The sequence below is a fragment of the Podarcis pityusensis genome (genome assembly GCF_964106645.2).
Source record: "Podarcis pityusensis genome assembly, chromosome: 2".
Lineage (NCBI taxonomy): Eukaryota > Metazoa > Chordata > Lepidosauria > Squamata > Lacertidae > Podarcis > Podarcis pityusensis.
Window position 1 is genome coordinate 112423209 of NC_138029.1, and position 139277 is coordinate 112562485.

The following is a 139277-nucleotide window of genomic DNA, read 5'->3' on the forward strand; positions in this document are numbered from 1 at the left end:
CAGTCTATCGTCACATCTCTTGGTCTCCAGGGAGATCAGACGTCTGCAGTGTATTTCGATGACAAAAACCAAGTAGAGATATTTAGCCACTAACTTGGTGAGCTCCTGATCATTCCCCAGTAATAGAAAATGAATGACCTCCAACTCTGGTTTCCATTTGGGGATGCAGAGTTGATCTAGAAATTGCTGACGGAGATCAGCATATAGTTTACAATTAAGAACCATGTGTGTAACGATTTTAACAATGAGCAGTTCCACCTTTTCTCTGTCCTCCAACAGCATTTCTCTGTCTTCTTCGTGCAAGGGACATACTACTGTACTTGCTTGAACTTAACTGAAGGCACCTCTTTCAAGTATTTCTGACCATGGGATCTCACCTAGGAAGTTCCTTAAGCTTTTAGAAATATGGTTTAATTACACATATTTGCACCTTTATTCTGCACAGAGAGTCCAGATTGTTATAAGAATTTTAAGGTCTTATATATATATAATAAATGTTCATAAATGTACCAAGCAAACACATACAGATATGTAAACCACATATCTGAAACCCACAGACAAGTCCTGAAACCATTTCCTGAAACTGCTGTTTCTTAAGCATCTTTCTACATGTGCAGATTATTTGAGGTTAAAGTGAGGAGTGCGTGTGTTTGCAGTCCTGCGCCATACTTGCAGTTTCCTAATGAGGGTAGTGTTACCTCGTAATAAGGGAGTTGGCTCTTTTCAGCCAGAAATGCCTACAAAATGCATCTGCACTCTGTTGGAACTTTAACAGGTAGGTTAGTGTTACTTTGTAGAATCATAGAAGACATCTGAAGGCAGCCCTGTTTAGGGAAGTTTTTTATGTTTGATTAGTATGGGGGAGGGGAGTTGGAAGGGACCACGAGGGTCATTTAGTCCAACCCGCTGCAACGCAGGAATCTCTCACTCAACATAGGGCTTGAACCCACAACCCTGAGATTAAGAGTCACATGCTCCACCACCTGAGTTATCCAAGTGGTGCCTCCCTTGTAAACCACTTCCAGCATAGGGCAGATGAGTTTATAGTCATGTGGTTCATTTCTACGCTGCCTTCTCCAGCAAACCCAGAGAAAGCTGCCATTCCCAGCCTCTTCCTGCCCATCTAAAGCCCATGAGCCCCATAATCTGGCTGTTCCAGAAAGCCCCAGGGCCTCTTTGGCAGATGAAAAAGTGAGTTGCCACATATGTCTGCACAAAGACTCGTTACACCGCCCTGACCGGATGTACAACTAGCAAGTTTTTGTATGTTTAATCATGTTTTTAATACAGTATCCTGTTGGGAGCTGTCCAGAGTGGCTGGGGAAATCCAGCAAGATGGGCATGGTATGAATAAATTATTATTATTATTATTATTATTATTATTATTATTATTATTATTTTCTATTTATTGAAATTTTTAAAAAGACATAAAACTGAATGCAAATGTTTGAAAGGATTTTACATAAAGCATCAGCTACTAATGAACAGATTAAGAAGTCAGACTGGATTTATTATGCACTCCTATTATACAGAAGTGGATTCTCAGACCCATCATGACATGTCAAAAGATATCCACCCTCCATCCCTCCCCAAAAAGAATCCTATAAAAATTGCTCCAAAGCCCCTTTTGCATTGCAATAGTGCAGCAAACCACAAGTAAACAATTGCCTGTTAACCCGTTATTCCATATACAGACTGAAAAGGCAACAGGCATTTTGTGCCATTTTAACAAACTTTTAAGTTGAAATATCCCCATCACACAGTGCTGTCCCCCTTCACAGAAGGCAGGGAACTGCTAGGCTCATCATGTGGGAGGACGGCCCCTGCTCTGTAAGCTATGAAAGTGCGCCTACTTCAGGATCTGGTTGATGTGGAAGTAAGGACCTTGGCATAGTGCAGACTGCTCATGGATAGACTGAGGAGGGGTCACAGGACTTGATCCTGGCATTATGTGGTCTAGGCTGCTTTCCGGCCTACTAGCTCTGTCAGGGCTGCTGATGCTGCTACTGCTGCAACTACTGGTGCTCCTGCTGGAGGACTCTGTATCCCAGGAGTCATGAAAAACAGCATTTTGGCTACCGCGTTTTGTTTGTGGGATGTGGACATCCTCCTCTATGCCATTTCGTCTCCTCTTCGTTCTTGTCCGTCCCCCCCTTAAGCCGCCTTCCACCATTATTATTATTATTATTATTATTATTATTATTATTATTGAGTTTTAGAGCTGGAAGGGACCCCAAGGTTGATCCAGTCCAACACCCTGAAATGAAGGAAGCTCAGCTAAAGCATCCATGACAGATGGCCGTCCAACCTCCGCTTAGCAGTGAGGGATTTCTCCATTTCCACTCACAAATTTCCTCTTGAAGAAGAAGAGGAGTTTGGATTTGATATCCCACTTTATCACTACCCGAAGGAGTCTCAAAGCGGCTCACATTCTCCTTTCCCTCCCCCCCCCCCCAACAAACACTCTGTGAGGTGAGTGGGGCTGAGAGACTTCAGAGAAGTGTGACTGGCCCAAGGTCACCCAGCAGCTGCATGTGGAGGAGCGGAGACGCGAACCCGGTTCCCCAGATTACGAGCCCACCGCTCTTAACCACTACACCACACTGGCTCTTCCAACATTCCTCTGCATTGTGCTGTATTATACTGGTGCATTCGCAAGTTATCACAGTGGAAAGACATGGCAAGGGGCTTCCCCAAGGATGTGTGTGCGGTTGGTGCTTTTTAACGTCTTCATGAATGACCTGTAGTTAAGGGCGGTGGAGAGGAGGAAAGAAAGAGTGTTAAAACCGAAAAGGGACTGAGAGGAGCTCTAAAAGGATGTCTCCAGATGTTCAATGTAGCCACATAAGGCAGTGCACCAATGACACTCCCTTCAACCACGAAAGGGTTTTCCTGAGCAGGGAGTTGCTCAAGCATGTTCTGGGTGTTAGAATTAAGTCACTTTAACCCCTTTAGAAATAGCTTGCCTCATTTCCTTATACAGTGGTATCTCAGGTTAAGTACTTAATTCGTTCTGGAGGTCCGTTCTTAACCTGAAACTGTTCTTAATCTGAAACACCACTTTAGCTAATGGGGCCTCCTGCTGCCGCTGCTCCGCTGGAGCACAATTTCTGTTCTCATCCTGAGGTAAAGTTCTCAACCTGAAGCACTATTTCTGGGTTAGCGGAGTGTGTAACCTGAAGCATCTGTAACCTGAAGCGTCTGTAACCTGAAGCGTCTGTAACCTGAAGCGTATGTAACCTGAGGTACCACTGTAGACCAGTGTTCCCCAAACTTGGGTCTCCAGCTGTTTTTGGACTACAAGTCCCATCACCCCTAGCTTGCAGGACCGGCAATCTGGTCTACAAGGAAATGAGGCAAGCTATTTTTAAAGGGGTTAAGGTGACTTAATTCTAAACATGATCATAATCAGACACGTTGACGAACTTTTGCGAACTTATTGTTTAGGATTTGCATACAGTTCTGCTGAATTTGCTCTATCACCTTTTCTGACACTGCATATATATATATATATATATATATATATATATATATATATTTCCTTGGTTTACAAAAGTATGTGCAATGTTTCTTCTTTCAATTTACATTTTCTACAGATGAGTTTTATTTGTTGAGATATTAGTGTTACATTAGGAAGAAAAGGGGGAAAGAGGTGGAGGGGGGAACGGTGAGTGGGGGTGGGGTTGGGTGGCAATGCTCCTATTCTTCTACTTAGTGTATGTGTGAGATTTTGTGTTAGCATCACTTGTGTGAGTTCTCTTTACTATTTACTTGTATTCCTTTGGTGGTGAGAGAGGTTGGGGGTGGCCTGGGGGTGGGTGGTTGTCTTTGATTGGCTGTAGTGAAATTTGTTTTCGTGTGTGAGTGGTGTGTGTGTGTGTTAGCCAGATTGATTCATATGCTGTTGGTGAGTTGCCGGCTGACATTACGAGATTGTTTGTGAGACTTTGGTATTGCAGGAGAGCATAGGAAATGGCCTCCTCTGTGTACCCTTGCTCTTTTGAAGAAAGCAGTGCTGCGTCATGACTTTGGATGGACATCAAATTCCGAACTGAATCAGGCTTATTCCAAAGAGAGGCAAAGCAACTCTGGACCAGTTTGAAGTGGGTCAGATTGATCCAGAGTGGTTTGGACTGATCTGCATCTCAAAACAAGCTAGAGCAGGCATAGGAAAACTCCGGCCTGCCAGATGTTTTGGAACTACAACTCCCATCATCCCTAGCTAGCAGGACCAGTGGTCAGGGATGATGGGAATTGTAGTCTCAAAACATCTGGATGGCCGGAGTTTGCCTATGCCTGAGCTAGAGGCAGGGACTGATGGAGGAGTGGGGGGACAGCCCCACCCTTCCCGCCAGTGGCACCCACAGCATCAGTACACTTCCATGCCCCAATATTATCATCATTATTATTAGAAAATAAAATAGAAAAGTTCTGGGGAAATGGTTGTCCCTCAACAAATATCAAATAAACACCAAGCACTTCTTCCACCAGATGGCAGCAGGTTGCCACATATACACACACACACGTCTCTTTTCTTTTTTTCTTTTTTAATATAATTTTTATTAATTTTTACATATTAGTTATCATTCATACAACAGAACTTCACATCATACAATCTTTGGTCTTCCATCAGCCCCTCTGATGGTCTTCCGTTCTTATCACTTATTCTGCATTTCTTAAATTCCTATTGCCTTTAATTATCTTAACTGACCCCCTCGTTACCTTTTTATTTTTTGCAATATTTCAAATAGTCCACCTTACAAAACTTCTCGCAAACCTACAAGCGTAATATGATCATCACAATTACTCTCCAAATAGTCCGTGAATTTATGCCAGTCTTCTGTGAATCTCTGGTCCCGCAGCTTTCGAAATCTTCCTGTTAATTTATCTAATTCTGCAATGATCCATCAGTTTCATCCTCCATTCTTCTTTTGTCGGTAATTCTTCTTGTTTCCAATTTTGTGCCAATAATATTCTTGCTGCCGCACACAAGTCTCTTTTCATGTTTATTGTTGCTTTAGGGAACACTCAGAACGAAGGTACTTCTGTTTCATGTTTGCAGCAGTGGTGAAGTGGGACCTTTGACCTGTGAGTTTATCACCAGCATTCTCTAGGTTCCTTCCCTGCCTCCTAAAGCCTTCTCGGTCAACACCCACCCACGCTTTGGAGACCTTTCTTCGGGACTTACAGAAACTTGCTTTCCTCCTCCAGACTGAGCTCTCTCAGGTGCGGCTCAGTATCCCCATTTGCAGGCAGCACGGCTCTGATCTCCCTTTCAATGGCCTGCGCTCTGGCCTCCAGCCCTCTCTCGAACTCTGCCTTCTTCTCCAGCACCAGCTCCTTCACCGCTTTCCGTGCCGCGTCGCAGCCTTCAGCTAACGCGGCTCGCTCGGCAGCCAGGCTTGGTTGGTCAGCTTCCATGGCCAGGAGGCGGCCTAAGCTGCTCACACGCTCCATGAGGTACTTCTCCGACACCAGGGTGTAAGTCTCGGAAATCATGGCTACCAGCTGGGCCATGCTGGAGGCATTAAAAACATGCCCGTAAACCAGGTCAGCTGTGAAGGCTTTGGATGAGTAGCTGGAGATCTTCTGGGCTCCATCCACAGTGTCAGAAAATTCTTTCACGCTCCAGACCAAGCAGGAATCAATTAAGTTGGAGATCATTTGGAAAAACCTCACCATCTTCTCCCATTGCTCCTTCACCCTCCCCAGGGCTTCCAGGCCCTTGATGAGCATTTTTCTGGCCGTGTCAAAGTCCACCTCCTTAACTTGATAGCCTCTCATGGTGCAGAGAATCTCCGCCAATTCCTCGTTCTGCTTCTTGAAGTTTTCAAAGCTCCTCTGATACTCCTCCCTCGTGGCCTTCAGAGTCTCTCGGCTCTGCTGTACTTTCAGACGGGCATTTTCCACCCCTGAGCTTGCTGCTCCCCCCATCTTGGACACGTTGGGTGGTTTGGGGGAAAAGGCTGGAGACCGAGTGTAGGCCTTGCTATAAGAGTCGAACTCCAAGGCCTTCTTGTGGAGTTGGTGTATCCCATCCAGCAAGCTCTTCCCCACAGAACCAATGCCACCCACCGCCAAAGCCACCTTCTCCAACTGTTGGCAAATATCCAACCCACCTTGGCAAATCTCCTGGGCTTTGATTTTGGGGTCGCACCCTTCCTCTTTCTCAATGGAGTCTCTCAGCCTCTGTAGGTTCTTCTTCACCCACTCCGTTTTGACCTCCCCACTCTTCTCATCAACAATCATAGATGCCTTAAGGCCTCCATGTTCATCCAAGACGTTCTTCAAGCTGGTAGCAAACGTTAACAGCTCAGCAGACTTGGAGCAGATGACACTAGCTGATATAAATGGAAACATCCTGGCCAGTCCCTCCCCACTGCCCATGCCAGCTACTTCTCCCAGACTCCCCTGCCTCCCTGCTGCCATCCGTGTAAACTCAACCGAAAAAGCACTAAGGGTCTGAGTGAGGGTGGTGACCAGCTCCATTCCCACTGCATCCCAGCCTGTGGGGATGGATTCCATGGCTTTCTTGTACTGTTGGAAGGACTCTTCCACATGCTCCCTCATCTGGTGGTGGTACCTTTCAGCCATCTCCTTGGCCTCCTTGGCTGACTTTTCTCTGATCTTGGCTTGTTCCAGAGCTGTCTGCACTTCCTCCAGCTCCTTCTCGTAGCCCTGCTTGGCGTTGAGACAAGCCTCGAGGAGTTCCTGGATGAGGTTGATCACATCGGTGAACTTGGCCCTCACCGCCTTGGCCAGCCCACCACACTGCTCTGTCGCCGCCTGGAGGTTCCTCAGCTGGTTAGGAAGCAAGGCGGAGACCACCTCGGCCTCTTGGATCAGAGTCCGCACAATCGTTTTCATCTGTTCCGGAATGCCGTTTGCCAGCAGCCTGATTTGGTCCATGTTGACGTGAGCCTCGTTGAAGGCGGTCCAGCCTCGGTTGCTGACTTGGCACAAAGAAGCCTTGAAGGATTCTGGGTACTTGAGGTGCTGGAAGCCTCCTTCTGGTGGAAGCAGGTTGATGGAGAAGTCTCCCTGCCCTGTGGAGATGAAGATCAGCTCCCCCAAGATAGCAATGGAGATGGGCGCTGGCATGAGAAACTCTTCCCAGTTGGCGTACGGTTTCATGAGAAGCTCGGTTTCTTTGTGGACGTCATGTCCTTTGCTGAGGGTCTCCACAGCCTTGACCAAACCATGTGGTTTTCCTTCTGGTGATGCCATTGTGCGGAGCCTGGGGGACAAAAGTGACATGTCATTCGGGAAAGAGGACCTTGAGAACAAGCCCATCACATTTAATTTTTTCGTTCATTCATTCACTCACAAACATTGCGGTACTCTTTTAACCAAACAGATCCAAAGGCCAGAGCACCTGAAAACAGGAGCCTGAGTCACAAGGGGCAGTCACCTGACTAGTGATAGGTCTCATAAAACCAACAAATTCCTCACCAAGTGTAAAGGTAAGGGGACCCCTGACCATTAGGTCCAGTCGTGGCTGACTCTGGGGTTGCAGTGCTCATCTCGCTTTATTGGCCAAGGGAGCCGGTGTACAGCTTCCACATCATGTGGCCAGCATGACTAAGCCACTTCTGGCGAACCAGAGCAGCACACAGAAACGCTGTTTACCTTCCCGCTGGAGCAGTACCTATTTATCTACTTGCACTTTGACGTGCTTTCAAACTGCTAGGTTGGCAGGAGCAGGGACTGAGCAACGGGAGCTCACCCCGTCGCGGGGATTTGAACTGCGACATTCTGATCGGTAAGTCCTAGGCTCTGTGGTTTAACCCACAGCGCCACCTGCGTCCCTTCACCAAGTGTAGGTTGTAGCAAAATCTTGATACTATAGGGAACCAGAAGTTGTAAGTCTCTGAGCATATTCTTGTCAACGTGTACCTGAAGCTGCAAGATTATAACTCTATCCATTTACCAGAAATAATGCTTAGGGGTTGTATGAACCAGAAAACTGATACCATGAATTGGTTTCCTGAACAAACACAAGGGGCCATGGTTCTAAGATTGGTAGGCCATTTCCCTTCCCCTTGAGAGACGGCCAGCAGATGGCTTCTTCTGCCTAGACTCCCAACAGCCGTAATTCTACAGATCTGATTTGTGGTAGGTCATCTGATACCATCTGCATCCATGGGCAATACAGATTATATATAAACCATCCTCCTCCAACTTGGTGTCCTTCACGTATTTTGGACTACAACTCCCATCATGCCTCATCACTGGCCATGCTGGCAGGGCTGACAGGAGCTGGAATCCAACAACATCTGGAAGGTACCAGTTTGTCATAGGCTACACATACTTGAGCCTTGGAGACTCCCAAGATCAGAGCATAGTGAGAGTTGGGTTCTTTAGAACAAAGGTGGGGAGAAAGTAGATTGGTATCTACTAGTAGATCTCTGGGTGATTTCCAGTGGGTAAGCAACTCCTGTTTAACAAGAGCAGCATCAAAATGATTGTTCTCCTTGCCACCACAATTAGACTGCTGAAATGAAGAAAAAATAGGTGTGGATTTTTATGTGGAAAGTCTGTGAGCATAGCTCACTTCTGGCACTCAAAACAAGTCAATGTGCTCAGCAGCAGCAGCAGCTCACAGCTAGGGATGGATAGATTTGCAAATTGCAATTCTCTCATTTGTCCAACCTTAGATTTGGTCCTCCAATTTCTGCAGCAAATTTGCAACTTTAGAAAAGTCTCCTGAAAATCCACAGCATTTTAGTGGCAATTTCTCCTAATACTGTACAGTGGTACGCTGGGTTAAGAGCTTAATTCGTTCTGGAGGTCCGTTCTTAACCTGAAACTGTTCTTAACCTGAAACACCACTTTAGCTAATGGGGCCTCCCACTGCTGCTACGCCACCAGCACACAATTTCTATTCTCATCCTGAGGTAAAGTTCTTAACCTGAGGTACTATTTCTGGGTTAGCGGAGTCTGTAACCTGAAGTGTCTGTAACCCGAGGTACCACTGTACGCTATAATGCGATCACGAATGTAATCTTCACAAATATATGCATTTTCATGTCCACTTGATCTTAAAACATAAATTCCTGTACACATTGCTTGGGTGGAGAAGGGCACCGCAAAATTCAGAGAAGTGCATACAGTGGTACCTCGCTTCAGGTTACAGACTCCGCTAACCCAGAAATAGTGCTTCAGGTTAAGAACTTTGCTTCAGGATAAGAACAGAAATTGGACTCCGGTGGCACAGCAGCAGCAGGAAGCCCCATTAGCTAAAGTGGTGCTTCAGGTTAAGAACAGTTTCAGGTTAAGAACGGACCTCCAGAACGAAATAAGTACTTAACCTGAGGTTACAGATAGGTAGCCGTGTTGGTCTGCCATAGTCAAAATAAAAAAAATTCCTTCCAGTAGCACCTTAAAGACCAACTAAGTTAGTTCTTGGTATGAGCTTTTCGTGTGCATGCACACTTCTTCAGATATCTGAAGAGGTATATCTGAGGTATCACTGTATTTTGAATGGTGGCGTGTTTTGGAAAGTGCCAATTTGGTAGGTTTGCCTTCAAAAGCCAATGTAATCTCCCACATCCCTAATCACAGGGAAACACGTTCTTTAGTTCTAAGCATATGTTGTTTTGCATCTTGGTCTGTTTTGTGGCTCTTTGAGTTCCAGTAAAAAACAAGCAAGGTCCTGCAAAGTTGATGCCTGGCCTCCCTTGCTATGGATGGTACTTGCTCTCTAAAGGCAGTATAGGGGCCAGAATGTCAGGATTTTCTTAAAACCTAGCGGCGTCTGTGAGTTACAGCTGGGGGTGGAAGAGGCCACTGGCCCCAGTCTCTGGATTCTCTTGGAAGGTAGCAGATGTTGAAGCTACAGCCAAATAACTTAGAATCAGGAGGATTCTAGAAGAGAGAGTTATAGGAAAGAAACCAGGCAGGGAAGTCTTGGGGCGGTCTAATGGGTTAGCTAGATGGAAGAAATGATACTGAAAGTCAGGGTTTCTGTGTTCTCTGAAATGGGAAGAAGATGTAGCAATTCATGGAAACGAATGGATTTGACAGCTTTGTGCAAGGAATCTGAAATGCACCCGCTTTTAGCTTACTGAGTCAATTTGCCATTTGACTGACTGGTTTATGGTCTCAAACAACTCTGTTGCAACATAATTTGCCGCCCTCACTTTTTGTTATCCTTCTTCAAGGATTGACAGCCTTGGACTGCCTTTGGGTTTACAAAAACACACAAGCCGTTAATCAATCACCCCTGGTAACAACAAACCGGATCTGAGTTGGGGAAGGGCAGGGGGAACGGATGGAAAAAGCAGATAGCCATAAAAGTGGGTGGGTTTATTAGCCCTTGCTTAACATTCCCTCGTAAAAGGCTCGGAGAGCCTTCCTCTGTTTTGAGGCTATAAAACATTATCTTGCAGATAGGAATAGTTCCAAACATGTAGCCTATTAGTTAAGAGTGATGTGTCCACAATCAAACAATTAGTTTGGATTCATAATATTGAAGAAGAAAAAAGAACTACGAAATTCGCAAGTTCATGTAACACAGTTTAAAACTACAAAACTTTAAAAAATAAAATTGCATTGGCACTTTAATATAGGTCAATATCAGTCCCTTCATACGATGCAAACACCAGCTGATAACCATTTGCCCTGAGTACATTCTTGTGCATATATCTCTCAGGGTTTACACACTTTTCTTCTCGTCCTGCTGCTTTTCCCTGGGGAAAACTGCTTTTTTTACACTGAATTGGAGCAAACGGCAATGGGTTTTTCCGCAGATTGAGGTTTGTTCTGATTAAAAGCTAAACAGCAAGTCAAGTGGGAAACTTCCCAGACCTGCGCTTTGCGGGGACAAAGGACAAGCAAAGGACAAGCAGAGCGGTCGGTGGGCTATTTGTCCTTTTCATTTTCCCCTGTTACAAAATATGTTGCACAAATGTGTGAACTTTCAAACTGTCTACTTCAAAAAAAATAAGATACACCCCACCGAGTGTGGATGGGGGCAAGCTCCTTGTCGCCTCCACAGCTCTGCTGTTTACAGAATTCCCACTCTGCGTATACACCAGACATTCAAAGCACATTTCCCCCCACACATTCGGAGAATTGTAGCTTACCCCTCACAGAACTACAACTCCCAGTGCCATTAACAAACTACAGTTTGTGGGATTCTTGGGAGGGGCAAATGTGCCCTGAACGTGCCTTAAAGGTTTGGTGTGGATGCAGCCCCTGATTCCTAGCATTCAGCCCCTTACCCTGATTTACTAGAATCTACTTCCTTTCCCCCAATAAAACTAGGAATCTGTTGTTCTGTTGAGGCAGCCAATGCTCTCAGTGCTGCCCTTGTGGAACTCAGCAGAGAGAAGGATGTGAGCAAAACTGCCTGTCATTACTCTGGCTCCACCTACTGTTGTTTTCCTCTTTTTGTCTTCTGCAGATAGGCATCAGTCACTACTGTGTTGACCCCTTATTCCGCTACTGAAGGGTGTCTAATGCTGGCTAATTTTTTCCATGATCTTCCCCATACGCTATCCCTTTTCTTGCCCTCCCTTTCGTAAGCTTACTTATTAGTGCTGTTCTCTTTTTAAATAATAATAATTATTATTTTTATTGGTTTTACAAATTCGTTCACATAAATAAAATGGTTGCAAATGTCAAAATTAAAACAAGATTCTTCCGAATCTCAGGACTTCCCTCCTCCCCTCAGTGGGTTCTTAAAATACCTTTGTCAACTGCATACAGTGGTACCTCGGGTTACAGACGCTTTGGGTTACTTTGCTTCAGGATGAGAACAGAAATTGCGCCGCGGCGCTGCCGCGGCAGCGGGAGGCCCCATTAGCTAAAGTGGTGCTTCAGGTTAAGAACAGTTTCAGGTTAAGAACGGACCTCCTGAACGAATTAAGTTCTTAACCCGAGGTACCACTGTATTATAAGTTCATCCAAATTACAGTCCTCCGTTATGTCCAAAGTCTCTGTTACATTGCAAGAGTTATTAAAAGCCTGCCAAAAAGTCCAAGTTTTTACAGTGTTCTTTTAGACATAATCTACATTTCTCCCAATCTCTATTGAAGTTTTCTGCTTTTTAGTAATGTTCTCCATCCAGCCCCCACGCTGCTCCATTAAAATCCCAAGGCCCACAAATTTGTAGCGCCTCAATAGTCCTCCTCGCCACCCTGTTCCTTCCTCACTAATTTTTACAGTAAAATGAGCCGCCAGTGCTAAAATCTCCAGGGATCCCCTATTGCATCAAAGCTCACTCACCTTTCGTCGAGCCAAAAGACAATGGTGCGGTGTGCTCAGGTCTCAACATAGGGCCCCATAAATAGGCTGTGGGTATGTTAAGCCACATACCCCAAGTATTTCGAAAGACCTGGCTTCACATGGACATAAATCCTAGTTCCTCCCAAGTTGATGTTTAAACCCTTGGGCTGAGTGGTGAGGAATGGGAAGAGCTGCTGTGTCTGCATTCTACATTCCGATTGGCTTACCATCCCTGTTATTTGCAGGTGGTCCTGGAAAGCAAAGTGTAGATTTGGAAGCACGGACGAGATCCAGAGCAAACGAAGATTACGCAAGTGGCAGCTTCCAACAAGGTAAGTCTCTACAGCAAAGGAAAAGTTGGATGGCTGTCAGTGGCAAAGCTGCATGCTCCGGCACGGGGGGGGGGGCGAAGAACAGGCGGGGTCATGGCTGGCGCGCGTCCCGGGGGTGTGGCACACCGCCTGCAGGGGCATGGCATGCGTCCTGTGGGCATGGTGCCCGGCGTGGTGGGGGGTTGCGCAGCGCATGTCGGGGGCGGCCACGATAGCACCCCCCTCCCTGGTGGTGCCAGGGGCGATGCGCTCTCCCCCCCCCGGTTCCTCCGCCAGGGTGGGCAGTAACATTGAGTTTCTGGCAGCAAATGAAAAGCATATACAGTGGTACCTCGGGTTACATACGCTTCAGGTTACAGACTCCGCGAACCCAGAAATAGTGCTTCAGGTTAAGAACTTTATGTCAGGATGAGAACAGAAATTGTGCGGCGGCAGCGGGAGGCCCCCTTAGCTAAAGTGGTACCTCAGGTTAAGAACAGTTTCAGGTTAAGAACGGACCTCCAGAACGAATTAAGTTTGTAACCCGAGGTACCACTGTACAGTGGTACCTCTGGTTGCGAATGGGATCCCTTCCGGAGGCCCATTCGCAACATGAAAGAAAAGCAACCCGCAGCTGCGCGTCTGCGCACACGTGGGTTGTGATTCACCGCTTCTGCGCATGCGTGTGACATCATTTTGTGCGTCTGCACATGCACAAGCGGTGAAACCCGGAAGTAACCCTTTCCGGTACTTCCGGGTCGCCGCGGGACACAACCTGAAAAAACGTAACATGAAGCAAATGTAACATGAGGTATGATTGTACAGTGGTACCTCGGGTTAAGTATGTACTTAATTCGTTCTGGAGGTCCGTTCTTAACCTGAAACTGTTCTTAACCTGAAGCACCACTTTAGCTAATAGGGCCTCCTGCTGCTGCCGCGCCGCTGGAGCACGATTTCTGTTCTCATTCTGAAGCAAAGTTCTTAACCCGAGGTAATATTTCTGGGTTAGCGGAGTCTGTAACCTGAAGCGTATGTAACCCGAGGTACCACTGTATGTTTTATGACAGATGACTTCTATTTGTCGGTAGCAAATATAATGGGGCAGGGACCACAGGTCACTGATTTTGAAAGGAGGAATTGAGTTTGAATGCAGAAATTCCAAGATTCAATCCTTGGCATCTTTGCTTGAAGATGAAAGGGAGTGGAATTGATCGGGACGGCCGCTGGCTACCAATCAGAGTAGACAATATTGAAGTGAATGAACAAATAGTCTGAGCTGGTATATGCAAGTTTCCAAATAATGCAGAATGTTTTTTTTCAGGCAGGACAGATCTAACAAAAAAATAATGGGTATGTTCAGCCTTACAAGACTTGCCAATAATGTTACAGTGGTACCTCGGGTTAAGAACTTAATTCGTTCTGGAGGTCCATTCTTAACCTGAAACTGTTCTTAACCTGAGGTACCACTTTAGCTAATGGGGCCTCCTGCTGCCACTGTGCTGCTGCCACACAATTTCTGTTCTCATCCTGAGGTAAAGTTCTTAACCTGAGATATTATTTCTGGGTTAGCAGAGTCTGTAACCTGAAGCATCTGTAACCTGAAGTGTCTGTAACCCGAAGTGTCTGTAACCCGAGGTACCACTGTACATGAAGTCAGAATGTATTTTAGAGCAAACTGGGAAAGGGGAGAGATAAACAAGCTCATGGCTAAACTGGTGACTGGTAGCGAAGAGGGCGTAATTTGTTCAGTTCCGCCTAATATGTACACAAACCAAAACAGAGCTAGCTAGCCTTTTAAATTCATATTTCTCCAAATACTGCCATGCAGTTCCTTGACCCAAAAATGGGTACCAAAAACAAACAAAAAAGCATGTGTTAGGGGAAAGTGCACATGAAAATGACTATATTGCTCAATGTAATGTACAAAAATGCATTGTTTTAGAGGGAATTCCTTGTAAGGTGTTACATCAGGCAATGTTATTCTGCACAGAAATGCACAAAATTATGTACATTGGTGTACATAAATTAGGTGAAATGTGCATGAGGAGGTGAACAAATTTTAATGCACTGGTTTTTAAAAAAAATGCAAACAAATGCAGTAACTAAGGCATTTCAGTGCTAAATAAAAGACTGATTTTAGAAAGCATAGTGAAAGAAGAAAAAACAATTACAGTGGTAACTTGGGTTAAGTACTTAATTCGTTCCGGAGGTCTGTTCTTAACCTGAAACTGTTCTTAACCTGAAGCACCACTTTAGCTAATGGGGCCTCCCGCTGTCGCTGCGCGATTTCTATTCTCATCCTGAAGCTAAGTTTTTAACCTGAGGTACTATTTCTGAGTTAGCAGAGTCTGTAACCTGAAGTGTTTGTAACCTGAAGCATATGCAACCCGAGGTACCACTGTATAGTAAAACGTGTAGAAGAGGATAGGTTCCGCTGCCTGATATATCACTTTACTCGTCAAAACCACACCATAGAAAGGTAGTGCAATGTTGTCTGTTCTTTCAGCACAAAAAAGGCCAGGTTTTCTGCAGACTGAGAAGGATGGGGAACCACAGTAAGTCCATGATTTGATCACAGGGGTCGGCAAAGTTTTTGTGGCTTGGGCCGGTTCACGGTCTCGCAGACGCCGTGGCGGGCCGGAGTGCGTGCGCATGCATGCGCAAACGCTATTTCCGGCGCTCCTTCCGGCGTGGAGAGGTGCGCAGCTTCCCATTGGCTGCTGGAGTTTCCTGCAACCAATGGGAAGCCGGCCAGCGTCGTGAAAGGCGGTCTCCTCTCTGCTCTGCACTGGTTTAGCGCGGCGCACGGGAGCCAACTTAAGCAGGTGGCGGGGGTCCCTGAGCGGGCGGCAGGGGTCCATGGGCCTGTTAAACAACCCCCACAGGCTGCTTATGGCCCATGGGCCTTAGGTTGCTGACCCCTGATTGATGGCATCATGTAGACGCCCAGTAAAATGTGAGTGTGTGAAGCATGCCAGTGCTGGGGTTCAGGACACCAAAGAGCTACTTCGGCCGGTTACAAACAGATGATTAACTTGCCACTCCAGTTCCCCTTTCGGACCACATTTCATAAAGACAGCTATGGTCCTCAGGTGGGTCTTGTCTTAACTTCTGACCTGATATCCTTGGACAATGGGCTTGCATTCCTGAGTGGGGTGGTAAGAGAGGACCCTCTCCCATAATCTGATCAAACACAAGCCTGTGTGCCATATAAATGGTCTCGTCTCAATTCTAGTCAGGGTTCCTCCGTAGCTGTTGGACTACATTATCCCCATAATTCCTGGCCATTGTTTATGTTTGAGGGTAAAGGGCCTTCTTGGTAGTGGTGCCTGCCATGTGGAACACCCTCCCGTCAGATGTCAAGGAAATAAACAACAGCTATTATTATTATTACAGGGACGCGGGTGGCACTGTGGGTTAAACCACAGAGCCTAGGATTTACCAATCAGAAAGTCGGTGGTTCGAATCCCCGCGACGGGGTGAGCTCCTGTTGCTCAGTCCCAGCTCCTGCCAACCTAGCAGTTTGAAAGCACATCAAAGTGCAAGTAGATAAATATGGACTGCTCCGGCGGGAAGGTAAACGGCGTTTCCGTGTGTTGCTCTGGTTCGCCAGAAGTGGCTTAGTCATGCTGGCCACATGACCCGGAAGCTGTCTGTGGACAAACGCCGGCTCCCTCGACCTACAGAGCGATATGAGCGCACAACCCCAGAGTTGGTCACAACTGGACCTAATGGTCAGGGGTCCCTTTACCTTTTTATTATTATTATTATTATTATTATTATTATTATTATTATTATTAATTGAATTTATATATTTATTTATATCACAGAACAAAATCAAAATATAAAACCACAAAATATATGTTGTTGTTGTTTAGTCGTTTAGTCGTGTCCGACTCTTCGTGACCCCATGGACCAGAGCACGCCAGGCACTCCTGTCTTCCACTGCCTCCCGCAGTTTGGTCAAACTCATAGTGGTAGCTTCGGGGACACTGTCCAACCATCTCGTCCTCTGTCGTCCCCTTCTCCTTGTGCCCTCCATCTTTCCCAACATCAGGGTCTTTTCCAGGGAGTCTTCTCTTCTCATGAGGTGGCCAAAGTATTGGAGCCTCAACTTCACGATCTGTCCTTCCAGTGAGCACTCAGGGCTGATTTCCTTAAGAATAGATAGGTTACAAAATATATAATCAAAATAAAAACAACAGCCCAATAATGCCCCCCAAAAAACACATTTTAAAAGGGCATATCTGATTTTAGAAGACACCTGAAGGCGAGGGAAGTTTTTAATGTTTGATGTCTTACTGTGCTTAATGTTTTTATTTGTTGGAAGCCGCCCAGAGTGGCTGGGGCAACCCAAGCAGATAGGTGGCTTCTGCTGCTGCTGCTTCTTCTTCTTCTTCTTCTTCTTCTTCTTCTTCGTGCTGATGGGAATCATAGTCCAATTTTGGGAAGGAACCACACTGGCTTTCTCTTGCATTTGACATCTCCCTCCCAATGAACCCCCCCACAGTCCAGGCATATGATGCAACTTTTATTTTAACCCACCAAGTTGACCCACCTGCCTGGTTCTACACCTCTACCTTTTATTGCCCCTCAGGGCCTTTTTTCGTTTATTCCTTATCGGTTGGATGGCAATTTGTCTCTATTACTTGACTAAAAGGAATGTGGAGGCCACTGCCTCAGAGCAGTTGGCACATCTTTGCTGATCTCAGGAGAAATTGTCTTACGTACAGAAACCAAGCCCTCCTTCCAACACACTGAGGAGGGAATTCCCCCTGCCAAGGGTGAGAATTAAGGCGGTTCACGAGAGAGGAAGAGGATTCTTTGGCTATGAGAGTTGATATTATCTTAGGGTCGTTTTTTACAGGCCCATGTTGCAATTCAGGATGAACTGAGGCTTACGGTGGGCTCCTCCAAGCACGTTCCAAGTTATTGCGTTTGGGCCAATGGGTTTCACTGACCCAAGCCAAGAAAAAAACTAGTGAATGAGCAATGTCCTGTTGCTGAATCCACATTGGGTGGTTTCTGCTTTGATCAGTGATGCTCAAGGACGTACAACATAATGCACCAGTAACTTGATCTTATGCATGTTTATTTTAATTTCAATTCAATTTGTATACAGTCATACCTCGGAAGTCGAACGGAATCCGTTCCAGAAGTCCGTTCGACTTCCAAAACGTTCGGAAACCAAGGCACGGCTTCCGATTGGCTGCAGGAAGTTCTTGCAGCCAATCGGAAGCCGCGGAAGCCTCGTCGGATGTTCGGGTTCCAAAGAACATTCGCAAACCGGAACACCCACTTCCAGGTCTGCGGCGTTCAGGAGCCAAAACGTTTGACTCACAAGGCATTCAGGATCCCAGGTAGGAGTGTATTGCCTTTCTTTATAACTTATAACTATACTCAGGTAAAGGTAAAGGTACCCCTGCCCATACAGGCCAGTCTTGCCAGACTCTAGGGTTGTGCGCTCATCTCACTCTATAGGCTATAGACAGCCAGCGCTGTCCGTAGACACTTCCGGGTCACGTGGCCAGCGTGACAAGCTGCATCTGGCGAGCCAGCGCAGCACACGGAACGCCGTTTACCTTCCCGCTGGTAAGCGGTCCCTATTTATCTACTTGCACCCGGGGGTGCTTTCGAACTGCTAGGTTGGCAGGCGCTGGGACCGAAGGACGGGAGCGCACCCCGCCGCGGGGATTCGAACCGCCGAACATGTGATCGGCAAGTCCTAGGCACTGAGGTTTTACCCACAGCGCCACCCGCGTCCCTATAACTATACTCAAGGAATGACTAAATATCCAACAACAGCAAAAATCACATTATTGTCCTATAACAGAGAAATCCTAACTCAGACCAGAAAGCAGCAGCTTCCTATGTTTGTTCCTGGGGGAATAAAAATGCAAGTACTGTAATAAAATTTTTGGGAGACAAGCTAGGGGAGCTGCATCTCTCTGGGTGGTAGTCATTTCGGGATTAGGGATGTGGATTTTTCTTTCACAGTTAATGCGAAGAACCGGTGGGATCTAGAATAAGGGGTCAGCAAACTTTTTCAGCAGGGGGCTGGTCCACTGTCCCTCAGACCTTGTGGGGGGCCGGACTATATTTTTTTGGGGGGGGGGAGAACAAATTCCTATGCCCCACAAATAACCCAGAGATGCATTTTAAATAAAAGGACACATTCTACTCATGTAAAAACACGCTGATTCCCGGACTGTCTGTGGGCCGGATTTAGAAGGTGATTGGGCTGGATCTGGCCCCCAGGCCTTAGTTTGCCTACTGTCAGGGAACTGCCATCGGAAGGAAGGGAAGTGAAAGGGCTCACACAGGTTGGGAGAGACTCAGCAGCTGAAGAGGGAACCAGTAGGGGGAGAGGAGCTGAGCTGAGGGAAAGGGAGCTGGAGGGATGGCTCAGAGACACTTCCAGCGAAAACAGTGGGGAGGTTTCAGGACCTCCTGTAGGGACACCCACTCCTCGCCGGAAACTGTCACGCAGAGAGTCCAGAAGACGTGTTTCCGTTAAGGAGCTTTTATGTTGGAAGCGATTCCGAAAGCAACCACTGTCGGAATCTGCCAGCGACTGACGGAGCCATGTTTAAGGGGCTCCGTTACAGACAGAGGTTTGCAAACTTGACCAAACTCTGAGGGACTAGGATTTTACACACAAGCAGCTCATCGTCCCATCACAGCATTCCGACAGTCTCCGTGAGCAGCTTGTGCAGGAGAAGGCATCATGAGCAACCCAGCCGGAACCGGAGAAGCAGGAGCTGGAGCGGGTCCAAGCCTGGAAGAAAGGTACCGGGTGTTGGAGGTCCAGCTAGCGCTGCAGACGGCGAGGCTTGAGGAGAGGAGGGCTCAGGATGCAGACAAAAAGGGGAAAGACACCCAGCTCGTCAGAAAGGTACCAGGATTGGTGCAGAAGTTTGGGGGGGAGCCCAAAGACTATCATGGCTTTCGGACAGAGATGCAATATGCCCTCAATCTGCAGTTTGATGAATTCCCTGACGAGGAATCACGAGTGGCTTTCGTGATTGGGCATCTTGAAAAGGGGGCGAGAGACTGGGTTAGACCCCTGATGGCAGCGAATAGTGACGTCCTAAAGGACACGATGAAGTTCTTTCGCGCCATGGATCTGATGTTTTCCAGCGATATTGAACAGGGAGTGGTCCGCAGACAGTTAATGGCTTGCAAACAGGGGAGCCGATCTGTCCGTGAGTACTGGACTGAGTTCACCATGTTGATCCATAAATTGGGGTGGGATCTATCGGTGGAACCCATTCAAATGCTCTTTGAAGAAGGGCTTTCTTCGGCTGTGAAAGACGAACTTTCCCGGGCGCCCAGGGCGGAGTCTATGGACCAGCTGACCAAATCAGCGCTGACCATAGGAGCGCGCCAGGAGGCGAGAGCATTGGAGAGGCGGGAAGGGAAGGGGGAACGTTGGAAGGAGTTCCGCATTCCAGACATTCCAGAGCCAACTTTCCCGCCGGCAGAGCCGATGGAAATCGGAACAGCGCGCGCGCGCGCAGTTTCAAAGCCCAGTGAGGGGGGAAAGAAGGAGGGAAAAGGCGCCCGGAAATGCTATCTCTGCCAACAGCCAGGTCACTTTGCCAGAGTCTGCCCCCAGAGGAAGGAATGGCAAGGGATGGTAGGAGCTGTGGAGGGAAGAGAGGAAGAAATACCGAAGCAAGTAAAAGCCAACGCCTGGCTGCCACCGTCGGGACACAGCAGCCAGGCCAAAGAGCAGTGAAAGTGCCCACGCCAGAACCTCCTAAACCCGCCCTAGTGATAGAAGTGGCGCTAGAGCTGCCAAACGGACACCCTCTAAAGATAAAGGCGCTGTTGGACTCAGGCAGCTCCTGCAATTTCATGAGCAAAGAGTTTGCAGCTGAACACCAGATACAGACGATCCCTTTAAGCAACCCCCTGCAGGTGACCACGATCGATGGCAGGGAGCTGTTGGGAGGAGAAGTCAGCTTGCAGACCGTCCCAATGATAATGAAGGTGGCAAGGCACACCGAACTGATAGCGTTTAATGTGGCCACCTTGGGAGGAGCTCCCATTATATTGGGGATGAGCTGGCTAGCGTTACATGATCCGCTGGTGGGCTGGCATCAGAGAGTGGTTTCTTTTGGTTCAGCACATTGCTTAGAACACTGCAAAGAGGGAAAGGGTTTGGCAGGGGCCCAAGCCACCCTAGCAGGGACTGAAGTAACGGAGAACGTGAAGGTACCACGACAATACGCAGATCTCCGCGACGTCTTCAGCGAAAGGGAAGCTGACCAACTACCCCCGCATAGACCCTTTGACTGTCAAATCAATTTACTCCCTGGGGCACAGCTCCCTGTAGGCAAGCTGTACGCCATGTCAGACAGAGAGATGCAGGAGCTAAGAGAGTTCATTGACAAGAACCTGAAGAGAGGGTTCATCAGAGAGTCCAGGGCGGTGGGGGGCAGCCCAGTGTTTTTTGTGGATAAAAAAAAAAACGAACAAGCCGAGGCTTGTGTGTGACTTCAGGGCCTTAAATGCAGTGTCAGAACCAGTGGCTTTCCCTATGCCCAGGATTGACGACATTTTGACAAGGGTCAGGAAGGGAAAGATTTTTACTAAACTGGACCTAAGGGGGGCGTACAACCTGATACGAATAAGGAAGGGGGATGAATGGAAAACCACCATGTTCACCCCTTTGGGGGCATTTGAATATTTAGTTATGCCCTTCGGCCTACAAGGAGGCTCCGCGTGCTTTCAATCGTTTATGAACCACGTCCTGGGGCCTTTGCTTTACAAGAATTGTGTGGCCTTCTTAGACGACGTGTTGGTGTATTCTGAGAATGAGGAGCAGCATGTGAGAGACGTCAGAGAAGTGTTGAGCAGGCTGCAAGCCAACCAGCTGTGGGTGAAACTGGAGAAGTGTCAGTTTCATACCAAGGAGGTGGAATTCCTGGGGTATCGCCTGTCAGACAAGGGATTGGCCATGGATCCCGGCAAGGTCCAGGCGGTGCTGGAATGGAAAACACCCAAAACAAGGAAGGATGTGCAGAGGTTCCTAGGATTTGGGAACTTCTATCGTAAGTTCATCCGAAACTTTGCCCACCTGACGGCGCCCATTACGGACTGTCTCAGCAGTAAGAAGAAGTTCGTTTGGACTGAGGAGGCGGAGCGAGCATTTGAGGAACTAAAAAGGGCCTTCGCCTCGGAACAACAACTCCTGCATGTGGATTTACAAAAACCGATGAGAGTGGAAACTGACGCATCAGACAGAGCGATTGGGGCGGTGCTTCTGCAGCCAGGGAAGGAGGAGTCAGAGTGGAGACCGTGTGCCTTTTTTTCGCGAAAGCTGAACAAATCCGAGAGGAACTACACGGTGTATGACCGAGAACTACTAGCCATTCATGAGGCGTTCCGGAGATGGAGGCACCTGCTAATTGGCGCACAACATAAGGTGCAAGTGTGCACTGACCACAAGAACCTAGAGTATTGGAGGACGGCACGAGTGCTCAACCAACGGCAAGTGAGATGGGCCCAGGAGTTCTCCAAATTTAACTTTGAGATTTGTTACGTGCCAGGCCCAGAGAACATTAGGGCGGACGCTCTCTCACGCAAACCTGAATATTTGGAGGGGGAGGGAGCACCCGAAGAGAGACATGTCATTCCAGAGGACCGCTGGGTGTGTGGGGCGGCATTGGTGGGACAAAGAGAACTGGTAGAGGAAACAGAGAATGATGAATACGCCCAGAATAAGCTCAGAGGTCTTAGGGGTGAGGGAGAGGAACCAGGGGGTTTCGAGGAAAGAAATGGAGCTTTGTATTACAAAGGGGCACTGTATATCCCTGAAGGAGACTTAAGGGGGAGGGTACTCAAGCAGTTGCACGACAGCCCCACGGCGGGGCATTTTGGACAACACAAAACCATGTGGTTGGTCACCAGGGAATTTTGGTGGCCTAAGGTGAGGGAAGATGTACGGGAGTATGTAAGAGGGTGTGAGCAATGCCAGCGAGCCAAAGGGGAGAGGCGGGCACCGGCGGGGCTATTAGAACCCTTACCAACCCCAGAAAGACCTTGGGAGGCAGTGTCGATAGATTTTATGACTGATCTGCCGAAGTCCAAGGGGAAAACAGCCATCATGGTGGTGGTAGACCTACTAACAAAGATGTGCCACTTTGTAGCCTGCTCGCATGCAGTCACGGCGGAAGAGACAGCGAAGTTATTTGTAGAACACATTTTTAGGTTGCACGGAGTGCCATTGAGGGTGGTCTCAGACCGAGGAAAACAATTTACTTCCAGGTTCTGGAGGAAGCTCATGAGCTTACTGCAGGTGGAGGTCAACTTTTCGACTGCCCGGCACCCTGAAACCAACGGGCAGGCGGAAAGAGCAAACGGGGTCCTCCAGCAATACCTGAGGTGTTATGTCAATGACAGAGAGAATGACTGGGTAGAAAAGTTGGCGCTGGCGGAATTTGCCTACAACAATGCCGAGAATGTGTCCACAGGGATGAGCCCCTTCTTGGCTAATTATGGGTGTCATCCCAGGGCTTTCCCAGGGGGAGAAGGGGAGAGATGGGGTGTCCCGGCAGCCGAGCATTTTGTAGAAGAAATGGAAGCAATCCATCGTCAGCTCCAACTCAACTTAGAAAGGGCGAAGGAAGAATACAAGAGGCAGGCAGACAAGAACCGAAGGGAAGGTGAAACCATAAGGGTGGGAGATAGGGTGTGGCTGTCAACCCAAGGGTTGCCGTTCAAAGGAGGTTGTAAGAAATTAAGACCCAGGAGATTGGGTCCCTTTGAGGTCATTCAACAGGTCAACCCAGTGGCTTTCAGGCTCCGGTTACCCAACCACATGAAACTGCACCCAGTATTTCACAGGTCGTTACTGTCACCGTATGAGGGGGGACGAGAAGGGATGGCCACTCGGGGACCGGTCATAGAAGAAAGGGAATGCAGCAGCCATGTGGCAGAAATCCTCGACGCCAGGTGGAAGGGGGATCAGGTGGAGTATTTGGTAGCGTGGGAAGGAGAACCGGAGTCAGAAAACACTTGGGTAATGGCAGAAGATATCAATGACGAGGTATTGATAGAAACGTTCCATCAAAGGTTCCCAAGGAAACCTCAGCCTGTGGAGAGGTTCCGGAGGGAATACTTTGGGACCACCGATGAGGAGGAGGAGTTGGAAGGATTCTCGGAATCGGAAGGGGAAGGGGAGATGGACTCTGAGGAGGAGGAGTACTTCGAGACCAGGAACCGCAACAGGTGGAGAGAAGTGTTCGGGACATCGGAAGATGAAGGAAGTTCATTCCGGGGTTTTGCCTCCTCACCGCCCGTAGAGGAGGGGGCGAGAGGGGATGAAGGGGGCCCTGGAGGGGAGGTGGATGTCAGGGAACTGCCATCGGAAGGAAGGGAAGTGAAAGGGCTCACACAGGTTGGGAGAGACTCAGCAGCTGAAGAGGGAACCAGTAGGGGGAGAGGAGCTGAGCTGAGGGAAAGGGAGCTGGAGGGATGGCTCAGAGACACTTCCAGCGAAAACAGTGGGGAGGTTTCAGGACCTCCTGTAGGGACACCCACTCCTCGCCGGAAACTGTCACGCAGAGAGTCCAGAAGACGTGTTTCCGTTAAGGAGCTTTTATGTTGGAAGCAATTCCGAAAGCAACCACTGTCGGAATCTGCCAGCGACTGACGGAGCCATGTTTAAGGGGCTCCGTTACAGACAGAGGTTTGCAAACTTGACCAAACTCTGAGGGACTAGGATTTTACACACAAGCAGCTCATCGTCCCATCACACCTACCCTTGATCTAGAATATGTAAAGGTAAAGGGACCCCTGACTATTACGTCCAGTCGTGACCGACTCTGGGGTTGCGGCGCTCATCTCCCTTTATTAGCTGAGGGAGCCAGCGTACAGCTTCCGGGTCATGTGGCCAGCATGACTAAGCTGCTTTTGGCGAACCAGAGCAGCGCACAGAAACGCCGTTTACCTTCCCGCTGGAGCGGTACTGTAAAGAGTATGGGTTGCTCGTGCGTAAGTTGCTGCCTCTCCTGGCTTTGTTGCCTTGTTAAACCTTTCAGTCTGGACAGCCCTTCACTTCGTGGCTGCCTCAGTCGCTAGCAGAATCCGTCAGTGGGCGTTTCTTAACCCTTTTCCAACATAAAAGTTGTTTGACACCCAGTCTCCTCCTACTCTCTCTGCGCGGAAGTCTTCTGCGCAGGGAGGGCGTGGGTAGCGGAGGACCCGTGCTCTCCCCGCTGGTGTCCGGTGAAGAATCTGGGAGCCCTCTCACCGATTCCCCCATCTGCCCCTCCTTATTCCTGGTGTTTCGCTGAATTGCTTCCCCATCTGCTGAGCTGCCTCTCTCCCTCCTGGGCCCTTCTCCAGCATCATTAGAGAGCCTTCCCTCCGCCTCTAGCTCCGATGTCAGTTCCCTGACAGGTACCTATTTATCTACTTGCACTTTGATGTGCTTTTGAACTGCTAGGTTGGCAGGAGCAGGGACCGAGCAACAGGAGTTCACCCCATCACGGGGATTCAAACCGCCGACCTTCTGACCGGCAAGTCCTAGGCTCTGTGGTTTAACCCACAGCGCCACCCGCATCCCATTGATCTAGAATAGATGCTGCCTTATGTGTGGAGTAAAGCGAGGACAATTCCGTCAGGACATTTGTTGAGCGACATTTTCATAAATTCACAATGGTGTCCCAAATTGGCCTCCTTTCACTAAGTTCTGAATCTGGCTTTCTGCATGAAGCTTGCTACACGAGTGTCCTTAATACGCTCTCCATTTCTGTTTTCCCTTCTAGCTCCCATCCAGCATGGCTCTTGTGCACGATACGACTTATAACTCCTCCATCAAGGAACATCTGGAGGCGGGAATGCAAGAGCTTGTGCTCCTCACTGGGCTTCTGCTCCTCCCGTGGTCAAATAAGGAGGAGATGTGTGCTAAAACCCGTGGCCAGGTCACCAAAGCATCGCAGTGTTTTTCCGAGGCCGAACAGAGTCTCGAGTCTCGCCTGCAGCTGCTCGATTCCCAGTCAGAGGCCCTGATAGCCATGAAGAAACTCATGCAAGATGACCTGCAGGAGAAGAAGGGGGACTTGGCGGACCTCGGAACCCAGATCGTTGCCCTCAAGGAAGCTGAGAAGAAGTCCCGTGAAATGCTGGAAACTGCGGAGGTGCTTCTGGAACATACAGAGGAGCAGCTGAGACTGGCTCGTGAGGGAGTGGCAAGGAACCGTGTGGGCCGGGAAATCGGCCTACGGATGATGGCCCTGCCAGGGCTTGGGTCGTTCATTGGTAGGTTATCCCCTGAGCCAGCAAGTCTTGAACCAGAAGTGGTACCTTCAAGATACCAGAACATCTCACCCCAACCCATTCCCTCAATACCCCCATGAAATATACTCGGAGTCGAGTGTGGATTTCATGCTCTTTATTCAGCTCATAGTAGTGAGGAATGAAAGTTCCCCCAAAACATCTGCTATATATACATTATATACACAATGGGTCGCATGGGATTGGCTAATTCTGGGATTCTTCTGTAGGCCAATCAGGTTGCGAATTCACTTCCACCTGGAGCTGGATTGGGTGGCTCCTGCGGACCAATCATACTGCTGCATTGTTCTAGGGCCAATCAGACTGCTGCATTCTGAATCCTATTGTTCTAGGACCAATCAGACTGCTGCATTCTGAATCCTATTGTTCTAGGACCAATCAGACTGCTGCATTTTGGATCCTATTCAACTCAGTACATAACACCCCAGATGAAATTATCACTGATTTGTCTTTTCTTTTAGGGGCTGGCATGGCTATTGGTTACCAGGCGGCCTTGGACTCAGCAGAGAAACTACTAATTGAGGCACAGCAGGCTGTGGACCTCTGCACAGCAGAAGTGGCTGGCTACAGTGACAAGATCGCACGCCTCTCCCAAAAGGAGCAGAAGGTGCAAACTGGAATCAACTCCGCAAATCAAAGGATCCCCCAGATTGAAGCCCAGTGTGGGGAGCTGCTTGCTCTCCAGAGGGAAGTGACAGTGCAGCAGTCCTGGATCAGAAACTGCCTTTCCCTGTTGGATCTATTGGCAGGCAAGATTCACGCAGCTGAAGTCATGTCCAGATACGCCTGCGTCCCTGAGTTGCTGGTGGATGTCTTGGAGGAAATCGCAGCCGTGGTGGGAGGGAAGGATGGAGCAGCATTCCAGGCTGATAAGGAACTCCAGGCCTCCCTTCTGGAAATCAACAAAGCTGTGAATTCTCTGAGAGCCAGAGCAGGAAAGAATGTGTCCACTGATGATTAACTTCTCCGTGGTCTCTCCAGTCAAAATGATTTTAAACAGTACTGCACTGTACCTATTTTCCCATTCCATTTCTCCATTTCTGATGTGTACTAGATGCGTACCTAAACGCTGCTTACCTACACAATTTGTAAGGATTTTGGTAGCAGGATTTTGTATTGGAGTAAACAAAGTCCAATAACTTTACTAGGTCATGCTGTATTTTAAAAGTATGCAAATGCTGATGTCCTGAAAAAATTCTGGATGCTATATTGAGTGTGAAAAGCAACTGTCTTTTGTGTATTGATCCTATATATTTCGGCTCACTACTGTTTTCAGGACAAGTATTTTATTGCCCTTTTGTGAGGGTGATGACTTTTTGTCTGGCTTGGATGTAGGGAGCAAGGTTGGGGTGGCTATTTGCAGTGCTTTCGTCAGCCGGCACCAAAAACAAGACCCAGCCTTTCCCTCCTGCCTATGAAGACCTATGAAATCAACCTGTTGTGTTTCATGCTATGTTTGCTGCCCTTTGTATTGAAATCAGTGGGAGTTTAGTCAGTCATAGGTGACTATCTTTTTTGCACTGGTTTTCAATGAGACCTGATTTAGTGTGGATCCAACCCCCTCTCAAAATAAGCTTTCTCCAAAAAAGTGATACCATTCCTCCCTGCTTGCTATGGAGAGAATACCGGATGCAGTACACTTTGAGAGGCCTTCTTTAGCTCTGTATATGGTGACAACAGTGCAGTATGTCCCGCTGTATTTATTGGGGCTTACTCCCTAATACAGGGACGCGGGTGGCGCTGTGGTATAAACCACTGAGCCTAGGGTTTACCGATCGGAAGGTCAGCGGTTCGAAGCCCCGCGACGGGGTCCCAGCTCCTGCCAACCTAACAGTTTGAAAGCACGTCAAAGTGCAAGTAGATAAATAGTTACCGCTCCGGCGGGAAGGTAAACGGCGTTTCCGTGCGATGCTCTGGTTCGCCAGAAGCGGCTTAGTCGGCTCCCTCGGCCAGTAAAGTGAGATGAATGCCGCAACCCCAGAGTCGTTTGCGACTGGACCTTACAGTCAGGGGTACCTTTACCTTTACCTTACTCCCTAATATAAGTGTTTATATTGTAGCTTCACATAACTATGATTATGTAATCTTTAAGATAAGAAATCTGACTCACATATACAATTTTTAGAAGTCAGAGGAGCGGTTAGATTAGAAAGGCCATTTTGTCCTTATTTGGATATGTCTCCAATGATTATAGTTTTGCTGAAATGCATTTTAATTTTTTGTTAATGGTTCAAAATTCTTGCCCTCCATAAGGTGGTGCTGGGGCAGGCTATATACTTCATACAAAGGAGCAGGAAATAGGCAGCCAGTCAGATAACCTCTGCAATTGTAAATTGATAGAAAATGTGTGCATAAAGACTCAAATCAACAAACTCTGGATTGTGTTTGGTGTGGATGCTCAAGAGAAACTTCCATCTGCTTGATGGTGCTGTGTACAAAACCTGTTTTATATGCATTATTAAACCAAATAATAATAAAAAATATTTACCAAAAAAAAGGGAGCAGGTTAGACATATTTGCAAGATGAGCAAATCCTGCAGCCAAAGGTCAGTGAAAGGGCCGGGGAGAAAGAGAGAATGAATCCCATTTTTAAAAAATAAAATAAAATTTGAGAAACAAATAACAAGCTGTGGAACGGTCAGAGCCATTGAGGTCCGGTCGCGGAGCTTCCTGATTGGGTAGTTCAGAAATGGGGCGTGTCCACACCCTTCAGCCCCTCCTTCCTCGCTATTGGGCCGGCCGTTCTCTCCTATCCAGGGTATTAGCAGCGGTTGCCGAGATACCGTTAGCAGCATCTCCAACGCTCAGCAAGGCGATCTGTCACTTACGCCACGCCGTCCTCTGATTGGCTGATTTCACGAGGGGCGGGCGGCGGCGGCTCGCTTTCCCTTCAGGCCCTCGCCCCGCCGATTCGGCGCTGACTTCATTCACAGGCCCGCCCGCCTGCCCATCACGCCTCGCTCCGTTCCGATTGGCTTTGCGCTGAAGGGTGGGACGTGCCTTTGCGTTCGTTTCCTCGGCGCGGGCTCGCGGCGCGCGCATGAGCAGTCCGGTCTCCAGGTCGGTTGGTGGAGCGTTAGTCGGCGTCGGCGGAGGTTTGAGAGGAAAAGGGCCGCCTCCCCTCAGTGGTGGCGAGTTAGGGCGCAGCGGCTGCCAGAAGCAGCGTAGCCCATGAGTGGGGATGTGGGAAGCAGCTGACGAAGGGGAGAAATGGGGTTCCAGACCAGGGTCTCTCAAACTGGGGGTCTCCAGCTGCTTTGGGACTACAATTCCCATCATCCCCGACCACTGTTCCTGCTAGCTAGGGATGATGGGAGTTGTAGTCCAAAAAAAGCAGATGGAGACCCCCAGTTTGGGACTGTTCTAGATGAAGTGAAGCGGTGCTTTTTATGCTCAACTCGAAATAGAAAACTTAGTCAGCGATGGGAGACTCGACCAAATCTTGACAAGGAAGTGTGTGAATCCCATTATTTTCCTCCAAGGGTTTGCAAACTGCCTGCATAAAAGTCAAAAAAGCCTCCCGGGTTTTTGTCTGCTTTATGGACCAGAATGAGAGCGACCAAGTCATCTTATCTGTCTTTTTATTTATATACTACTTTATGCCAAAATATGCTACCTTGATGGCAATAAGGTCTGAATGGGTTCTAGAGAGAGGCTCCTGTGATTTCTTGAAGAACAGTGCGTTATTTTATATTATTATATTTATAAAAATTGCATTATTTTATATTACTTCCGTAAAATGTTAGTAGTATATAGCCTCACTGAGCGCTATTATAGTGGGGTTGTTTCATATGAGTTAGGCCAGGCATATCTAAACTTAATCTAGTCGCTGTTTAAAAAAAGCTCAACAACTTCAATCCTAAAGAAAGGTCAACAAGTTTGGTCGGCCCCCACGGCCCTTCACTTCATCAAATCTGGCCCTCCAAAGTTTGGACACCACTGAGTTAGGCCTTCTGTTTTAGAGCTTGGGGTTCAAGCCTGAAAATATCCAGTTAGATTAGGTAAACATTTCTGTATCTTTTGAAGGACAGACTTGGGACCATGGACAGAAGGAATGATCCAGACAGACGGCTGAACCCACCGGCTGCATTCAGAGGTTCAAAGCCCACTGGTAAAGCAAAAGCAAATTTATTATCTCAATTCCCCACACACTGATTTTTAAAATATTTGCTGCCTGCTTACGATGCAAAGAGCCCAGCCACTGTTGCTTATAAAGACCAAATGGCTTGTTACTTGGGTATTTGAAAGGCTGCCTTTATTGTATGAATTTGCCAAACTGCCATCTGAAATGGCTTCTGCCATGATTTGAAGTTAGGCAATGCATGACTAAAGTGAAGGTTGTTCCAGCATTGTCAAGCTGATCTTCCCCCATATCTTTTCTATCTTTCTTGTGCCAAATATAGGGCCTGTGCATTATATTCATTTATATACAGTAGCTGCGAACAGCACTATTTTCAACATTTGGACTGATACAGACTGCTTTAGGAAGCATTATTGTCTAGCAAGTGTGATTTTAAAAAACTAGCAAGTCATAGTTGGGCCTTAAATGTAGATTGTGCACAGTTATTCACATTTCAGCATAAGGAAGGGTTTTTCAACTAGCCCCTGGAGCAGCACCTCTTAAGAGCAGCAAATATTGACAGGGGATAATGTTTACATGGTAGTGCAAAGCTTCACCTGTTGGTTTTTGCAAATCAAGATATTGTTAAAAGCACAAGGCAAGCCAGTCCATCCCTCCTCCTCCTTTTCTAGTCAGTTGTCAATTCTAGCGTAAGGCAATACCGTCTTGTAGGACCAATGTCATCTTGTAGGACTAGAGCCAGTGTGGTGTAGTGGTTAAAAGCAGTAGACTCGTAATCTGGTGACCCGGGTTCGCTTCCCCGCTCCTCCACATGCAGCTGCTGGGTGACCTTGGGCTAGTCACACTTCTCTGAAGTCTCTCAGCCTCACTCACCTCACAGAGTGTTTGTTATGGGGGAGGGAGGGAAAGGAGAATGTGAGCTGCTTTGAGACTTCTTCGGGTAGTGATAAAGCGGGATATCAAATCCAAACTCTTCTTCTTCAAGCATGTTGGTTTAACATTGACATTTCTGTATGCACATAGATAAACATATATACGGTACAATAGATTAATTAATATTAAGGTTCTTGGAATTATCCATGTATGGTGCAGATTTGTCTTATAAAGTGTTGGCTCTTACCTTGTCTACATAAACAATCCTCCTGTATGTCTGTTTCTCACTAGTAGCCCTGATTTTCTATTTGAAAGTCTGCCCTAAGCTTGCACAGCCCACTATTCTGATTTTGATGTCTTCTGCACAGCCTCGTAGCGTGATTTGGGACTCTAGTTCTCACACCTGCTTTGCAGTTGCTAACTATGTTTGGTGAGAATTTGGGTTAGCTTTGCACAACTTCTGCTAGTTTGAAGACCAGTTATGTGGATCTGTCTTCTGCATCTTGATTATGAATGGTTTCCTTTCAGTGAAAGTTTTCCAGATCACCCTATTTCTTGCACTTAAACTCTTTCTAACATGGCTAGGTGGCAATCTAATGTCATAGCAATCTGCTGTCATTTCTTCCTTAGGGCCAAAGGAGTTGATCCCACCTTCACATTTCCAGAGCCGGTCAGCACCACCTCTAGCTGTCTCTACTACAGTGCCCTGGGATGTCCCTTGCCTTCCTAACTATGAGGCAGTTGAACTCAAGCGAGAAAACCAGAGATTGAAGGATGAACTCCACAGATGGGCCACAAAGGGAGATAAGGCAGAAGAACCAGGAACCAGAACCAGGTGAAATGACCCCTACAATTTCCCCCTTTCCTCTGATCCATTTCACCCTATACCACCCAATTATGAACATTATTTTACTTATTTAATGGCATTTATAGACCAGGTAATCAAAAAACAGAAATCTCTAAGCAGTTTACATAAAATAGTGCAAAACTTTAATCAAAACACAGGTAAATAAATAGAATGTAAAAACAAGCATGCTTATTAAAAATACAGTGGTACCTTGGTTCTCAAACTTAATCTGTTCCGGAAGTCCGTTCCAAAACCAAAGTGTTCCAAAACCAAGGCGCGCTTTCCCATAGAAAGGAATGCAAAATGGATTAATACGTTCCAGACTTTAAAAAACCCCTAAAGCCCCTAAAACAGCAATTTAACATGAATTTTACTATCTAACGAGACCACTGATCCATAAAATGAAAGCAATAATCAATGTACTGTACAATAAAATAAGTAAGACAGTATTGTAGATGATAAAAATTAAAATTATTATTTTTTCTTACCAGCACTGATGATAGTCACCGTTTGGATTGGGGGGCTTTTATCCATTTCCGCAGTCACACAATCAATCAGTAGCTGAACTGGGTTCCACACAGTCACAAAAACAAATTAACCGAAAAAGCCTCAAAAACAAAAATGCAAAATAAACAGAGAAAACAAAAGCACTAAACTTAATCCGTTCCGGAAGTCCGTTTGACTTCCGAAACATTCGAAAACTAAGACGCGGCTTCTGATGGACGTAGGCGCCCTGGAAACTAGCCGACAGCCGCATCAGACGTTCAGCTTCCGAAAAACGTTCGAAAACCGGAACACTTCCGGGTTTTTGGCGTTTGGGAACCAAGGTATCACTGTACATGTTTTTGTAGGTTTGCAGAAATAAAAATAGATTTTATGAGACACTTCCCTTAACTTGTGGTTCTCCGCTGAAGGAACTGAGTACAATGAGAACCGAGAGCATCTCCTGCTAGGCACGTTGTACCCCAGCTTTGCTCTATTTGCTGTATCTCTCTGGTGCTCTTCTCCCCTTTTCCTGGGAATCATTCCATACATTAGAGTTCAGCTTGTGACCAGCTCACTCCTTGAACAGCAGCCCTTAGAATGGAAACATCCTGAACTTTTGAACTAACTTTGTTGTTGTTTAGTTGTTTAGTTGTGTCCGACTCTTCATGACCCCATGGATCAGAGCACGCCAGGCACTTCTGTCTTCCACTGCCTCCCGCAGTTTGGTCAAACTCATGCTGGTAGCTTCAAGAACACTATCCACCATCTCGTCCTCTGTCATCCCTTTCTCCTTGTGCCCTCCATCTTTCCCAACATCAGGGTCTTTTCCAGGGAGTCTTTTTTTCTCATGAGGTGGCCAAAGTATTGGAGCCTCAGCTTCAGGATCTGTCCTTCCAGTGAGCACTCAGGGCTGATTTCCTTCAGAATGGAGAGGTTTGATCTTCTTGCAGTCCATGGGACTCTCAAGAGTCTCCTGAACTAACTAGCAGGACATAAAATAGTGCCTCCTGGAGGTGGGAGGACTTTATGACAAATTCTTTATCTTACAGGTCATTGGATAGAGGAGCTGAGCCCTCAAGCGTATGTCACACCTTGGCCATGTCCCAACAGGCCGAGATCATCTCCCACCAGCTCCACGAGATCCAGCGACTGGAGGCGGAGCTCGCTGCCTTCCGAGTAGCCTCAGCCCAGCAAGAAGCAGCAGCGGCCAGTCGAGAAAACACCCTCTCTGACCTTCAGAGTGAGCTTGCAATAGTAAAAAGCCGGAGCAAGGCGGAGGCTGCTGGCTTGAAGGCAGAGTTGGAGGAAGTCAGGAGCAGCAGCAGACTGGAAATTGAGGCTCTCAAGGGAGAGCTGGAGGAGCTTAGGAGGCAGAGGCGCTTGGAGGCCGATTCCCTGAAAGAGGAGCTGGAGTTGACCAAGGAAAGATCCAGACATGAAGTTGGGCTGGCGCGAGGAGAGCTGCAGGGCGCCCTTAAAAAAGCAGAAGCTGAGCAGAGGAGGCAAGAGGAAAGGGTGCGAGAATGCCTGGAGACAGTGCTCAAGGAGCATCAAGCAGAGGTGAGTGCTCAAAGGAAAGCATTCTGGGAGAAAAAGTTGTTTTGAGTGGGTGCAGAATAAAAACTTGGATTGGCATCTCTGCTAGATAAGTCTCTGCAAGCGGTGGAGAGTGGCGGTCCTCCAAATGCTATTGTACTCCAGTTCCCACCAGCCTTAGACAGCATAGCCAGTTGTCAGGGGTAATGGGAATTACAGTGCATCAGCTATTGGTGGGCTGCAGGTTCTCCATTCCTTGCTCTAGGTTTTCTGGGAGAGTAGTGTGAATAGCAGGAGGTCGCTGCTCACCAGGATGTTAGCCTCTTCCTCTCTTTCCATAGTTGTCCAGGCTTTCTGAAGCCCACGGGGCTGAAGTAGCGTCCCTGAAGCAGCAGCTGTGGGCCCTCCAACAGGATTTGGGGGCTCAGCAGAAGGAGGCTGTCCAGTTAAGGGAGAAGAGAGACGTTCTCCAGAACCATCTCAGGTGTGATCACTGCTCCAGGTTCTTTTCCTCCAAGGGCCCACTGGGGCTGTCTCCAGGCTGTGCCAAAGGCAACCCCTTGTATTTCTCTCCTTCAGTGCAGCCGAGGCAGAGCTGGCTTCCCAGAATGCTTCGCTCCTGCAGCTGAAGACCTATGTTGGGGAACAGGAGTCAAAGCAGCCTAGTGCTGAACGGGACCAACTTATGAGCAGAGTGCAGGTGAGACCTGGGGGCTTTTCAGACATGGAAGGTTAGCAGCATCTAAGTGATGAAGATGATGATGATATTTTATTATTTATACCCCACCTATCTGACTGGGTTGTCCCAACCACTCTTAAGTGTTGCTGTTGTGCTTTAAGCTACAAGTGGAATACCACCTTTGCTTCCATCCTTCTGGAATCCAAATAACCATCTTGTTGCCCTTTCTCCAGCTTCAGATGGGGGTGGGTGGGGCTTGAGCTGTAGTGGTCCAATGGAGAGAGCACTTTAAGACTTCTGATTGTTCCTGGCCATGCCTTTACCTGTCCCACACCTGGCATTACATATCTCATCAGGAGAGGGGCAGATGGTCACGGTTTTGGGAAAATGGGCTTCCCAGGAAAAGTTAGTAACCCTACCAGGCCTAATTTCACCTGCATGCCTGAGGTTTAACCCCCAACCTCAGAAATGGCTGGAGCAGTACATACAATCTACTGTAAGGTTACCAGATTTTTTTCAAAGAATCCGGGGACACTTTTTTTTTGAAAAGAGGAAAAAAAGTTATTTTTTTTTAAGTTTTTTAAAAAAGAAAGAAGCAATGTCTTTTCTTCTGTGGTCTTGCTCTGTCACGTGGCCTTCCTCTAGGCCCTGGCCTGCTCTCTTGGAGTGCTAGCTGCCATGGAGTAGGCTCAGGTAGGGCCTGGGCTCGGCCATGTGTCCTTGCTCTCCTGGTGCTCTCCTACCTCTTCTCCTCAGCAGCGGCGGTGCAGCAAGGTTGGGGCTCCCCTCTTTTTTCTCCTTCCCCTTTCTCTCTCTTCCTTCTCTTTCTCCTCTCCTTCTCCCTGCGTCGGCTCTGGGGTTTTCCTGGCCCTGGAGCGCTGTTGGGCAGGTGGCTGGGCGCTCTCACTCTCGGCTCAATTTGGGTCGTAGGGGGGTCAGTGGTTCCCCCAGTTAATGTGCCGGGTGTCCCTGGTTCCCCCTCAGCAGCAGCAGTCCTGGTAGTGCAGTTGGCTCTGGCTGGCTTCAGGAGCTGCTTGCTGCCATGGTGCCCACCATTTTGCCTCGTCAGAAGTCCCCATATGATGTGTCTTGTGCCGTTGAACCAATCATGCAACTTTCATTCTCTACTAATAAATCTACAACACTTAAAATATAAATCCGGGGACAGATTTGTAAATCCGGGGACTGTCCCCGGGAAACGAGGACATCTGGTAACCATAATCTACTGCAGAGTTGCTTGATGAATCACCAATACCTGGAGAAATTGTGCAAACTGTTCTACTGTGCTTTTTAAAAAGTCAGATTTTCAGAGTTCAGGGGGGTGGAGGAAGGAATATTGAGCACAGAAAACAGGAACGGAATACTTTGTTCATGACAGCGTGCAGATGCCCCATAAAAAGTGAGAGAACAAAGTGTGGCTGTTCCACATGAAATGCCCAGTATGGAAGCAGCCCAGGATAGGAAAGGTAACACAAGGCACTTCAAATAGCAGAGCTCCTTTTCTTCTGCATGAATTTATGAGTATGCAGCATGACTGCAACATTACTTTGCTCCTATTTCAGCAACTGGAAGAAGAGAAGGATGCCCTGAAAATTACAGCTGAGCTGCTGCAGGTTCGCCTAACTTCCCTCAGCGATATTCTGACGCTACAGGAGATGGAGCTCAGCAAGAAGGTAAATACATTTGAGGACAGTGGGTATGATAGTGAAGAATAGTAGCCTTGTGGGTCCCAAGTAGTAGATTGCAGTACTGCAAACTATTCAAAATAGCTGTTTTGATTGACTGGGTATTGGGTACATACCCACACCCTTCTTAAAAGCTGTTTTATTTCATGTTTGATCTTTTCAGGTGCAGCTTGAGGATCCTCTCCGGCCTGAATCATCTCAGAAATGGCAGTACCTGCTGACTCGGTGGCGGGAGAAAGTATTTTGTCTCCTGGTGCAGCTGAAATCTCAGGAGCTCAGTCACAGGGATACCACCAAAGTGCTAGAAAGGAAGGTATGTGCTTGATTTGAGGGAGGGGGCTGTGTTGGAGTGGAGCAGGGTGAACCTGAAAGCCCAAGCTCCTAGGTAGGTTTTTTGAAAATGGAGTATGGAAGAGCATGAAAATTGTGAGCCAGGACTCCTGGGTTCTCTAGGAAGGGAATTCAAGGTTTCCGTGAGGATTACAGAGATATCTGAATTCATGCTAGTTATGGAGGAGCCTGGAAACTGTTACCAGGCTAGAAAAAAAATTAAAGTTGCCTGCCACCAACCAAACTATCAGAAGAGGGAGAAGTCCTTGAAGATACCTGCTATCTTTCTACTTTGGTTGGAGATGAAAGTATTATTTTTTGAATTTATATACCACCCTATACCTGGGGGTCTCAGGGCGTCTCTTGAAAGCAAGCAGGTTGGCAGAAGATGGGTGAAGCAATCTGCTGCAAGTAATGTTGTTAGCAGTCAAATGGTTAAATGCAAAGCTTACGTGGTAATAAGCCAGGTCTTAATTTTCTGCTTACAGGTCAAAGAGCTAGAAGGTGAAGTGGGGTCCAGAGACCAGAAGGTGGCACTGTTGCTCCACAGCCTAGAAGACAAATCTGCTGAAGCTGATATGGAAAGAGTGAGAAACAAAGTAAGTTGTTCTCTTACGCCCCTTGCCCAAGAAGGCAAGATTAGAAAGGGGCACATCCTTTTCCCCATTAAAACAGGCTTAAGAGCTGAAGGGTGGATAAGTCCTTGACAAGTGAGTTTAGGGCCTCTCTCTTTCAGGGGGGAGTATTGCTTAGAGCTTTCTCATTCCTTCCAGACTCTGCAGGCAGAGGCATTGCGCTCGAATGATTTGGCACAGGAACTTCAACGGAGGGCAGAGACTGCTGAAAATGCCCTTCGGGGCCTGGGGGATTTTGTCAGTAGGTAACTGAGAAAGACAAAGCAATAATGGTTGGATTCCCCAAGCTCTGTAGTCCTCCAGGTATTGAGGACTGCAGAGAGCCTGAGAAAACCCAAAGGCCATTTATTTGACACCTCCAATTTACAGAAGTCTCCCTGCTCCTTCCTTGCTCTTGGCTAACTTTCATTTAATGGTTTTTACTACTCCTTTTAAAGTCCAGACTAAGATGCTGTGTCTTCTGCTCCACAGGCTAAGCCAGCAACTGACTGGACAGGAAGAATCATGGAGAGCAGCCTTGTCACGCCTCATGGGATTGGGAAACAGAGTTGCTTTTGCAGCCAAGAGAGTTGACACTGTCCAAGGTAATGGTGGAAAGCCATTTTGCAATCTAGACATACAATCTTCCATCGCCAAACCCAAACCTTGATATTCTTGCTGGGCATACCTTCACCCACATGAGACTCAAATTACTTCCATATAACTAGTGAAGCTACGTTAACCATAATATTTAAATCTCTTTTCTTTGTTTGCATTGTTTTTATTAATGAGCTAGGATCCTACCCTCATGGTGGTGGATACACACTTGAAAATACGCAGATGGGGGCACTTCCTCAGTTTCCATGTAACAAGAAGGTCAAACCATGACTTAGCATAGATCTATGGGCTGTCAGAAAGGAGATTGTGGTTGCTTTGGTCCTTTGGCTGCTCTGAGGCAAATCATGGTTTGGCTTCGTGTGGCATTAGAATCAGGGCTGAAATGAAGGATTGTTCAGGAGCCTGCCTATTTGCACTAAACTGGTTTGATTTAGTGTGTGCTGAAGGCCTCCTTATTCATTCTGTGCCTCGTAAGTCTGGGGTAGTGGCCTCAAGGTTGGATTACTGCAATGCACTTGTGTAGGGCTTCCCTCGCGCTTGATCTGGAAACTGCGGTTGGTGCAGAGTACTTCAGCACAGGTGCTGTTAGGCATGAGACCCTGTCAGCATTATAACACCTCTGCTCAGAGATCTGTGCTGGTTGCTGATTTGCCTTTAACAGTTTGGAACCAGATCACTTGTGGGATTCTCTTACTCTGTATTTGCCCAATCAACTCCTTCGATCTGCAGAACTAGCACTGTTACAGGGGCTACATAATACTTTGAGGATGTGGGTGGTGCTGTGGTCTAAATCACTGAGCCTCTTGGGCTTGCTGATCGGAAGGTTGGCAGTTTGAATCCCTGTGACGGGGTGAGCTCCCATTGCTCTGTTCCAGCTTCTACCAGCCTAGCAGTTCAAAAGCACACTAGTCCAAGTAGATAAATAGGTACTGCTGTGGCAGGAAGGTAAACGGCATATCCGTGCTCTCTGGTTTCTGTCATGGTGTTCTGTTGTGCCAGAAGCGGTTTAGTCCTGCTGGCCACATGACCCAGAAAAGCCGTCTGTGGACAAACGACAGCTCCCTCAGCCTGAAAGTGAGATGCGCGCTTCAACCCCATAGTCGCCTTTCACTGGACTTAACCGTCCAGGGGTCCTTTACCTTTACCTTATTTATATAATACACTTTCCACACTTGTAAGAAACATTTTTTTTAGTGGGGTGGCACCTACATTTTGAAACTTCCTGCTTATTGACACCAGGAAGGTGCCATCGCTGTAATTTTTCCAGTGCCTGCTTAAAACGTGTTTTGTTTCTACACAAGCCCATCTAGACATGGAAGAGTTTCACTTTTTTCTCAGCTGCTGATTTTAATAAATGGTTTGAATATTTTGAATAATTTTATTGCTTTATTTTGCATTGTGAACTGCTTAAAATTTTTTAGAACAATCAAGTGATATATAAATCTTGTTAAATAAATACTTTTTAAAGGCAGCTACCTCAGGTAATGGATTGCGAGGGAGGGGTAGGCTCAAGTTCCCCTTTCAGTCTTTGTATGACTTGCCTTAGGTGCTGCAGAGGGCATTGTCCTAGCACCAGAGGTGTTAAGTGGTGTTAAGATATGACTGCCAGTCTGCTTGACTTCTATACACAGAAAGGAGTGGGAGTTCACTCTTGTTCTTTCCCTGAGGCAGAAAAATATATTGGGTCAGCCGTGTCTAAGGGATTTCCTATACCTACCTTCTGGCTACATTATTTTAAGCTCATTGACATTTATAACTACAGTCAAAACACTAATTTAGATGGTTGCAGACAACCCCTTTATTCTTTATTATCTATATGTTAATGAATTTCACAACAGTTAGAAAGTGCTTTCCTTTTTGTCATCGCTAGATGTTGCTCTGTTCACATAATGTTCCCTCCCAACATACCAGACATACTTCAGATTATTTTCAGAGACTCCACAGACAACTTTTCCCCTCCCCTCAAATCTCTCAGGTGCCTTATCTTAATCCACAGATTTAACAACCCAATATTGTGCTATGCATATTTTAACTTTTAAGTGGAAGAAAGGTCACACTGAGTTCAACTGAGATAATATCCATATAAGTGTGACTAGGATTCTGTTCTCTCTCTCTCTCTCTGCCCTTTTTTGAATGGGACTGACACAACTGCCTGAAGGTTTAGCCCCTAACTGTAACTCTGTTCACACTTTGGCGCAAGCCTCACTGAATTTGTCCCTGAACAGGCACACACTTAGGCCATCAAAGGAATTATCATTCTGTTAGCAATTGTAGAGGTTTCTAATAGAGGTCACTGCATCTTTGCTAAGCTACAGTTCCCACAATTATTTTTGGGAAATCATGATAGTTAAAGCAGCATAAAACTGGGAAGTCTACATTGTGCTGCAAATCCCTCTGAGTTTAAAATCCCTACAGCAGGACTGAGGAACCTTGTCAGACCAAGGGTCGCATTTCCACCTGGGGGCGCTATGCCTGTGGCGGGTGTGACCAAAAAGAAAAATAAGCGGAGCCATGTGTGTAAATTTCGCCTTTGCACAGTAGGCTGATTTCTTCACTCAGTCCTCTAGCCTGCATCTAGCAAGCAAGAGGCATGATTAAAACTCAAGGATGCATTCTAGCCAGGCAAAAGCTCTCAAGGGCTGTTTGAAGCAGAGCCTGGGAGGGATGAGGTGTGAAGAGAGTCTCAAGGACCAGATAGAGGCTTAGAGGGTCATCTTTGGCCCCGAGGCCTGAGGTTCCCCACCCCTGCCCAGTAGCTTTTCACCTCTTTGACCTGTTCCTGTTATTTCTGCAACAACTGTTTATTGCCATAGTTTTCCAGGCTTCAGAGACACGGGGGTTCAGCATGAAGTATGCATGTTTTGAATGAATGTGCAAAACAACAACAACTCAGAACCCAAACTCAACAATTATTTCCATACCTTAATATGCATACTTTGTTTTCAGCACTGTACTTGGGATTTCTGTCGCAGGCCCCAAACATATATCTGTTTTGGCAGGTAAAGCCTCAAGGGTCTATGATCGTCTGCACTATTAAAAAAGAATTCTCAATTTGTGGAGTCAACATGCACATCTCTCCCCCACCCCTGCATTCTAAATGGAAATTGTGGTCAGCATACATATTTTCTTTTTGCAACATGTTTTCATAGGATCTTCAGTTTTACTTACCAGTGGGATGACCACCTGGACTGTTTTTGTGTTGTGTTTTTCCTCCTGTATTTTATAACAACTAATACGTTTGCTTCTCTTTAACACTAAAGTCTAGAATAGGAGCGGCTAAACTGTGACCCTCTAGACATTAATGGATTACAATTCCCATGAGCCCCAGCCAGCATGACCAATGGTCAGGGATGATGAGAGCTGCAGTTTTGCAACATCTGGAAGGCCACAGGTTCCCTGCTCCTAGTATATAAGTGGCCAAGGTCCCAAAATGAGTTTTTTGCCTAGATTTATTGCTTTTTTAAAAGCTGATACACTTCTGTCAATGAATAACTGAATAACTATGGCTTCCAGGGTTGGTATGCCAGAAGATAGCACTAGCCAGACTTCAGCAAGAGGAGAAATCTTGCACCACAAGATCAGACGATGAGAAGTAAGTTCAAAACTCTAATCTCAGTGCAGGCTGTGAGGAGTTGGTGACTGTGCATACTTCTTCCTTGAAAGGACAGAATGCTTTGCGAAATGGTCTTCACCGCAAAGTTGCTGTGCTTAAGATTTCTGCTTCGTATACAGAAACTAAGACAGAAATAAGAGACATTGCCTGTGCCATTTCAGTTCCAGTCCATTCATGACTTTACCCTTTGAATAGCTCAGTCTCCAGTTAAGAGAATTTAGTATCGTCTGTGTTAGAGCAGAGATAGCAAAAGTTGGGGATTAAAGTCCCTGAGTTTCTAGGAATAGTATTTGGCTTTTGTAGGGTAGAGCTGGAAGCCAAGGTCTAGCCTAACAGCAAAATATCTAACTGAAGCAAAGGCAGAGTTGAATGACTTGGCCCAGCCTTGTGGAGGAGTGGGATTCTGGCAACAACAACTTTTTGGTTAACTAGTGCAGTCAGCCAAAATTTTACCCCTGTGCAATTGAAACACTTGAGTGTCCAGGGTTATGACTGAACTTCTGATCTCTCTACTTCCTCCCCAGGATTCAGCCATCTTATGAAGACCTTCAAGCTGAACTACAGATGCTGCACAGAGAACGGGATCAACTCTCACTGGAGCTTAAACGTGGGGCTCAACTCATAGAGAAGAAAGTGGCTGAAGCAAAAGAGCAAGGTGACCAACTCTGGGCCCTCTTCTCACTAAGGTGACAAAGCTGTATCTGTACAGTTTAAGACCACAGGTGAGGGTTCACCTGAACGAATTCTCCGTACAGAACAAATTCCCTGCACTCAAAAGACCTAATGTCAGGTAGTACAGGTTGAACCTATTATTCTCCAAGACCTGCTAGTTTACCATGTGCAGGGAATTGGTGCGAGGAATTATTTTCAGTGAGTCACCACCTGTAATAAGATGGTCCGGGCACAGAACCAGGCCCTACTGTAAGTGACAGCACCCAGAAACTAGGTGTAGAAAAGCAGTGGGGAGGTGATTTGGGTATATTGGATTGTTGGGCACTGCCCTCAACTGACTGTCTCCCCTCTGTCCTACAGCGGAGTTTGAGCTCAGGAAAACGAGGGAGTCATTGCAGAGCCTGCAGGAGGCACTGGAGGCAAACACACTGGCGGAACAGACACTGAGGCAGCAACAGGAGGCCACAGAAAAGCAGCTGGAGGCAACCTGCAGCAACCTACAGAGGAGTGAAGAGGCTACAGAGAGTTTGAGGCAGGAGCTGGGACAGTTAAGAGCAGAGTATGAAAGAGGTATCTTAGGGACATGCTGCATTTTTTCTGGGGAAGGAATGATTAACTTCAGAGGTGAGGCATGATGAGCTTTTAAATTGAGAAGTAGAAGCATGCATATGTACTCAATACTTGGTTTGGGCCCCTTTTGCATCTATTACTGCATCAATGCAGCGTGGCATGAATGCTATCAGCCTGTGGCACTACTAAGGTGTTATGGAAGACCAGGAAGCTTCAATAGCAGCCTTCAGTTCTTCTGCATTGCTTGGTCTCATGTCCCTCATCTTTCTCTTGGCAATGCCCCATAGATTCTCTATGGGTTTCAGGTCAGGCGAGTTTGCTGGCCAATCAAGCACAGTAATCCCATGGGCATTGAACCAGGTTTTGGTACCTTTGGCAGTGTGGGCAGGTGCCAAAGTCCTGCTGGAAATGAAGTCAGCATCCCCATAAAGCTCATCTGCAGAAGGAAGCATGAAGTGCTCCAAAATCTCCTGGTAGATGGCTGCATTGACCCTGGACTTAATGAAGCACAGTGAACCAACACCAGCTGATGACATGGCTCCCCAAATCTCTTTTCTGCTGAGAGCAGCTTTTGCATCTCATTTGGAAACCAAGGACCCAGAGTCTGGAGGAAGAATGGGGAGGCACATAATGCCAGATGCTTGAAGTCCAGTGTGAAGTTTCCACAGTCTGTGTTGATTTGGGGAGCCATGTCATCAGCTGGTGTTGAATTACTGAAATAAATGAACTTTTCCACGATATTCTAATTTTCCGAGTTTCACCTGTACTTGCCTTCTTCAAGTACTTTAGTTTCAGTGGAGTGTATTATTGAACTATGATGATGCCTCTCACTTGCCTGGATGGAGAGAGGTGGGTGTGAACGGAAACCCTTGACTCTGGTACAACTGACTTCCATTGCATGTTTTTCACCCACTTTTGCCTCTAACCACATCCAATTTTTTCACCTTGCCCCGCCCAGCACCATGTGGCACTTGAGCTGAAAAGGGTTCCCCACTTCTCATCTAGCTCCTGGTAGGCCACCATTTGTGGCTGTGGAGCTGCTTTTGGTTTGGTGAGTCTGGGCCTGCATTTAGAAAAGCATAGAGAGCTGTCAGTGATCAAATGTGCAAAAGGTAAGGGCTGTCCACCAAGGGCAAAAGCCACTGGATGCTGAAAACGTGAGAACGCTTGTAAATACAGTTAAGAGTCAGAGAAAGCACTGCCACCTGAGAGATTTGATGCATGACTTCCTGATACAGTATTGTAATAAGCAAGGGATTGTGGGATGGGGGGCAAAAACCCTGCCTATTATCATTTTCATGCCCTTTCTACATAGCCCTGCAGGAGAAGGTAACTGAAATTGAAACGCAGATGCGCAAGGATCTATCAGAAATGGAGAGAGGGCTCAATGAAGCACGGAGGGAACACACAAAGGCAGGTGAGCAGCACAACAGCTGTACAGGCAACGACTGATATATATGTATATGTATATGTATATGCACACATCACAGTGACTTGGAAGTGGCTGGGAAAGGGGCATATGCGTGCTCTGCCGTCGCACATGATGACCTGTGCAAATTGCAGATTGCTTGTAAATGGAAAGAGGCTACTGGGGGATGTTTTGGTGCCTGAGGCAGAAAATCCAAAAGGAGTATTCTTGTAAAAACATATGTATTAAATAGCAGGCACTTTTGTTGACAAAGATTGGGCATCTGATTCACTCTGCGTAATGTAGAGTCAGTACCGAGGGCCACAGCTCAGGGACAGATTATATACTTCATGAAGAAGGTCTCAAGTTCAGCCACTTGTATTTCCATTTGAGAAAAAAGTTCCTTGCAGCAGCGGGACTGGGAAAAATCTGCCTGAAGGCTGATAGTTGTTGTGACATGCAACAATCCCATGTCTGCAACAAAAGGTGGAATGGAATCTCCCAACAGAGCATCTGTTTTACATGCAATTGGTCCTAGGTTGAATCCCTGACATTTCTAAGTAGGGCTGAGAAAGATCCCTGCCAGAAGCCCTGGAAAGCCGCTGTCAGCCTTTGTGGATAATACTGAGGCAGATAAACAAAGGGGACTACCTTAGTGTATAGCTGCTTCCTGTGTTCCTAGGGCAGTTGCAGTAGATGACACCGATAGCTGGATTAGTGGTTTGACTCTGCATAAAGTAGCTTTGAGTCTGCTGCACTGCAGGCGGAGCCAAACCTTTACTCCCCTCTCTGCTTGTCATCCCTCTTTTGATCCTCCCTTCTGCTTTGTGTGTCTGCAGTGGTTGCCCTACGCCAGGCTGAGCGACAGGCAGCCAGAGACAAAGCTCGCAGCGACGAACTTGCCAAGCTGCAAGAGTCTGCCACGCAGCAGGAAATGGCACAACTTGAAGGACGTCTGCGGGAGCTTGAGAGGGACAAGAATCTACTGATGGTACGTTCAAGGAGTGAAGGCACATGGCTGCCCCATATTGGTGCCTGTTGCATCCGTCAACGTCTGTCTCTTTCCATTCACAGGCTACCTTGAGACAGGAAGGGCTGTTGGTCCAGCATCGACAGAATCGGCTTGCAGCAGTCCAGGGCCCAGCAGAATCAACTGAGAAGACCGGATCTAAGCCTCTATCTAAAGGTATAGGATGGGATTCAGTGAGTTGCATCAGCAGAACCCTGGGCAAGGACTTTGGCTTGCACAGCAGGGCTCCCCCTGCTCCCACCAAAATTGACCCCAGAACAGCTGAAATGCTTGTGCTGACAGAACATTCAACATTCTATTCCACCACACTTTACAGCAGCAGGCAGGCTTCAGAAGTGGCTATGTGCAGTTCTGTTCCCCAACGTGTTGCTGCTGCTCTCTGTGCCCTCCCCACAAGCATCTGTCTGAGGCAACTGCTTCACTCTGACTAATGATAGGGCTGGCCCTGATAATAGGGCAGCTTGGTATGGCTTGCTACATCCTACACTTGGCAGGTGTGCCATTTTCCTTCCCACAATCCCTTGCAATTTTTATAACTGCCCGATATAGAAGCCTTCTAGTTTCTGTTCTTCCCTATTCTTCTCAACACTCATCCCAGTAGTCACCAGGTTAAGAGCATCCACCTCATTGGCATTCTCCACTGATCTCCATCACTCCATGATCTTATGGGCTTTTCTCCCTCTTCCTACAGAGTCTCTGTTTGCTGTGCTGGATGACCTACAGGTACTGGGTGCTGCTATACTGGGAGAAGAAGAAGCAGCAGACAAAGAGAGAGACACCAGCAAGGGCACTTAAGTATAAATCCCACCAGGGGAAGAAAAATCTACTTGGAGACACCAGGCTGTGGAAATTGATAGAAAGATGTTTGTAAATAAAAATTATTTTTATAGGCACATAGGCATTTATATTGGAAGTATTCTTTTAAAAAACCCAGTCTCTAAAATACGTCATTACCTCCCACATCTCATTTCCTCCCTATCAATCTTGGTTGAGGGCTTCTTATATATACTGTTGATGCAAACCACCCACTAACTGGTAGCACATGCGCAAGATACATATATTCTTGTGTTCAGCCTAAAAAATGTTCAGGGTAGTTTACAATGCCTTATACAGTGGTACCTCAGGTTACATACGCTTCAGGTTACAGACTCCGCTAACCAAGAAATAGTGCTTTAGGTTAAGAACTTTGCTTCAGGATGAGAACAGAAATCGTGCTCCGGCGGCGTGGTAGCAGCGGGAGGCCCCATTAGCTAAAGTGGTGCTTCAGGTTAAGAACAGTTTCAGGTTAAGTACGGACCTCCAGAACGAATTAAGTACTTAACCTGAGGTACCACTGTACGATTAATACAATATGGGTGGTTGGGTAGCTAAGCTGGATGAACACAATTACTCAGCAAGAGTATATAATATACAAAGGATGTGAAACGGAGGGGCAGGGCTTGGATAGTTTGAGACATGTACAAAAATCACTTAAGTATAGAGCTTAAGACACATCTCTCTGCTGACCAACTGGCAGTTTCATTTGTCTGTTTTCAATATGACCCTTTGGGTGTCCCTTGCAACTCTGCTGTTTTCTGATTCTGTGAATGCAAAATGACACTTCATTCTTCTTGTGAAGTCTAGCTATAAAACAGCAACTGAGTTAGAAGACCACCTCCTCTTTCAAGCCGTGTATGAACGTTGTTGAAAAACACTCCCTGAGCCAGATCTGCTCTATGGGCCCACAGTGATGCCATGCCCCCGAGAGACGATTCCTGTGGCATAGGTTTAGCAGATGCAATGCAAAGGCAGGCCTGGCCACAAGTGGGGAACGTATAAACTGGGATTCATTTAATTATTATTTCATTTATTAAAACTGTTATAGTTGCTTTATCTTGCCCAGGGCAACCCAAAGCAAGTTAAATCCAAACAAGTAGACAACAAACCCCTGCAGATTCCTTTAAACCAAGAGGAAAGAGAAATTCATTAAAAACATCCCCCCAGAGCATTCTGCAAACGTGGAGGTACCACAGAAAAGGCGTGTTGCCACCCTCTGGACCACTCCTGGAGGGGGCACATGAAGCACAATTGAGCCCAGTCCCTGCTATGGTGCCACTCCATGGTTATAGTAGCAGACATCGTCGATGCCAATCCTCAGTACTGTGCAGCCCACAGGCTGCTCCTTCACCCTGGCTGATGCTTGTGCTCACCTGCGCTCCTAGAAGGAATAATAGCGGGGATTGGGGTGGGCCTGTTTTGTGCACGTGTGAATGGGGCAATTACTTCCGTGTCTACCAGGAGGAGCGCAGAAGCAGCTCGCGTTCTCGGTGGGAGGCGGAAGGCGCCCCTCCGCAGCCTCTTTTTCCACGAAGACAGCCTGGCAGGGCGGGGCGGAGACCCCTGGGCCGCCTGCGTTCCCGCGCGGGCGACAGCGCAATGACAAGCGAGTCAGCTGGGGCCGCGCCTCCCGACGTTCGCCTTCTCGCACATGCGCGGTTCCAACGCCGGCCCAGCCGCCCGCCGGCCCAGCCAATCTCCTTCCCCCGCTGGAAACGCGCCACGAGCGCGTCGCCCACCCCTGACGCCGGTTCTGTGAGGCACCGGCCAATCAGCACCTTCCTCCGCCCGAGCCCGGACTCCTTACCTCGCGCGCTCATGCACGCTCGCCGCCCCCCTCGCCGCTCTCGGCCAATGAGAACAGAGACTTTCCCTCCAGCCGGCCAATAGGACCCGGCGGCACCGCCCTCCCCCCTTTCCCCTCCCTAATCTGGACCAATCGCGAGGCAGCGCGCGCCGCTCGGAGCCCCGGGTAAGCTTCCTCGGTAGCGGCCGCCGCAGAAACTCCCGGCTCCAGCTGTGGCCGCCGCTGCCGGGAAAGCCGCCGCCGGCTCCTGCGGGAAGAGAGGCGAGAGGGCCCCGAGGAAGCGCGTTGCCAAGGGGACGGAGGCCTCTGCTTGCGTTGTCAAGGAGACGGGGGTTCTAGAGCCCGCCCCCTGTCAGGAGCCCGGCATTCCGGAGTCCCAGCGCCACACCTGCCTGCGAGAGGATCGCGGGCGGACCAGGTGGTCGTCTCCTTGCAGGGGCCTTCCGGAGCGTCCTTGCACTAGTGCCAGCGGAAAAGGGGTTTCCAGGCACCCAAAGACAACTTGCACCTTCCAGGGCGGGGGGAATAGATCTGCGCCCATTCAGGGTTCTGGGCCCCTTTGTCTTGAGCAAATTGCACTCGGAGAACGTCTGAAGTGGCGCTCGTGGCCAAGAAGCGGGCATAGGAGTGGTTTGGTCACGGGGCGGAGAGAAGGCTTTGCTTTCCTGTGCAATAAGGCCCATCAAGGTAGCAGTTAAGGTGTGTTTTCCTGGCAAAACACCCCCAAATCTGTGCTCCACAGTTTAACTTGTCGCTGCAGAGCTTGTGTCCTGTGGTACCCGGTCCATCCTTTGCGTTGGCTGCCCCCCCGTTTTGCACTTCTGACTTTTTTTTTTGCACACCATGCTGCTATGTTTCCAGTCTGCACACTGAAGAACTTGCCGCCCTTTCGGAAGCTCCCTGCTCATCCTAGCTGAAGGTGGATTGTGTGGAGTGGATGCAACCGCTAAGCCCTGCTGCCACCGCCGCTGCCTGATTTGCGTTCCCAACCGTCAGAAGCATCTTTTTCCTCCTGGGTGAAGCCAAGAGCCCTGTCCGCCACCCCTTCTGTGCTTGAGGGAGACACCGGGAGCAAGCCATGCTCTCTGAGGCCCTCCCCTGCTTCCAGTTACTCCGGATGGGCCCGGCTTCGCCTGGGGATTCACCCAACCGGGATCTCTACACCTTCCGGCCTGCTAGGCCCAGCTGCACTTACCGGCTGGGCCGCCGAGCTGAGGTCTGCGATGTCGTCCTGGTGTCGGAGGAGAACCCAGCCTTGGTCTCGCGAATCCATGCAGAGATCCATGCTGAGAGGGATTCTGACAGCACCGCCGGGGAGTGGCGAGTCGGCCTGGTGGACTACAGCACCCATGGTAAGTCCTTGGAACTGTTTGCGCCACCAAGGGTGGGGTTGCATTCAGACCTAACCATTGCAAAGACGTTGCCTTATGCTCGGCTCCTAATCCTCAGTGTGGTGAAACAGGTGGAACTAGACATGTTGACCAAAGCTTCAATTTGCATATATTTATCCACAAGAGGGGTGTGTGTGTAAGAGAGAGACAGACAGACAGACATAACAGCAGATACAAATGGCCATGAATTGTAGTCTGTCATTCCTGTGCGGAACTATAATGGTCTTTTGTCCCCACATTTTTCTGTTTCCACCCATGTGTGTGTGGTTGGCACATTGTCTTGAGAGACAATGGCATGCATCCCAGGGGTGAAGTCAAACTGCTGCATTTGCAGTGCCAAAGTGACCTCCCCAGGATACAAGCCTGGGCAGCGTGTATGGAGGTCTTGGGCTGCCCAAACTACAAGACCCCTCTCTCACCTCACTGATGGAAAGCAGAGCGATACCTTTGGCCCCAGCTTGGCTGCAGGAGTTGCCGGAAGGAGGCATACAAAGCGCAGTCCAACTGCCTGAGGACCTCCCTTCTGGTTTTGTGCAGGGTTTACTCCTTAAAGGCCTTTTCTTCTTTGCAAGGCAGCAGAGGTTTAGGATCAGAGCTTTCCTTCTCCTAGATGAACCCCCTTTCCAGCTTGCTGAGCCCCATCCGCCTCTCACTTCCCTCTACAGCCTCCTTGACTGTTGGACCCACTATTGGTCTCGTCCACTTAATGTGCTGGAACCTGTCTTTGCACGCAGGGGAAGTCCCTAACTTCCTGAGGGTTTGAGATCCATAGGCTACCTTCACCTGGAGCTTGTTCAGTTCGGCCAACAAACAGATTGGACCCTGCAGACTTAATGGGTGGGGTCACATGGGACAAGGTAGCAGAGTCAGCCTCCACGCCAAAGGTTTCCCCCCATAATTTGTTTTGCCCCGCACAAGCGAGAGGGTGCCATCCATGCCTATGGGGAAAATTTAATGACTGTATTTGGGGGTGGTGATGTGGTGTTGCACTTCCTGGCCTCACTGACAGGAGCCCCACAGAAGGCTATGACGTGTCCTGCGCTTAGCATGGAGTCCTGGGCTGCCTTCAGAACCTCCACAAACACACCTGTAGGCATTGCACTGGTTGATCTATAGAAAGTGAGCTTCTTCTCTTGCCCCATTATCCCTTCAGGTACTTACATCAACGCCGTCCGAGTGCCCCATGGCCAGCGAGTGGACCTGAACGACGGAGACCTTCTGACCTTTGGCCACCCCAGCCCAGTCCCTGAGGGCTGTGCCCTGCCACTCCCGCACAGCAACTCCGAGTTCTACTTCCTCTTCCAGAAAGTCCACGTCCGGCCGCAGGACTTCGCCGCTATCACGGAGCCCAAAGCCCCCTGGGCCTCCTCCTGTGGCTTCCGGCCAGTGCTGCCCTCCGGCAACCACCGCATCCGCCCTCTGTCCCGCCACTCGCCCACCGCCCTCTCCTGCCGCTCCAAAGCCACCCTCATCCTCAGCTCCATCGGCAGCCTCAGCAAGCTCAAGCCGCAGCCGTTCACCTTCTCCCTGGGCCGCGGTCGGTGCACGGAACCCCCCACTCAGCCGAAAACCTCCCGGAACCGGCGCAAGTCGGCTCACACGCTGCTGCCCGAGCTGGAGGACGAGATCACGCGGCTTGAGGAGGAGCAGCCGACCCCGGGCAAGGAGCAGCGGCTGGGCGGTTATGCTCATTGCCATAGCGCCTTGCGGCTCCAGCAGAGAGTGCCGGAGGAGAGCCAGAACTTGCAGGAAGACGAGGGTCCTCCGAAGCTCCACATCACACCCAGCGGGTGAGTCCCTTTTCGAGTCCGCGTTATGGTCGGTACAGTTCGCGCCAGGGGGTGCCGTCATGATTTTCATGTTTCTGGTTTAACGGAAATATTTCCATAGCATTGATGAGCTAAGCTGGAGTGTTTCTCAAGCTTGGGTCCCCGTTTGTTGTGGGACTACAACTCCCATCATCCAGTGGTCAGGGATGCTGGGAGTTGTAGTCCAACAACATCCTCTTCATCCTGGAGAAGAGTGACTAGTGGGGTGCCACAGGGTTCTGTCTTGGGCCCGGTCTTATTCAACATCTTTATCAACGACTTGGATGATGGACTCAAGGGCATCCTGTTCAAATTTGCAGATGACACCAAACTGGGAGGGGTCGCTAACACCCCAGAGGACAGGATCACACTTCAAAACGACCTTGACAGATTAGAGAACTGGGCCAAAACAAACAAGATGAATTTTAACAGGGAGAAATGTAAAGTATTGCACTTGGGCAAAAAAAATGAGAGGCACAAATACAAGATGGGGGACACCTGGCTTGAGAGCAGTACATGTGAAAAGGATCTAGGAGTCTTGGTTGACCACAAACTTGACATGAGCCAACAGTGTGACGCGGCAGCTAAAAAAGCCAATGCAATTCTGGGCTGCATCAGTAGGAGTATAGCATCTAGATCAAGGGAAGTAATAGTGCCACTGTATTCTGCTCTGGTCAGACCTCACCTGGAGTACTGTGTCCAGTTCTGGGCACCACAGTTCAAGAAGGACACTGACAAACTGGAACGTGTCCAGAGGAGGGCAACCAAAATGGTCAAAGGCCTGGAAACGATGCCTTATGAGAAACGGCTAAGGCATGTTTAGCCTGGAGAAGAGGAGGTTAAGGGGTGATATGATAGCCATGTTCAAATATATAAAAAAGATGTCACATGGAGGAGGGAGAAAGGTTGTTTTCTGCTGCTCCAGAGAAGCGGACACGGAGCAATGGATCCAAACTACAAGAAAGAAGATTCCACCTAAACATTAGGAAGAACTTCCTGACAGTAAGAGCTGTTCGACAGTGGAATTTGCTGCCAAGGAGTGTGGTGGAGTCTCCTTCTTTGGAGGTCTTTAAGCAGAGGCTTGACAACCATATGTCAGGAGTGCTCTGATGGTGTTTCCTGCTTGGCAGGGGGTTGGACTCGATGGCCCTTGTGGTCACTTCCAACTCTATGATTCTATGATTCTATGAACAGCTTGAGGACCCAAGGTTGAGAAACAGTGAGCTAAGGACTTCCCTTCTCTCTGTCTCTCTTTTCCTTCCTTCCTTTCTTCCTTGGAGCATATCAAGTATATATATCAAAGTGAAATGTACCTTCTCTTCCTCGAGTCCAGGGGGCGAACTGGATCCTTCCTTACTTCCCCACTAGCATGTGCCAAGTTTCAAAGTTAGTTAGAACCACCTGTCTGTCAATCACCTGTTATAATGACATCAGGCAACATTTTCTCCTTTGCCCATGCACTTCCACTGCTGCTGTAGCCACTGCAGCCAGTTTCTAACTCAGCAGCTTCTTATAATATACTTTACTGGACAACTGAACAGTTGAAGAAATTCTCAGCGATTGGAATAGTGAACTGGAGGCCATACAGTGGTACCTCTGGTTACGTACTTAATTCATTCCAGAGGTCTATTCTTAACCTGAAACTGTTCTTAACCTGAAGCACCACTTTAGCTAATGGAGCCTCCCGCTGCCGCTGCGCAATTACTGTTCTCATCCTGAGGTAAAGTTCTTAACCCGAGGTACTACAGAGGTACCTCGGCTTAAGAACTTAATTCATTCTGGAGGTCCATTCTTAACCTGAAACCTTTCTTAACCTGAGGTACCACTTTAGCTAATGGGGCCTCCTGCCGCCGTCGCGCCGCCAGAGCATGATTTCTGTTCTCATCCTGAGGTAAAGTTCTTAACCCGAGGTACTACTTCTAGGTTAGCGGAGTCTGTAACCCGAAGTGTTTGTAACCCGAGGTACCACTGTATTCTGTAGAAGTCCAACTGCACACCTGGTAAATTCTGACACACACACACACCCCCGCTGCAGCCCAACAATTGACACATGGGGTCGGGAACCTGTGGCCCTCCAGTTGTTGCAAACCCAAACTCCCATCATCCCTGACTGGGCCTGATGGGAGTTGGAGTCCAACAAATTTCGGAGTTCCTTAGCCCTGCTTTAGCGGCTGTGGACAGGCATGTAAAGCGGGGTGAAGCAACAGGTTAAAACTTGCTAGTTGTACATCCGGTCAGGGCAGTGTAACGAATTCTTGTGCAGACATATGTGGCAACTCACTTTTTCATCTGCCAAAGAGACCCTGAGGCTCCTGGAACAGCCAAATTATGGGGCTCATGGGCTTTAGATGGGCAGGAAGAGGCTGGGAATGGCAGCTTTCTCTGGGTTTGCTGGAGAAGGCAGCTTAGAAATGAACCACATGACTATAAACTTGTTCCCAAAGGCATATCAATGCCTTTCTGTCCCCTCCTCTGCCCCACGCTGGAAGTGCTTTACAAGGAAGGCACCACTTGGATAACTCAGGTGGTGGAGCATGTGACTCTTAATCTCAGGGTTGTGGGTTCGAGTCCTATGTTGAGTGGGAGATTCCTGCGTTGCAGGGGGTTGGACTAAATGACCCTCGTGGTCCCTTCCAACTCCCCTCCCCCCATACTAATCTGTGCAGCAGGCATGGTGTCCTACGGAACATACAGCAATAAAAAGGTCGTTTTTAATAAACCTTTTATGTATCTGCAGCTTGTTCTGTCAGCATTTGGCTTTTTCTCTTCTCATCATTTTCTCTTAACTTTGCTGCTCATCCACTAAACTCTCATTTTAATATCTGCTTGTAAGCCACCAATGGAAAGGCGTTGGCCTTTGGCTTTTCTGCGGGTGGCGCTGTGGGTTAACCACAGAGTCTAGGGCTTGCTGATCAGAAGGTTGGTGGTTTGAATCTCCACGACGGGGTGAACTCCTGTTGCTCGGTCCCTGCTCCTGCCAACCTAGCAGTTCAAAAGCACGTCAAAGTGCAAGTAGATAAATAGGTACTGCTCCGGTGGGAAGGTAAATGGCGTTTCCGTGTGCTGCTCTGGTTCGCCAGAAGCAGCTTAGTCATGCTGGCCACATGATCCGGAAGCTGTACGCCGGCTCCCTTGGCCAATAAAGCGAGATGAGCACCGGAACCCCAGAGTCGGTCACAACTAGACCTAATGGTCAGGGGTCCCTTTACCTTTACCTAACAACATAGGAAGCTCCCTTGGACCAAGTCAGACTATTATTAGCCCAGCCAACTCATTCTTCTACACTGACTGGCACAGGCCTCCCAGATTTTTGGCCTGGAGTCTTTTCGCAGCCGTACCCAGAGAGGCCAGGGATTGATCCTGGTAACTTCTGCGCACAGTGCAGATGGTCCGCCATCCGCACTCGGGAAATGTTGCTGCAGTGCTGATGGGGGTGGGGAATGCAGGCGCCAATTTTTTTATTTATCCCTCCCTGTTCCTTTGCAGGAAACGTCGCGGCCGGCCACGGAAGAACCCCCTGGGGAGCACTTGCCAAGTCTTCTCCCAGACTCTGTCCACGTCGGAGCCGTGTGCAGCCCCCAGGTGCCACCTTCCTCAGGACGAGATGGTGGAGTGGGTCCAGTGCGATGGCTGCGACGCCTGGTTCCACGTGGCTTGCGTGGGCTGCAGCTACAGCGCCGTGAAGGAGGCCGAGTTCTGCTGCTCCGCCTGCCGCTCGTAACGCGGGTGGCTGTGGCCAGAGAAGCGCCCTCGCCCCTGCCCCCAAATGGGTAATATCGGTGGACTCCAGCAGGACACGCAAGGACTTTTCCCCATCTTTAAAGTGGGCTGGTAAAAAATTGCACACAAGGAGCGTGCTTCCAGGGACAAGCAAAACTTACCATTCACAGAGAACCTGGCAGTCTCTCTCGGAGGAGGCTGTGAGAAAACATGCCAGACTTTCGCTTTCTTGCGTCAAGGAGTCAAGTCCATCTCCGAAAACCAAGAGGCCACATTGCACTGGGGAAGACATGGATATTATTACATGGGGAAGTTTCCAGCTAACTCCAGTGCTAGAAGCTGCGGAGGGACGGGACCTCTGGATGTTGCGAGACTTTGGCTTCCATCTTCCCCGGCCACGGACCCTTCTGGCTGGGGGCTGATGGGAGCTGGAAACACCAGGAGCGTCACTAGTTCTCCTCCCTCGATTTATGCGGCCCAAGGCCTTCAACTGGAAGGGGCAAGCGATCGCTTGAGAGGGACAATCGGGGCAGATGGACAACGCCACCGTTTACCTTCCGAGGTCTTCACCCTCTACAGGGTGAAGGTCTTCACCCTCTTCCTTACAGGGAAGAACCTGCCGCACTCGGAAGAAACCGCTTACGAACGCCTAGCAGGCAGGTTTTCCCGTTGCACAGTGGTGTGTGCAGAATGGCCGCCCTCGCAGCAATAGCCCTGCAGCCTGGGAAGCTGCCCAACTTTTACAGGGCCGACCTTGGGAAAATATGCAGAGACCCCAGAAGAAGTGAGTTTCTGAGGGTGCAGTAGAGCAGCTGCCTCACCTCAGTTCTCCGGGCAGCTGCCAATTTATTGAAGTAATGAGACATTGGAACAGCTGCTGAAGAGCAATGCCTGCTGTTAACTTAGCTGGGAAGAGAGTCCCGCCCTCTCGAAGCTTTTTACGAAGAGACAAGTAGGGGGTCAAGTGTTTTGATGAACTAGGTGGGAATCTTAGGATGCTATATTCCAGAGTAGCAGCTATAGTTAGGCCTTAACTGGAGGTGATGGGGCAGTCATAGAGTGGCAGTCGCCCATCTGCCCTGTTCACTTATGAAGTGCGTGTGTCGAGTTTGGCACCCAAAGGAGTGTGCAGGTGAGAGGGACTTGCACCTCCCGCCATTTTACCTCAAATCTGCTTTTGCTTTTTGGTTCCTCCTTTGCACCAACACTGGGCTAGAAGGTCACAACTCTTCTTGCAAATGTGCTCTTTTCATGTAAAGGGAAAAACAAGCAAACCCCAGCCTTTCCCCCTTTAGACATAAACATGACAGATGCACAATCACTGTAACTATCCTTGATGCATCTAACTTGGCACTTAAGTAGTTTTGCAGTGAAAGCAAGAGTCTTATGGCACCTTAAAGACTAATGACAAGATTTATGGTGGCGGCGGCAGCTTTGACAGGCCAGGTCCCATTTCATCAGCTGCACAAAGTGCTATCCTCAGTGCGTGCACATAACACTAAACCGTGGTTTATCAAGCAATAGTTATTAAACCATGCTTTAGTATTATATGTGTGAACCAGCAGTTTATGGTTTGGTCCAAAGTCCTAGTTTGTTGCTGGCTTATAAACCATGGCTTGCTTTAACTACAGTGTAGGACCTTTCCTGAGCGCTGCAGATGCTTGCCAAATTACAAAGGCATGAGGTAATAGCAGCAGGGAGACAAAACAAACTGGAGAAACAAGCAATGGTTTGTTAAACAAACCACAGTTTAGTGTTACGTGAGAACTCAGCCACTGTATGCATACACACGAACATGGTGCGCATGTATAATGTTTGACAAATAGCAGGACCAAAAGCTTTGAGGCACAAAGAGCGAATGGTGGCTCTGTGTCACACTGATAAGCAGCCCACATATAGTCACAGCAAGAACAGTGTGACTCATACTGCAGTCCCTGAACTATTATTTTTCTAACAGCATCTCTAGTCCGGAGCAGCTTACGCCTCAATAAATTTGTTAGGCATTGTGGGTTTTCCTAAGGGACGAGACTGAGCAGATGTTTTTACACAATTCAATAATATTCGGTCATTCCAGTTTCTAGTGTAGGAACAGAATCCGGTGATTCACCGGCCAGCAACAGGGGCACAAACATTTGCACACTTTCATAGGCACACACAATGCATGCAGAAGTGTGAGGTGCCTGCACTTCCCTTTAACGGGCAGCAAAAAGCCAGAGCTGTAGCCAAGCCCTTGGTTTCCCCCAGGTTGCCCCAAGCACCACTGAAAATGGTGAAAGCCCAACATCCAGTCCCCAAGAGACGACACCCAAGAAACCACAGCCCAGCTTGTGCCCTCTGGGAAGGTGTGGACTCCATCTCTTTAGAGCCATTACTCCACGTTCTGAGCAAGAAGCAGGCCCCCTCCTTTAGCAAGCCAAGGATGGAATGGGGCACAGCATTGTGCCAGACGCAGAGCAATGGGATTCAGGGAAGTTGCAAAGGCTCTGTTGCATCATGTTGCTAGTCAGCCACAGAGACCGCACACTTGCTTCTGCCACTGCTAGTGGGACCAAAGGCTAGCAATGTACCCGCCAAGGAATCTGCCTTCTGAAACGCTGAATCAAAAATAAGCTAACGCAGTGAACTTTCTGCAACATAACCAAAGACTCCTGTAGTTTAGGGAGGGGGGTTTATTCCTGCAAGCGTGTTCTGCCAGTTTGCTTTATTCACTGTAGATGGAAGGATTTGTCCTTTTCCTCCGCTAGGGCACCCCTCCTTTTTGCACCAGGCGTGATCACAGTAATTGAAATAAACCCAAACTGCAAAAGTTGGTGTCTCCCATTTCATAACAGTTGATGTTTACACTGGGGGCTTTCTAGCTAATAAATGTATTTCTGTAAGGCCACCCTATTCCTCTGCCTGTTCAGATGAGAAAGTTAGATGGCAGGTCGAGTGGGATGACAAGTCAGAGAATGCAATGGGGGTACAAGGATGACTAAACTGGTTTGTGTACCAACCTGGTAGGAGTCAGTGTGCTCCTGGTTTTGAAAATGAGACACACACGAGTATGATTGGCATTTTATTTTTTTTAATAGGGGTCTGTTATGAGAAATGGCATGCATACAGTTCAGATAAGAGACCAAATTGTTACGGATCATTTTATTTTTAAGAACACCACTACAACAACCGTGCTTTTTCCATACTAGAGGCAACAGTAAATACTGAGTAGCAAATAAATGGGAAAGGGAGTGAAGAAGAAATCAAATGCCTTTCACTGTTTTCTCTTTTAAAATAATTGTTTCAGACGTTTGCCGCAATTTGTGAACGAGGCAAGGTATTTCTAAAAAAGGGACAAATGAAAACTGTGCTAGAGCACCAAAAGGACCACCCTAAATTTTCAGAAAAAGACATGCATTCATGAATCCCAATCTCTTCCAATCAGTCTCCCGCCCACACAAATTTCTAAACTAACTTTGGTTTCAAAACTAACTTTGCATTCTTTGCTCAAGAGAGGAAGTCAGCGCCTAGAACGAAATCTACTTTGAGGTTTGACAGTGTGACAGGAGGCCTAAAAGAGAATCTATTTCAGGAGACATTCCAGATTAAAAGGATTCTTGGGGACCTGCTAACCTAGGTTTTCTAGAAAGGTTGCTACAACCTAATCACCGGCCCTAGTTAATGCAGAAGAGGACACCACATTCTATAAACTCTCTGGACTGCAGACTTCTGTACAGTTCTTTCGTCGAAGGAAGTATTATCCTTCTCCCCAGGGGATTTTTGTTGCATGGAGGAAAACTGAACTACCCAGTTGTCAACTGCAGAATCAAAGTGTTAAGTTTTGCATCTCAACTGCTAATTGTATACCAGGCCATTGTTAAAGCACTTCTAAGCCTCACAGATCTCAACAGGAGAATGCTTCTTAAAAATGCTGAACTTAAAAGCACGATTCTTCTCCGACTGCTTTCCCAACCCGGTGCTGTCCAGATGTTTTGGACTATGAGTCCCATCAGACCAAGACTTGACTGGGACTGATGGTAGTCCAAACATCTGGACAGCAGCAGGTTGGCAAAGGCTGCTGTCAATTCTTTCAGTCTTGGGGGGGGGGGGGAGAGAGAGAGAGAGAGAGCTGATGTCCAATTACAATTGTAGTGATACAATGGAGATTAAAAAGATGGCTCCAGCAAACTAGAACTCTTTTTGTTAAAAGTCCCTATTGATGCTTCTAGGGCAGGCATAGGCAACCTTCGGCGCTCCAGATGTTTTCGCCTACAACTCCCATGATCCCTAGCTAACAGGACCAGTGGTCAGGGATGATGGGAATTGTAGTCTCAAGGGCCGAAAGTTGCCTATGCCTGTTGTAGGGGCACAATTTTCTCGCCTCGGGAATGTGATGAGCGGCAATTTAAAACCATGGTTACGATAAAAAGCTAGATGCCTCGCCTGTTTCCCCTCACGATTGCAATACCGCCAAGAAGTCCTGCATGCCTGATTTAAAAAGCAAAAAATAAAAGACGAAAATTAGACAAGCCCTTTCTTAAAGGCTCCTTAGTTAGAAAGCAGGGAAGTAGCAAGAGAGCCTCCTTCCCGACTAAGGCTTAGGAAGGAGAAGCTTGTTTAAAGGGGGGCGGGTCTCTTCAGCTCGAATGCATTGGGTGGCCCATGACGGCAGAGCCAGAGGGGGAAGGAACGAAGGCGTCCCCTTCGTGGAACGGGGGCAGGTACAGGGCAGCGAAGGCAGCGCCATTGTAGCCCTGGTGGGGTGGGCCCAGCTGGTGGTGGGCAGGGCCGAGCCCAGGGGGCGGAGCCTGGCGTGCGCCATGAGGGAAGGGAGGCGGTAGGGCCGGCCCATCGTAATCATCCCGCGAGCCAGCCCCTAAGTTGCGCCTGCCCTTCTGGCGACGGTTGCAGAACCAGACGCGGACAACCTACAAGGGTGCGGGCAAAGGGGGAGAAAAGAAGAAGACATATATAGGTTACTGCCAAGGCAACGTCCTCCGTCTTGACCCACACCTCCTTTCTGCCATTTCTCGTCTCCCCAGAGGGTTCTGCAAGACCTTCTCTCTTGGGCATTGCAGAACAGGAACACAAGTCTCTTGGAATGACCTCCCACACTCCTTGGCCTCTGGGACTTGTGTTGCTTGCACGTTTTGCTTGTTGAATAATAAACGTCAGAAGCGATTTTTCTTTTTTTAAAAAAAGGCATTATTTTAACAAACAATAATTAAATCTGCATGTTCAGATCTGGCCCCAGGTGGTAGAACCCCAAGATTTGCAGAAACCATTTGCTGTCCAACCCCAAATGCAGCGATTTGGGTGTGAATTTTGCTCATTTATCGTCCAGTCCTTTTTTCTTTTGAGTTATGTCTTTTTGGACACTGTAAGCCTGAGGAGTGGCTGCTTTTTTTTTTTTTTAATTGATTTGTAAGCTGCTCTGAGGGCTTTCACAGCTGAAAGGTGGGAAATAATTGCTATGAATGAATGAGCATTCATGGGGGCAGGATAGAGGTGGATATATTATAAATGGCAACAAATCAGTAGATAAATATTATACCCTGCCTACAAAATATGAGTGAGTGTGTGTGTGTGTGTGTGTGTGTGTGTGTGTGTGTAGGCTGCTCCCTTCATATCTCCCTTGTAAGAGGCATTGGGAAGGTTGGAATCAAAACACTAAGCCAGTATATACCACCGTGGTGCCCATCAACCTGAGGCAGCAGAGCAAACAGTCGGGGCTGATGGAGCCCAAAATATCTGGAGGGCAACAGGTTAGGGAAGCCCACTCTAGACCCTTGGCCTTATCCTGTGCAAAGGCAGCTCTTAAGTTCACGCAGGTAGGTCTCAACATTTTCAGAGCATGAATTCAGTGCTGAACACTTGGAACTGGAAGCGATAGTTAACCACCTGCCGGCGACTTGCAACATAAATCTAATTCTCTATTGCAGCAGTTCCTAAAGTGAAATCCGCAGGCCACTAGTGGTCTGTGAGATTCGCTTAAGTGGTCTGCAGCGGCAACTTGATGGAGTTATGTGCATCTGTTTGCGAAGAACATGGGTGTCGTATGCATGCGTGAAGAACGGAGGGTGCAATAGCTAAATAGCCTACCAAGACCCTCAGCAAATATCAAGTGGTCAAGGGAGAGGCGGTTTGGGATGAACTAGGACAGGCACGTCCAAAGTCTGTTTTGAGGGCCTAATCTGACCCACTGGTCAAGTTTATTTCCTGGGGTAAAATCTCAAAAAAAAACTTCAATCTTAAAAGCTCAACAACCTCACTTCTTAAAAAAGGTCAACAACTTTGGTCGGCCCTCACGCATGTTCACTTCATCAAATCTGGCCCTCTTTGAGTTTGGGCACCCCTGCACTAGGTTATAGTATCTAGTTTCATCACATAAAATGGAACTGTGACTCAGAAGGGTGTGTCTCTTTCCCTTCCTAGCTCACTGTAAGGAGCTTGAGCCCATCATGTTGGACTGGGCTCATTTTGATGGCAAAAGATTTTTTATTTTTTTTTGCCAGGAGTAGTGAAGTAGCAGGTGCTTGGGAAGGTGAAGAAAGATGGGTGTCACTCACATCCTTCTCCAGGCTGAGGTTATCAGCAATCTGCTCGATCTCGTCCACGTTGGGCTTGGGGCAGCGCAGGAAGTAAGACTCAAGGGTGCCCCGCACGCTGTTCTCAATGCTGGTACGTTTACGTTTCCGGGCTTGGATCATGGCAGACTCCATGGAGCACAGCTGCTGCACAAGGGATAGCCATGTTTGGTGATGGTGCCAAACCCACAACCCAGACCCACAACAACCCACCCTTCCCATCAGTGACTGAGCAGACTCTTCCACGCTCCTCCTGTGTGCGCTCACTGACATAGCCACAGGGAGGCGCTGGGAGCCTCGATAACTCCCTCCCGATGTAAGCCACGGTCAAGTGACTCAAGTATATTCACCCTCTGGGCTGGCTGGCCAACCAACCAACATTGCTACGCCACCCTGATCGATAGCCATTTTGGCAAATCCTAGAGCCTCTTTTAGGATGCGGGTGGTGCTTTGGATTAAACCACAGAGCCTAGGACTTGCCGATCAGAAGGTCGGCGGTTCAAATCCCTGCGACAGGGTGAGCTCCTGTTGCTTGATCCCAGCTCCTGCCAACCTAGCAGTTCGAAAGCACGTCAAAGTGCAAATAGATAAATAGGCACTGCTCTGGCAGGAAGGTAAACGGCGTTTCCGTGCGCTGCTCTGGTTCGCCAGATGCGGCTTAGTCATGCTGGCCACATGACTCGGAAGCTGTACCCCAGCTCCCTCGGCCAGTGAAGCGAGATGAGCGCCGCAACCCAGAATCATCCGCAACTGGACCTAATGGTCAGGGGTCCCTTTACCTTTACCTTAGAGCCTCTTTTACCTTTGATGTTCTACTCTGGTCCATTCTCCCCCTCTGCAATATCAGAATTGTCCACTGTGCTTCAGTCTGTTCTAAGCCCTTCATATACCACCATTTCCCCAGATGCCCCCCCCCCCCCAGCTTTCCTTGCTCTTTAAATTCTGAAATGCTTCCCCTCTCTTCCTCTCATATTCCTACATACCTGGCCTAACCCAGTATGGCCCAACTTATGTCCTCAGCCCCCACTGGGCTGTTTTAGTTGTTGCCGTCCTCCTCAGGCTTAAGGTGTTCTTTGCTTTCTTTATAAGGGTTGTACTTCTGCAAATATTGAGGCTGCCCAAAGCCCATGACACTTCACTTTTGGGGACAGATGGTGGCATTTCTGCTAGGAAGGACCAGCACGGGGTGTACAATACACAATGTGAAGTTAAGATTTCCTAGTTCGAATGATTTTCTCCCCAAGTGATCGCCTCTGAGCTTTTTCTTGGCGTTTAGGGAAGCTTTTAACATTTGATGCATTACTGTATTTTAATATTGTGTTGGAAGCCACCCAGAGTGGCTGGGGAAGCCCAGCCAGATGGGCGAGGTATAAATATTTATTATTACTATTATTATTACTACCATCGTCATCATCATCATCATCATCAAGACCAGCCTTGGATTCATTTCGTCTCCCCTTACACACCACAAACTCACATTTGCCAAATTGTAGCCCTTCTTCTCCCACAGTATTGCGAACTCCACACGCACATCCTTCCTCTATTCTTATAAGCTAAAGTTCTGGTTAATAGTCTGTTCATCCTCCTTCTCCCTGGCCTGGCACAGTCGCATCTCGGTCTCTAACTCCACTGCCAACATAATTTAGCTCTCCTATCACTCTGCCCACAACACTGGGTTGTTGTTGTTTTGGCTCTTTTATATTTTGTAAAAAAAATAAGAAATCAAACCCTCAAATCAAGCGGCGTATAAGTTTCATGAAATAAATAATAATAAGCAGATAGTCTTTTTCTAGTCAGTTACTGGCTTCCCTTCTTTAGCATGGACTCCTTGCCTTACTTTCCAAAGCCTATCTTTGCTTCTTGTATCTCTGCCAGTGCCGGATATAAGCTAAACAAGCTATAGCTTAGCCCCCCCCCCCCCCAATTTCACTATTAATATACTTCTTAATTGTATTTCAGTTCAGCAATTACTTTGATAAAATACATATTTTGATATGTGCAAATGGCTTTAGATACCTATTAGGCCCATAAATTACCATATAGCATATATTCAACACAAAAAACAGTGACACTTTGTTGTTGACAAAGGACAGCCGGACACATAAAGGGCCCTGTTACCTTCAGTAGCTTAGGGCCTCATCAAACCTAAATCAGGCCCTGATCTCTGCCCATGACCTTCACCCCCTCAAAAAAAAGTATCCAGGCCCCTTAAACAACTTTGCCCAGTCTCCTTATCCCTGAACATTAAACTGCCCCCCTCGAGATGTGCAAATGGTTTCCCCTTCACCTCCTTCAAATCCACTTTTCCTTCGTCGGCTTTGTCATTTTCTCTTCAGCCTCACTCCCAAATGTGATGATGAAGCCTTAAGATAGCACTTGTCCACAGTGCCCCCTAGATAACCTCATCTTTCCCTCCACTTAGAAGTTACTGGCCCTGTATTTTTATTGCTGTAGCAGCATCTGCAATTGGTTCTGCATACCACCTTTATATTTCCATAATAATAATTCATTATTACCCCGCCTATCTGGCTGGGTTTCCCCAGCCACTCTGGGCGGCTCCCAACAGAATTAAAAGCACAATAAAACATCAAATATTTAAAAACTTCCCTAAACAGGGCTGCCTTGAGATGTCTTCTAAAAGTCAGGTAGTTGTTTATTTCCTTGACATCTGGTGGGAGGGCGTTCCACAGGGCAGGCGCCACCACCGAGAAGGCCCTCTGCCTGGTTCCCTGTAACCTCACTTCTCGCTTATAAATTTAATACACTTCTGGCTTATAAATTTAATACATTTTTATCACTGTTTTGGACTGTAATCTCTTTGGGGCAACATATTTTAGAATGAACGAGTTGCATCAGACCGAATCATTGCATGTGGAAAACAACTTCTGTGAGCGCATAGCAACTATCCCTCCTTTTCCTTCCTCCTGCCGCCGCTGCACCCCTTAGATTTGCTCTAGGGTTTCCCCCCCTACACTCTGGTATAATTTTCGGGAAGTGCAGGGAGATAAGAGGGAAATGAATTCTGCTGCACTCGCAGAATGGTGTGTGCAATGACTTAGCTCAGGGGTAGGCAACCTAAGGCCCATGGGCTACAAGCAGCCCATGGGGGTCGTTTAACCGGCCCACGAGCTGCCCCCAAACCGAGCCACCTTCTCGGCGAGTCCCCGTGCGCTGTGCTAAACTGGCGCAGCACAGTGCAGGGACTCACTACCGCAGCGCTGGAAATCGCGACTGCGCAGACACAGATAATTGCAGGCGTGCGCACACTCACACGCATGCAATCCGGGATCTCCACTGGAGTGAACCGGCCCAGGCAAGGTAAACCTTGCCGACCCCTGATTTAGCTGGATATAATAATAATAATTTATTATTTATACCCCGCCCATCTGGCTGAGTTTCCCCAGCCACTCTGGGTCGCTCCCAATCAAGTGTTAAAAACAATACAGCATTAAATATTAAAAACTTCCCTAAACAGGGCTGCCTTCAGATGTCTTTTAAAGAGAAGATAGCTGCTTATTTCCTTCACATCTGAAGGGAGGGTGTTCCACAGGGTGGGCGGCACTACCGAGAAGGCCCTCTGTCTGGTTCCCTGTAACTTCGCTTCTCACAATGAGGGAACTGCCAGAAGGCCCTCGGCGCTGGATCTCAGTGTCCGGGCTGAACAATGGGGGAATACAGCCTTAAGGTATACAGCCTAAGCTCTTTGGGGCAGAAGCCAATCAATATTGCCAAAGCAACTCTGCGCAGCCCCAATTAGGGTGGCAAGCAATGGTTTGATAATAATAATTTAGCAACCCGGACGAAGACTTCTCCCCAGCCCCAGGGACACGCCATTCATCTCCCTCTCTCCAGAAGGCTCACCTCCTGCAAATTCTCGTTGGAATCAGCCTCTTCCAGCCAGCGCTGGAGGAGGGGCTTCAGTTTGCACATGTTCTTGAAGCTGAGCTGCAAGGCTTCAAAGCGGCAGATCGTGGTCTGGCTGAACATCTTCCCTGCGGGAGGGAGAAAAGAAGAAGACAGGCAAAAACCAGATTTGGGGACAGGAACGCAGGGAGTGCGCTAGAAGCAGAGGTAGGTAGGCAATGCAACAGGAACTATAACTCTGCATGATAACTGGGGACTTTGCTGGCTTTTTTCTGGTCCACGTAGGACCAGTCTGGATAGTCGGCCTTGGTGAAGACTTGACGTTTTCATCCCAAAAAAAGTTTTTGATTTGAGTTCCTACTGAAAGGAGGTGGCATTTTAGCGTTGTGTTTTAATCTTGTTTTTAAGTTGTATTTCAATCAATTGTTTTTATACCGGTGTTAGCTGCCCTGAGCCCGGTCTTGGCTGGGGAGGGCGGGGTATAAATAAAATTTAATAATAATAATAATAATAATAATAATAATAATAATGAAAAGCACAGCCTAGTCTCAGATCGGAGGGAGCCCAAGATTGGAGGCAGCTATTCCTGGCTCAGTTGCCTCCAAAGGAGGGATCTGTGATAACTCTTGTGAGTTTTCACCACTAGCCACAGGCTTATTTTTCCACCCAGGCCTTCCCCGGGGGTAGGGGGAAGCCTGGGAAGTGTGTCTAAAGGTCCTGGGCTGCCCAGATACACCCCTCTTGGCCTCCCTGATGTGGTCCAAAGGAAAGCAGAGTCATACATTTGGCACCAGCTTGACTGCAGGGGTTTTTGGAAGGAGCCATCCAACCATCTGTTGCAGACATAGGCAAACTTGGCCCTCCAGATGTTTTGGGACTACAATTCCCATCGCTCCCTGACCACTGGTCCTGTTAGCTAGGGATCATGGGAATTGTAGTCCCAAAACATCTGGAGAGCCGAGTTTGCCTATGCCTGATCTGTTGCATGCTGACAGCTTCTGGGAGCCACAGGTGAGAGATGAGTGGGGGGGGGGGACCAACGGCGGAAAAACTACCCCAGAAGGAGCACGATGTTTCCCCCATCAGAGGCACAACCCCTCCTTTAACAGCCCATCCACCACTAGTATATATGCACCTTGGCTTCAGGCAGAAGAAATATGCAACTTGCTGCTTTGCCTCAGCCAGCAAAATGTATTGGTCCAGCCCAGGCATAGGTAAACTCAGCCCTTCAGATGTTTTGGGACTACAACTCCCATCATCCCTAGCTAAGAGGACTAGTGGTCAGGGATGATGGGAATTGTAGTCCCAAAACAGCTGGAGGGCCGACTTTGCCTATGCCTGGGCTGGACCAATAAGCATTTCCACCTGATTACCCCCATATCTGCAGGAGGGGAATAAGTTCATTGCATTCGACTTGTTTCTGGATTCCCACACTGAACACATGAAAGGTCTCCTTCGTGGTATTATTATTATTATTAACACTGAAAAATACCCACCATACAGCAGACCCAGGGCCAGTCCCACGTCTGCCTGAGTAAAGCCCAGCGAGATTCTTTTGTGCTTGAGCAACTTGGCAAACTCTTCCAGATCCTCTGAGGTAGTAATAGGAACCTAGGGAGAAAGGAGGGAGAAAAGGTGGACTTTGGTAAACAGAACAGGGACGGCTTGTTTATGGGAAAACACATCAAATCAACACCACGGCCATCTCACACCCAGGGGTTGTAGCTGTCTTTCCCATTCAGGCCCCCAGGCCTCAAAGCCTTAACCATTGGTCACCAGTTAACCACCAATATTCCCCCAGGAAACAAGTAAGACTTATAGATTCTGACCCGTTAAGCCAGGGGTAGAGAACGTGTGAAGTAAAAAAGGATTGATAACAGATGAAAATTTAAAGTTATAGTATATTAAGTTAAAGAATCATGAGAAAACAAAGAGGGAAAGAAATTGCTGACTTAACTAATTGAACTGGAATACAAAAAAGGGAGGTATGAGGAGGTCAGGGAAACAAGGATATGAATGTAAGTTATGGAAAGATTGATCCATTTTTCTTTTTCTTTTTTTCTTTTTAAGTGTCTTTTATTCTTTTTTCTGTATTTTGTATTTTCTTGTATTTTTACTTTTTGTTTTTGTGTAATTCTTGTATTCTCTGAAATTTTAATAAATATAATTAAAAAAAAGAGAGAGAATGTGTGGCCGTGCTATTGACCTACAATTCTCATGAGGCCCACCGAGCGTCGCCCGTGGTCAGGGACAACAAAAGCTGCAGCAAGCGCCACAGCTTTCCTGCCACTGGGCTAAGCCATCAGCTCATGAGAGGTTTCTCACCAACTCCGTTCAACAGACAGGTCATATATAGTTGCATATATAGTGGAGGAGCCAGTATCCTAAGTTGTAATTTGGGGGGAAAGCACTAGAAGCATCCATGGTAGCTATTTCAATTGCTTTTGTTCAATTTGCCCCTTGCAAACAGCTGAAAGTCAGCAATTTTGGTAATAAACCTGATTCGCAATGGGGGTCAAATAATTTTGATTGCATCTCTCTCCCGTGTGTGTGTGTGTGTGTGTGTGTGTGTGTGTGTGTGAGAGAGAGAGAGAGAGAGAGAGAGAGACTTTTTGTGAATTAGAAGTGTACATTGCATTATCAGAAGTTGATCACCAAAACAGCCGAGGCTCTCAACCCCAAAGCTAATTTAGCTCTCTTTTTTTTTATAAGATATTTATTAAAATTTTCAATGTTTTACAAAACACACAAAGAAAAATAAAAAAAATAAAAAATACATAGTAAAAATATTTAAAAACAATTCTTTCCTTCCATTACTTAACCTTCATTTACTTATTTCCAGGACCTCCTCACACCTTCCTTTTTTGTATTCCAGTTCAATTATTTTGTTCAGCAAATCCCTCCCCTCTTTTAATATCCTAATCATTAATCATAAAAATGTTGTAATTTTAGATTTTTACATATTACCTAATAAACCCTTTTTTCATCTTCCCTTATAACCTTTCAGCTAGAGACCACTTAGTTTCTATCCAGCATCATTTTAACATTCATTAATTTTACAATATTTCTGTAAATAATCTTTAAACTTTTTCCAATCTTCCTCCATCGACTCTTCTCCCTGGTCTCGGATTCTGCCAGTCATTTCCGCCAGTTCAATATAGTCCATCACCTTCGTCGAAAGCTAATTTAGCTCTTAATGGCGGAATATTGCTGCCTTGTTTGTTTTTTTTAGAGCATCTGGATACAAACATATTACTCATGTGCAGAGGGAATGACACGGATCAGCTACCAGGCCCTATTAGCCTGAAAAGCCTTGGGACAAGGTTACGTGTATGAATAAACCTATTTCTCAGTGATGATACCGGAATCCACATGGCAGTCAGTTCCTTGGCAGTCAGACCAGTTTTTTCACAGGGACAGATTAAGTAACTGAACTGAATGTGTGTCTGAGGATACTTCCCAGACTGGTCTGCCAATGAGCAGGTGCTGGGACAATGTGGGGGAAAGTCCCCCCAGGGAAGAATTTTTCTTTGTATATACTGCTGCCGCAGAGGATGACTAATCACTTAAAACTTGCAGTACTAGTCTTTAGCATATGTTATCTTTCTTCAGACACCCGATTAGATCTTTCTCCCAGTCTAGTCAAGCAAATAGCTTCTCTGATAAACTCATATCCTTCACAAATACCAGGGGAATCCAAACACATTGGTGTTTTGTTTTTGAACTAAAGGAGCTGATCGCCTTAGCCTTGGGCCAGAATCAAATGGTGAGCTGAATGTGTCCCTGTCTGATGGCCCATCAGAGCTGATCACAACTTTACCAGAATCCCTTCCCAGAAAAAAGGGGGGTAGGAGAGAATGAGGAACCCCATTTTCCAACTTCATATTTATTTTTAAGTTTTCTAAAGTACATTATTTGAGTGATTCTGTTACTTCGATCAACTAAAAAGTGGAACAAAATAGGGACAAGGTTTTTTTTGGGGGGGTGAAGTACAAAAATTAGACTGTAGTAAGTTAAACTTCTAGGTTCTATTCCAAGATGGAGAATAAGAAAATGTAAAACTATCAGTGTGAGAGATTTTCTCCACTGGGTGCTCAAATAATTTGGCCAACTTTGGCTATTAGTCTGCTTCTCCCCACACATCAAGGTGAAATTTGTTGTAACACCTCAGGCAACCAATGTCTTGAAGCAGCCCTAGGAGCCACAGAACCACCTGAGATGCTTCAACGCTTATCTAAGCACTGGAAAATTCAGGGAAATCTAACATCCGTTAAGACAGGGGCTCCCAAACTTTCTTCCTCACAGACCACTTGAAAACTGCTGAGGATCTGGGTGAAGATTTGTCTGCTTGTTGTTATCAACTGCAATGCACTGCCAATGTATGTAGCAGTTGCTGCCAGAATTCTAATCGTAAAAGGCTGGAAGGGAGAGGCTATCCAATCTAAATTAGAATGGCAAAAAATAAGAGTACACCGAGCTGGCGAGATTATCAGCAAGGTTAAGAGACGTTACAGATGAAAAATTTATCAGAGAGTGGGATATATACAGAGCATACGTAAAAGAACACTGTCAAAAGATCAATCTGTTGGCAAGTCTTGATTGATTGTGTATGTAGTCTTGATTGATTGTGTATGCAGGATAATTTTATAAAATTAAATTTATAGTAAGTCAAATAGCATAGAGAAAGTAAAGTTTAAGTGCATATTTAAGGAACTTAATTCGGGAACACAAAGGGAAGATCGGACGTCTTGTCAAATTTAATCACAAATGGATGTACAAAGCAAGTACAGTGGAACCTTTGGGTTATGGTCGCGGCAAACCCGGAAGTGCCCTCTTTCTTGGTGCCAATCTCCCACACAATTAAGGGCTGGGAGTTCTTCCATTGTCAAAAGACCTGGAATGTCTAAGTTACAGATAGGTAGCCGTGTTAGTCTGCCATAGTCAAAATAAAAAAAATCCTTCCAGTAGCACCTTTAAGACCAACTAAGTTAGTTCTTGGTATGAGCTTTCGTGTGCAAGCACACTTCTTCAGATACACGTGTATCTGAAGAAGTGTGCTTGCACACGAAAGCTCATACCAAGAACTAACTTAGTTGGTCTTAAAGGTGCTACTGGAAGGATTTTTTTTATCTGGAATGTCTAAGACAGGCATAGGCAAACTCGGCCTTCCAGATGTTTTGGGACTACAACTCCCATGATCCCTAGCTAACAGGACCAGTGGTCAGGGATGATGGGAATTGTAGTCGCAAAAACATCTGGAGGGCCGACTTTGCCTATGCCTGGTCTAAAGACCACTACATTCAGAAGTGCTACGATACATGGCTTCCCTCCAAGAATTATGGCAGCTGTAAAGATGTTGTTAAGGATGCTGAGAGTTGTTAGGCGACACAAACACACACAAATTCCCCTCACAGAGCTACAATTCCCAAAGTGGTTTAACAATCAGTCCCTCTTTCCAGGGAAAGCTGGGAAATGTAGTTCTGTGAGGGGGAATGGGGGGGTCTCCTGACACAACTCTCAGCACCCATAACAAATGACAGCTCCCAGGATCCTTTGGGGAAAAACCATTACTCTTTATTAAAGCACTGTCGTAGCGCTTTAAATGTGTGAGGCGAATGTGGCCAAAGCCAGATTTTTTTACGCGAAGATGGATCAAGAAAGGCTGGAGAGATACAGGAAAAGTCCAGCGCAGTAACAGTAAATCAGATCGGTAGTTGGGTTCCTATTGAGGGTATTTGTCGAGCCAACAGGACAGTGATGAGGGACGGAGGACTGGCGCGATCGTTCTGTGATATTATGGCAGTGGACAAAGATGTAGTGTAACTTTGGAATGAATGTGTATTAAGAACAAGAAGTAATAGTAATTGTGGTTGGAGGCACCATTTCCCTCCCACCCAATTTTCTCGTTTTTAAAAAACATGACAGGATTTTGGAACCTGAGAGGTAGTAGCAGAGCCAATCCCCTGCGCTCTCCCCTCAAAACACACACACACACACAAACTAGGGTAGGGGGGAAAGAGTGAAAAACCAGCTTAAACGCTGTAGCTTGATCAGCACAGCAGGGTAAACAGCTGAAAGATGAGCTGGGGCCCTTCTTGTGCCCCCCCCCATACGCCACCCTGGCAACATCATCAGTGAAAACTTTTGCCTTCTGACAATTTTGCCTTCTTCTAGAAAAGGTGGTGTTGTCCTTCCCCCTTCAGAAAGAGCAAAAGTAGATTAAAAGGGTCTTTTGTGTTCCCCCGCCCATCCCACTTCCATTGATCTTTGGGCAAGGGGACAGATACTGACTGGACCCAAGTGCAGATACCTCTGGGCAGGGTTCGGCTCGCATTGCAGATAAGATCTTTTGCACCCAATAAAGAATGCCTGTTCCGCAACACTTCGAGAAACGCAAAACTTCTAGAATCGCCCCTTTTAGCATTTTTAAAATATTTATTTGGTGCAGGTATGAACTCCCTTCTGGAGCAGGCTGGCCAAACAACAGCCCCAAAGCTGCAAAGGCCCTCAGATCTCCTGGAGATCACAGGAGACGATTTTAGCATAACAAGTCAACTGTGCCTCCAATACAGTTATTTGAACTGCCTCAACATAAGGTTGCCACCACTATTTCTGGCCTTAAGACTATTCCTCTTTTGAAAGCCGGTTGGCGTTCAAAGCTTCTCTGAATTTCAGGAGTGTGAAAAAGTTCGGCGAGAAACAGCTATTGGTGGCATTTATACAGCTGCCAAACAACCTTGTTCTCTATGTGGATATATAATCCATTTATGAAAATGCAGTAAAAATGGTCAGCAGAGAGATAAACTCAGTTTCACAGCATGACATAACATGTAAACAGTGGGTTACAATTCAAAGAAGGTGCTGGCAGGCCTTTTTGGGGTGGGTTTTCCATAAACGGGGTGCCACTACCAGGAAGGTCCTCACTCAAAGCCAAGTTTCCCTTTATTCCATACTTGTTTCAGGATTTAAAGCCAAATATCCTGCACAGCCAGCCAGGACCTCTCCCGAGATAAGAAAATTTAGGTATAGGCCTACCCAGTAACGTCAGTAAAACACCTCTGAGCACATACAGAGTGCATTTTCTCACCACTAGGCAACCACTGCCAGTTCCCACACACATCTGGGCTCCCAGGAAGCCTGTGGCCTCACATGGCAATAGCATCCTTTCTTATACAGTGGTACCCCGAGCTACAAACACCTCAGGTTACAAATGCTTCAGGTTACAAACTCCACTAACCTGGAAGAGTTACCTTGAGTTGAGAACTTTGCCCAGGATGAGAATGGAAATCGTGTGCTGGCAGCGCAGCAACAGCAAAAGGCCCCATTAGTGAAAGCACTCCTCTAGTTAAGAACAGTTTCAGGTTAAGAACGGACCTCCAGAATGAATTAAGTTCGTAACTAGAGGTACCACTGTAGTCTGGAGGCGAGCACATGATTACAGATGTCATTTTCATCATTTTTACTTTAAAAACGTCATTTTCCACGAGGTAGAACGATATATATTCCCAAGCGTTAGGGTAGGAGAAAACTACCTTTAAATTCAAAGCACCGTTGAATGAATGAAGAGAATTTCAAATGCAACATGGAACATGCCTAGAGCCCTTAAAAAAAATAATATCAGGATTGAGAAACTTTTTTTGCTTGGTTTTTGCTTTTAATGTTTCTGGAACGTAGAAGCAGATGCAAAGCACAGAATGGGGAGGAAGAGAAATTGTGTGCCCCCCCCCCACTGAAGTAATTAATGAATAAAGGTAAAGGACCCCTGACAGTTAAGTCCAGTCGCAAAGGACTCTAGGGTTGTAGCTCATCTCGCTTTGGCGTTTGCCCGCAGACAGTTTTTCCGGGTCATGTGGCCAACATGACTAAGGTATCAAAACAGGGAAGAACCCTGACAGCACGGGGCACAGAAGGGCTTTGCATCCCTTCCTCTACTTTGCGTGCCATGGGAGATGTTGAGAAGGGCAAGAAAATCGGGGTTCAGAAGGGTTCACAGTGCCACACAGCTGGAAAGGGAGGCAAGCACAAAACTGGCCCTAATCTGCCTGGTCTTTTTGGCCAAAAGACCAGTCAAGCCGAAGGTTCCTCTTACACGGAAGCCAACAAAAGCAAAGGTATAACCTGGGGAGAAAATACACTGCTGGTTTACTTGGAAAACCCCAGGAAGTATGGTATATTCCAGGAACTAAGATGACATTTGCTGGCATTAAGAAGAAGGGGGAGAGGATGGATAGCATGCCTTTAATAGCATGCCTTAAGGAGGACACTTCTAACTAATGGCTTCTAATGCCTTATTTCACTTTACAAATGGAAATGACTCTCTGATGAGATTGGTTTTTAAACTTTCCGTTTTTGCATGCATTATATTGCAACGACTTCAAAAATCCTTCAGCCAGAGAACTTTGATGACGTATGGTTCTTAACGTATGTGCTTGTCCTTGCATCAGTATAATTTATAGAATTGAATGAGTACAGTCAGGGCTACTCTAGTGTTTCCTGATCGTGTAATTAAAAAAAACGACAACCCCTCTCTCTCTAAAAACAAAAAGCAGGACAAATACCTTTATTGGGATCAACCAAAAGTTAATGATCAAACTAGACATCAAATTTTGCAGGACTCCTCTTTGGCCTGGATGTTATGTTCAACAAAACTGATAAAAGGAGGGAAAGACTTAGGGGAATGACTGAGCCATGGTCATTGTACGCCATGGTGCAATTTATGAAGAAAACGCAATTTCAGAACTCAAAACAGAAATTTACTTTTGCGAATCACGAGATGATATGGGATTGTGGTGTCATGTGAGGGGAAGAGAGAGAGAGAGAGTGCAACCATTTGTACTAGACCCTCAAAAATGATTCTTTGACCTTGATTCAAGTAAAAAGCGACTTCAGAAACTGTAAACCTTATGGGTGTCAGAAATGGCACTACACACACATGCAGAGGATAAGTTAAGGGGACATGTTGGGAGAGCCCTGATCCCATCTGACAGGACATTTAAAGTGGAAAACATTTGCAGGACAAATATCCAGCATTGCTCTTTATAAGTTTTAACCCCACTGCCAATCAGTTGTGCTGGGTGACCAGAATTATGGTATGGGGGGGCAGGGGGAGGTAATGCCCTTGCCTTTCACCATGCTTAGAATTATAAACTTCTACAATCCACTTCTGCTTAGTCCCTAGCTTGGAGACTTAGAAAAGCCACCAAAACACCACAAATATGAGATATGGGGCAGACGAGATGAGAAGAAAAATCACTTGCACTAAAAAAAACCCACAGTTCCTCCCACCTACAGTTTCTCATTTATAGAAACAGGATGCGTTCCACAGAGAATATATAGGAATGGCCATGCGGTCACTTGCAAAAGAAGAAGATATCTGCCATCTGGCTGTGGGCTGTAAGGTTTTCAATAGGCAAGATCTTGAGCTTGGAGAGTTTATCAGTGATCAATGAATGCCCCGGGCCACAGCAACTTTCCATTTTAAACACAAGCGGAAATAAGCAACATTGATTGCTTTTGCACAAGCTGATATTAAGGAGAGGCTTGCAGAGATGACGGGATAGAATGAACTATCTAGATATCCCAAATCTTCAGTGGACTCTGGCACTAAGTTTTCAGACGTGTCCTTGGAATACATAAAAAATATATCCTAAGGAATTCCTCCAGGTAACTCTGAGGCCACCAGTAAGTATCTCTATAAGCCACGTAATGAGGGGAGGTTCCTAGAACTAAAGGGGGCCTCATAAGTCATCTTGTTTAACACCGTGCTAGATACTGGAAATTGAGAAGTAGAATATAACATCACAATAAGGGCTGTCTCTGCTTGCAGACCACCCGTGAAGGAGAGTTCATTACTCCTCTAGGTAATTGTTGAACTGCTCCATTAACACTCAAGGAAAATCTCCCTCCTATAAAAGCCTATAGGTTCTTGTCTTCTCCCTCTGGGGCAGCAGAGAACAAGTTTTTGCTCTTCAGATATCTGATGCATGTCCCACCCAGAGATAGTTTTGTTACTACTGTCAAACCAGGTACACACCCTGTCCTCAGCTCAATCACTTTGTCCCATCCTCCCCAAGTTTGGAACTCTGCATTTGAAGAATTTCCTGCATGCCTGTCTTCTGAGGTTTCGGCTATCCTTCTCAGCTTTGTGCCATCTGCAAACTGTGATAAAGATTCCCTCTATCCCTTCTTCTAAGTACTGTAGCCACTGATAAGAACATAAAAGTATATCAGGTCCAGGACTCAACACCCCAAACGAAACCTCCCCCTCCCATTTTGCTCTTCCAAGTTCTTCAACAATCTTTGAGGACAGTTTCCCAATCATTTGTGAATCCACTGAACAGTAATATCCTCCAGCTCACACTTAACAAAAACTTTTTGTCAACTGTTTTGCTGAAAACAAGATAAATTGCATCAAGCAATTGCCACAATCTGCTAAGTTAATAACTCAATCAAAAAAGTGATTAACCTAGCAGGAGCCAGCATGGATTTGTCAAGAATAAATCATGGCACACTAATCGCTGCGTTGTTATCAAGATGCTTCTAATCTCTCCTAGCGGTTTTAGTGTGTTAGCCTGCGAACACCTGGGGAAAAGGAGAGTTCAAGTCACTGCCTCTCAGCCTAACCTACTTCACAGGGTTGTTGTGAAGATTAAATGAGAAGGGGGAGAACCACACACACCACCATCAGCCTCTTGGAGATGAAGGTGGGATATAAACAGATATTAGTCATGAGAGCTAGGCAGAACCTCCACATACAGGGGAAGCCTACCAGTGGATACCAGTTATTGGCAACTAACAAGGAGGGCTGCTGGATTCATGCCCTACTTATGAGCTTTCCAGAGCGCTTGTCTGGCTGCTGCTGGCAAAAGATGCTAACTAGATGGACCTGATCCAGCAGGGCTCTAGTAGGTAATAAAATCAAGTAGTAGTTGGAGAACCCAGAGCTTACATTCTGAAGAGAAAGTACTGGGGTTCAAACCTGCCCAGAAACACCATCATCTAACCTTGCAACCCTATGGGGGTTACATACAGAACATGTCGCCATCGTGCCTCATGCATGCAATTAAGTATAGCCCAACCACAACATCGCTTGAAGTAGAAAACGGTCAACCAGAGGCTAGAGGTTTTTTAGACTTGAATCGTAACAGTTCAGATCCCTGCGCAAACCCTGAAATCTCATTTCCAAGTTTATTCCTGGTAGTTACCACCAATCCCTTTGCGTTTTAAGACTGATACGAACGCAGACTCTGTGGCTTTAACCATGTCCTGGTTTTCCTGTCCCCCAGACAGACCACCCTTTGCTTTAAGACCTGCGGCATGCTGAAAACGGACATAGATATTCACTTCCTATTTCATACAATAACTATGGGGTAGGTACCCAATTAAGTTGACAAGACAGGACAATCCTAGCTAGCAGTGTGGAAACTAGGTGCGTCCATTGCACCATTTACTTGTTGAACACTCTCCATATTTCCCTTTCCGTAATTCTTATCGTCTCTCACCATCCATCTGTAGGGCTGGGAATCCAAAATCCTGTAGAAAGCAGCTGCCAGCCCGTGTAAGTAATACTGAACTAGATGGGCTCGACTCTGCAGAAGGCAGTTTCTTATGTCCCTCACTCATCCCCCTGGGGTTCCTAGCCTCACAACAGCATCCTTACCTCATCTCCGCTGCCGCCGCCACCACCATCCTCCTTGACTTCTGCAGAGGCTGCCTGCCCACCGGGGCTGCTGCTACCATTACTCTGGGGACTGGTCTCCTCGCTGCCAGTCAGGCTGCCCAGATCATCATCCTGGCTAGCGGGGCTGCTGGAGCGCTGGGGCTCCTCGCCGGGTGAAGCAGCTCCACCGCTATCTCCAGGCGCAATGCAGGCCGAGGGGTTCGGCACAAGGCAGCCACCTGCCCAGGTGTGCACATAGGAGGGCCCGGGCTGCTCAAAGTCAGGCTCCACTTTGATGTCAGGCTTTGGGCCTTGGCAAGCAGCTTCCCCGGGCTGAGGGACCCCGTAAGCCCCCATCATCATCCCGGGATGGTGGCTCCAGGCATCTCCAGCAGAGAAGGGGTACCAAGTCCGGGGAGCTTCTCCTCCGCCAGGGTGGGACTCGAGCATCCCTCCCGGAGGCCCATAGTCAGACCTGAACCCAAATCCCTGCCCAGGGGCTGCCCCACTGAAGGCTTCAGGCAAGAAGCCTCCACTAGCTTCATGGTGAGGAACAGCAGGGATGTTGCCAAGGTGAAGCCCTTGGACAGGGAAAGGATAGGGACGATCTAACTCTCTGCCCAAGTGCCCAGCCATGGCGAACTTGGTTGTTTTCTTTTTTCAAAAGGCTGGTGCTTAAACTCAAAAAGTGTCCAGGAAGCAGAGTTGTTGCTTTTAATCCAAAGGTGGGAACCCAGGTGTAGATAAACTGACGCTAGCAGAAGTTCAGGCAGTCCAAAGAAACGCAGCCCCTAAAAACCTTCCTAGGTCTTCTTCCCCAAATCAGATTTCTCCCTTTTCTTCAGCTCTTGCAGCCACTCAAAGGATGTTGCCACCACCACAGAGAGACCCCTAAATGGAAGCCAACTTTAGTAGCACTCACAGTTCGGTCAGTCAGGCACAGGGGTGAAGAGAAAAAAAATAGAGAAAGCTGGAAGCAAAAAATAGCTGAAAAGATCTGATCAACCAGCTGACCAGCAGCTAATTCTTTTTAAAAAGTCAGTAGACCTGGTGCATCCAAGTCCGGGTCCAAGAATCCCGGTGCAAAGTGAGATGTGAAATAAGGATGCAGAATATATCCGCTCTGTCTATAGGTTGAAGTCAAGGTGTGCAGCTGGCTGAAGAAGAGACCAGCCAACGATGCAAGATCCCAAAAACCCCGAAGTGGTGAGAAGTGTCCCCAGACGCCCAGCCCAGGCAGAAGCTGCAGAGCTTCTCCGACCTCCACCGGTGGGGCGGTTTTGAAAGCCTTTGGGGCCATCCAGAAAGCTGCCCCGCCCCTCCGGCTTAAAGAGATCCTGCGCGCCCACCCCTCCTTGCTGCCAGGTATTGGTCAAAGGGGAGTAGATCGGGAGTGAAGACCCCCGCCCTCCCCCTCCCCCCTCCCCAGCTTCAAAGGGCCAGCAGCCCCCCAACCACCGCCAATGCCATGGGCCCAACAAAGCTCAGCAGGGCCCGGCCATTCTGCAGCCCCATATGGCCCATTCAGACCTAGACAATAGAGCTCGGGCCTCTACCCCTGGAGGGGGTGTGGGGGGGGGGGAGAGATGGCCCTGTGAGAGGGGCAAAGGATCTGGGGGGCTTCAAAGCCAAAGGGAGGAGGAGTTGAGAAGGCTCAAAAGGGCGCCCTGTTGGATGGGGAGGAGGTGGGTGGGCGCTTTTGGGGTTCCTGGGAGGGTTGGAAGGGAACGTGGGCCATGGAGGGCTGGTTCAGGAAGGAAGGGGTTAATATTAATTAATGGGTTATGAACAGGGATATTCTCATTTTCCGACTCATACTGAAATACTGCCCCTCAGTGAGGCCAAACCAGTGCTGGATAAGCTAAACAAGCTGTAGCTTAGGGGTCCACTCTGTTGGGGGCTCCAAAAAAATTTACAGGAAAAAAACTGGATGTACATGTCCAAAAAAATACATATTTTGTTATGTGCAAATGGCTTTAGATACCTATTAGGTCCATAAATTACCATATAGCATATATTCAACACAAAAAAACAGCAGCAACATGTTGTTGACAAAGGACAGCTGAACATATAAAGGGCCCGGTTACCTTCAATAGCTTAGGGCCTCATGAAACCCAAACCCGGCCCTGGGCCAAACCTAGATTCACAAAATGTTTAGGGTTATGCATACCCCAGAAAAAAAAGCATTGGTTATGAACAATGGCCAGCAGAAATACCATCATTTCTTGGTTTATAGGGGGAACAGTGGTTGACGTGTTTTTTTTTTATAACAGAGCTCTGTCAATGGCAGGCTGGCAGGCAGAGGTTCAACAGGTAAAGATTTCCATCTCACTCAGGTGTAGGGGGATCTGTGGCCCTCCAGAAGGTTTTGGCCTACAATCCCCATCCATCTGTGACTATTGGGCCTGCTGGCCAGGGCTAGCAGCAGTTGGGAGTCAGACACCACCGGGAGGGCCACAGGTTGCCTATCCCTGATTTGGCTGCCCCTCCAGTCTGGGGCAGTGTTGGAAGTGTTGCCTAGTGGCCGAAGGTGGGAGTGTTAGGGCAAAGCAAGCTTGTTTAGTAAGGCATGCATGTATTGCATTCATATCTCCCTTTTTCTCTAAGGAACACAAGGTATTTTGTGTGTGTCTCCCTGTGTTATACTTATAACAACCTTGTGAGGTTGGGAAAGTGATTGGATCTGGGTCAGCCAGCAAGTTTCATGTGTAAGTGGGGATTGGAACCCAGGACTCCTCAAGTCCTATGCCAGCGCTCTTAACCACTGCACAGATGGGAGCCTGCTGGAATTGTATATAAAATTTAAGCGCTTTTAATTTTATTTGGTACAGAATAAAATAGACAATTAGAAGAAAAATCATTTCCCATCCTCTGCAACCATGGAATAAATAAAAGGATAAAAAATAATTGCCATTTTAATAATAATAATAATAATAATAATAATAATAATAATAAAAATAATAATAATGTGCCAGGTTGTCCGAGAAAACAGATAAAATTCTGCAGCTAGGATGTAAACAAAATCCATTCCTGAATTATTGCCAGGCTGTTTATTTTTTGCTAATTCTTTAGGTCTCTATTGATCCCAATTTGGATGAATGAAAACAATTGGTCTCTTCTGAACTGCGTCTTCCTTCCCATGAATCTCAATAGCTGGGTAAGCTTAAAAAGGTAAAGGGTAAACGGACCCCAAGAGCAATTTCTTTCATGGTTTGTGTAGGCGAATTTGCTGTTCTCCATGCCTTTGCAAACAACTGTAATGGCAGCAACTACAGCCTAACAGCACAATCCTATACATGTGTTCTCATAATTTCTAATTGAGTTAAAAGAGGTGGATAGATTTGGAGCCTTGCTCTTCAGTATATCTATCTGAGACTGCAAAGACAAGTTAAGCAGGGAGTGGGGGGGATATAACAAAAATGAAACTGACTCAATAAAATTTCAATTTGCTACCTAATTGGGGGAGGGAATTCCATTCAACAATTAAAAAACATGAGTATATAATGCATAAATGTTAAATCAGTACATTCCCGCAGTACAAACATTTCAGCTGCAGGTGTGAAGCCCAGTCCTGTGCGTGTTTACTCAGAAGTAAAACTTACTGAGGCTGCAGTTCTAGTCCTGCTTACCTGGGAGTAAGTCCCATTGAATTCAGTGGGGCTTACCTTTGAGTAGTCATGGTTAGGTTTGCAGCCTGAGTTCCTGTCAGTGAACAGAGAGGAAATTTAAGAAAAAGGTGACCAGGGGTGGGTGCAGCCATCATAGAGGTATATCAAATTATGTATGAGTGTGAAGAATTTGGACAGAAATAATTTTCTGTCTCCCATAATATTGGAGCTTAGAGTCTTGTTTCCAAACAATAGTATGCAATCCTAGGCATATCTGTTACTTCTACTTCTTGTGCTTACTCCCGAGTAATGGGTATCAATTGCACTGTGTTCTTCTTCTTCAATATTTTCTTGGTTTACAAAAGAACATGCCTTGTCTCTTTTTTAAGGTTGTAAAGTCTTTTCTACAAATCAGCTACATTCAATATGAGACATTAGTGCTGAGTGTGTGATTCCTAGTTCCCATGACCGCAACACAATGTGTATCTAAGATGTGCCATTAAATCCAAACTGGGCAGTGTTTTGGAGTTGTTTCCTTCCCAAGTTCATCTCTTTCCTCACAGGTTTATCATAGACTACAATCATAAAGTTGGAAGAGACCATAGCTGTCAACTTTTCCCTTTTTTAAGGGAAATTCCGTTATTCCGAATAGGATTCCTCGCAAGAAAGGGGAAAAGTTGACAGCTATGGAAGAGACACACAAGGATCATCTAGGCCAACCTCATGCAATGCAGGAATCTTTTGCCCAAGTGGGACTTGAACCCAAGACCCTCAGATTAAGTTTATTGTGCTCTACCAACTGAGATGTGTGCAGTTTCTCCCCATTTCCCCACCACCCAAAAAAAAACTTGTTTAAAAGTTCAACTAATCTGTAGCACAGCGGGACGCGGGTGGCGCTGTGGGTTAAACCACAGCGCCTAGGATTTGCTGATCAGAAGGTCTGCGGTTCGAATCCCCGCGACAGGATGAGCTCCCGTTGCTCTGTCCCTGCTCCTGCCAACCTAGCAGTTTGAAAGCACGTCAAAGTGCAAGTAGATAAATAGGAACCGCTCCAGCGGGAAGGTAAACGGCATTTCCGTGTGCTGCTCTGGTTCGCCAGAAGTGGCTTAGTCATGCTGTCCACATGACCCGGAAAAACTGTCTGCAGAAAAACGCCAGCTCCCTCAGCTAGTAAAGCGATGCCGCAACCCCAGAGTCGTTTGCGACTGGACTTAACTGTCAGGGGTCCTTTACCTTTTTAGTCTGTAGCACAACCCTACACCTCTTTAGCGTGTCCCACTGCATCCTAAGTAAGTATGCATGGGATCATGGCCTTAGAGATGATTCACAGAACTGAACCTAGCTCCAGCTGTATCTTGAGTTAAATTAAGTTACATTAAGGATTAAATTTAAAACTATATATAATGAGTTGGGTGGGTGGGAGTTTAAGATAACTTTTCTTAAGAAAACCAGAAGCTTTCCTTTTGGGGATAATGGGATTAGAGATACCTAAACAGTATAAAAGTTTATTTATGTATGTGACCACGGCAGCTCATACAATATTTGCCCAAAGATGGAAAGAAGACAACAGTCCTGACCAAAGAAGAATGGCAACAAAAACTATTGGAATATGTAGAAATGGCAAACCTTACTGGAAGAATAAGAAATCAAGACAAAGTATTTAATAGATAGTGGAAATCATTTAGGGTATATTTTCAGAATCCTTGTAAACAGATTAAATCATTAGGTTTGATGTAAAGACATGCAGTGACATAACAATTATTGAATGAAATAAAATAAATAATAATTAGGTTTAACTTGGAAATGCAGTAAAAATATTATAAATATAAGCATAAAAAAATAAAAAATTATCCAGTAGCACCTTATAAACCAACTAAGCTTGTTCTGGTATAAGCTTTCGTGTGCATGCACACTTCTTCAGATACAAATTAGTTGGTCTATAAGGTGCTACCGGACAATTTTTTATTCTTTTCATTTGTGAACAAATGAATACAAGCTTAAAGTATTTGCAGACGATGTGGTCTTAACATTAGAAGAACCTCAGACCGGTTTAATTGGAGCACTGCAAGTAATTGGAGAGTTCAGGCAATTGGCAGGTTTCAAATTAAATAAAGCCAAAAACAAAACGTTGGTCAGAAATATGGATCAAAAACAAATTGAAGATCTACAAAATAAAATAGAAATTATGGCAGTGAAAAAGATTAAATATCTTGGCATATGGTTGACCTCTAAAAATATCAATTCATTTAAGGATAACTGCGTCAGACCAACACGGCTACCTACCTGAATCTATAAATATAAGCAGCTGCAGAAAGAGGGGAAAGGAGGTCGAAATGAGATATTGAAAATAGATGCGGAAAATGTTATGTTTGTTGTAAAATGGGAAATGATAAATAAAATGTTAAAAGAAGAAAAGGATAAAATTAAAAACTGAGAAGACGCCTGCACATAGAATCAGCCTTTGAAACAGTGTATCTTAACGCTTCCAGTTGAGTAGCAACACCTTTCTCCACATGTCAGTGATTAGGTGATATCTAAGTTACAGGATGCGACCTCTAAGCTGCCTAAACCCAGGCACCTCCAAGAAAATGGGTCCCCCCCCCCTTTATACCTTGTGTGATAGGATAGGCCAGGGGTCAGCAAACTTTTTCAGCAGGGGGCCGGTCCACTGTCCCTCAGACCTTGTGGAGGGCCAGACTATATTATTTTTGGGGGGGGATGAACTAATTCCTATGCCCCACAAATAACCCAAAGATGCTTTTTTTTTTTCAAAAGCACACATTCTACTCATGTAAAAACACGCTGATTCCCAGACCGTCCGCGGGCCGGATTTAGAAGGTGATTGGGCCAGATCTGGGCCCCGGGCCTTAGTTTGCCTACCCATGGGCTAGGCTGAGACAGAATGCCTGGGCCTGGAACTTTTGCAGAAGGGCAGGCAAAAAAAGAGAGTAAAATAAAAAAAACCTACGTTAGAAATGAGTATTAGGCGCATTACTGTATATCTTCCTGTGCTGCAGTGTGACTATTGATTTCTCACTTTTAAGTCTCTCCCTGTGGAGCGTAGAGCAATATTAATGGAGGTAATCCTTGTTTTAGACTTGCAGGAGTGTGTGTGTTTGACTAGCCAAAGGGGCCGCCAGGAAGCTTCACAGGCTGAGGAGGGATTTTGAATCCTGTTCTCACAATACTGTAACCACAACTACACCATCGTATCCCGGATTACACTATTGCTTAGCCAGATCTGTTGGTTTTAATTGCATGGCAAGGTGACGTTTTGCACCAGCAGCCACAAGCTGTAGGGTTGGTCTAAATCGGCGGCATTTTGTCATGGTGCAATGAACTCACTACCTGCTTATTACTGGATTTTGGACGCATTAACTCGCCCCTGATACTGGCAGAAACCAAGAATCTCCCTCTCTTTCCTTGCTTCCTGGCATGAACTATTACACAATGCATTGATCTCCATTATCTTGTAGAACAGGGATGAGCAACCATCTCGCCCAGGTGTAGTCCTTCAGGTCTTTGTATCAGCCCTTGGACTCTTTTGTCGGAACTAAGCCACACCCTTCTTGAACCACATTCCTCACCAGCCCTGCTTTGTACTCTTCTGAAATGCGTTGTCCTCATGGGACTTTCCCCATGATAATGCTTCTTCAAAATCTGAATAGTGGATAGAATGGTATGAGTGAATGCATAGAAACCAATGCACCGCACAAATCTGAAATTCAGTCATTACTCTGCCCCCTTCTGCCTCTTGTCCTGCATTTTGCTGGCACGTAGCCTCCAAAAGATGGCCCAGAAGTTAATGTGGCCCTCTGGCTGGAAAAAAGTCCATCCCCCCACTCCATGAAAGATCCCATCAACGGCATCTCCGAAAATGTTTACACATCACTTGGGAAGACAAGCAAACTAATGCCAATGTACTGGAAGAAGCAAAGATCACCAGTGCCGAAGCAATGATTCTTCAACATCAACTTCGTTGGACTGGTCATGTTGGGCGGATGCCTCACTATCGTCTTCCAAAGCAACTACTCTATTCTGAACTTAAAAATGGAAAGCGTAATGCTAGTGGTCAACAAAAGAGGTTGAAAGACTCCCTCAAGGCAAATCTTTAAAAATGTAGTATAAACACCGACAACTGGGAAACACTGGCCTGCGAGCGCTCCAGTTGGAGAACAGCCTTTACCAAAGGTGTCATGGGCTTTGAAGACACTCGAACTCAGGACGCAAGGGAGAAATGTGCTAAGAGGAAGGCACACTTGGCAAATCCACACCGTGGTCAACTCCCGCCCGGGAACCAATGTCCCCACTGTGGAAGGATGTGTGGAATTGGCCTCAACAGTGACTTATGGACACACTGTTAAGATCCTGCTCGTGGAAGACAATATTACTTGGCTATGAGTCATCGCCAAAGAAGAAGAGAATGTATAATACTGGCAGAGAGCCCGTTCAATGTTTCAAGAGAAGAAAGAATCATTGTGGGTGGGTGGAGCAAGATTCACAGCACCGCTCATCTGCCTGCGTTATTATATATTTTATTTTATTTTAAATATTTCTACAAAGCAGTTTACAAAAACAACAACCACCCTGCTTTGGCTATATTTAAGATGCTCAGAGCAATGCTACCTAAAGCGGGTCTACTCAGAAAGCAATCCCATTTTATTCAATGGTTTCAAGTAAGCAAGCATGGAGTTGATCCTCTTCGGGAGAATGTTTCCCCAAACAATGATTGCAGCTGCGCTTACATGGGAGTAAGCCCTGCTGAACCCAGAGGGACTTACTTCCGAGTAGACATGCCTGGGGTTGTTTTGTAAAAATCTTCTTCAGCTCTCCTGTGGCTGCTATGGGTGTTTTTCTTAATGGATTGTTTTTAGAATGAATTTTTTTAATGGTATAATGTGTTCGTTTTTAAAAATGTATTGCTAGCTGCTTGGAGACCTATGGGTAATAAGTTACAACAACAACAACAACAACAATAATAATAATAATTCAATATTCAGTTTTCAATTTTATTTTTTGTTCAGTTGGCTAAGAATCCGCTCGGCATACAGATAAATCGGATTTCTTACTTCAGGACTGTGAGGGTGGGCAAGCTGTGACGCACCAGAAGCTGTTGAAGCTAATGGGACTTCACCATCGCTCACCATTGAACCTGCTGGCTGGAGATGATGGGAGCCGGGATTCCAAAAGTCCTTATTCCCTTTCTTCCACCAGTACCCCTGGAAATGGCTAGATCCTTCCCAGAGGGCTTGGGAATCCTTCGGTCTCCCTCCCCAGACTTCCAGTACTACCCAGTGCTCATCAAGGCCTATAAAAGGAACAAAACCCAACTGATGGGCAAGAGATAAAACCGCAGGAGTCAAGTTCTCTCCCTCCTCTCTCAGCATCTCCCTCCCCTTGGCCCTAGAGGTGTCAATGTTCTGGGACCAGGACAATGTATCAAAGGGCCTTCGGTCCCCATTATCTTGCAGAGTGAGTTGTCACCTTATCAATGGCTCTTGCCAAAGCCTTGATAGCTCTCCTGTTGGGTTGGTTTCCTGGACTCCTTATCCTCTCTCTGGCCTATTGGGGGGGGGGGTTGCACGCCCCTCCCCACTGCCCACCTCCAAAAGGACCCATCAGCTGTCCTCCAACAATGGGGCATTCACACCTCCCTACTCTTTGACAGTGCCCCCTCCCCAAATTTACCCTGCTCCTGTTGTAAACAACCTCGGCCTGGTGGAAATCAAGGTCAGCTGACCCCCCCAAAAAACCTGATCACCCACCCACCTGCTAACCACAGCCTAGTGTACCTTGTCTATTCAGTGGTCTATTCACACTCTCTTTTTTATGTCAGGATCCAAATTCAAATCTCACTTCTGCCACAAAGTCTCATCCCATCTTCAAGATAATAATAATAATATAATAGTTACAGGTAGGTAGCCGTGTTGGTCTGCTGTAGTCGAAACAAAATAAAAAAATTCCTTCCAGTAGCACCTTAGAGACCAACTAAGTTTGTTATTGGTAGGAGCTTTTGTGTGCAAGCACACTTCTTCAGATACACATCATAATAATATTCTTCTTACTATTTTATGATTGCATTTTTATCCCACCTTTTCCCTTCAAGGAGCTGAAGGTGGCATGCATGATTCATGTCTCTCTCTCTCTCTCTCTCTCTCTCTATATATATATATTCTGTTTTACAGTTTTGAATACACATTTAAACATCCATAACATATCAATGACTTCCCTTCTTCTCTTTCCATGGTTCATTTTGCATGCCATAAATCCCTGCATATTTTACATAAACTAAACCATTCAGTATTCCATTATTACGTCCATCAAAACTTATTTACACTCTTGGATTTATCTTAATGCTGCCAGGGTTTTCAAGTGTATACAATCGCCCCCCATATATTCAATAAACATTTACCTATCTTCTTTAAACATATGTTCTCCTCCTCCTCTTATTCTGTATGTTGAACCTGCAAGCTGCGCGTATTCCATCAGCTTAAGTGACCATTCTTCTTTAGCTGGGACCTCCCTCGTTTTTTCCATTTTGGGGCTAACAAACCACTGGACGTTAGAATCCCTTCCTGATTCTATCCTCACAACAGCACTTAGGTCTGGCAGAGAGACAGTGGCTTGGCCCAAGATCACCCAGTGGGCTTCATGGCTGAGCAGGGTTTGAATCCTTGGAAAAATCCCTTTCAATGAAGAAACAGACACTGGCCTGCCTGGCCACACCTATGAACTTTCTAAAAGCAACAAGAAATTTGGGAGTTGACCTGTGTCAGTGCATTGTCCTGAATTTATAACATTTTACCCCATGTACAAAATTAATTTCCTTATACATTCCTGTAGGGTTTTTCATTTTGGGGTGTTATTTCCCCTCAACGTAAAAATGCACTTTTGTGACTTGGACAGATTAAAGGGACTAAACAGAAGGAAAATAAAAAATAAATCCAGAAATCTGTATTGGAGGAATATCTTAATTAGCTCCACCAAAGTGTCACAAAATTGTATACTGTACAGTATTTAAGCTAATGTAACTTGGGTGGTACTGTGGTCTAAACCACTGAGCCTAGGGCTTGCCGATCAGAAGGTCGGCGGTTCGAATCCCCGCGACGGGGTGAGCTCCCGTTGCTCGGTCCCTGCTCCTGCCAACCTAGCCATGCTGGTGTGACCCTATCCTACCTCACAGGTGTGCTGTAAGGATAAAACGGAGAGGGAGAGAAACATTTAAGCTTAAGGTTCTTGGAAAAAAGGTGGGGTGTGTAAATGTAGCAAATCGAAATAAATCAATAAATAATTCCCCTGTCGTCAGTCCCCAGTCCTCTTGGAGACACTCTGCTTCCTGGTCAGTGTTGACTGTGATTCAGGATCCATCCAAATGCTGGTAATGTAACAGTGATATGATTGAGATATATCCTGTAGGAACCCTACAAATAGAGGTTCCCTCCTAATGCGAGGAGGAGGAGGAGGAAGGAGAAGAAGAAGTTGTTGTTCACTGTGCCAGGAATCTTTAACCTTCATATTATAGTCATCTTTTTGCTGGATATGTGCTCCCTGTCCAGAGGCAGGTCTGGGATTCTTAAATTGTTTACAGACCACCTGTTTGTTAACCTTTGCTTGAACAAAGTTTGTGGGGAGGTTTATATGATGTTCGCTGTTTCTTGAGCATTCATTCCACCCTGTTTGTGGGGAGGTCAAGCCATGTGTTCAGAGGAGGACGTCCAAGATGTTTAAGGATCTGGAAACCAAGCCTTATGAGGAACGGTTGAGGTAACTGGGTATGTTTAGCCTGGGGAAGAAGAGACGGAGAGGAGATACGATAGCCACTTCAAATATGAAGGTGGAGCAAGTTTGTTTTCTCTTGCTCTGGAGAGGAGGACTCAAACCAGGGGCTTGGAGTTACAAGAAAGGAGATTCAAACCAAACAGCAGAAAGGATTTCTGAGCAGTTTGACAGTGGAGCCCTAACACTTTTAACAAGGCATTTAAAGGCCATAACTCAATAGCTGAGTGCATGTTTCCATGCAAAAGACTTCCACCTGAGGCACACCCAAGGTAAAGGACCCCTGGACGGTTAATTCCAGTCAAAGACGACTATGGAGTTGCGGCGCTCATCTCACTTTCAGGCTGAGAGAGCCGGTGTTTGTCCGCAGACAGCTTTCTGGGTCATGTGGCCAGCAGGACTAAACTGCTTCTGACGCAACAGGACACTGTGACGGAAACCAGAGAGCACAGAAATGCTGTTTACCTTCCCGCCGGAGCGGTACCTATTTATCTACTTGCACTTTGACGTGCTTTCGAACTGCTAGGTTGGCAGGAGCTGGGACAGAGCGACAAGAGCTCACCCCATCGCGGGGATTCAAACTACCAACCTTCTGATCGGCAAGCCCAAGAGGCTCAGTGGTTTAGACCACAGTACCACCCGCGTCCCTTACACCCAAGTAGGTCTTGCCCCAAATCCCAGGAAGCCGCTGCCAATCAATGTAGCGAGAATACTGAGCTAGGTGGATCTGTGGCCCAGTTCAGTCTAAAACACCTTCCTCAAGATACCATGGAGAGACCAAGCTAGGTTTCCTTTTAGTCCATTCCTTCAAAGGCAAGACTGTATTGGTACAAATAACTTTTCCTCTCCCGCTTCCAAGAAATTTGCAAAATAGGGAAAACACACCAACCCCTCATTTATTCAAAGTTTGTGGTCAATCAAATGAACCGAGTCAAGTTTTGCACCACTGTAACAGACTGGGAAGGAGCCATGGAAAGGGAAGGACATGAGTGGCGCTGTGGGTTAAACCACAGAGATTAGGGCTTGCTGATCAGAAGGTCAGCGGTTTGAGTCCCCGCGACAGGGTGAACTCCTGGTGCTCAGTCCCTGCTCCTGCCAACCTAGCAGTTCGAAAGCACAAAGTGCAAGTAGATAAATAGGTGCCGCTCCGATGGGAAGGTAAACAGCTTTTCCGTGCGCTGCTCTGTTTCGCCAGAAGCGGCTTAACCATGCTGGCTACATGACCCGGAAGCTGTACGCCAGCTCCCTCAGCCAATAAAGCAAGATGAGCGCCACAACCCCAGAGTCGTCCGCAACTGGACCTAATGGTCAGGGATCCCTTTACTTTTGCCTAACAGACTGGGAAGGAGCCATGGAAAGGGAAGGAAGTGGCTGGAGCAATGGTGGGAAGATGGCTTTCAGATACAATTCCCCCCACCCTCTTTCCCCCCTGGCAAGTGTTTCAAGACTTTATTAGCTGCAAGACCAATCAGAAATCTGCCGGATGCATGGAAGGCCGTGGACGGGAGGAACTGTGGCAGGAGACCCATAAAAGGGGGCTGTTCCTGTGGTTGTTTTTGCCTGTCACCCTTCTGCTCCCTACAGGAGGATGTGAGAAATGTCAAGGGCAAACCCAAGGTTACGCAATCTGATTTGCCAGCAGGTGCAGTTGGGAATGTTGCCTTGAAGAGACAGTGTTTTGATGCACACTCAAATTCACCAAACAGCTGATGCATCTCAGATGCAGGAAACACCACAGTTGTGCGCTCAGAGGTAGGGGGAAGTGTGTGTGTGTGTGTGTGTGTGTGTGTGTGTGTGTGGTTGTGTTGTTCCTACGAAGAAAGTATACCATCAACATTTCACATCAGAAAAGAGAGACTTGCTTGTACAAGATTTCCATCTCAAGGGCTGTTATCCAAGCCTGTTTCCTATTGCATATTGCTGAAGTCTTATATTCTGCATTTTGCAACCACATGCTTCCAATTGATAACGTTTCTGCCCATTTCCAGCCAAACCATGGTTTCACACAAACAAGCAAACATGCAGGTTCTCAGAGACACAGTTGTGGCAACTGCACTCCTATCTCTGCTCTAGAAATCCACCTGTTTGTGCTAAGCTTTGCTTTAGCGTAACACTATGGGCAAACCAGGGACGCAGGTGGCGCTGTGGGCTAAACCACAGAGCCTAGGACTTGCCGATCAGAAGGTCGGCGGTTCGAATCCCCATGACAGGGTGAGCTCCCGTTGCTCGGTCCCTGCTCCTGCCAACCTAGCAGTTCAAAAGCACGTCAAAGTGCAAGTAGATAAATAGGTACCGCTCCGGCGGGAAGGTAAACGGCGTTTCCGTGCGCTGCTCTGGTTCACCAGAAGTGGCTTAGTCATGCTGGCCACATGACCTGGAAGCTGTACACCGGCTCCCTCGGCCAGTAAAGCGAGATGAGCGCTGCAACCCCAGAGTCGGCCACAACTGGACCTAATGGTCAGGGGTCCCTTTACCTTTATGGGCAAACCAAGTTTATTTGTTATTTCATCAGATGCAGTACGCGCAATGGCAGTCTCCTCATGGCACGGTGCCGAGATGTTTACCCTCATGTTACTGAGGGGGAACTGCTCAAATCTGAACAATGTCGACCGTAACAACATTTTAGCCCCTACTAGGTGCTGGAGGAGACCCCTATTATGGTGCTGGAGGAGACTCTTGAGAGTCCCATGGACTGCAAGAAGATCAAACCTCTCCATTCTGAAGGAAATCAGCCCTGAGTGCTCACTGGAAGGACAGATCCTGAAGCTGAGGCTCCAGTACTTTGGCCACCTCATGAGAAGAGAAGACTCCCTGGAAAAGACCCTGATGTTGGGAAAGATGGAGGGCAGAAGGAGAAGGAGACGACAGAGGACGAGATGGTTGGACAGTGTTCTCAAAGCTACCAGCATGAGTCTGACCAAACTGAGGGAGGCAGTGGAAGACAGGAGGGCCTGGCGTGCTCTGGTCCATGGGGTCACGAAGAGTCGGACACGACTAAACGACTAAACAACAACAGCTGGGGTGGCGGGGAAGAGCTAGCGTTTGTACCAGAAATAACAAAGAGTCCTGTGGCACACTGAAGACTAATAAATTTATTACGGTAAAAGCCTTTGTGGACCAGGGAGTCCACTTCATGAGGTACCAGAAAATAAGAGCAGGTGAGCACATGAGAAGTTTGTACCCTGAGGCTGAGCTTTCTCCTTTATAGAGATGGGTATTGTTGTATTGTGAGACATATAAACTCCTCTGGGACCTTTTTTATTTGGCTGAAGAGCCAAAGAAACAGACATGCTGTGGGTGTTTGAGAATTTGGATAGGCTTCTGTACTACAGATTAGTCATTTTGATGTGGTGTCTTAGGGTTGCTTAAGGCCTGATTGACAGATCATGGGAAGCCAAATTATGGCTTACCATGAAGGAGCAAACTTGCTGGTAAACTAGGAGGGGAAGACCATGGCTGCTTCGTTCCTCCCCCACCCCTGCTGCTGCCATACTATCGAGAGTTAACCATAGTTTGGCTTAGTGTTACAGTCAAACCTCGGTTCCCAAACACCTCTGTTTTGGAACGTTTTGGCTCCCGAATGCTGAAAACATGGAACTAACTGCTTTGGTTTTCGAACGAATTTTGAAGGGCTTCCGAGCTGCGTTTTTCATTTTTCCCCATTGATTTTGCAGCCAGCCCATTGATCCTCAGTTTTCAAACTTTTCGGAAGCCGAACGGTCTTCTGGAATGGATTAAGTTTGAAAACTGAGGTTCCACTGTCCCAGGCTTTTCATTTTTCTCACCCCAGACGATCCACAAGATATAACCAAGGTTTATTCTTTGACCTACCATGGGGGGGACCATACCCTCCCAACATTTCTCTGATGAAAATAGGGACATCCCATTCCATAACAATAATAATTTTATTATTTAAACTCTGCCCATCTGACTGGTTTGCCCCAGCCACTCAGGCCAGCTTCCAGCATATATAAAAATAATAATAAAACATTAAGCACTCAAAAACTTCTATCTCCTTGGCTCCTGGATCGCACAACTCCATACCCTCCGACATTTCTCCGATGAAAATAGGGACACCCTAAGGACAAACGGGACATTCCAGGATCGAATCAGAAACCAGGGTGGCTTCTGTAAATCCAGGACTGTCCCTGGAAAATAGGGACATGGTTGGATCATGAACCTGGATTCAAATGCAACACTAAACCATAGTTTATCTCCTGGTAGCTCAGGAGCAGCAGGAGCAAAGCAGCTGTGACCCCCCCCCCCCAGTGCACTAGCACGCTTGCTCATGAACAGTAGGCCATAGTTTGGGCTCAACCAAGGCCTAACTCAGCTCTCACTTTCCACTCTGTTTGTTAGTAATCCTTAGCTATTGCCAGGCAGGAATCAGGAGAAGGGATGCTTTGGAAGTAAGAAAAAGGTGATGTGACTTCACAGATGAGTCAGCCAATGTGTTTAAAATGTACCCATCCCCTGTTGAAGCTTGCCTGACATTACTGTCTAGTTTCCAAAGCTGCGATTCCCCTGGAGACTGATTGAGAACCACCGGTTTGGTGTACAGTGGTACCTCAGGTTAAGTACTTAATTCGTTCCGGAGGTCCGTTCTTAACCTGAAACTGTTCTTAACCTGAAGCACCACTTTAGCAAATGGGGCCTCCCGCTACCGCCGCGCCGACGGAGCACGATTTCTGTTCTCATCCTGAAGCAAAGTTCTTAACCTGAAGCACTATTTATGGGTTAGTGGAGTCTGTAACCTGAAGCATATGTAACCTGAAGCGTATGTAACCTGAAGTACCACTGTACATTGGTACCTCGAGTTACAAACGCCTCAGGTTACAAATGCTTCAGGTTACAAACTCCGCTAACCTGGAAGAGTTACCTCAAGTTGAGAACTTTGCCCCAGGATGAGAACGGAAATTGTGTGCCAGCAGCGCAGCGGCAGCAAGAGGCCCCATTAGCGAAAGCCTGCCTCTGGTTAAGAACAGTTTCAGGTTAAGAACGGAGCTCCGGAACGAATTAAGTTCGTAACTAGAGGTACCACTGTATTTTGCAGGACTCAATTATTGTCATGCAGTAAGACTGAATTTGCTGGTTGAATTCCAGGAGGTCCTCATCCATTTGGGGGCTTGTCCTGTGGCTGCCAGCTGGTTAGAAGTCACTGTGCGAAGCCACATACCTGCGTGGCTCTAGACTAGGCTTTTCCAACCTGGTGCCCTCCAGATGTTTTGGGCTACAACTTCCATCAGACCCAGCCAGCACAGATGGGAGTTGTAGTCCAAAACAGCTGGAAATCACCAGGTAGGCTGGTCTAGGATAGGGTTAAATCCAGACAGAAAAGTTGCTGAGCTTTTCTTGGCCAAGGTTGTTGAGGATATTTGAGCTATTTTAATGGGAAATTGGCAAAAACGACACTGCAGACATGGGTTGCCATACGTCCAGATTATCCCAGACATTTTTCCAATTTCCACCTGGACACTGCTGCTAACTGCAGTTTTCTGGACATGTCCATGCAATTCCAGACGTATGGCAACCATATAGAGCACAGGTGAGCTGGAAGCCTTTTGCTCAGATCTCAGTGCTGCCATGAAATCAATGAGTGTTCTCAGGCAAGCTCACTTCTCTCTCTACCTTTGAGAGCCCAGATCTGTAAAATGGGGATAGTAATGCTGGACTCCACAGGAGGGTTGTAGTTAAGGCTACCAACAGGATGCATAAAGCTGAAGTCTTTTCAGCACACGGGGAAAAGCACTGTACAAAGATGCTATGTGTTGTGGTTATTTGTCGACACAATACCCTGCCTGTCCGTTCTCCCCCAACCCACATAACTCACAAGCAGAGAGCAGTTGCGAACGAGCACCGTTGCGGCTACGAGCGACTCGAGCAAGTGAGCCAGGTCACTTGCTGCGGAGGAAGTAAATAGAACAACACATTTGACTGAGACACAGGTACAGCGCTATTACATACAGTGCACGGATCCCAACCCATGTTCGGCTTCTGGAGCATAGGCAGCCACAAGACCAGAAGGCGGGAAAGGCATAATTAGCAAGAGGCAATTTGAAGTCGGGCAGAGAAGGTCGTGCAAGCTTCTTACATGTGCAGATTCCACATCGTTGATAGACACGGAATTAGGTAGTCATATAAACATGGTGACACGCATGCACATCTGGGGAAAGGAGCTTGAGCCCAGGATTCTATAGTCCACGCAGAGATGAGATTTAAGGATATGGAGCCGGGCCTTTTCAGCAGTGGCACCGTAAGTAGGGAACAGTCTCTCCACGAAGACCCACCGGGTGTCTTCTCTTCCTGCCAATGCTCTTTTCCTCTTACTTTTCCTGTAATGTTTGCCACTGTTACGTTGGGCAGCGATAACGATTCCGATGCTGTTGCTTCAGGTTCCGCTGAGTGCGACCTGTTAACACTGTACATCACTTGGGGTTGGGTAAAGGGAAAAAAGCAATTGGTACGCTCTATAAAGAAATGAAGTGACGTCCATGGCCTCTATACTCAAATGAGGGTATGTGTTACACAGAGCCATAGCTACAGGAGGGCTAGCCAGGTTTTTTGCCCAGGGTGAAGCCTCCAGAGGGGAGCTATTCAGTCTCTCAGTCTCTGTGTGCGCACAAATGTGTGGGTATGCCAAACTGGGCCTTTGACCCGGGTGAAATAAAGCCTTGTTTCTCCCCTGGCTTGCACAGCTTTGTAGGCTAAATGCTTCCAGGCAGATAGAATCAGGAGAGCTTGAAAAAAAGGGTTTTCTAGCAAAGACGGAAATACCAGAGACTCTAGATGTGGATTTGAAGATGATCTATATTTTCTAAAAAATATAGATCCTAACGACCCCTTTTGAACCATTCCCAGAAGATGAAGGTGGGATGGTGTGTGTGTCTGTGTGTCTGTGTGTCTGTGTGTCTGTGTGTCTGATGGGTGAGTCATACCAAAGCTCCCTTTCTTTAAAGAGGAAAGGTGGACAATCTAATGGGAGTGGGTTGTTTTTGTTTTTGTTTATGAATCTGAAGCTGCATCATCCCTCTATTAATCCAGGAGTTGGAGATGTGGATGAGAAGAGAAAGGAGAGAGAGAGAGAGAGAGAGAGAGGAGATATGCGCTTAGGGAGGGCATCGGTTTAATGTGGAGGTATCAAAGAGTGGGTTGTGGATCTCCATCTCTCCACTCTGCAGAAAGAGAAGAGGGGGAGTTGTTAATCAAAGCATTCTTGGAAAAGGAAAGGAACCAAATTCCCAGCGGCCAACCCACACGTGCAACAGAATCATATCCCCTCTGACCTCCGTGCCTGTCCTGGTATAATTCCTGTGCAGGTATGTAATATGAAGTCTAGTCTGAGTTTACGGCATCGGTTTCAGTCGGTGTGGACATGGTGCGTTTGGCTGGCGACTTGACCCTTCCTGACCCTTGCCCACCTTGGCTAATTGCAGCTAGCCCAAAACGATTGGCTGAGTAGTTCCCGGAGATAATAAATGCCACATCCCAAGAGGGTGAGGTCCTGGCCTACTTGAAAGAGGCAGCTGTGTGGCCACTTCTTAAGAAACCCACCCTGAATTCAGAAAATTGTAACCACCCTGTTCCCAATAGCCTGTTTTGGTTTTGTTTTTTGCAGGTGAGGTGTTCAAGAAGATTGCGGGTGTCTGGCTCCAGGCACAATTGGAAGATAGATTATCTCTAGACATTTCAATTCAGGTTCAGGTCAAGGGGTGGCACCAGAACTGCCCTGTGCGTGACCTCTTGCACAAGAGAGATAGGCAGTGCAAGCATGATTGCTTTATCTTCAATCTCCTCTCTGAGGCCGAACCACGATCTCCTACTGGATCTGCTGTGTGGGCTGGAGCAGGGGGCGCCGTGGTCCCACTCCCATCTACAGTGGTACCTCGGTTTACGAACTTAATCTGTTCCGGAAGTCCGTTCTTAAAACAAAACCGTTCTTAAACCAAGGCACACTTTCCCTAATGAGGCCTCCTGCCGCCGGTGCCCTTCCACCGTTCAGATTCCGTTCATAGACCAAGGTCAAGTTCTCAAACCAAGACACTATTTCCGGTTTTGCAGAGTTTGTAAACCAAATCGTTCTTAAACCGGACTGTTCTTAAACCAAGGTGCCACTGTACAGGATTGGTTTCAGAAAGTAACATTGGGAGTTTGCTGCTCAACCTTATTTAACCTATGCTATAGGTAAAGGGGCCCCTGACCGTTAGGTCCAGTCACGGACGACTCTGGGATTGTGGTGCTCATCTCGCTTTACTGGCCGAGGGAGCCGGCATACAGCTTCCGGGTCATGTGACCAGCATGACTAAGCCGCTTCTGGCAAACCAGAGCAGCGCACGGAAACGCCGTTTACCTTCCCGCCGGAGCAGTACCTATTTATCTCCTTGCACTTTGACGTGCTTTCGAACTGCTAGGTTGGCAGGAGCAGGGACCGAGCAATGGGAGCTCACCCCATTGAGGGGATTCAAACCGCTGACCTTCTGATCGGCAAGCCCTAGGCTTTGTGGTTTAACCCACAGCGCCACCCGCGTCCCAGCCTATGCTATAGAGCTCTGCAAAGTTTCATCTTGCCCTTCACACTCTTTAACTGGGTGGGGAACCTGTGGCTCTGCAGATGTTCTTGGACTCCTTCCCCCCTCAGCCCCACTTACCACAGCCAGTTCTCAGGGATGAGGATATCTGGAGAGCCACAGTCTCCCCACTGGTGTGGGGTGCCCTCAATATGCCACTGTTCTGTTTCTCTTTGTCACCTGAGGCAGGTGTTAAAATTTATGCCTGGACGCGGCAATGTGAGGGCCAATCAACCAAAACTGAATTCTGACAAAATGGAGGCACTGGGGGTAGGTAGTTCTCTTGTCCGGGAAATTGACATTTGACTAGTTGTAGGTAAGAGGGACGCGGATGGCGCTGTGGGTTAAACCACAGAGCCTAGGACTTGCCGATCAGAAGGTCGGTGGTTCGAATCCCCGCGACGGGGTGAACTCCCGTTGCTCGGTCCCAGCTCCTGCCAACCTAGCAGTTCGAAAGCATGTCAAAGTGCAAGTAGAGAAATAGGTACCGCTCCAGCGGGAAGGTAAACGGCGTTTCCGTACGCTGCTCTGGTTCGCCAGAAGCGGCTTAGTCATGCTGGCTATGTGACCCGGAAGCTGTACGCCGGCTCCCTCGGCCAATAAAGCGCCGCAACCGCAGAGTCGGTTACGACTGGACCTAATGGTCAGGGGTCCCTTTACCTTTAGGTAAGAGTATGCACACCCTGAAAGAGCAGGTATCGAACCAGCATTGCTGAAGTGCCTTTCACCACCTTCAATAAATGAATCTCACCTTGTTGATGTGGTTCATGCCTCTGGTAACGTCTGGGCTAGATTACTGCAATGCGTTATACATGGGGCTGCCCTCAGAGATGACATGGAAGCTTCAGCTGGGGCAAAACTCCACTGCCTTAATTTTGACCACTGCAGCCAAGGTAAACCATTTCCCACCCACACTATACTAGATTGTTTCTTTCTCTTCTATGCTGGATTATTTCTCTTTTTTCCCGGTGAAAAGGCGTAAGGGTATTCTGAGGACAGGTTCATGCACCAATACAAAACACACACCCACGGCCAGCCCAACCGTGAAGCAGCCTGAAGCCAGCTGCTTCAGGATGTCACCCTGAGAGGAAGAGGGGAAGCCATTGCCCAAAGAGGAGAGAAGTGGAAGAGCTTGGTTTGGGGTGGGGGCAGGAGCTGCACCCCCCCTGCCTTGCCACTGGCAGCAGCAACACCACACCCTGTACCCCTCAAGCAGAGCTGGTACCCCCACTGCCACTTCCTCTCCTCACTGCTGCACGACTGGTGCCCAGAGCCCAGCGTTCACCTCTGCCAGGTACTTGCTGCCTCCTGCTCCTCAACCCCAGCAGCTGTAACAGCTTGCTCCTCTACTTGCCCTATGGCGGCCATCTTCCTCCTGCTTGCCTTCTTCTGGGCATCTCAGGGGTGATCGTGTTTGGCGATGTGGTCTAAACCACTGAGCCTCTTGGGCTTGCTGATCAGAAGGTCAGTGGTTTGAATCTGTGCGACGGAGTGAGCTCCTGTCACTCTGTCCCAGCTCCTGCCAACCTAGCAGTTCAAAGCACGCCAGTGCAAGTAGATAAATAGGTACCGCTCCGGTGGGAAGGTAAACGGCGTTTCTGTGCGCTCTGGCTTCTGTCACGTTGCACCAGAAGTGGTTTAGTCATGACACAGAAAGCTGTCTGTGGACAAACGCCAGCTCCCTCGGCCTGAAAGCCAGATGAGCGCCCCCAACCCCATAGTTGCCTTTGACTAGACTTAACTGTCCAGGAGTCCTTTACCTTTACTTTTTTTGCCTTTTAAAGGACTGCCCCACTGCCACCAGGGTCCAGGAGCAGGCAGCAGCAAGCACCTGGCCAATGTGAGTGCCCTGCAGAGGTGAATGTCAGGCGCCGTGTGGCAGCAAGGAGCAGGAGGGCAGGGGTGGCGCCAGGGTTTCTGCCCCCGGCAGCAAAATTCCCTGGGTTGGCTCTTCACACACCACACATAGAAGCATTCCAAATCACACAGGAAGGTGCCTTATAAGGAGGCAGATCATCGGGTCGTCTAGGCCAGGACTGCCAACACTGGCCTTACCTGGAGATGCCAAGAAACTGAACCTGGGCTCTTGCCATACATACCGGCGCCAGCCCCGGACACTCGTACACGGTGTAATCTCCGTTCTCAGTCTCTGACTCTGTGGAGAGCTGTTCTACTGGTTTGGGGGCTTCTCTGCTGAAGGAAGGAGGCAACAGTGTGAGATGAGGGACCTCAGGAGATGGAAACCCCTAGGCAGGTGTGTCCAAAAATCCGTTTTAGGGGCCTAATCCAGCCTGCTGGTAGGTTTAATCCAGCCCCTGTGGCTGTTTATTTTTTGGGCTAAAATCCTAAAAAAAAAATCGACCCTAAAAAAAGCTCCACAACTTCAATCCTGAAAAAAGATCAACAACTTTGGCTGGCCCTCACGGCCCTTCACTTCATCAAATCTGGCCCTCTTTGGAAAAAGTTTGGACACCGACTATGCAGAATTAGATAAGATGACAGGAAGGATTCGAAACCTGCGGGACCAGAGATTCTCAGAAGACTGGAATAAATATGCGAACTGTTTGAAAAGCAACTGTAATCAACAGATTACGCTTGTAGGGCTGCAAGAAGTTTTGTAAGGAGGAATATATGAAATATTATAAGGAAGGTTATGATGAGAGAGTTAATAGATAATTAAAAGCAATAGTGAAATTAAGAAATGTAAATTAAGTGAAAAAAACTGGAAAATTTTCAGATGTGGTTGAAGTCCAAAAAATTGTATAAGATGTGACCTATGTTGAACGACTGTTGAAAATGATATATTAAAAATCTAACAAAAATATATATAAAAAAGAAAGAAAAAGGTTTGGACACCACTGCTAGAGGTTCCAGCCACTTTCCAAAAATATATCCTCCCCACCCCCCTGGCTCCTGGATTTACTCTTGTGGTGTGGCAGGAAAGGATGGGGTGGGAAGATTCAAGGACAATCAAAGAAACATTTAAAGATTTCGGCGTAGCGTAGTCTAGTGTAGGATTAGGGTCAGAAAAAAGAAAGACTTCTTTGTGTTGATGAGATCACAGAATGGTAGAGTTGGAAGGGACCCCAAAGATGAACTGGTTCAACCCCCTGAAATGCAGAAATATTTCGCCTAACGTGGGGTTCAAACCCACAACCTTGAGATTAAGAGTCTTGTGCTCTTTCGACTGAGCTACCCCACAGGCTACAAAGAAGTTCTCTGAGCAGCTGACAACATAAAATATACAATATCCAGTGTGATAAAAAGGAAAAATGACATCAGTTAAGCCTGGGAACAAATTAGGGAAAATTTGTAACTTATTTTAAAGACCATTGCAAACAGTTAAAATCGTTAGCAGGGTTGGAATATCACTTGTAGTTTAAGGGTGAATCCTGGATACAATGGAGAAGTAAAAGATTTGGACTACCATAAAAGAAGCAGACGGAAATGATAAATAACAGGACCCACAAAGGGGAGGATGGGAGAATCTTGTTTTTATGATCTATGTTTGGTATATTTCTGTAAAATTATAATTTGAATAACCAAATGAATGCATTTAATAATAATAATAAGATTGGGAACAAATTGAAGGAAACAGAGATTAAAGTGGGGGAAACCCAACAAAGTTAAAACAGTTAAATCACTTTTTAAAAGTGATTAAAAAGACAGGGGAGAATAATCAGGACTATGCTTTGAGCCTGAAAAGACATTCAGTGTGAAATTTATCCAGCCAGAAGTTTTGAATGGCAACTTTCACCCGCCCCACCCAGCAAAACATCTGCAATGGCCCCAGGCCGGGGGGGGGGGGGCGGTTCTTCCAGCTGCTTTCAAGGGACTGAAAGTTTCACCAGAGAGCCTTTAAGCAGCCCCTTTCTGCTCTTAGTGATTGCTTGGCCCCCACCTTCCCACTCCCATGGAGAGATGTGGAAAAGAGCACACTTACTCCTCACTGGTTGTGGTGAGAAACTTCTTCTGATGTTGATAGTGGTGGACTTGGCACGACTGAGCTAGTCGGGAGTCCATGTACTAGAGGGGAGTAGAGAGAATGTAAGACTAGCCCAGCTTGGACCAAAACAAAGGCTTATTTAGCACAGCTTCCCATTTCTGAGCACAATTCAAAGTGTTGGTGCTGAGCTTTAAAGCCCTAAACAGCCTCGGCCCAGTATACCTGAAGGAGTGTCTCCACTGCCATCTTTCTGCCCAGACACTCAGGTCCAGCACCGAGGGCCTTCTGGCGGTTCCCTCACTGTGGGAAGCCAAGTTACAGGGAACCAGGCAGAGGGCCTTCTTGGTAGTGGCACCTGCCCTGTGGAACGCCCTCCCACCAGATGTCAAGGCAATAAACAACTATTTTACTTTTAAAAGACAACTGAAGGCGGCCCTGTTTAGGGGAGTTTTTAATATCTGATGCTGTGTTGTTTTTAATATTCAGTTGGAAGCCGCCCAGAGTGGCTGGGGAAACCCAGCCAGATGGGCGGGGTATAAATAAATTATTATTATTATTATTATTATTATTATTATTATTATTATTTCCCACAGTAGCTGAACTGATTCTGGGAAGCTCACTGGCATATACTGCTCCCAATACGAGGGGTATTATATAGCTCTCAGGGTGGTGAGTTAGTTGGTGGCCGCTGCATCTTGTGGCAGTGAGTTCCAAAGTTTAACTGGGTTTAAAGAATTGCAGGCTTTCGCTTGCCCCTGAATCACCCCCCCCCCCCCGTTCAGGTTCTCTGGATGTCCCCCTTGGGTTCTAAAGTGATGATCTGAGGGCTGTCAGGGGGGCAGGGGGCCCCAGCACCTCCCACCCCATGTGAGCATTCAACCAATGGCAAAGTCACATACTGCGCTGGGCTGATGATATCGGTATTGGTTTCCCCGGCTGCCTGCATATGCCATCTTCTGAGTCAAGTGTACTTCCTTCTGTAGCCTGGAAATGAATCGTATGATGATTTATTTTAAGCATGGCAAGCAAACAACCCCACAGTCCGCAATTTGAGTTTTGGCACATGTTTACAGCATCACCACAAAAGCTCTCGTGAGAACAGCCTCCCTGCATCGTTTTCATATTCCTGCTTTTTAAACCCGGGCAGGCCACATTTCCTTCTGTGTGGAGTGGGGTGGTAGGGAGACATTTTGCTTGCAGAATATGGGCCTTTTGAGATCAGATTGGCAAGAGTATGATTTTTTTTAAAAAAGAGTGCACCGGGGCATGTACAGAGTGAAAGAAATGGCCGATATCTTTTGCAAAAAGAAAAAAGACTTCTAGATATCATGTGTGACCCGCCTGCCCCAAGGTGGAGTGATGGCTAAATCACTGCTCTTTGGTTAGGTAAAGGTAAAGGGACCCCTGACCATTAGGTCCAGTCGTGGGGTTGCGGCGCTCATCTCACTTTACTGGCCGAGGGAGCCGGCGTACAGCTTCCGGGTCATGTGGCCAGCATGACTAAGCCGCTTCTGGCGAACCAGAGCAGCGCACGGAAACGCCGTTTACCTTCCCGCCAGAGCGGTACCTATTTATCTACTTGCACTTTGATGTGCTTTCGAACTGCTAGGTTGGCAGGAGCAGGGACCAAGCAACGGGAGCTCACCCCGTCGCGGGGATTCAAACCGCCGACCTTCTGATCAGCAAGTCCTAGGCTCTGTGGTTTAACCCACAGTGCCAGCCGCGTCCCTCGCTCTTTGGCTAGAAAGACGTAAATTCAAATCCCCACTCAGTCGTAGAATCATAGAATTGTAGAGTTGGAAGGGACCCCAGAGATCCTCTAGCCGAACCCCCTAAAATTGGCCAACCACATGAAGGCTCTAATCTACCTCAAAGGGTCCTACTAGGATAATCTGGGGGTAGGGTGGGGGAGGCAATGTATGCAACCCTGACAGGTAGGACAGTTAAAAACATAATAATTAAAAACATTTGAAGAAGCAAGCTCTGATAAGGCTACCTTCCTTCCTCTCTCTTCTGGCCTTCTGTTGCTGTACGCATTTTCTCTGTTGCTTCATCTCTTTCACAAAACCTTTTGTCTCAGAACTGTTTCATCATCCCCTATGGAAGCCAACCCTACGTAACTGTGTTTTCACCTATCTAATCTCATTCCCTTTATTTCAAACGCTCAGTGTTGGGAGTGCCGATGGCTATCTAGCAAAAAAACACCCCCTAAGCAACTGTTTCTCAAGGTGCTGCAAAAAAACACTGGAGAATTTGGTTTTCAAAACAGTCTAGCTTGTTTGGGTCAATTATTATTCAAAGGAGCTATAAAAAACAAAGGCAATTCCTCACATGAATGCTCAACATTTAAAAGCTAATGCAATTAATTATGTACAAACTGCATATAAACTTGCGTATACTGACTCAAATTGAAAAAAACACACACAGCCTGCAGAGATCTCAGACATTAATAGGCAAATGGAATTATAGTCTGAAGGCAACAAATTATAGATTTTCTACAGAATCATGCTTGGGCATTGTTGATACGTGATACTTGCATTACGTGATACTTGCATTGTTGATACTTGCATTATGTCCTAGCAAAAAATTGCATCACTCATGCACAATAGCAATGTATCAGCAGAGTTGGGGGAGTCCCACGATTTGGAAGAGTTCAAAGTACATTTGAAGGGAGGGGGGAATGTAATTGTGATGATGAGAACCTGACAACTCTAATGTATACAACACATGCTTCGTATTCACAGAATACTGGATGCTGGGTTGCATACAAACCATAAATTTAAAGTGCACTGCTTCTCCCCAGAGAGAATCCTGGGAATTTCAGTTCACCCCTGGCAGGGCTAAAAATTCCCCGCACCATTGAAAAACTGTGGTTCCCAAAATTCTTTGGGGGGAAATCATGTGCTTCAAATGTGTGGGGCAGGATTCGAGTAAGTTGCTGTGTGCATGGAACTAGTTTGGCTTGTGTAACAGGACTCCCCCACCTACCGCGCCCCCCAGTTGCGCTCTGGAGGGTTGGGGGAGATCCCAGAACAGGTTTAGGAGGTCCGGGGCGGGGGGGGGGGAGAGAGAGGAGGGAACGTCCCATTGTGCAAGCCAGGCTGGCTGCTGGGGAAAAGAATGTGAACCAGGGGCGAGGGAGCAGCTGGAATCCTGAACAAAAGGCTCTCTGTGCTGCAACATTTTGTTGCAGGCCTCACTCCTTTCTCTTGTTTTTGCTTCTCTCTATCGCATGCTGACTTCGTCCCTGAATGAATTTAGATTTTAATCTCACTGGGGGCAACGACTGGTCTTTTGGCTTGCGGAACTTCGTAAAGTACCAATGACATTGTTGTGCTAACATCATCATCATCATCATCATCATCATCATAGCAAATATGGGGGAAGGACATTTCTTACCTGTACCAGCACATAGCAGCAACTACCAGTCCGGAAACCCCTGTCACTGTGCACATCACCACGAGAGCTGTAAGGACCACAGTTAACCCTTTGAGTGTCAGGTATAAAGGAGCACCTCTAGAAACAAACACATAAGGACTGAAGAGGAGCCTGCAGGATCAGACCAGTGGCCCATCTGATCCAGAGTCCTGTTCTCACAGTGGCCAGCTGCAAACAGGAGACCTAAGCACAGCAGAACTCTCCCTTCCTGCGATTTCCAGCTACATCGGTACCTTGGTTCTCAAACGGCTTAGTTGTCGAGCAAATTGGCTCCCAAACGCCAAAACCCCGGCAGTAAGTGTTCCGGTTTGCGAACGTTTTTCGGAAGCCGAACGTCTGACGCAGCATCTGCTTGAGTGCAGGAAGCTCTTGCAGCCAATCGGAAGCCGCGCCTTGGTTTTCAAACAGTTTCAGGAGTCAAATGGACTCCCGGAATGGATTAGGTTTGAGAACCAAGGGACCACTGTACTGGTATTCAGAAGCATCCAACCTCCCAACAGTGGACTATAATGGACGTAGCCAGGATTTTTGTTGGGGGGGGGCAGAACTGGCACGATTGGTAAGTTAGTTAAGTATTTTTATTGCTTTGCTTGATCTAGGGGGGCAGCTGCTATGCCCATGCTCTTTTCCCAGGTGGATGAGCCCCATCTGCCCCCTCTAGTGTGGTGTAGTGGTTAAGAGCGGTAGACTCGTAATCTGGTGAACCGGGTTCGCTTCCCGCTCCTCCACATGCAGCTGCTGGGTGACCTTGGGCCAGTCACACTTCTCTGAAGTCTCTCAGCCCCACTCACCTCACAGAGTGCTTGTTGTGGGGGAGGAAGGGAAAGGAGAATGTTAGCCGCTTTGAGACTCCTTCGGGTAGTGATAAAGCGGGATATCAAATCCAAACTCCTCTTCTTCTTCTTCTCTACAGCATGTGCAGAAACTGCCTTCTTGACTGGTTGACCCACAATTGGTCTCATCCACTCAGTCCACCGGAGCCCGTCTTTGCATGCAGGGGAGGACCCTAACTCACCAAGGCTTTGGGACCCGTCGGCTCCCCTCACCTGGTTTAGCCAGATTCAGGTAGGTAGCCATGTTGGTTTGACGCAGTTGAAATAAATTAAAAAATTGTCCAGTAGCACCTTAGAGACCAACTAAGCATGTTCTGGGTATACGCTTTCGTGTGCATGCACACTTCTTCAGAAACTGGTTTAGCCAGCCATTCAAAGCTGTTCCCAGATGTGGCTGCTGTTGCATGCTGGCAGCTTCTAGGAGCTGCAGGTGAGAGCTGAGTGCAAGGTGACAAACCATCCTAGAAGAAGCATGATGTACCCCCCCCCAACAGAGGTGCAACCCCTCCTCTAACACCCCATGCACCCCAATGATATTGTCTAACCCTCTATTAAAGCCATCCATTCGCCACACCCCACATTCCCACTCTCCAAGCAGCCTGGTTCCTGTGTCTCCCTCGCCGCCGCCGCCGCCGCCGCCGCCACCCCCCCCCCCATCCTGGCAGAATAGTTCCTACTCACTAAGCGACACTGCTTTGTTCAGACTTGTAGCCGGAGGTCGGGACCTTTGCTTGAAATCCACTTTCACTCTTGTGGGGGGCGTGGTGGCTGAGACTGGAGTGTCTTCATACGACTCAGAAGAAGCTGGGCTGCCGCTCACGGAGTAGGAGGTGTTTGGGGGGAAAGAGGTGGGGAAGGAAGTGGGGGAGCTCGGTGGTTCAAACCCTTCCATGCTGCCTGAAAAGCAAGGTGTCAATATAAATAAAGTCTTCTTACTTACGGAGCTCTCGTCCTGATTTACTTGCACAAAGCTTATACGGAGGTTAGACAATGAGTTGCATTCATAGACTCATAAAGCTGGAAGGGCCCACAAGGTTCATTCTAGTCCAAACCCCTGCAATGCAGAAATCTTTTGCCCAATGCGGGACTCGAACCCACAACCTTGAGATTAAGAGTCTCATGCTCTACCGACTGAGCTAGGAGAGTTTGTTTGCATCAGATTGGACCTAACAGGGGAGTTGAGCCTATGGGTTGCATTCAACCTGGTGCTCATTAGATTGTGCCAAGCATTTCTGCTCATCAACAGAACAATCTCTCCTCTCCTCCACCCATATTCTGTTCTGGGGGTTCTCCTGACCTCCCCTCCAGGAGCAGATTTGAGGAGGGTGTGGTGATGCAGAAATGAGGAGGGGAGGAAGTTCCTGTGCACTAAGTCTGGTCTTTATCAAGTATTCATTCTGATTAGTTTGCAAGAGAGGTTATACAATATTGTGAGCAGTCATCTAGAATTCCTGTTTATTTACCTGCACCTTCCCGTTAATTATTTGCTCATCCCAGATTTTTCAGTGCGCCGTCCCTTTCCAAACCACTCAAAGTCTGATGTTGCTGTTTTAAGGGGCTACCTTTGAAGGTGACCCGGAAACTGCAATTAATCCAGAATGCGGCAGCTAGACTGGTGACAGGGAGCGGCTGCTGAGACCACATAATACCGGTCCTGAGAGATCTGCATTGGCTCCCAGTACGTTTCCGAGCACAATTCAAAGTGCTGGTGCTGACCTTTAAAGCCCTAAACGGCCTCGGCCCAGTATACCTGAAGGAACGTCTCCACCCCCATCGTTCAGCCCGGACACTGAGATCCAGCTCCGAGGGCCTTTTGGTGGTTCCCTCATTGCGAGAAGTGAGGTTACAGGGAACCAGACACAGGGCCTTCTCGGTAGTGGCGCCTGCCCTGTGGAACGCCCTCCCATCAGATGTGAAGGAAATAAGCAGCTATCCTATCTTCAAAAGACATCTGAAGGCAGCCCTGTTCAGGGAAGTTTTTAATATTTAATGCTGTATTGTTTTTAACACTTGATTGGGAGCCGCCCATAGTGGCTGGGGAAACTCAGCCAGATGGGTGGGGTATAAATAATAAATTATTATTATTATTATTATTATTATTATTATTATTATTATTAAGTGGATAGGTTACAGTAGGACAACAGAAGCTCTTCAGCTGCATAAACGTAGACTTCTACTACTACTTGCACCCGGCAAATAGTGACAGTCTGGAGGCACCTTAAATTAGTTGGAAAATCTTTTCCCTTACTCCCTTGCATTATATCACCCCCTAGTGGAACAGCTGAAAAGGCTCCCTGAGACACTTCTGCTGAAGAGCATGGTCAACAAGATAAATAAATCAGCAAGAAACCAGTTACTAGGCCCCATCTGTTTCAAATGAGGCTGTTCTTCAGGGAAACCCTTCAGAACAACCAATCTGAATCTCCAGGAGAAAGCCATCATCAAAGGTAAGGAGATGTGGTTCAGGGAGCTATCAAAAAGGAACTGATGGGAAAACATGTAGTACTTAACAGTGGGATGACCACCCGGGCGGTTTTTGTGTTGTATTCTCAGCCCCTTAAGTTTAAATAAATATGACAGTCATAGTTTCTAGCCCTCAGGACAACACTAGGGGTAAGCTAAACGGTGACCTTCCCAGATGTTCATGGGCTCCAGTTCCCATCAGCACAGCCAGTGGGTCTGGAATGCTGGGAGTGAGCTTGATGGACCAATCATCTAACTTGGTATAAGGCAGCTCCCTATGTATGCTGGGAAAAGAGGTGCGTCTGTTGGCTTCGCCTACCAGGCCAGGTGGTCTCCATGTCTGATGGCTTCAGCCCTTTCTCGTGCTTGGCTAAGAGGGAAAGAATGAGAGCGAGCAGGTCTTTGGGCTTTTTCTGGCCTTTTGTTTTGCTTTCTGAAAAAAGAGAGAAGATGTTGAGAGAGAAAATCAGGCCTTCATGACTGCATGACAACAGGTGAGCTCCCGTTGCTCGGTCCCTGCTCCTGCCAACCTAGCAGTTCGAAAGCACACCAGTGCAAGTAGATAAATAGGTACCACTGTGGCGGGAAGGTAAACGGCGTTTCCGTGCACTGCTCTGGTTCGCCAGAAGCGGCTTAGTCATGCTGGCCACATGACCCGGTAGCTGTACGCCAGCTCCCTCGGCCTGAAAGCAAGATGAGCGCTGCACCCCATAGTCGCCTTTGACTGGACTTAACCGTCCGGGGTCCTTTACTTTTACCTTTTTTACAGATCCCCTCTCTGCTCCCAGTCTTCTCAGCCATTCAGCTGTCCCTCTAAAGCCCTTGGACTCTTCCCCAGGTCCCTCCCAACTCCCCACAGACCTCACCCTGCTTAGGGACCTTCTTCTGCACACAGTTTCCACTAGAGTCCTCCTCATAATTGGGGAAGCAAGGGCCACAGGTCGGTGCTCCTTCCGGCCCGCAGCCCAGACGTTGACGGAGCAGACAGTTGACTTTGTACTTGGCTGGGCAGAGGGGGTCTGGAAAATAAATAAATGTTATGGCTTTCTGAAAAAACTTGCAACAGGGGCAGCCAGATGTACCAACCAGCATTGTTAATGCGTAGAAGTTTTATCGCATCCCTGACTTCAGCATTTCATATTGAACAAAGATCCTCTCTTGTTATTTTTGCATTTCAATGTGCAAAAGTGTAAGCGTAGTCAGAAAACAGGACTGCCACCTTCTTTTTCCTCACCCAGGGCTCCTGCGGGCTTCACAAAAGCAGGGATCAAACAGGTAGAGAGCATTTACCATCTCAGTATCTCTATATGGGGAGGAACTGCACCTGTTGAACAGTTGCCTATCACAGAGCTGTTACTCTCCGAAGGAAACAAAGCAAGGGAAGAGTCAACTTTTTTTTCTCTCCAAAGGGGTGGGTATACGAAGCAGGGAGGGCTAGCAGTTTGGGGAAACTGTATACAGCTGGCAACCAGGACGTCTTTGTCCTTTAACATCATTTCAGTCTCCAGGGTCGTGCCGATGAAGGTGAAAAGCAAGATGTCCAAAGTTATCCAAAAAGGGGGAACGGGTCTACTGTTTTAGACCAGAGAACAGAATTCTGGGTGAAAAGTAGGAATTAATCTGAGCTTGGGCTTTGATGCCAGGTTTCATTTTTGGAACGCGAGTATAACAATCAGGGCAAGAGCATGTACAGAGTGCTGCAACGCTCATCTCACCCAGCCCCGAACCAATTTGGCATTTAGCTGAAAGGGGCTTCAGGTCCAATGGGATGGATGATAAACAGGCAGCCTTATCAGTTCGTAGAGCAAAGGGTCCAGAAAGGGCTGGTGCCGAGACTCCCGGGTTCCCTAGCACCAGAGCCGGGTCTGCGCTCTAGGGGACCTCGCGTATTATGCTTTCCCATTCAACCTCCGGCCCCCTTTTATCTCCTTTATTGTTCTCCTGCTCCCCCCCCCCTCGCCCCCATTTTTTCCTCCGCTCTAATGGGCTGGATATTTACCCCCCTTTTTTGTTCCCCTCCTCCTTTCCCACATCTGTCCCTTTCTTCTCCTGTTTTCACCTGTCACTCACATCCATTTCTGATCCCATTCCCTCCCGCCCGCCCCCGCTACCCCCACGATTCTGCATCCTTCCCCCCTCCCACCCCATCCCAGCCAGGTGCCCCCCTCACCTGCTTCCCAGTTGGCCCCGGTAGCTATCAGGGCGGCGAAGAACCCCAGCCATCGTATCGCTTTGCCCTGCATCTCCTTTCAAGATGAATCAGGGTGGGTGGGGTGAGCTAAGCCTTCCCCCCACCCCCAAACCAGTTATGGCAGGGGGCTGTCCCCCCTTTGCAGCTGCTGGCATATAGTCGGATCCGTGAGAAGACCTGGCGCTGGCCGGGAGAGGGACTGCGGATCTTTATGAATGAACTAAGAATGGGAGAGTGTAAGGAGTGGGGGGCGGGGGGCGGGGGGCGGGGGGCGGGGGGGGAGAGAAAGGCAGGAATGGAGAATTAGATAGGTGGAAGGAAAATGCTGAGGGCTTGTCAAGGTGGGGGAGGAATGGGGGACAGACTTATTGACGAATAGCTGGATGGATTGACAGGTTGATTGGAGACAGAGATGGAGCCTTGCATAGCAGATATAATGGATATGAGTCAATGAAAGTACAGATGGGGATTTAGAGATTAGGGAAGTCGCAGGCCCACAGCTGGGAGACGGAGGTGGTGTTTTGCTCCCCTTGTACATTTTGGCGCACACACCATGAAAAAAAATATTGTATAATCGCTTTCGAGAATCCCGAGGCCGCTCTCCCAGCTTTTTAGTCTAATATTTTGGAAGAGTGGTAATGTTTGCTTGTTTAATTTCTCACAATTACTTCCAACCTTTTCTCCAGGGAGCTCAAGGTGGGATACATGGCTCTTCCCCCTCCTCATTTAACCCCCACAACAACCCTTTGAGGTAGGTCAGGCTGAGAGGCTGTGGCTGACGCAAGGTCACCCAGTGAGCTTCATGGCCTAGCAGGCATTTGAACGCAGGTCTCCCAGGTCCTAATCACTACGCCACACCGGCTCTAACACAATGGATTTCTTAATCTAAAGGAATACAACTGTACACTTTTTTTGGCGTTTTTTCTTTAAGAAACATAAAGATTAATTTCCTTTCCCCACCCTATAAGCTTAAGATAATATTTGCAAAGCCTTACGATACGATAATCTTTATTGTCATTGTCCCACACAGAACAACGAAATTGGGGGAAAAAATCTACATAAGACATTCAAAACCAACAAACCTGCTATCCCAGCTATGCCAACCTTTGCATAAGGATATTGCTTTAAACACAAAACATGAACTTAAAAGTGACGGCAGAGGCACACACAGGCAGGCACCCCTGTGTGATTCATCTAGTGATTTCTTAATGCAGTTTGATACAAAACGTATTTGCATTTCTGGAACTAAATGCTCAAATAATGATGTGTTTATGTTCCACGAGGTTGCTCCTCCCAAGAAAAGTGTCTACTGTATATGGTTCCAGCTTGGTGGTGGAATTTTATACATCCCTATTCAGAAGTAAGCCCCACTGAATTGTAGAGTTGGAAAGGACTGCACGGGTCATCTATCCAACCCCCTGAAACACAGGAATCTTTTGCCCAACATGGGGCTTGAACCCAGTACCCTGAGATTAAGAGTCTCATGCTCCACCAACTGAACTATCCAGGATTTACTTCCAGGTAGATGTGTGTCTAGGATTGCAGCTAAAGCATAGCAGCATGCGTTGACATTATTGCTTCTGATTCTGCGATGAATCACCCAACATCCATTCATGCCTGCAGCAAGAATCCCAGATTTATGAAGGAGTAATTTCCTGGCGTTGAGATTTCCAAGACCACTCTCCATCTCTTCATTATCAGCAAGTCTCTAAAAAGAAACAAAAACACTTTACATACACAAAGTTATTTATAAGGTATTAGGAGACAGAACCTGGAGCGAACACTCCAGGACACCCGGAAAACGAAAGTTGTTGAGCTTTCCTAAGGAAGACCCCAAAATTGTTGAGCTTTTTATTTTCAACACACACACACACACACACACACACACACACACAATGACTAGGAAAATCTATGAGGCAGGTCAGGCTGAGAGGCAGTAATTGGCACAAGGACACCTATTGAGCTTCATAGCCAAGTGGAGATTCGAACCCTAGTCTTGACACCCTAACCACTACACCACATTGCCTCAAGTTCCCACCTATCAACAAGGATTTTAATATGTTGATGTTTTTTATAATGGCTTAATAGATATTTTTTTATGTAATTCACTTAGAAACATTTGTATCCTGTAAGTTGGGATACAAATAATAATAAAAAAATCAACTGTGGGGAGTAACAGGTTATGGCGCCTAAGATTTAAGAGCATTTGCTGTTTCACTGTCCGCTCAAGGGTAAAACCCAAGCCAGGTCAACAAGGATACTTGGAGTCTCCATGGAGACACATCTATCCACAGCGAGCAGATGCAGGTAAATACATTTTCTAGAGATGACCTCGTTTTCCACAAAGTACCCAGGAATCCTTGCTCTTTTATTTTATAAAGAATATATAGAAAACACCTCTGGAAGAACTCAGGAGTCCCCAGTTAGTCTGGCCACCTCTTTTCCAGCAAGTTGCCTATGTGGGACAGGTAGAAATCAAACAGGTGCATCTTATCCTGGCACAGGGTTGTGCCAATGGAAGGAAAGTTTCACCTGTTGAATTTCTGAATTGTAATGCAAATCTTCTGGCACGGGTCCCTGCAGGAAGGAGGAGGGAAACAGCTAGCAACTCCCCAAGCCCTTTCCTTGGTTAGTGAGGCCTAGCACAGCCATCTCCTCTCTAATTCCACGCCAATGGTTGCCATAGTAACCGCCTCTCCTGGTTGCCATACTGTAAATTCCTCCAGCTTGGACTCTTGTGGTTGTCATGGCAATGGGATGGCAAGGTGGGGGGGAGGGGAACAGGGCTTCCTCCTAAAAGGATGATGCAACCTATTGATGGATTAATGGGGATGAAAAACCATGAATAACAAAAGTTGCAGTAGGGAATATTAGCAGGAAAGGGAGGAGAACAAATGCAAATTGCAGCATATTTTTTTGCTCGGTTGTTTGTTTCATTTATTAATCTCTTCCCAGGAAATGTTCCAAAGCAATTTAACAATAAATAAATGAAAACTAAAAAAAAGCATACATTGAAAACATTTTCTAATCCGATACAGATACAGACAAAAATCGCCACTTATCAGGTTTGTTGGAAAAGGAATCTCTGTTGAAACTAAAACAAAACAAAACACCACACCAGTCAAAACAGTGCTTGCCAGATATCTAACTGGAAGGGATGTTCATAGATGCTGCTTCACTTAAAGGCTTGATTGAACGGACCACCTGAACGCAGTGATTGTTTGGGTGCATAAAGGATGAGACAATCTTTCAGGTATCCTGGCTCCAAACTGTATAGGGCTTTGTAAACCAGTACCCAACGCTGTATTTAGAGTTGTGCAGGCAGTTCCCACACTTTATTCCATCTCCCCAATGATTCCTTCCTTACCTATTCATGTTCAAGCTTTATTTCACACAACATAAAAGCCACTTCATAGAATCTAGTAGAAGTTTAGTGCCCTTTCCCCTGCTCATTGTTTCCGGAATAAAATCAATTTGCAATCCTGTTAACCTGGAAAATAGTGGGGATTTAGCAGTGCAATTTTCCTGGCATTTTCAAGTGTAATCATGCAAAATATTGAACCTGAATTATACACACACACACACACACACACACTCATACTAAGCTGCTGAAAACTCTTCTATTATACATTTAAGAAAATGTAGATGCTGGGATTCTGAATAGAACTCTTTAAGCTAGATGCGTAACAGTTTGGCTTCAAAATAAAAACAAACCCAATCAGTTCCAACCTCTGTGTACAGATATATTTTTGAACTACAATAGCTGATATGGCTTTGAAAGAATTCCTTTACACGTGGCCTGTGAGAAATTCTTTACAAAGCATTTCACGTAGAGCTATATGGGTGAAGGTCTTCCGACTGGGACAAGATTTTAATGGCATAAATGAATAAAGCTGTTCTTCTGAATAAAAGATAATCTAACCCTGTTTATGTTTTGTGAATTGCTACAGGGGGTTGCTCTAATATATCCCAGACCTATATACTCCATTAAGTTCTGCAATGCACACAGTGAGTCACATGTACTTTGTCCTAGAAGGAGATCTGTGGCTAAAGTTCCTTTTCTCCCTCCTTAAGGAGGAATGCAACTGAGTGGGTCTGTATTTGAATTTGGGTTGTGAGGCTGGGGAGGTGAGGTTTATCTCTTTCTGCTAAACGGCCTCGGTCCAGTACACCTGAAGGAGCGTCTCCACCCCCATCGTTCTGCCCAGACACTGAGGTCCAGCACCGAGGGCCTTTTAGAGGTTCCCTCGCTACGAGAAGCCAAGTTACAGGGAACCAGGCAGAGGGCCTTCTCGGTGGCACCCGCCCTGTGGAACACCCTCCCACCAGATGTCAAAGAGAAAAATAACTACCAAACTTTTAGAAGACATCTGAAGGCAGCCCTGTTTAGGGAAGCTTTTAATGTTTAATAGGTTACTGTATTTTAGTGTTTTGTTGGAAGCCGCCCAGAGTGGCTGGGGAAACCAAGCCAGATGGGCGGGGTATAAATAAATTATTATTATTATTATTATTATTATTATTATTACTGCTGATCTTTACCCCCAGCCTGAAAACTGTCCTTTGAACCTGTTTGCCCCATAGCAGAGCACCTTTTGGTCTTAACCCACAGGGCAAATAGTTCTGTGGGGAGTGACAGCGCTAGAATCCAGTCTAGAAAATTAGGACATGGAAAGGGTGGACTCCCTCCTTTCTATTGTCACAGTTACAACACAAGCTGCACTTCCCCTTTGAATTATCCCAGTTAGGTCTCAGGCCACCATGTCTAGTTTGGCTGTGTTGTTTAAAGAAGAGAATTAAAATTCAGCACATCAAAAGCCCACTAGCCCACAGAGTGGCGCAGAGAGACCTTCCTAGCAATATGCGAATGCAAATAAATAAAAAATGCATTTTTCCAGTGCCTCTTAGACATCATTCGCTTGAAAATAAAATCCTTAAACTCAGATGTTCGGATCCAAACAAGCTTTATTGCATTAACAAAATAACATGGCGTGCCTTGACAGTCAGAGGGATGTTACTGCCAGTGTTGGAGAAGATGGGACTGTGGAGGTCCGTCATTCCCTCTTCAGTCTTGCTTTTCAGTCGCTGGCTTGGGTGGTTTCCCAGTTGCTGGCTTGGGTGGTTTTTCAGTCTCTGGTTTGGGTGGTTTCCCAGTCACTGGCTTGGGTGGTTTTTCAGTCTCTGCCTTGGGTGGTTTTTCAATCGCCGGCTTGTGTGGCTTCATCCGTTCTGAAAAAGAAACACACATGAAGACTATGGGAAAAGCATAAAAGGCCAGAAGCCAGGAAGGGAAGCTGGCCTACCGGGGCAAATCCTTAACCAAATTCCTGGGCAGGAAGCCCCACTGAATTTAGAGGGACTTACTTCTGAGTAAACGTGTTCAGGCTTGTGCTGCTCATTTCCAGAAAATCTCATTGGAGAAACCTTGATCCGTGCATCTACAGTGGTACCTTAGTTCTCAAACGCCTTAGTTCCCAAACGCTGAAAACCCGGAAGTAAGTGTTCTGGTTTTCAAACGTTTTTCAGAAGCCGAACGTCCGATACAACTGCCGGCTATTGTTTCCAGGGCGTCTGCACCGATCAGAAGCTGCACCTTGTGTTTTCAAACATTTCAGAAGTCAAACGGACTTCTGGAATGGATTAAGTTTGGCGCTTTTGTTTTTGCTATTTATTTTGCGTTTTCGTTTTTGAGGCTTTTTCGGTTAATTTGTTTTTGTAACTGTGTGGAACCCAGTTCAGCTACTGAATGATTGTTTGTGTGACTGCAGAAATGGATAGAAGCCCCCCGTCCAAACAATGACTATCAACAATGCAGGTAAGAAAAAAGATTAATTTTAATTTTTATCAATCAACAATACTGTCTTATTGATTTTATAGTACAGCACATTGATTATTGCTTGCATTTTATGGATTAGATTGTAAAATTCAGGTTAAATTGCTGGTTTTTTGGGGGGGTTGTTTTTAAAAGTCTGGGACGGATTAATCCGTTTTGCATTACTTTCTATGGGAAAGCTCGCCTTGGTTTTGGAACGCTTTGGTTTTGGAACGGACTTCCGGAACGGATTAAGTTTGAGAACCAAGGTACCACTGTAGCCTGTTTGCCCTCAAGGGCAGTGGAAGATGGGAGCAGGAGGCATCTTGTCCTCGGGCAGCAAAATGTGGAGAGACCATACTGTGGCTCAGGGCTAGAGTATCTGCTTTGTATGCAGAAAGTCCTAGGTTCAGTCCCCAGCATCTGCAGGTAGAGCTGGGAATGGTCCCTGCCTGATACCCTGGACAGCTACTGCCAGTCCGTGTGGGCAATACTGTGAGCTCCCTATGTTTCTAATGACATTGTCCTTTCTCCTGTGCCAGGGCCACCCAGTCACCAAGATCTTTATCTGAGCCTCTGCTTTGGGTGCCCTTATCTTATTGGTGTTTAATTTAAATGTCTTAGCTCAGAGTATCATGTTTGTCTCCATTATATTTAATTGGCAAAGATCTGCCCCACCCCTTCAATAAAAAGTGTTGGGAAATAACTTATCGAAGCCCAGTGTGCTTGTAGGTAAAATGCCCACTGAAACAAGCTCTTTCTTTCTTTCTTTATTTCTAAGTTAATTCCCCCCCCCCCATCCTCCCTGACTTCTGTGCAGTGGTACCTCAGGTTAAGAACTTAATTTGTTCTGGAGGTCTGTTCTTAACCTGAAACTGTTCTTAACCTGAGGTACCACTTTAACTAATGGGGCCTCCCACCACCACCTCTCGATTTCTGTTCTCATCCTGAGGTAAAGTTCTTAACCCAAGGTACTATTTCTGGGTTAGTGGAGTCTGTAACCTGAAGCGTCTGTAACCCGAGGTACCACTGTATAATTTTATTTTATTTTATTTTTTTAATAGAAATTTTTATTGGCTTTTCACCTTTTATAAAGACAAATACACACAAAAAAGACAAAGACAAAAACATGTATAATTTCAAAAAATCCCACTTTCTTAACCTTGTTCCCAGACTTCCCCCCACCCCCCTTCATGCATCCCACTTCCCAAAATTGTGTCAGCAAATTGGTATTTCTCTTCTTAATCATCTTAAAATTTATAAATACAAATAAAATAAATTTTCCTAAGTTGGACTCAAATTCTCTTCCATTGATTTCCCAATTTGTCTTAAATAAAAATCATGTTAACCAAACCCAAAAGTCTTGAGTGTTTTTAGAATTCTATTCTTCCCTCCCTCCCATCCCCGGTTTTCGTCCCTTCCCAATACATGTCCAAAATATCAGTTCTCAGCCTGGGTTCCTCACGTCCGAGGCTTTCAAGTCTCTTTCCGTCCCTCTCCGCCGGTCTTGTTGGTAATCCTTTATGTCGGCCCTCGAATCTCGAAAGAATTCTGTCACCATCCAACCATTTTCTCTTCTCACCAGAACATTTGAAAGCAACTGCTGGAAAATTTCCACAAAATCTGCATCTTCAAAATCAAAATCAAAGTGGAGGCCCCCCTCATATTTCTTTATTTTAAGTTCCTGTATTCCATAAGCTCCCGGGGCCTCCTCCTTCATCTTTTGCATCTTTCGCAGATTTGTGGTAGATGAAGTCCAAAGGTCTCCTTGTTTATATTCCACAGATGCCAACTCCTGGTTGGTGCTTTCCAACTTTACTTTCTCTTCTTCTTGTTTAGTCTCTTCTTTAGTTATCATTTCCAATGCGGCTGTGGATTCTTTCTCATCCAGGTCCTCAATACATTCAGCAGAGCTGCTTATTCCAGAAGTCAAGGTCATGAGTTGTTTATTCATAGCTAATCTCTGCTCTTGTAAGATTCCCACCAAATGAAACATTCTTTCGATTTCCACCAGTAACTTTCCATCCGCAGCCATTGTAATTTCACAGACTTCCCCCTAGAGGGAATCTGGTTACTTGGTAATCTCTCCAACAATCCTCCAACTTATTGTTATTACTTTGTTTCCAACAATTTTAACTCAATTGTAACTCATTTTTAACCAGAGGGATCTTAAATAACAATTTTTCCACTTAAACTGTCCGTTTGACAGCTTTGACAGCTGTCAAACTCCACAGCTCTTCCCCAAGCTCAAAGGCAGGACGCTCCCGGGCCCGGGAGGGGGGGGGTTGTTTACCACAGAAAGAGATCTTTCGACACTCCACTCTCCAGCTCAAAGTTACTTTTTACCAAATCTTGGAAGTTAATGTCTTTTTCAACTCACCCCACAAAGGGTAGACACTCCAGCTTAGATCTTATTTCATTGCTTTAGATCGTCTGCAAGAAGGGGGGGTGCGGACTCCCTTTTAGTACACCCCCCGGTCGTCTCAAATTCACGGGATAATATTCATAAAGTCCAATTTCCCTTTACTCACGGGTTATTCTTTTCAGTCCGAATTTCAAGGAAGGGAATCAGCGCTCTCCAGTCATGGCTCGCGGCTGCACTCAGCCAAGGTAGCGATCGACTCTCAGCACCACGCCAGCCTCCGTATCCTCTCCGCAGCCTTTAAAAAGGCTCTTCGTGAATCGGGGGGGCGCTTAAGGTGCCCGCCGAGTCTTCAGTCCGCAGGCTTCAGCGCCTGCGGTTTTTAGGGGTCCCCGCGTCGCCGGCGCGGCAAGACCCGTCCTCAGTTGAGCCGATTCCCTCCGCAACTCGGAGGGAATCCGCCATTTCCAGATCGCGCCAACCCGGAAGTCCTATAATTTTATTTATTTATCCAAAATGTTTCTATCCTGTCTGCTAGGACCAGGTCCTCGCGAGGCAGTTTCCAGAAATAGGTAAAAATAATACTGTATAATTTTTTAAAAAGTAATTTAAAACTAAGCACCAGGTAAAATATGAGGTTTTTGAGAGAAGGTTAAACAACAGAATCAGGGAAGTCTTAAGCATGGCAAATAAGCATTCAGAGAGGGTATTCTGTATGTTTTTAAGAGAAGTGTATCAGGATCAGACTCTGAATGCGCTGGAACCTTACCCAACCTGGTACCCTTCAGCTGTTACATACTACAACTTCCACCAGCCCCAGCTCTCATGGCCGTGCTGGCTGCAGCTGATGGGTTTTGTAGTACAGAAAAGGATACAACCTTGGGGAAGGTGGGTGAATGATAAGACCCCCTGCATCAGCCCACTCCTCTTACCTTTGGCCTTGTTACAAATCCACTTTATGATATTAAACATACATTTCACTATGGTCCAAACAAAATTCAAGTTGCACATCTTGGCAGCTTGCTGGGTTCACCTTTACCTGCAGGTAGACATTGGGAAGAAATAAGTCACAGATTGGCTCCAAGATATAACCAGGGTAAGCATCCTCCTTTCTGCATAGGATTTCCCACAGTTTTTATTGGCCTTGCTCTTTTACATTTATAACAGTAGGCCAACATGCAGAAATTAAACCGACAAACAGTTCCTCCATCTCTTTGTCTCCATGCCAGAAAAAGGCTTCACTCGTTATCTTTCATAGTCTGCATCTGAAACAGAATTGCCTTTTCCTTCGGGGTTTTTAAAATTTTGTTTCTAAGATGTATTTGCTGTTTTGTCACTCATTGTTTGCCATGCCATTGGCCTCCATTGGGAGGGAGGGCAGGATATAAATTTAGTACATTTAGTGTGGATCTACACACAGGATGAAACCCTGCTATAAATAAGTCAGAAATTAAATCATTATGACAAAAGGGGAAAAAGCGCTATGTAAAATCACAAAGATTTTTTTTTTGCTCTGCAGCACCATCTGGTGTTGCATGTTTATAACGCATTCAGAGTTTCGTTTTTTTCACTAATGTAGCTGAGTTCAGTAGACTGTCGTTCTTGTTCACCTTACAGTCACCATCCCCTTTGCATGCTGTATTGACTTGCCTTCCAGCACAGATGTCTACCTGATCAAAGTAACTTTGCTTCTGAGGTTTTTCTCCCCTAGCTTCAGTGATAGTAAAATATCCCCTAAAAATACAAGAACATTTTGTGCACAGGGACCATACAGGAGCGCTTGACAAAGGACAGACTAGCACATGGGGCTCCTGGTGTGCTCACAACCATGGCAGGATTGTGCCGAGCTAAGGAAGGGGCTTGTTGAAAGCAAATTCACACACCTATTTGGGAAATACTCTGGAATTGCATGTCAGTCAGATCAAGGTGCCCCGCCTTGCCCGGCTCCACCCAGCTGCTGATGCATCTTTTAATGGGTGAAGGCAGGGACACCTGAGCACAGAGTTTGTTGCTTCACAAGCCATCCACTGTATCTCCTCCCAATTTAATTCACAAAAATAAATACAAAATTGTTCAGAAAAATCTATAAATATTTATTACAGAAGGACACACACACACACACACACACACACACACACACACAGTCCATGCTTGCTCCCACACACACACACACACACACACACGGCCACAAATACCGTATTGGCCCGAATATAAGCCGCACCCGAATATAAGCCGCACCTTTAAAATTCAAGGGGGAAAAAGAAAAAAAGACAATACCCAAATATAAGATGTTCCCTTAAAATTCCGCAGGCATTCACACCTGTTCCGTTTTACTGTATGTCTGTTCCAGCAGCGATATCATAAAAGTCAGTTTTTGTAAGGTACCGAATTTAAGCCACACTTTAACTTTTCACGTTTGGAATGGGGGGGGGGGGAGGGAGGCTTATATTCAGGTCAATACGGTATTAAACAAAACAAAAAGTTCCTCAAAGTAGGAAACATCCCCCCCCTTGCTTCTCTGGTTACTAGTACAAACAAAAAATTACGAGGAGGAAACAGCTCTGAACATCTTCATGGTGTTGGGCTTTCAAGGCTTTCCTCCATTATCTGATATAGTGGCTACTAAATACTCCTCAAAAAATAATTAGTGAGAGCAGCAGTGTGGTCAGCACTGGGTAAAAAGCCAGCAGTCCTTTTAATACTAAATAATCCTAATATTCAAATAGCAGTCACATGTTTTTTCCTGTGAGATCCTGCTGGAGCCCAGGATGATCTCGACCGCCTCTCCTTGCTTCTTCAGCGTTGGCCACACATGCACAGACACTCCTTGGATTCTGCCACCTGAGGCAGCTTCCTCCGTCTGCCCTATGGACAGGCCGGCCCTGGCCATATTTCTGGGTTAGGGTTGGCTGAGTGGTGCCAGACAGCTGACTGGCCAGGAAACAGAAGACTGACAAAAATGCCTCCACAAGCCTCTGCAGATTCAAATAAGTATAAAATGTGTGCTGGGTGGGGAAGTGTGGCTTTGATATTTCTTTCTTTTTGCAGCATTAAAAACATTTCTCGATATTCTGATTGACAGAGATGTGCCCCGGAAGCCGTAATGGAAGAGTCTCCACTGTTTACAACATCCGACTGTTCTTTTATGAAGGAAAATTACTTCAGTCCAATTAAGCTGAGGCTCCACTTAGCACCCCAATTTCACAAGTCCACACTGATGTTATTTATTAATTGAGGTTAAAGAGGAGCTAAGAAGCATTGCATTGTATTCAATGTAGCACTAAGGTGAGACTTGCACAAGGATTTCTCTTTGCACAATGAAATGCTCTCCTCATATCCAGTCCCCACAACTCTCTGGGGAAGATTTGGGGTAGGGGAGGGTCAAAATCTCATTGCACTAGTGATAATTCTAGAGCAAAAATAATAAAAGTAGTTGAATGCTGCCCATGATAACTGAACAAATTTAATACATTTAACGATGACTTTCATATTTATTTTGTTGTAAAAATAATAATCAGAATTACCCACATGGGATTAATAAAACTACTGTTCACCAGTAATAGTGGTTTTATTAACTGCATTACAGCAAAGGTAGTTTGCATTACAGCCACCAGAATGGAAGCACTAGAGGCCAGAAATGGATGACTCTGGCAAACGAGCCAATCCAACTTCCCTAAGTTTTGGAAGGCAAAATCGCCTGTGTTCCTAGACCAGCTGATTTGGGAAGAACCTCTTCCTCCACGCTGTTTCTCGTTCCAAATAAATTTCATTTGTCTCCCTATCCTCTTTAATTAATTAAAACCCAGTTTTATGTTGCTTGCTTGGTTAGCTATTTATTTGCAGTGGTACCTTGGGTTAAGAACTTAATTTGTCCTGGAGGTCTGTTCTTAAGCTGAAACTGTTCTTAACCTGAAGCACCACTTTAGCTGCTGCTGCCGCCGTGCTGCTGCCGCACGATTTCTGTTCTCATCCTGAAGCAAAGTTCTTAACCCGAGGTACTATTTCTGGGTTAGCGGAGTCTGTTACATGAAGCATCTGTAACCTGAAGCATTTGTAACCCGAGGTACCACTGTACTGCTTAATTCCTAAACAGGCTTCTAAGCGGCTTGGAAAGTATCAAAGACAGTTACACAAAGATTAAACCGTGAGCACCCATAATTAGACATTATAGAATCATAGAATCATAGAATCATAGAGTTGGAAGAGACCACAAGGGCCATCGAGTCCAACCCCCTGCCAAGCAGGAAACACCATCAGAGCACTCCTGACATATGGTTGTCAAGCCTCTGCTTAAAGACCTCCAAAGAAGGAGACTCCACCACACTCCTTGGCAGAAAATTCCACTGTCGAACAGCTCTTACTGTCAGGAAGTTCTTCCTAATGTTTAGGTGGAATCTTCTTTCTAAAAACAACCCCATCTGTCTAGCAGTCCGTTTTCCTACTGCTTGAGGAACAGGGTAGGCTTCCACCATCCTGCACCACCAATCGGTGCAGCCCTGTAATAATTTTCCCCCATTTCCCTTTCTCTCTCCAGGCAATCATCATCCTATTGGACCTGCAGGATTCCTAATGCTTCCGGAGCAAATCACGTTCACCTCTAAAGTCTTCTTCCCCTCTTTTCAACCGGCGAACAAAGAAGTTCTAACTTACAAGGTGGCGATGTTTATTCTGTCTTGGATGCCTTCTCCTGGTGATGTTCCAGTGGTCTAAGAATCTCAGGTGCCTTTATGTACGCAGCTTCTCCTTTCCTTCCCAGAACTGGTAGGTGGCTGCTAATTCAGTTTGGGGTGGAGTGATTGATTGATCTTTTGCAATAATCCACAGGGAGGTTTGTGCCGGTTCAACTGGTCTCCATCTACTGTCACCTGCTCCTGACTTGTGTGGGTTGTCTAATTCAACCATCGCTACTTAACGCACCTCAGAATGTATTCCAGCCCTTGGTGCTCCATGAATCTAATGTGCAATTGGAAATTGTTCAGGGATTAAAGCAGGAAATGCAGAAGATCAGTGCACAGCAGTTCTTAAAAAGGCTTCTCTATCCTGGGTGAGTCACTAATTGGACAGATTTGAGAAGATTAGCCGCACATTAATATGAAGTTCACACTCGGGTTGGTCCAATAAATCAAATGCATTCCTGGGCAGCAAACAGACTGTGTCACAATTGCGATGCTTCAAGAGAAGCCAAAGCAATTACTGCCCAAGTCTCTGGAGATAGTTACCTAAAGAAAACCCGAAAGGTACCAAAGCTAAGTCCATCAGCTTTGGACTGAAGGAATGGGTTTCCCAAATCTAAAGCCTGACTGTGCAGTCAGTCTGAAACGGGCCCCAAAATCCCCATTTTTCCTTCTCCAAGGGTCCATTAGCTAAAAAGCATTAACTTGAGCACTTGAGCCAATGTATAACAGGAACCCAGCTGTATAAACCAAGCCCTCTCCTTTATCAGTCCGTGACGCTTAATGGATGGTCTTGCCAGTTCAACTTACGTGTATGAACGTACGAGGCTGGATTCCTAGGGAAGGGGGGAGAGGGTGCCTGGAGGATATATATACTGTGTGAAATTTCTCTTTCTTCGGACTTGCTGTGAACTTACCATGCAAGTGCCTTTCTGCTACTCCAGAGAGCAGAAATAAAGAACTCTTTCTCTGAATCAACCTCAGTGCCTTTTGACTCCTTCCTCCCTCTCTGGGAGCAACGCTCACCCTACCAATCGGTAAAGTCTAAGAAGGCTACAGGACAGACCACACCTGGAATACTGTGCACCACGATTTGAAAAGGATGTTGACAAGTTGGGAGGTGTGCAGAGGAGAGCAACTGGGATGATTAAGGGTCTGGAAACTGAGCCTTATGAGGAACGGTTGAAGGAGCTGGGTATGTTTAGCCTGGAAAGGAGGAGACTGAGAGGAGATATGATAGCCATCTTCAGATATTTGAAGGGCTGTGACATGGAGGGTGGAGCAAGCTTGTTTCGCCTGCTCTGGAGGGTAGGACTCGAACCAGTGGCTTCAAGTTGCAGGAAAGGAGATTCCGACTAGAGAGACGGAAAAGCTTTCTGACAGTAAAAGCCATTTGATAGTGTAATAGACTCCCTCAGGAGGTTGTGGACTCTCCTTCCCTGGGGAATTTTAGCAGAGTTTGGATGTCCATCTGTCATGGATGCTTTAGTTGAGATTCCTGCGTTGCAGGGGGTTGGAGTAGATCAGGGGTAGGCCTTCTCAATCTGGCCTGTGGACAGTCCAGGAATGAGTGTGTTTTTACATGAGTAGAATGTGTCCTTTTATTTAAAATGCATCCCTGGGTTATCCCTGAGCCAGTGTGGTGTAGTGGTTGAGAGCGGTAGTCTTGTAATCTGGGGAACCGGGTTCGCGTCTCCGCTCCTCCACATGCAGCTGCTGGGTGACCTTGGGCCAGTCACACTTCCTTGAAGTCTCTCAGCCCCACTCACCTCACAGAGTGTTTGTTGTGGGGGAGGAAGGGAAAGGAGAATGTTAGCCACTTTGAGACTCCTTAAAGGGAGTGAAAGGCGGGATATCAAATCCAAACTCTTCTTCTTCTTCTTGTAGGGCCTGCCTGGTATTTTTACATGAGCAGAATGTGTGCTTTTATTTAAAATGCATCTCTGAGTTATTTGTGGGGCATAGGAATTCCTTCATTCCCCCCCCCAAATATAGTCCGCCCCATCACATGGTCTGAGGGATGATGGACTGGCCCACGGCTGAAAAAGGTTGCTGACCCCTGGATTGGTGTCTTGGTTGACCACAAACTTGACATGAGCCAACAGTGTGACGCGGCAGCTAAAAAAGCCAATGCAATTCTGGGCTGCATCAATAGGAGTATAGCATCTAGATCAAGGGAAGTAATAGTGCCACTGTATTCTGCTCTGGTCAGACCTCACCTGGAGTACTGTGTCCAGTTCTGGGCACCACAGTTCAAGAAGGACACTGACAAACTGGAACGTGTCCAGAGGAGGGCAACCAAAATGGTCAAAGGCCTGGAAACAATGCCTTATGAGGAACGGCTAAGAGAGCTGGGCATGTTTAGCCTGGAGAAGAGGAGGTTAAGGGGTGATATGATAGCCATGTTCAAATATATAAAAGGATGTCACATAGAGGAGGGAGAAAGGTTGTTTTCTGCTGCTCCAGAGAAGCGGACACGGAGCAATGGATCCAAACTACAAGAAAGAAGATTCCACCTAAACATTAGGAAGAACTTCCTGACAGTAAGAGCTGTTCGACAGTGGAATTTTCTGCCAAGGAGTGTGGTGGAGTCTCCTTCTTTGGAGGTCTTTAAGCAGAGGCTTGACAACCATATGTCAGGAGTGCTCTGATGGTGTTTCCTGCTTGGCAGGGGGTTGGACTCGATGGCCCTTGTGGTCTCTTCCAACTCTATGATTCTATGATTCTATGGTGACCTTCGGGGTCCCTTCCCACTCATGATTCTGTGATTCTGTGCTTCTATACCCCTTCATGGATCACTGCCTTGTCGTGGCGAAGGGGCTTGAATAACTCAGAGAAGCTATGAGCTATGCCGTGCAGGGCCACCCAAGACAGACAGTTCCTAGCCGAAAGTTTAGACTAAATGTGATCCACCTGGAGAAGGAACTGGCAATCCACTCCAGTATTTTGCCAAGAAAACTCCATGGACATAAAAAAGGAGAAGCTTTAAGAAGAAAGTGAGAGCCAGTGTGGTATAGTGGTTAAGAGCAGTGGACTCGTAATCTGGTGAACCGGGTTCGAGTAGGCTGGGCTGAGAGGCAGTGCCAGGCCCAAGGTCTTAAGGCGGCTTCCTAGGCTCCCATGCGTCAGTGTAAGGCGCTGTCCCATCACCCGTGTTGGATTGAGATGGAATGGGAAGGGCCGCCATCTTGCCCTTTACCTCAGGCAACAGAATGTCTCCTCCCACACTGAGTCATTGAGATCTCAAGGCTCAATCTGAGCCTCTCCTTTGGGTGCCCTTAATCCTTTCACTGCTTGCTTTAAGCAGCTTAGCTTCTCAATATCATATTTGGCTTTTGGCTCTGTTCTTCCACAAGCTGGAATGTGCTCAGAGTGGGCGGCCAAGATGCGAAAGTGCCTTGGAGCCAAGCCTTATGAGGAACGGTTGAAGGAGTTGGGTGTGGTTAGCCTGCTAAAGAGGGGGCTGTGAGGAGATAGGGTAGCCACCATCAGATATCTGAAGGCCTGTGTCACATGGAAGAGGGAGCAAGCTTGTTTTCTCCTGCTCTGGAGGGTAGGATTCGAACTCATGGCTTCAAGTTATAAGAAAGGAGATTCTAACTAAACATGAGGAAGAACCCTCTGACAATAAGAGCTGTTGCACAGTGAAGCTGTCTCCCTCGGGAGGCTGTGGGCTCTCCTTCCTTGGAGGTTTTTAAGCAGAGGTTGGATGGTCTTCTGCCATGGACGCTTCAGCTGAGATTCCTGCATTGCAGGGGGTTGGACTAGATGACCCTCAGGTTCCCTCCCAATTCTCTGATTCTCTGATTATAAACCCTTCTTCCAAAAAGTTCAAATGCGTATTGATGATCTGTGGCACTCTTATTACGAGCAGGTTGGTGCAGCCAGTGCCCCCCCCCAATAGCTGTCACCGTTTCCCTTTTTAAATGGAAAATTCCCTTATTCCAAATAGGATTCCTCACAAGAAAAGGGAAAGGTGACAGCTATGCCCCCCCCCCTCCACACCCAGAGGTACATGGGGCGGCTGGTGGTCTCACAACCCTGCCAGGATTGTCCTAAGGCACCAGTTTGCATGGATTGGACTCGCCAGGTTGGGTGACAAAAATGGGAGCTGTAATTTGTGCTGGCTATTCCGGTTGGGCAAATCATGGCAACTGTGTGTACATAACTCCAAAGGTGGCGCTGTGGTCTAAACCACAGAGCCTAGGGCTTGCTGATCAGAAGGTCGGCGGTTCGAATCCCCGCGACGGGGTGAGCTCCCGTTGCTCGGTCCCTGCTCCTGCCAACCTAATAGTTCAAAAGCACCTCAAAGTGCAAGTAGATAAACAGGTACTTCTCTGGCGGGAAGGTAAACGGCGTTTCCGTGCACTGCTCTGGTTCGCCAGAAGTGGCTTAGTCATGCTGGCCACATGACCTGTAAGCCAGTAAAACGAGATGAGCGCCGCAACCCCAGAGTCGTCCGCGACTGGACCTAATGGTCAGGGGTCCCTTTACCTTTACCTAACAGACTGGGAAGGAGCCATGGAAAGGGAAGGGAGTGGCTGGAGCAATGGTGGGAAGATGGCTTACAGATACAATTCCCCCCACCCTCTTTCCCCCCTGGCAAGTGATTCAAGGCTTTCTTAGCTGCAAGAACAATCAGAAATCTGCCGGATGCATGGAAGGCCGTGGATGGGAGGAACTGTGGCAGGCGACCCATAAAAGGGGGCTGTTCCTGTGGTTGTTTTGCCTGTCGCCCTTCTGCTCCCTACAGGAGGATGTGAGAAATGTCAAGAGCAAACCCAAGGTTACCCAATCTGATTTGCCAGCAGGTGCAGTTGGGAACGTTGCCTTGAAGAGACAGTGTTTTGATGCACACTCAAATTCACCAAACAGCTGATGCATCTCAGATGCAGGAAACACCACAGTTGTGTGCTCAGAGGTAGGGGGAAGTGTGTGTGTGTGTGTGTGTGTGTGTGTGTGTGTGTGTGTGTGTGGTGTTCCTACTGAAGAAAGTATACCATCAACATTTCACATCTGAAAAGAGAGACCTGCTTATACAAGACCTCCATCTCAAGGGCTGTTATCCAAGCATGTTTCCTATTGCATATTGCTGAAGTCTTATATTCTGCATTTTGCAACTCCAAAGGGACATCAGTTCCTCCAGCCAGTCTATCAAACAACCCTGGCAGGGTCACAAGCCCACTGGCAGCCCCACAGAGTCCTAGAGAACATTGGCGGGGGGCAGTTATACAGTGGTACCTCGGGTTAAGTACTTAATTCGTTCCGGAGGTCCGTACTTAAGCTGAAACTGTTCTTAACCTGAAGCACCACTTTAGCTAATGGGGCCTCCCGCTGCTGCTGCTGCGCCGCCGGAGCACAATTTCTGTTCTCAACCTGAAGCAAAGTTCTTAACCTGAAGCGCTATTTCTGGGTTAGCGGAGTATGTAACCTGAAGCGTATGTAACCCGAGGTACCACTGTATAGCCAGATCTTGTCTGGGATACCTAAACAGTCCTTTGTCGAATCATGCCCCCTCTCGCCCTCACTCTCCCCCTCCCTCTCTCTTCTTCTCCCCCTCTTTTTCTACCCTCCTTGAAAACCATGCCACATATATGCATTCCAAAATTGCCATTTCTCAGCCATTACATCCTGCTGACTCAGTTCCAGCTTTCGAGCATCTTCCAGGTATTCTGTGGGCATTCTCTCTGCTAGTTTACAGTCCTATTATCTGCATCGCGAGGCTCCGGTAAAGCTCATTAGCACCAGAGTGTGCTATTCATTCTCTGATAATCAAACCATGTTCTTCCCGTACAAACGTCCCACACGTAGTATTTAGGAGGCTCAGAGCTCTCAGTCTAGCGATGTAACAATCATCCTCTTTGGAGCTCAGGCAGCAACACAGCATTGGGCCATGGGGGCTGTGTACGCACATTCTCGTTTACTCTGCATCCGGTACACTTCCACTGCCGACTTGGAAAGCAGAGTACACACAATGGTAAAGGTAAAGGGACCCCTGACCATTAGGTCCAGTCGTGACCAACTCTGGGGTTGTGGCGCTCATCTCGCTTTACTGGCCAAGGGAGCCGGCGTACAGCTTCCGGGTCATGTGGCTAGCATGACTAAGCTGCTTCTGGCGAACCAGAGCAGCGCACGGAAACGCCGTTTACCTTCCCGCCGGAGTGGTACCTATTTATCTACTTGCAATTTGTGCTTTTGAACTGCTAGGTTGGCAGGAGCTGGGACCGAACAACGGAAGCTCACCCCGTCGCGAGGATTCGAACCGCGACCTTCTGATCGGCAAGTCCTAGGCTCTGTGGTTTAACCCACAGCGCCACCTGCATCTCTACACACAATGTTAGTCTAGATCAATTCTGTCTCTCTCGTCCAACTATCCTGTATCTATCCTGCCATTTATTCTGAAATGGCTGTGTGTGTTTCCCCTCAGACCAGCTTTGACCAAATTGAGAAAAAGAACAACCTATTTTTTCCCCCTTTTGGAAATTATAGGGACAGAACTACCTGAAATATACTCGGAGTCCTGTAGTGATTTCATGCTCTTTATTGCAGCTTGTAAAACCGTGCTTGAATTGCCCCCCAAACCTCAGGCTTTTATATACATTATTTACACAATGAGTCCCGTCTGATTGGCTGATTCTGCTTCCCTCCTGGAGCCTGATTGGTCTTTTCCTGCAGTTGTTGCATTCTATGATCCTACCAGCCTAATAGGCTGATTAACTTCTTCCTGGAGCTTGATTGGTCTTCTCCTGCAAGCCAATCAGTTGTTGCATTCTAGGATCCTACTTGCCTATTGTTCTAGGATCCAAGGTTAGTACATAACACTACCTAAACTGTACAGAAACTTATTCATGTATGCGACTACAGCGGCAAGAATGTTACTCGCCCCAAAATGGAAAGAAGCAGAAGTCCCAGCAAAGGAAGAATGGATACAAAAAATGATGGAATATGCAGAAATGGCAGGACTTACCAAAAGAATAAGAAATCAAGATAACAAACTTTTAATAAAAGAATGGAAATGGTTTATTGAATATTTACAGATAAATTGTAAACAGATAAGAACATTGGCAGGATTAGTGTAATAACCTGCAGTTTTATAAGAGTACAGTATATATTTAAAGCTGATGAATAAATGAGCAAATTAAGTTAATTTGGATATGCAGAAGATAATAAAAATAAATTTAAGGTACCACAGAAAGAGGGGGAAGGAACGTTTAACCAACTACAGGGCCCAGAATTTTATGAGGGGAAAATTGTGCTTTGAATGTGTTTTATAGTATGTATAAGCATAGGTCGTTCTTTTTCTCTCTCTTTTTTTTAAAAAAAAAAATTATGTATGCTTTTCAGGTTTATACATTTCACTAATTTTACAATCATTTTAACATTTCAAAACTCAACTTCCTTCCCCCTCTTTCTGTGTTAAAATGAACAAAATTAACAAACCAACAACATGTGCACAACCAAAGTTAGTGGTGTAGGGTTTATTCCTTCTGGGAAGCCTGTAGGCTCCCCCACCAGCCATGTGATATACAGTTACTGACTGCACACTTGTATGCATGAAAGTGGTAACCTGAGCCCAAGTTGCAAATAGGTGCCTCCCTTCTTAGTCTTTTTCTCTTCCTGCTTCCTGGAACAAGTAAGGAGCCATGCGGCTTTGGCTCCCGACTCAGCAAAAGTGCAATCTCTCCAAAAAGGAAGGTCTTAAAGCCTGCATCTTTGCTAACTCAAAGATTGCACAATCCTTTTGTAAAGAAAGCAAGTCTGTTTTTTAAAAAGTCGTTTGGAATCTTTATTCGTCTTTGTTTTACTGCCAGCAGATGGAAGATTTGTTTGATGTAACTTCTGGAAACTCTGTGAGTGAAATCTTTGCTTATTTGCAAAGCGAAGTATCTGTGATTTATTTTAGCCTAGGTATTTTGTAAAAAGGTGGATGAGGGCAGAAGTAAATCTAACAAAGTTTTAATGTGCCTGGTAGCAATCGCGATTCTGCTTAACTCAACTACTGAAGAGTAGGAATCTCTCTTTCAAATCTCTCTCCAGTCCACTGAAAAGCTTCCTTCACAGGCTGGTTTTTCTTTGTTACTGTCAGGGAACTGCCATCGGAGCTGGAAGTGGAGGAAAGGCTCCAAAGAGATGGCGGAGAGGGTCCCAGTAGGGAGAGAGGGAGCCCGTCTGCTGGGGAAGGAAATCAGCGTAACACCAGTAGAGAAGGGGGGCAGATGGGGGAATCGGGGAGGAGGCTCCAAGACTCCTCGCCGGAGACCAGCGGAGAGAGTACGGGTACTCCACTGCCCACACCCTTCCTGCACAGAAGACTTCCGCGCAGGGAGAGTAGGAGGAGACTTGGCGTCAAGGAACTTTTGTGCTGGAAGAAGTTTAAGAAACGCCCACTGACGGATTCTGCCAGCGACTGAGACAGTCACGATGCTGGAGGCTGTTCAGTCAGAAAGGGTTAACCAGGTAACCTAGCCAGGAGTGGCGGCAACTTACGCACGAGCAACCCCTAAACCCATTACAGTTACCTATTTTCTTAACAGCTTATGGACATTCTGAGACATACAATGAAATGTTTTAGGAGCTCAAGAGACAACAGCAACAGATGCCAGTCACTATGTTCCTCACAAAGAAAGGAAGAAGCAGCAGCAGCAGCAGCAAATCTGCCCATACAACCCATCTCTGGATATGAACCACAGCTTAGCGCTTCTTCTGGCTTCCGGTCAACCTTCCTGGTACTCATATCATCATCCAATGAGGGAGAGGAAGACTAAGAGCTGCATTTATCCTTCAGTGGTAAGTGTGGCAATTTTTAAAAGATTTTCTATGGGTCGTTCCAGCTTCACGCTATTTTGGCTTATACATGCGATGACCAGAAACATAACCACCATGTAAGATGAATGGTACCTGTAGATAATAAAACAATCCCATCAATCTAGCAGGTTCTATAATAATTCTTCCTATATCCCTTTCTATCTCCAGACAACAATCCCATTTGGCTTTCAGACTTCCTAATACTTCTGGGACGCGGGTGGCGCTGTGGGTTAAACCACAGAGTCTAGGACTTGCTGATCAGAAGGTTGGCAGTTCGAATCCCCGCGATGGGGTGACCTCCCATCGCTCGGTCCCTGCTCCTGCCAACCTAGCAGTTAGAAAGCACGTCAAAATGCAAGTAGATAAATAGGTACGGCTCCGGCGGGAAGGTAAATGGCGTTTCCGTACGCTGCTATGGTTCGCCAGAAGCGATTTAGCCACATGACCCGGAAGCTGTACGCCGGCTCCCTCGGCCAATAAAGCGAGATGAGCGCCGCAATCCCAGAGTTGGTCACGACTGGAACTAACGGTCAGGGGTCCCTTTACTTTTATCTTTAATACTTCTGGAGCAAATAGCGTTCGCCTCTCAAGTCTTCTCCCCATTACTCAACATGGGCAAAGTGGTTCTAACGTACAAGATTGTGATGTTTATCCTGTCCTTTCTCTTTGTGATGTCTTAATCCTCTAGGCAGCTTTATGTACCCAGACTCTTCTGTCCTGCCCAGATCATGTAGGCGGCCACTAATGAGGCTGTGGGCATCATCATCGGTTGGACTTTTGCAATCACCTTGAAGACATCTTGCACTGATTTAGCTGGTCCCCATCTGCTGTAACCTGCCGTCTTGTGCAGGCGGGTAAATGTCTATTTCAGCTCAGTCCTGAGTTTTCCAGGTGGCCTTGGAATGCATCCTTGGCCCTCCAGCTGTTTTGGGACTACAATTCCCATCATCCCTGACCACTGGTCCTGTTAGCTAGGGATGGTGGGAGTTGTAGTCCCCAAATAGCTGGAGGGCCAAGTTTGGCCATGCCTGCCCTAGGCAGTGCTCTCTATTCACTTCTTAATGTTGCTTATTTGAGAGTTGTTTAGAGAGGAAAGCAGGAAACATGTAAGAGCAGTTCTGTGTCCAGGGCTTCGGCTTTCGGAAACAGCGTCTGGGCGGAATCCAGACGTATGGTAACCAATGTTGGAAGTGTAGATTTTGGCGAAATTCCTTTAAAATAGCTAAAAAACTTTATATATGGTATATATGAGATTTTGCAAAAAAAATAAAATAAAATAAAATAGAAAGCCAAACTAAAAAAAAAAGCTCAACAGCTTTCGTGTCTGGATTTGCACTTTTTGAAATATGGTAACCCTATCCACAAATGTTTACGTTAGATTCTTATATATGCATACAGTGGTACCTCGGGTTACATATGCTTCAGGTTACATACACTTCAGGTTACACACTCCACTAACCCAGAAATAGTGCTTCAGGTTAAAAACTTTGCTTCAGGATAAGAACAGAAATCGGGCTCCAGCGGCGCAGCGGCAGCAGGAGGCCCCATTAGCTAAAGTGGTGCTTCAGGTTAAGAAAGTTTCAGGTTAAGAACGGACCTCTGGAACGAATTAAGTACTTAACCTGAGGTACCACTGTATAAGGCTAACAGAGCAGGGTTAGCAGAGTCTGTAACCTGAAGCGTATGTAACCTGAAGCGTATGTAATCCAAGGTACCACTGTACTGTGATATGCTTAGGGCCTGGAAGCAAATGTGTTTATAGGATCACCATGTGCCTGAAATATGAAATGTTTCCCTGTTCTCTTGTTTTTATTATATATTTTGTGTTCTCATTTTTTATTTTTATGTTGTGAACTGCCCTCTGATCTTTGGATGAGGGGTGGTATGCAAATTTTAAGAAGAAGAAGAAGAAGAAGAAGAAGAAGCCCAGCTTCGGCTGGGGAGGGCCGGATATAAATAATAAAAAAAATTATTATTTTATTATGGGAGGATGTGTAATTATTTTGATTTTTTTAATTTAAAAAAGTCCTAGAGGTTGTATCCAACTAAGTTAAACTCAGAGGAGGCCCATTAACATTAATGAACATAAATTAGTCATGTCTAAAGTTCTGTGAGCCTATTTTGAGGAGGGCTAACCCCAGGGAGGCTCACCTGGCGCCTTAGAGATATATCTTTGGGCACCAGGCAAAAACATTCCTCTTCTCCCAGGCCTTTGGCTAATTAAACAATCTACAGCCTTTAAAACTGTGGAGGGGGTATTATTTTGTTTGCTATTATGTTATGTAGCTTTGTGTTTTTCTATTGCAAACCAAAATGTGATCTCCGGTGAAGGGCAGTGTAGAAATTGAATAAATAACAAATACAGTGGTACCTCGGGTTACAGACACTTCAGGTTACAGACTCTGCTAACCCAGAAATAGTACCTCGGGTTGTACCTCGGGTTAAGAACTTTACCTCAGGATGAGAACAGAAATCGTACAGCGGCAGCGGGAGGCCCCATTAGCTAAAGTGGTACCTCACCCAAATACAGACGGTCTTTTACCCTCGCCAGATTCAACGTTCTCCCTTCTGCCTTACTTCAGGGCAGATTTGAGGGTAAACCATACACAGCGCGGGTCTGCCCCTGTGGCTCGTTGGAAGTTGAAACTGCTTCACATGTACTATTACGTTGTCGTCTTTATGAGGATATACGTTTGACTTTTATTACACCTGTTTTGCAAAAGTCCAGGAAAGAATCGCAACACCATAGTTTAAAACTACTGCTAGAGGACAAGAATCCCAAGACTACATTAAATGTAGCCAAATTCTGTGCGTCTGCAATTAATCGCAGGAAGCAAGTGGTATCCCATAATGACCAAACCCCTAAATGTTAATTACAGGGGGCACGCTAATAATTAATTTTAATTTTTTATTTTTAAATCCTTGTTATATTTATATTGTCCTCTGTATTTCTGATTTTTTGTTTTGTTTTTTTTTTTTGTTTTTGTGATTGTGTGTGTTGATGCTGGTCTGTGACCGTATTAATAAATTCATTCATTCATAAAGTGGTATCTCAGGTTAAGAACAGTTTCAGGTTAAGAACGGACCTCCGGAACCTGAGGTACCACTGTAATAAAAATAACCACGCTGGATACAACTTGTGCTTCCCAAGTTGTGGCCATCTGCTTTTAAAGAAAGGACAGGGGCAGTGAACACAACTTGTACCTTCCCTGTACCCAAACCACGTTGTTGTGTCTCTTAAAACCCACCCGCAGCTTCCCACCCAAGACAATTCTCCCAAGTGGGCCCTTCCTTCGGAATGCCCCTTTGAGATTCCCTGGGGAAAGAAACCGCCAGACACAAAGATTCAGATCCAAAACGAGCTTTATTCTGCTTTGGAATTTGGGGCTAACATAATATCACGGAGCCCCTTGACAGTCAGGGGGAGACCCATCCATGCTCCTGCCAGCGTTGGAGGAGAAGAGGAGGCCGAGTCCATCATGGAAGGGAATCAGCAGACGTTCTGCCCCGCCTCACTTTGTCTTCTCAGCAACCTTGGGAAGCTTGGGAGCCTCGAGAGGACGCTCAGGCAGTTCTGGGGAAAAAAACACCACACACATGTGAACCGGGGAGAAGCACAAAAGGCCAGAGATCCAGAAAGGAAGCAGGTTCCTTGGGCAACAAGGTGTCAGAGCAGCATTTGCCAACCTGGTGCAGTGCCGATGTTTTGGATTACAGCTTCCATCGGCCTCTGCCAGCTTCTTGGCAAAGTCATGGGAGGATATAGAGTCTGCCTTGCCTGCCCTCCCTGCCTGCTTCTAGCTAGCCTGCTCCCCTCAGGTGCAGTGAAGGATGCTGTCCTATTGTCAATGTTGAAGTAAGGCTCAGCTGCCAGCTTCCTCAGGACCCCAGGAGAGACTCTCATCCAGGAGAACCAGGGCATTCTGCCTCAATGTCCTTGCCCTAGGTAGTCTCAAGTCTGGGATTTCTGTGCCTTCCCACCATAGCACCAGGGGGCTATGTAAACCTAGCTTGCAGGAGCTCCCTCCATGGCGTTATCCAACAGAGCTTGAGGGGACCACCTAAGGATAGCCTCTGCCAGAGAGGCACGTACTCAAAACCTCCTCCATCTCTGCAGAGGAGCTTATTTAAATGCCCAGCACATCTCCTGGGTCTTGACTGGACATCTCCCTCCCTCTCTGTGAGACTCCCTGCCTCACCACCCTGAGGGACAACAACTCAGCTCCTTCCTTCCTCTCAGGCAGGTGAATGCCTTGCCCCTTCTCCCACTGGTGGAGCCTCTAAGGGGTGTTCAGCTGCGGTCTCCCCAGGAGTCAAAGCTTGGTTGGTTTCTGGTGGCACAGATCAGGACCTGCTCAAAGGGACAGGTGCCAGCAATGGACCAGAAGATTCCTGGCACCTGGTGGTGTGTTTGTAGACAGAGAGGTGCTTTTATCTCTTTCCAAGCTCTTTTGGTGTTCCACAAGTCTCAACTGAGAAAACTTTCCTTTGTTTATCGTACAGCGTACGTTTCGCCCCGTCTTCTAGAGAGCATTCTTTTATTTACAACATTTCTATCCCATGTTTTGCAGCGCTACATCCTCGCAAGGCAGCTTCCAGGAATAGTGGAGAATAATACAATAAAAGTGGAAACGAAACACTCAACACTCAACCCTGTGAGGCCAGCATAGGACATCAAACAAGAGAGGTTAATTGGGGAAGGCTAAGCAAGACAAATAGGCCTTAAATGAGCTCATTTAAAAGCAACCAGAGATGTTCTGTATGTTTTTGTTAGAAGTAAATTCCGTGTCTGTACAGCAGCTTTCTCTGATCTGCTGGGCCCCCCATATGTTTCGGACTACAACATCCATCATCCCCAGTTCTCAAGGATGATGGGATTTGTAGTCCAAGACATCTGGAAGAAACCAAGCTGGGGAAAGCTGGTGTACGGTGATGCTGTTTTCATCAAACCACCGGTCTTACCTTTGAACCCGAAAATCAAATGCTTCAAGGGCCTTAGGAAACTCTTCACTGTATTCACAAAACAGTCCCAGAGAGAACACTGACCCGAACACGAACTACAGCAGCAACTACACATCTTGGCAGCTTCCTGGATTCACCTGCTTTGGAGAAATGGGGGTGAAATGTATCCCTAAGACAGACAAGGTGCAAAAAGGCCTCCCTAGAATCCCCTGCTATGTTAACTAGCCTTGTATCTTTGTGTTTAATGGAAGGCCTGCATGCTGAAATGAAGCCATCACTTCACCTGTGTGCTGGGAAAAGCTTCACTTGGTTTCTTTCTGCCTATGGGCTGCTGTTTGATGTACAGGGGCTGAGCTGTTAAAAAGTCGACCAGGCTCTTTTTCACCTTACCTCTTCCATAACACCCATGCGCTGGTGTATTGATTTGATAGAGAGCAAGGGAGACAAGCTGACCCTGCTAAACTTTGCTCCGCTTCAGAAGTTTTTGCCCTCTAATTTTTGTGATTGGGAAATGCCTCTTAAAAGTGATCTTCAGTCCAAGTACACCGTTTACACGGGGACCATTTAAGGCGAACAGCTCATCCTATGTGTCTTTGCTCAGAATTAAGCCTGGCAGGGTTCAGTAGGGCTTACTCGACTGCAGCCTAAATCAGGGGTCAGCAACCTTTTTATAATTATTATAATTATTATTATTATTTATTATTTGTACCCCGCCCATCTGGCTGGGTTTCCCCAGCCACTCTGGGCGGCTTCCACAGAAACCAAAAATACACTAAAATCATACATTAAAAACTTTCAGCTATGGGCCAGTCCATCATCCCTCAGACCTTGTGGAGAGCCAGACTATATTTTGAAAAAAATAATAAATGAACAAATTCCTATGCCCCACAAATAACACAGAGATGCATTTTAAATAAAAGGACACATTCCACTCATGTAAAAACATGCTGATTCCCAGACCGTCCATGGGCAGGATTGAGAAGGCGGTTGGGCCGTATCCGGCCCTCGGGCCTTAGGTTGCCTACCCCTGGCCTAAATCAACCCAAATACAATGTTAAATGTTGATTTGAGCGGTTCAAGGAAAAATGGTGACCTGTTCTTTGCTAAATAAATAATAAACCAATCCCACGGTCCTGAATTCACAGAGGAAAAAGCCTGTGGATATAAAGGTACATATTTTTCTTCTCTGCACACAGAGGAACATGAGAAATCAATCAATCCTCATCACTTCCCCTGCTTCTGTTGTTACGGCATGAGTGCACAAGTTGCTGCGGCCGAGGTATGCAAAAGTTCCCACAGCAACGCATCATCCATGAATTCAGATATGCAGGTAACCCTGGCATCTACAAAAAGCTCTCCCAGTAAGATACAGATTCAAGCCTTTAATGAACTTCTGCGTTTCTTGGATAGAGCAGGGAGCAGGGGTGGGGGAAGAGAGAGAGAACCTGTCTGTCTGTGGCTGTCATGATACCATGTTTTTTTTTTTAAAAAAGGAAAAATCCAAGAATAAAAACATGGGACTGTACCGCAAATTGTGTATTATAATAACATTAGTACAGTAATGTTATCATAATACACAATCGGTAGTATAGTTTAAAATAAAGTGATAAAATGAAACAGCCGGAAAGAGATACATGTGGCTATCGCAGAGGCTTTGTGATACAGCCCACTGGAGACCAGAAGACCTTAATGTTCAGTCCAGAAACTAAATGCATTCTTTCCCATTAGTCTGGTTTTTTTTTTTTTTTAAATCATTAAACTATTTCTAAACCGCCCACTCGCATAAAATGTCAAGACAGACTACAACAACGTATGCAGGTGCAAGAAAACATAAGGTACCATTTTTTTTATAAAAAAAAATGATCGTAAGAAATGGCTGGCTCTTTAGGGGGAAATTTAAACAACTGAATAGGCCTGCCAAGAGATGTATGAAAGTTAGCAACAAGGACTCCTGGCCTGCCAAATCTCAGCCAGAAGAGGATTTCCACAGCATGTGAGTGGAGAAGCTAAATGCCTGACTTCTAGCTGAAGTCAGTCGGGCTTCTGAAACATGGGGGACAACCAACTAGTCATAGAATTATAGAGCAGGAAAGGATCGGAGGGGTCATCTAGTCCAACCCCCTGCAATGCAGGAATCTTTTGCCCAACATGGGGCTCCAACCCACATCCCTGAGATTAAGAGTCTTTCTACTAGTGAATAAAGAGGTTCCTACTTACAAGGCAGTGATGCTTCTCCTGTCCTGGATGTCTTCTCCTGGAGATGTTCTGTTCCTCTGGGAAATTCAGGTGGCTTTATGTACCCAAGGTCTCAGGTCTTCCAGTCCTGAATCGGCCAGTCACGTGCCCACCAGCGAGGTTAGTCACAAGTTCTTCACATAGCCTTGGAAGTTTTCCCTGCCCTGTACGGTGCTCTATAAACCTTTAAGTGTTTAATTGAGAGTAGTTGAGAGACAAATGCAGGAAACAGTCTAGTTCAGGTAAAAGGGCTTCCCTGTCCTGAACATGTCACCCATTAGCCAGATTTGGGGAGATAAGACACACATGGATATTAAGCACAAGCTCACGTTGGCCCCATAAATAAAATGCAGGGCTCTGCGGCAAATAGCCTGTGTCACAACTGCAGTGCCCTCAAGATATCGCAAAGTAATTGCTGCCTTTGGTCCCTGGAGGCAGTTGCCTTGAAAATAAGGGAAGGGAAAAAAGAGATCATGACTAGGCAAGCAGAGAGGTTCATCTGCCTTGGACACGGTTTAAAGTGGGCAAATGTAAGCCTCCAGGGACATGTCCACTCTTGGTTCTCAAACTTGGTTCTCAAACTTAATCCGTTCCAGAAGTCCGTTTGACTTCCAAAATGTTCAAAAACCAAGGCGCAGCTTCTGCTTGGTGCAGGCACCCGGGAAACAGTAGTCAACAGCCGCATCAGACGTTTGGCTTCCCAAAAACGTTCGAAAACTGGAACACTTACTTCTGGGTTTTTGGTGCTTGGGAACCAAGGCGTTTGAGAACCAAGGTACCACTGTATAGCTGTTAATCCGCTCCCCTCCCCCTTTGAATTCGACCAGAGTAGTCCACCCCTGCTTGTATTTGAATTTCGTGGAATCACAGAATCAAAGAATCACTGTAGAGTTGGAAGAGACCATGAGGGCAATGCAGGAAGCTTTTGCCCAACACGGGGCTCAAACCCACAACCCTGAGATTAAGAGGCCCATGATCTACTGACTGAACTACAAAGGAGAAATTTTGGTGTTTCCAGGAGGCATGCTGTGTTTGCCCTCACCTTCTAAGTTGTTGATACTATAATGCCAATTAATTACCAACACATACACA

At 46.8% G+C, this 139277-nt stretch overlaps 6 protein-coding genes, 4 long non-coding RNA genes and 1 pseudogene across 22 annotated transcripts in view; 5 read left to right on the forward strand and 6 right to left on the reverse strand.

Moving 5' to 3' along the window:
* Nucleotides 1–1433: 1433 nt before the first annotated feature.
* On the reverse strand, nucleotides 1434–2173 carry LOC308465234 (protein VCF1 pseudogene; annotated as a pseudogene). The gene has a single exon. The product of its transcript is annotated as a protein VCF1 pseudogene (transcript).
* A 2364-nt stretch (nucleotides 2174–4537) lies between these two features.
* Nucleotides 4538–28379, reverse strand: LOC308469490 (uncharacterized protein). 2 transcript variants are annotated; one of them, XM_080992019.1, is made up of 2 exons: nucleotides 28339–28379; nucleotides 4538–7237 (listed from the first exon to the last, which is right to left on the reverse strand). In XM_080992019.1, the coding sequence occupies exons 1-2, from the start codon at nucleotides 28362–28364 to the stop codon at nucleotides 5185–5187; spliced, it is 2079 nt and encodes a 692-aa protein (XP_080848145.1). In that variant the 5' UTR covers nucleotides 28365–28379; the 3' UTR covers nucleotides 4538–5184. The 2 variants fall into 2 exon arrangements, with proteins under 2 accessions (XP_080848145.1, XP_080848146.1); XM_080992020.1 differs by lacking the exon at nucleotides 28339–28379 and adding an exon at nucleotides 12232–12311.
* On the forward strand, nucleotides 12422–28277 carry LOC308469985 (uncharacterized protein). Of its 2 annotated transcripts, none has more exons than XM_080993167.1 (3): nucleotides 12422–12563; nucleotides 25322–25814; nucleotides 26312–28277. In XM_080993167.1, the coding sequence occupies exons 2-3, from the start codon at nucleotides 25334–25336 to the stop codon at nucleotides 26809–26811; spliced, it is 981 nt and encodes a 326-aa protein (XP_080849293.1). In that variant the 5' UTR covers nucleotides 12422–12563; nucleotides 25322–25333; the 3' UTR covers nucleotides 26812–28277. The 2 variants fall into 2 exon arrangements, with proteins under 2 accessions (XP_080849293.1, XP_080849294.1); XM_080993168.1 differs by lacking the exon at nucleotides 12422–12563 and adding an exon at nucleotides 13854–13892.
* Nucleotides 28380–28891: 512 nt separating the features above from the next.
* Nucleotides 28892–45785, forward strand: CCHCR1 (coiled-coil alpha-helical rod protein 1). 3 transcript variants are annotated; one of them, XM_080991767.1, is made up of 18 exons: nucleotides 28892–28945; nucleotides 29877–29961; nucleotides 31435–31639; nucleotides 33187–33697; nucleotides 34015–34157; nucleotides 34253–34373; nucleotides 35915–36025; nucleotides 36201–36350; nucleotides 36856–36966; nucleotides 37141–37247; nucleotides 37474–37586; nucleotides 41113–41191; nucleotides 41737–41867; nucleotides 42245–42454; nucleotides 43770–43871; nucleotides 44702–44853; nucleotides 44937–45048; nucleotides 45584–45785. In XM_080991767.1, the coding sequence occupies exons 2-18, from the start codon at nucleotides 29892–29894 to the stop codon at nucleotides 45685–45687; spliced, it is 2532 nt and encodes an 843-aa protein (XP_080847893.1). In that variant the 5' UTR covers nucleotides 28892–28945; nucleotides 29877–29891; the 3' UTR covers nucleotides 45688–45785. The 3 variants fall into 3 exon arrangements, with proteins under 3 accessions (XP_080847893.1, XP_080847894.1, XP_080847895.1); XM_080991768.1 differs by lacking the exon at nucleotides 28892–28945 and adding an exon at nucleotides 28952–29307 and having other exon boundaries at nucleotides 29882–29961; XM_080991769.1 differs by lacking the exon at nucleotides 28892–28945 and adding an exon at nucleotides 29000–29014.
* A 1795-nt stretch (nucleotides 45786–47580) lies between these two features.
* Nucleotides 47581–55004, forward strand: TCF19 (transcription factor 19). The gene is made up of 3 exons (XM_080993049.1): nucleotides 47581–48867; nucleotides 50060–50696; nucleotides 54201–55004. Exons 1-3 carry the CDS (start codon nucleotides 48594–48596, stop codon nucleotides 54433–54435), a joined length of 1146 nt encoding a protein of 381 aa, XP_080849175.1. The 5' UTR covers nucleotides 47581–48593; the 3' UTR covers nucleotides 54436–55004.
* Nucleotides 55005–57481: 2477 nt separating this feature from the next.
* POU5F1 (POU class 5 homeobox 1) lies at nucleotides 57482–77242 on the reverse strand. Of its 2 annotated transcripts, none has more exons than XM_080992900.1 (5): nucleotides 76521–77242; nucleotides 66358–66472; nucleotides 64859–64989; nucleotides 60980–61141; nucleotides 57482–59338 (listed from the first exon to the last, which is right to left on the reverse strand). In XM_080992900.1, the coding sequence occupies exons 1-5, from the start codon at nucleotides 77154–77156 to the stop codon at nucleotides 59048–59050; spliced, it is 1335 nt and encodes a 444-aa protein (XP_080849026.1). In that variant the 5' UTR covers nucleotides 77157–77242; the 3' UTR covers nucleotides 57482–59047. The 2 variants fall into 2 exon arrangements, with proteins under 2 accessions (XP_080849026.1, XP_080849025.1); XM_080992899.1 differs by having other exon boundaries at nucleotides 60980–61144.
* A 355-nt stretch (nucleotides 77243–77597) lies between these two features.
* Nucleotides 77598–82485, forward strand: LOC308470264. Of its 2 annotated transcripts, none has more exons than XR_013982316.1 (3): nucleotides 77598–77885; nucleotides 79593–79677; nucleotides 81681–81930. It is a non-coding gene; the product is annotated as an uncharacterized lncRNA (long non-coding RNA). The 2 variants fall into 2 exon arrangements; XR_013982317.1 differs by lacking the exon at nucleotides 81681–81930 and adding an exon at nucleotides 82380–82485 and having other exon boundaries at nucleotides 77798–77885.
* A 7553-nt stretch (nucleotides 82486–90038) lies between these two features.
* LOC308470291 lies at nucleotides 90039–91012 on the forward strand. The gene is made up of 2 exons (XR_013982344.1): nucleotides 90039–90540; nucleotides 90921–91012. It is a non-coding gene; the product is annotated as an uncharacterized lncRNA (long non-coding RNA).
* LOC308469998 (neural proliferation differentiation and control protein 1-like) lies at nucleotides 90977–109578 on the reverse strand. 3 transcript variants are annotated; one of them, XM_080993190.1, is made up of 9 exons: nucleotides 109319–109576; nucleotides 108015–108167; nucleotides 107468–107581; nucleotides 105367–105582; nucleotides 103814–103880; nucleotides 101314–101398; nucleotides 100412–100494; nucleotides 98568–98658; nucleotides 90977–95076 (listed from the first exon to the last, which is right to left on the reverse strand). In XM_080993190.1, exons 1-9 carry the CDS (start codon nucleotides 109389–109391, stop codon nucleotides 95011–95013), a joined length of 948 nt encoding a protein of 315 aa, XP_080849316.1. In that variant the 5' UTR covers nucleotides 109392–109576; the 3' UTR covers nucleotides 90977–95010. The 3 variants fall into 3 exon arrangements, with proteins under 3 accessions (XP_080849316.1, XP_080849315.1, XP_080849317.1); XM_080993189.1 differs by having other exon boundaries at nucleotides 98568–98661; nucleotides 109319–109575; XM_080993191.1 differs by lacking the exon at nucleotides 98568–98658 and having other exon boundaries at nucleotides 109319–109578.
* Nucleotides 109579–114283: 4705 nt separating this feature from the next.
* On the reverse strand, nucleotides 114284–125397 carry LOC308470157. Of its 3 annotated transcripts, none has more exons than XR_013982196.1 (4): nucleotides 125383–125397; nucleotides 122161–122463; nucleotides 118443–118549; nucleotides 114284–114565 (listed from the first exon to the last, which is right to left on the reverse strand). It is a non-coding gene; the product is annotated as an uncharacterized lncRNA (long non-coding RNA). The 3 variants fall into 3 exon arrangements; XR_013982197.1 differs by having other exon boundaries at nucleotides 122161–122562; XR_013982198.1 differs by having other exon boundaries at nucleotides 122161–122729.
* An 8956-nt stretch (nucleotides 125398–134353) lies between these two features.
* The window catches only part of LOC308470212, a 5247-nt gene continuing 323 nt past the window's right edge, over nucleotides 134354–139277 (reverse strand). Inside the window, exons 1-4 of one of the 2 annotated variants that reach the window (XR_013982264.1) lie at nucleotides 139228–139277; nucleotides 138168–138369; nucleotides 135951–136090; nucleotides 134354–134562 (exon numbers count right to left, since the gene is read on the reverse strand). The exon at nucleotides 139228–139277 is cut by the window's right edge and continues 323 nt beyond it. This is a non-coding gene — a long non-coding RNA (uncharacterized lncRNA). Of the gene's footprint in view, nucleotides 134563–135950; nucleotides 136091–136340; nucleotides 136580–138167; nucleotides 138370–139227 lie in introns of those variants that run through there. The other variant, XR_013982265.1, reaches the window with a different exon arrangement.

Coding starts and splice junctions, on each gene's coding strand:
- CCHCR1 (XM_080991767.1), top strand. CDS start 29,892: ATGGACAGAAGGAATGATCCAGACAGACGGCTGAACCCACCGGCTGCA. Junction 42,455..43,769: donor AAGAGCAGAGTATGAAAGAG/GTATCTTAGGGA, acceptor CTTTCTACATAG/CCCTGCAGGAGAAGGTAACT. Junction 44,854..44,936: donor GGGACAAGAATCTACTGATG/GTACGTTCAAGG, acceptor TTCCATTCACAG/GCTACCTTGAGACAGGAAGG.
- LOC308469998 (XM_080993189.1), bottom strand. CDS start 109,391: ATGCAGGGCAAAGCGATACGATGGCTGGGGTTCTTCGCCGCCCTGATA. Junction 108,168..109,318: donor CGGGGCCAACTGGGAAGCAG/GTGAGGGGGGCA, acceptor TTTATTTTCCAG/ACCCCCTCTGCCCAGCCAAG. Junction 98,662..100,411: donor CTCACCACAACCAGTGAGGA/GTAAGTGTGCTC, acceptor TCCTTCCTTCAG/CAGAGAAGCCCCCAAACCAG.
- LOC308469985 (XM_080993167.1), top strand. CDS start 25,334: ATGGCTCTTGTGCACGATACGACTTATAACTCCTCCATCAAGGAACAT. Junction 25,815..26,311: donor AGGGCTTGGGTCGTTCATTG/GTAGGTTATCCC, acceptor CTTTTCTTTTAG/GGGCTGGCATGGCTATTGGT.
- TCF19 (XM_080993049.1), top strand. CDS start 48,594: ATGCTCTCTGAGGCCCTCCCCTGCTTCCAGTTACTCCGGATGGGCCCG. Junction 48,868..50,059: donor GGTGGACTACAGCACCCATG/GTAAGTCCTTGG, acceptor TTATCCCTTCAG/GTACTTACATCAACGCCGTC. Junction 50,697..54,200: donor CTCCACATCACACCCAGCGG/GTGAGTCCCTTT, acceptor GTTCCTTTGCAG/GAAACGTCGCGGCCGGCCAC.
- LOC308469490 (XM_080992019.1), bottom strand. CDS start 28,364: ATGTCTAACCTGCTCCCTTTTTTTTG. Junction 7,238..28,338: donor AACCTGCTCCCTTTTTTTTG/GTAAATATTTTT, acceptor TTTGTCCCCCAG/GCTCCGCACAATGGCATCAC.
- POU5F1 (XM_080992899.1), bottom strand. CDS start 77,156: ATGGCTGGGCACTTGGGCAGAGAGTTAGATCGTCCCTATCCTTTCCCT. Junction 61,145..64,858: donor CCAACGAGAATTTGCAGGAG/GTGAGCCTTCTG, acceptor TCCCTTGTGCAG/CAGCTGTGCTCCATGGAGTC. Junction 59,339..60,979: donor ACCTCAGCCTGGAGAAGGAT/GTGAGTGACACC, acceptor GCACCCTTGTAG/GTTGTCCGCGTCTGGTTCTG.